At 41.8% G+C, this 140,061-nt stretch overlaps 1 protein-coding gene across 3 annotated transcripts; it reads left to right on the forward strand.

Annotated features, from left to right (window-relative positions):
* The first annotated feature begins 437 nt into the window (after positions 1-437).
* Positions 438-99,570, forward strand: ULK1 (unc-51 like autophagy activating kinase 1). Of its 3 annotated transcripts, none has more exons than XM_063454381.1 (28): positions 438-1,065; positions 1,845-1,937; positions 2,037-2,078; positions 24,374-24,406; positions 24,984-25,020; positions 37,935-38,108; positions 44,021-44,094; positions 49,655-49,756; positions 60,816-60,874; positions 62,987-63,069; positions 65,817-65,867; positions 67,019-67,107; positions 68,193-68,364; positions 69,887-69,944; positions 70,585-70,671; positions 70,876-70,998; positions 71,439-71,590; positions 72,177-72,260; positions 73,369-73,628; positions 75,094-75,287; positions 75,709-75,830; positions 76,407-76,532; positions 78,157-78,344; positions 81,893-82,071; positions 85,506-85,624; positions 89,969-90,126; positions 91,807-91,942; positions 95,372-99,570. In XM_063454381.1, the coding sequence occupies exons 1-28, from the start codon at positions 925-927 to the stop codon at positions 95,425-95,427; spliced, it is 3,192 nt and encodes a 1,063-aa protein (XP_063310451.1). In that variant the 5' UTR covers positions 438-924; the 3' UTR covers positions 95,428-99,570. The 3 variants fall into 3 exon arrangements, with proteins under 3 accessions (XP_063310451.1, XP_063310453.1, XP_063310452.1); XM_063454383.1 differs by having other exon boundaries at positions 78,160-78,344; XM_063454382.1 differs by having other exon boundaries at positions 68,196-68,364.
* Positions 99,571-140,061: the final 40,491 nt, after the last annotated feature.

Genomic DNA, 140,061 nt, shown 5'->3' on the forward strand with positions numbered 1-140,061 from the left:
GTAATAAACACGTTACATCTAATGGTTGGTAAACAATATACTCAACATTCCATATGATTAACTTATGCCCAAACGTTATACATTTCCCTATGATTACATGGGACCATTAGATTTAAATGGCTATTATATTTTATATTTTACAGCATGGAAAGCAACAACATTCAAATTTGAGCTGACAATGATTTTCTACAGAATAGAAAATATACTATCGATGCTGCCTGGCAATAAAACTATAGGAGCCTTCTGTTTACTCCCTCAAACCTGGTGCTCTCCACCTAACTATGTACAAACAAGTGGATCCCACCTTGGGAACTCTGAGACCCGCTATTCAAGCTAACGCTGCTAAGCAGTCCTACTCAACGCGCATGCGCGGCGGGGGCTGTCAGTCCAGGGGTGATTGTGCGCATGCGCAACACTCTCAGCCACACAATATTGCGTTGTACAATTAGTCGCGGCCCGTATTATCCAGCGGTGACAGAGGCAGCAGCACAGCGACAAGCAGGCTCCCCATCACCGCACCGGGGCCTGACAAACAGCACTGTGTTCTGTCTGAACAGGAAAGGCCTATAACCTAAGGGGGGCTGAGAGAGGGGTTGCATGAGCTTTCTGAGTTCCCCCCGTCACCATGGCATTCATCAGCCGCTTTCATAGCGGGGGACCCCCTGTCCTTCTCTGTTAACCCCCCACTCCCCAGGCTGGGCCCCCACACCCTATACCCAGTAACATGCCTCAGGGTGGATCAGAAAGCAGGGAGCAGCAGCCCATGCCAGTGACCCCCAGGAGCCTGATCCTCAGCTGCAGGGAGATTGACAGGCGAGCAGCCCTCCTCTTCCAGCTGCTCCTCACTTCCTGACTTGGACCCTCCATATACCCCCCATCCTCCTGTCACTATTATTTTTATTATTATTGTCAGCATTACAAATCATGTTCTCGCCACCTTCGCCTCTATTTGCTGCCATGAAGGAAGACGAGGAGGTCGTGACAGTGGGCAAGTTTGAGTTCAATAAGAAGGATCTCATCGGGACTGGAGCCTTTGCTGCTGTTTACAAAGGCAGACACCTAGAGGTAAACTGGATCTCACATCCCAGGGGGCAGATAGGCAGCCCTCACGATACAGGGGCAGACAAGCAGCCCTCACGATACAGGGGCTGACATAGACACATACAGGGACATATAAAGAATAACATATTCATGTGGGGCTGTTTACAAAGAATAATAGTGGGGGGAAGTTAAAGCAACAGGGACATCACATTGGTTTCCATAGTGACTGCCCCACTTTTAGAATTTAACCCCAGAATTAAGCTTTATACATAATCTTCGTTGTTTAAAATCAAGGGTAATATTTTTCTTATTTGAAACTTCAATCCACATGTGTATTCAATATCTATATCATTAAAAGTATCAGTGTGTTACGTTTGGCTGAAAGTAGTGCCTTTCTGTCCCCTCTTTGTGATGGGCAGAGGGCAAACGTGTAATGTGGATGTTTATCTATCTAGTACAACACATGATTTAGGCCGCTGGGACACAGCTTTGCAATTTAATAGGGTACACTGTTAGTGTACACAATGTAAAACTAGTAGACTTCTAAGATTAGATCTATTCTTGGAATAGAAAAACTGGATAGAAAAAGGCTAATGATATCCATCTTGTGCCAGTATTCATTCTAACAACATCATGAGTTGCTGAACTACAGTGGGGAAGGGCAAGTCTGGACAAGTGGAATTGATACCCAGCTTTGCTTCTGAATAGGATGTGTATTAAATGGCTTTGTACATTTCCCTTCATATACTGGTCCCACTGTGTTTTACACGAATGTACTTATTATTATTATTATTATTTTCCAGAAACAAGGCTTTCAGGTTGCAATTAAAGCCATCAACAAGCGAAAACTGGCTAAATCCCAATCTGTTTTAGGGAAAGAAATTAAAATACTCAAGGTGAGAGCAGTATTATATTGGCCATTTTAATAATTCTAAATTACATACAATAAACTGAGCATATAAATGGATTTTTATTCAATATCATTTTTATTGTAGGAGCTGAAACATGAAAACATTGTCGCCCTGTATGATTTCAAGGTAATCCCTTACATTTATGTAAATGTATTTATTCTATTGGCTCAAATGTTAAGAGATTTACAGTTCATATTGACATATTTGTAAAATAATCTACGTGTAAGTTTTAAAATATTGCTACTATGTGATATTATTATTCGGAATTTTATGTTCAATGCAATAAGGTTTGTTACTGGAGTTAATTATACATACATATGAAAATGCTTTAATGAGTTCCATACTTGTTTCTTTCCTACCTAGCAACACAGGCCGCTGTCCCTCGCTTGTCACGTGTTCTTCCTTCTTGATTGTTGACATTCCACTTTATTTTATTGTGATTGGCTAGTCTGTGTTCTTACGTCACGGGATTCTAAGAAAATCCTGCCTCGTTGTTTGTATACCGTACGTGCCGCGCACAGGCTTTCGGGAGATGTAGTTGTTTAGTACGCTTGCGAACGTTGTGATTATGTGAGTTTGAACTGCAACCCCCAGACGTGCTTGCGTGTCGTAAACAATTGTCTGGTTGTTCTTGGCAGCAGTCCTAACTGTTTCTTTGTAAGAGGGTTCAGCGTCTATTCAATCCTCCAGGAACGCATACCTGAGGCATGCTGAGATTTTCTTAAAGAGGATAAATTAGCAAAGTCATCCTGGGGCCCTGTAATATGCACATACTGTATTATTTAGACGCATGTTACTGGTGTGTGCACCAAGTCTAGGCCCAGAGAATAGTCTGTTCTTATTGTTGCTACAGCCTGACAAATTGTCTGTAGATCAGAACATTCTGAAATTACATGTTTGCTCAAGGTTATTTTTATAGCAAAAATAAAGGACCCAATTTAACCCCTTAAGGATCAAAGCTTTTTTGAGATGATATGTGTTTGTGACCAAGGCCTTTCGGCGTTTTATTTTGCCATGCATTAATTCTACCACAATTTCCCCCTTTCTATTTAAGTGTACCAATAATTGGGGCTTTGTTTTTATACCCTATATGTATACATAATGCTATTTTAAATAGACAAAAAAAAAAAAGGGAAAGCCACAAACTCATTTTTACTCATATCCCTTTAGCAAGTGCAAGTAAATAAAAGTAACTAAATAGATTCACTAATAAGTCCTGATTACTAAAATGCCCCAAAATGTCTAGGAATTACATTTTTAGAAGTTATAAAACAAATAATGTAATTAGTAAATTGTGGTTTTAGTGGTAAAACTTTACAACAATTGGCATGCTAAAATTACAACTTTAATAGTCACAGAATCCAAAACTGTTACACAAAAGTATATATTTGTAGAAAGTACATCCCGAAGGCTATGTAATTTAGAGCATTTTGACACATTTCATTTAACCATTTTATCACAAGCCTAGGTCAAACTAGTTAATTTTATGTGGTTTTTTTTCTGTAGACCGTGCATGTCCCACTACTGCAAACACCACATATTTGTATTCTGCTAGTGTTCTCAAGTGCAATAATACCCCACATGAATAAATTTTCCCTAATCCAACCCTTAATGCAATTTTTGATCCAGACCCTTTTCCTACCCCTAATTAAACCCATAATCATACCTATAATTCCAGTCCTAAAACCACCCCTTAACCCCCACCTTTCAAGAGATTCCATCTGCTTATGTCAGCACTGACATCAGCAGAGGGGTTCCTTAGCTCATAGTATAGAGGGCTCTCTGAGCCCTCTGTACATTGTGAGTGCAGGGGGCAGACAGGACAACATGCCCATGATCTTTTCAGACACTCGGGGTCTTTCTGAAACTTTGGGTTACTGTGCCAGGCATGGGGACCTGAAATAATAATGACCACTGGTCATTAAAGCCCTGCACTGCATTACGGCATAGACAGTCATGTTGTCCTTAACCCCTTAAGGACACATGACATGTGTGACATGTCATGATTCCCTTTTATTCAAGAAGTTTGGTCCTTAAGGGGTTAAGTAGTTAAGAAAAATATTTTTCAGATTACATTTACAAATCCTGAACAGCATCACCATTTAAAAGACTGTTATGTTTAGAATGTTACTCATTTTGTCTAAGGGCAGGTAGCATGGGTTACACAATTCATCTTGAGGTTTTGGTCCATACAAACATTAGCTCCTGCATCATTTTTGATGTGCTGTGGGATCAGTGTGATAACAAACCACAGTTATTTTTAAAACTAATATAGGACCAACATATGTAGGCACAATAAACAAAAAATACAAAATAACAGGTTATCAAAGTTGTATTTTTTAAGATTAGCCTTTTTAAAATTATTATGATTATATAAAATCTGAAATGATTGTCCAGGTTTGCTGTATATCTCGTGCAGAGGGGACTTGCCAGTAGTTCGGTTCTGTGCTGCCACTATAAGTTGGATTAGTCTGATATGCAGATTGTTTAGGTTCTCTCAGTAATGGCACAAGTGATGAAAACATTTTTGAGATCTGAGCGGGAACTAACCGAAGGGCAAGCTCGTAAGCTTTCTCTAAGCTCTGTTTTCTTTTATTGATTATACCTATATAGTACCACTGTACAGGCAACTTTAACTTATGCATCTGACACTTGAAAGATTTACCTCTGTAATTATTTATCTTTTGTATCTCTTAATGAACGTAAAAACATGGATTGATGTTCATGTATTGTTTCTGGGGGCTCCATCCCTCTGTTTTGCAAGCCTTGAAATAAAAAAAAAATTAAATTAAAAAAATGAACAACTCCATTTGAGAACTCAGATGTATAATCTGGTTTGAATTTCTTTCATTCATTTATATTGTGTTTTGTTTGCCATGAAAGTTTAGATCACAGATTTGCAGTAATTCTATTTATCTGTTCAGCCTTATTTTTTTAGGAGTAGGAATGGTCTGCCTTGGGCTGCACCAACTAGACTGTAGACCTGATGTAAAGGTCTATAAAAAATAATGAAATTATGAATGTGAGCTACTGATTGACCAATAGCGTCAGCTGACCGCTCTAGCCAGTCAGCGGTTCCCCTGCCTGGCGGCACTCCATGCTTCCTGAAACTCAATTGAAGAATACAGATGGTGCTGGAGTTTAATCTTGGGGGTTAACATGTTCGAGTATGGTTTAACCCTCTCAATTAAGAAAGCGCCAGGGACCTCTGGGCACCATAACAACTTTATTTTGATGAAGTTGTTATGGTGCCCACACAGTTCCTTTATTGCGAGTTTCAGCATGTGCTCTATGAGTAGGCAATCAATCACATACTTAGCTATTGTTTATTTTAAAATTTAAAAAAAAAAAAAACCTGTCTCACAGTAGTATCTGCAAGCGTTTGTATGACAAAGAACGCATAAGCACTTACTAAAGTGGGGTGCTGTATAGACCACATATATTGCCACACAAGTAATAAATGCCAAACAATTCAGAATGGTCCAGCAATCTCTAAAAATAATGTAGGGAAGCACACAAACAGCAATGTTTCAATTCACACAGGAGACAAAGGTTCATGTGTGAGCTGAAACATTGCTGTTTGTGTGCCTCCTGCTGTGCACTAAATAAAACACTACATTATTTTTGGTGCGTGCTGGGATGTTCTCTTCTATAGGAGTTTGGTGATTTTGTTTACATATTTTCTAATCATGTACCTTATGCCGTTATCTTTTCTATTTAGAGCACAGTTAAAGAGTCACCTTATGAACCAAGACCATTTCATCTTAATTAACTGATTTTGGTCCATAGATCCCTGGTCTGCTGTCTAGTAATGTAAAACATTTGGCCATAAACACACCTCAAGAGTCTGAGTAGCAACTGCTAGAGGCACTACTTCAATGGTCTTCACATACAGTGTCATCATACAAAGCTTGATGATGTAGATTAGAACATTGTGAATGCTTCCAATAGAGAAGCACTGGATTTAGTGCTTCTCTGTGAAGAGCATCCAATTGGTGGAGCGTAGCATTGGCACAGTGCTTCTCTCTGAGAAACTGGTTTGGAGATCATCCATCATGAGTGAAATTGGTGCGGGAGGAGAATGTCTCTGTGTAGGATTACAGGTGAGTTTAAAGGCTGTTTAAAATTATTTGTAAAAGGTAGGAGGCCTGTATCTAAAATAACACAATTAAAGGAATGCTACAAACCGCTAGTTGTAGTGTTTATGGTGTCAGGAGTGTCCCTGGCTTCCCTCCAATCATAAGTAGCCATGCCGTTTTTGAACTAATATGAATTCTTACCTGGGGTCTGCTGGGTGCCACTTCTCACCACCACTACTAAGCAGGAGCATCCATTATCTCTACTGAGCTAAGCCTTGCTATGATTTGACTAAAAACTAACATACCCTTATATTTATCAAAGTCTTTTTGCATTGATGGTACGGAGGACATCTGTTTGGTTGGCTCTTGGAACATATGTTATGTATTATGTTTATTTTTATACATTGTTTTGAATGAAATTGAATGCCTCTTAATTATATACATACCTGTTAATAACACATGCTTCATTTGAGTCAAGGGCAGATTTTATATTTTTATGAATATTTTTCACATTTATTTTTATTAAATTACTAATTCCACTAATCTCTTAATAGATATGAGGTTTCTTGTGATTGTTTTGTATGATAAAGTGTCTGATACATATTTATAAATGGAACACTATAGACACCATATCTACTTCAGCTTCTTGTACTGGTTATAGTGCCAGTGTACCATCCCTAAGGTCTTTGTTTTAATTTGCCAAACTGGCAAAATTGGATTTTAATCATAGTTTAAGGCTCCTTAAACAAGCCTTGTCAGAGAGGTGAGAATTACATATCCTGGGTTGAGGTGGGCTGCCTTGCAGCCACTGCTTCCCAGAAGCTACCAGTCCAAAGACTGTCTCTGATGCTTGGCAATATTATTTCCCAATTTTATTTATTTTTGTTTACTTGCATCTTTTCTATTGCATGTTCTAGACACCATTTGTTGTGTTATTACTGCACCATTACAGTCCCAGTGATGCGAAGGTGAAGGTTGTTGAAGATGTGTGTGCATGACTTTGTCAGCATAAGGCTCCTCCACCAAAGGAAGTGATGCCACTCCATAAATATTGAGGAAGCTTAGTCACTCCATAACCTGTTATTGTCTGCGTGTTTAAGGGAAAATTAGTTTACCCTAAACCAGTTTTATTATGCAACCAATTCTGTCATTAAATTCCTATGCTCCATCTCAGGCAGAAGATGCTTTTATAAGAGCATTTGTCATTGATGTTGTGATAATTTGCAGTCACAGTGTTTTAGGGTGTATTTAGGAATATCCTGCTTTATCAGTACTTTGCAAAATCTGTGTTCACTTTTAATAACTGAAAATGCAGTTTGATATCTCTATATTTAAATATTCTAATGAAATTGCATTCTTTGGAACATTAATTCATAGAACATTTTGGTTTTAAAATCATTCTAGTTCTAGTGTATATCATGTGATGAATGCCATGGGTTAGGCCAATGGCTAACTTTCGATTTAGATGACTGTGATCTATATTTAATTTAAAGCTCTGATCACTTGACTTATGACAAAATACACGCACAGACTACCAAGATTAATTCCTTAGTGCCGTATGAAATGTGGGAACGCTAATCATGAAGCATGGAGCTCAAGTAACTCTTAGATTCAGTTGGAATAAATACATAAATCAAATTACAAATGTTTCAAGAGGATGATTTATGTTTGTCTTTAGTTTTTTTTTATAGTTTTCCCAAGATTTCAAGATTAAAAACTCAATTCTTTTTCAGGATAAAATATTATAAAAATGGGAAATAATATTGCTAAGCGACAGACAGTCTTTGGACTAGTAGTGTCTGGGAAGCAATGTCTACAAGTCACCCCACGTCAGCACGTGTGCCGAGACCCAGGATATGTTTTCTCACCTTTCTGACAGGGCTTATTTGAGGCCACTGACTATGACATACGTAGAAGTAATAAAAATATTGATTCTATTTTAAGCTTTAATTTTTGTTTCTTTTTGTGCTAAATCTCAGAATTTTGGTAAATGGAAAACCTAATTTGTCAACACTCCTTCAAAATAATTGTTTTTTATGGACAATCTGTTTTACCTTTTTAATCCTTAATTTATACTTTGAAGTGGAGTTATAGGTTGGAATTGTACCCTCCCTGGAACAGTTTTCTTTTAGCTTTGTGGGCAGCTTCATTAATATATATATATATATATATATATATAATTTGTTTTAATTTAAGTTACTTAGTGCATGCATGAGGGTAGGGTACAGATCAGCATATGCCTTACAAGAGGTTGTAGAGTCAGGAGGAAGCATAATTTCCGCTGTAAAGTCACAGATTGTGGGAGGTCACTTTTTGCCCATTCCTGGCCCCTCTAAAATCAATAGATTTAAATGAAACACGGATAGAAAGCTCCGTCAAGCATGTCAAGATTATTTAAAAGAAAAATGTCAAGCTCTATAACCATTTGGCCTGTTGTAGTGTTTATGGTGCCACGGCATTCTCCCAGAATAAGTAATCAAATCATGTTAGAACGGGTTGACAATCTATTGCCTGCCTCTGCCTCCCCTGCAGCTAGAAGCTCTTACCTCTAAGCGAAGTTGCTTCGAGCAGGGCCCAGTAGCGGCCCAATGGAGCTTGCTGGAATCTCCTTTCAGGAGCATTCGGCAATAGAGGAGATGACGTCTGGCATCCGCTGGTACCCAGGTAAATTGTCAAACCATTATTAAATAGTTTGGCTGCTTTCTCTGGGATGTCGCCAGGGCATCAATGACACCATAAACACTACAACATACTCTAGTGGTTCTGGTGCTCAAAGTGTTTATTTTTTAGTAAATTCATTCACTTCTTTCCAGTATTTTAGTATTGGATACTATGCCCTTTGCCTATTAATACAGAAACATCCACTGAATTGCAAGTTGTAAGAGAATACATTATTGATAAGATATATGTTGAAAGCGATCTTTAACAGTAACAAGGAATTTTTTTATTATGGTAAACCTAAGCCTAGCAAGGAAATACAAGTAAAATATGTGTGATCAGGAGAACGAAAAACAAACCTGTCATTATATATTTTGGGCTGGCCAAGAATTTAACTAATATTTTGTCAGCATAACACTGCGTTGCTGACAATTAACTTTAAAAGGGTGTTGTTCAGCCAGGTTGCTGTTATTATTTTTATAGCAATGACTCACCCAGCTGTCATCTTCATGTTATTAAGTTGTGGATACTTCATACATCACTTGACTTATGACAAAGTACATGCACAGGTTACCAAGATTAATTCACTCACGTGCCGTATAAAATGTGGGAACGCATATCACGGAGCATGGAACTCAAGTAACTCTTATATCCAGTTGGAATACATACATAAATCAGATTACCGGTACCAATGTTTCAAGAGGATGATTTATGTTTGTCTTCACTTTTTTATAGTTTTTCCAAGATTTAAAGATTAAAAACACTTTTTTTTTTTTTTTTTTTACTGGTTAAAATATAATCATATAATGATCTTAAAAGCAAATCTGTTCGTACATGATTTTCATAGGTTTTCATTTTAGTTACTGGTTTCTCAAGTAGGCAATTGCTTTTTCCAGACTGCTAATGGAGTAGTGCATTTACTTTTAGAGTGGCACAGTCATTAACATGTTCTTTACAGAAATCAATTTAAAACAATATTCCCAACATAGTGATAGCATTTTCTAGAAGTTCTAGAAGGTTTAGCTGTAATTGCCACTTCAATATCAGACAGTGTTTTTCTGTTAAAGGATGACATTTTGGAATCTTTTTACAATTTTCAAATATTGTGTATTAAATCCTTGCCCCTATGTTGTTCTATTTTGAGCATAGTAGCAGTCATCACTGTCCTGTAGAGTAGATAGCAGCAGTGGGGGAGGGGTTATCTACATGCACCCTATTTGCTAACCTACTGTGACTGTTACAGATAAAACAAAACTGCATAGAACATTTGGTGTTGACAGCCGAACAGAATCTGGTAACAACTTTCCAATTTACAGAAAAACTGAAATTGTTCATTGAACTCTCTGTTGTTGACTATATACCTTGCTCAATAAAATAGTAGAAATGATGGTACATTAATGGATCACTATAGTGTCTGGAAAACAAAGCGTTTTTTCTGACACTTTAGTGCCCTGAGGGTGCCCCCACCCTCAGGGTCCCCCTTCCGTGGCGCTGAAGGGGTTAAAACCCCTCCAGCAGCTTACCTTTATCCAGCGTCTGGCTCCCCGCCGCCATCAGCTCCCTCTGCCGCCGCCAGCGGAGCCGAATGCACATGCGCGGCAAGTGCCGCGCGCTCATTTAAAGTGTCCATAGGAAAGCATTTCTCAATGCTTTCCTATGGACACTCTGCGCGATGGTGGCATAACAGAGGCTGGGTTATCGCCAAATGTAAACTGCTATGTTTGCATCTGAAGGGTTAAAACCTGAGGGACCTGGCACCCAGACCACTTCATTGAGCTGAAGTGGTCTGGGTGACTATAGTGTCCCTTTAAGAACTTCTGATGTCACTTTAATAGTTCAAACTGGTGTTGTGCTTGCCATGGGTCGAGTAGAGCCAACATTTATACTTCCCAACTTTCTCAGATCTGTTGGCCCAATTTCTTATTTACCAGTGTTGGCAGGTTAGGTACTTTTATTGTAGTAATTCTTGGATAACAACTATGACGTGTTTTGAGTTACTCTGAAAGTATTGAATTTGATGAGCACTTACTGCTGAGTACACCCACCTGGAGTCATTAATTACCTGAGTGGGTAGATCAGTTAGGAATTCTGGAGGTTATTGCGATATCTTTTGTCTTATTTTGGCAACTTTCTTTGTAATTATCAAACTATAATAGAAAGGGAGTACCTAATAATAAGCTTACTATCTGTTGAAAGATTATTATATCTATCATATTTTTCTCTCATTCTAGTGGAAAATAAAAGACAAGCTGTTCACCTGTAATATAACAAAGGCCCGTGTCTTGTTACTTATGTTGATGTCTTTATAATTTTTTTTCTGCCAAGGTGTGTCACAAAATATTAACAGTGTAGCTCCCATTCCATTGTGACCTACAAAATGCAATGCCCAGTGTTTTATATATATATATAAAAAAAAAACTGTGAGCTGTGTGTGTGTATAGAGATTGTGGCCGTATTAGTCCAGTAACGAAAATGTAAAATAACAGAATAATTGCACATAAATACCTTGGAGTAACAGAATTTAGGTATTACAAGAAACAAGAAATTTGCCGTTTCCTTTCAACTCCTTATAAAGATTAATATGTTTTATTTTCACTTTTGAGGATACACACTTTGTGGAGCTTGTAGTGAGGAGTTCAAATATTTGTGTTGTTAAAATAATGATCATTTTATGGTTAATGTGTTAATAGACAAGATTGTGATTCTCAAAGGGTTAAAACTTCCTTTACATTACTTCATGTCTGATGTGACAATCTTTGCACGTTGGGAACAATAGCATAAATAGCAACCGTGCCATTAGTCAGCTCCCTGCAGCAGCTGCTATGTACACCTGGCTCTCATTGTATTCACCTGCCTGGGCAGGTGAGCAGTTTATACTCCACCTACATTAGAGGTACCCAGCAACTGGCAATTGGTGACATGCCATAGATGGAAGTCTAATGGGATTTATTATGTAGGAAAAAATGAAAAGGCACTTTACAGGCACAAATACAATATAGGTTACAGTTAGCTTTCCTATGTGTTTTTGTTTTAAACCTTTCTCTTTGCATGAAAAAGTTAGTGATATATTTTCAAAATATATAGTGTGTGAATCCGGTATGTATTAACCAATAAAATAACTATTTAACCGATTCTGTAGTTTAGTAAGAGGACATTTGGCGAATCATGCTACCGGTAGTTATATTTTTATGCGAGCACTGTTTTATAGCTGACTAAGTAGTATATGTAAAGCATAGGTGCTGCCTGGTCTAAGTACGCTGTATTTACTTAGACATTAACTAAGATAAATGTTATCAGAACAAAAATTATTGATGGCCTCACTGCACCCATGTCCCAACTTTACCTTGGATGGAAAGATTGTGTCCTTAATGTGTGTTCAAACTGCTGGTTTGCATGAAGACAAACAGAGAGGTTCAGGTCATATCAAAACAGGCAAAATAAATGCAAAACCAGCTCATATTCTGTTTATTAAAATGCTAGCTTTATTTTCCAAGATACGTTTAAAAAAAGATAAGCAATAATAATTGCATATTTAATTCTTCAGCTTCTCACTGCATTATGAGTTTAATTGACAGAAGATAGAGGAATGTGTTTGCGTTAATCACTGGGAATTTTGAAAAATTAACTATTGCATTGCCCATTTGTGGGCAAAATAGACTGCTGGAAATATAATTTGATTAATAACATATATATATATATGTTATTAATCAAATTATATTTCCATTTTCTTTTTAATTGCATTGCCCATTTGTGGGCAAAATAGACTGCTGGAAATATAATTTGATTAATAACATACATATATATATATATATATATATATATATATATATATATATATATATGTTATTAATCAAATTATATTTCCAGCAGTCTATTTTGCCCACAAATGGGCAATGCAATTAGCAAATATATATATATATATATTTGTCCATTTTGTTGCTTACAATTTGTAAAAAAAAAAAAATTAAAATTAGGTATCTTAAACTCTGCCCCCCCCCCCCCCCCTTCCCATCAGCTATTGATGGCTTGCAGTTTAGTTCATTGTCTCCTTCTACTGCCCTAAATAGGGTTAACTTGCCTTAAAGGACCACTCTAGTGCCAGGAAAGCATACTCGTTTTCCTGGCACTAGAGTGCCCTGAGGGTGCCCCCACCCTCAGGGACCCCCTCCCGCCCGGCTCTGGAAAGGGGTTAAATCTTACCTTTTTCCAGCGCTGGGCGGAGAGATCTCCTCCTGCTCTCCTCCTCCGATCCTCCTCTTCTCCTCCCCGTCGGCTGAATGCGCACGCGCGGCAAGAGCTGCGCGCGCATTCAGCCGGTCACATAGGAAAGCATTCATAATGCTTTCCTATGGACGCTGGCGTGCTCTCACTGTGAAAATCACAGTGAGAAGCACGCAAGCGCCTCTAGCGGCTGTCAATGAGACAGCCACTAGAGGACATAGGGGGAAGGCTTAACCCATTCATAAACATAGCAGTTTCTCTGAAACTGCTATGTTTATGAAAAAATGGGTTAACCCTAGAAGGACCTGGCACCCAGACCACCTCATTAAGCTGAAGTGGTCTGGGTGCCTAGAGTGGTCCTTTAAATCCAGCAGAGAAATGTTCTTTCACCATAGTTCTATCTACTCTGCCCACCAGGAGAATATCAGTACTGGTGATTTCCTGGCCAACAGGATTTTGGAGAAGCATTGGGATTCAGGATGCTTTTCATAGTTAAGCATTGGATTTAATCCCTCTATAATGGAAGCAACGCCTTTCACTATTTGCTGGGGCACATATCAATCATGAAAAACACCCTTTTGGTTGTCTGACAGCTCTTGAAATAGGTGCTTTTTTTAAAGGGACAGAAAGGTGACACTCTGTTAATCCCTAAGACACTTCCACATGATCACTGCCAGTTTAGTTCAGCTTCGGTAACTCTGATTATTTGAGAGCATGGGTATAAAACGTCTCCAGCATTTATAGCTCATCAATGTCTTCCAAGTTGGATGATGTTGAGATTTGATATGGCAGAAGTGTTCCTTCCTATCAATGTACCCGTGATATGGGGGCATTCCTTTGGTGCCAGGAAAACCATTGGTTTGTAGCAAACCATTACTGATACTAAAATAAGGAATATAGCCAAAAGACTCTTGGCAGTTATGTTGCTTGGAGTGTACGGACTCAACTTGATGCAGTTCCAAATAATCAAGTGCTAAAGGCAACATAGCTGCTAATGCATAATAAATAAAAGTATATTGTGTGACATTTTTTGTCTTTTTCATATACCGTTTAGTGAAAAATTCTATTTAACATATTCAAGATAACTGGCCATTTAATGCAACCCTTTGTTTGCTTGAAACAAATGGATTGAAAAAACCTTTGTCCTCAATACTGTTCTTGCAGTGCTTTTGCACATTGTCTAATGGTCATTCTCTCCTTACACATCCTCGTTGTGTTATAGAGTGGACATCAGTTGTTGTCATCTCATTATCTTAGAAAACCCCTGGAGTGCAAGGGGAACAGATGTCCTTATGATGCAGGTGACATGAGGTTACAGGTGGCAGGGAGGGGGTGGTATTAACAGACGTCTCTTGCCTTTACTAAGCTCTGTAAATTAATAGGCTTTGCTCTTCTTACTGAATACTAGCCGAACGCTTTGTGATAAACATCAGTTAAGCCTAAGGTTCAAGCTTATTCATATTTAGCTACTTAAATCATAATTACATGCTTTTGCTATTTCATGATGAAAAGTCATGATTTTACAAAAGACATGGATGCGAGTATTGCTTTACCCTTTCTTTACTGTCCACCGACTGCAGCAAGGAAAATACACAAATTGAAAAAAATATAATAGAGTGGTGACCCCAGCCAATACCCATTAAGGTTCAGTATAAGCCATGAGCACCACCCAAGACATTCCTCTTTCTTTGGCAATGAACAAATAAACTCAATAACTGCAAAACCGCAAACAATGTAAGCATGAACAGTCCAGGAAAACAAGTATCCTCTAGGAAAAAACCCAGAGGACAAAAAGGAAGTCCCTAAAAAACCTGTATGTACTAAAATTTACCTTTTATTGGGATGACTTAAAAAATAATATATAATAGGTAACAGCAAAATAATGAAATAAAAATTAAAAAACTGAACCTTATACTTATAGAGGGATGTAAGCAGTTAATGGCGCACTGGAAACGTGTCTTAGCTAAAATTTCAGGGCGTAACAACCACTTGTAACCGCTAGTCCTATAATACTACTGGGATGTCTAGTCACAGATTGTACAGAGTTTATACCTTCATGGAGCCTATATGTACGAGAAACACATAATTAGTTTGCTCTATCTGGTCTCATTGTGGATACACCTAACAAAGAAAGACTGAATCCTTTGAACAGTTGCATACAGCAGCTTAAGTTGAAGCTATAGGATTAGCCCCAACTACACTACCAAGTCATGACAGGTTGTAAATGTATGGTAAGGCACCAAGGCGCCGACGAGAGTCTAAAAGGAAGACATGTAAAACACCACATCGAGTCCCTCCAATGGAAACAGAGCATGTCCTGAGATCCCTCCCCTAGCGCCATTGTCAGGTATGCAACCTTGAGATAAAGTTTTGCTAACCAATCATTCTGAAGGAGCAGGTACCGCGAGTCATGGCCTCCAAGTAGGCCAGGTACCACCAAAATGTGGGACCTGAATGTCTGGATGCTAATGGTTATACTGAAACCTGAATGTGGATTGGCTAGGGTCACTCTGTATGCTTTTTATTTCTATTAGTGTTTGTCCTTTGCTGCAATTGGTGGACAGTAAAGGAAGGTTAAATCAATATGAGCCTCTGTGTCTTGCCATAATATTGACTCACTTCACATTTGGCACATAGCATTGTTAGTGTAATTTTTCTTTGGCATTTAGAACAGTCTGAAATTAGTTATCAGCTGCACACTGCTGATCCTAGTTGACCTAATAAACCTCACTTCTATAGTTTGTTGATTTGAAGCATCTGGCCGATAAGTCAGTTGCTTGTTGATTGAGAAACATGCACCTTGCAGGAAGTGTAAGGTTTGAATGTGTGCAACTGACTCTCCGAGAGCCTTTAATCAGGTTGAAAGACAGAATTAGCCGATCTGATGCTTTTAAATAGATTGATAGGCATTCAGCTAACTGATCTGGAGCTTGTAATCCGGGTTAATGGACTTGCAGCTAGCTCATCTGGAACTGGTTATCAGGTTAATATGGATACTGTTAGCTGATCTTAAACTGGTTATCAAGTTAATATGCATGTAGCTAAATGATCTGGAGCTTGTTATCAGGATGATAGATATGTAGCAGTCTATCTATTTCTGGAGCTGTTGAACCTGGTCCATTGGCACGCTTCCAGCAGATCTGGTGCTATGAATCCGTTTGGTAGTCACACAGTTTATAAATGTTTATTATACCATGACTCTATGTTTCAATAGCCACAGGCTTATGCTATTGTAGTATGATTTCCTAGAGTAGAAAACGCATATTATTTTTATATTTTTAAATGTTAACACGTTTAGTTTTCCTAAGATGTGAATTATTCGGGAATGACAAACCCACTGTTATTTGTCCTATAAAGAAGCATCCTTTGATTCTTTGGGTTATTCATTCAACTGGGGATTTTGGAGAATGTAGTTAAAATGTTTAAGGAATAAAAGTCAAATGGGAAACATTCTTCAGTTGAGCTAACATTTGCAATTCCCTTGTCAAGTCCACAGTGCACATATTCGTGAATGGCCCTGCCAATGTTTTTTCTTGGCTGTATTATCAAAACACATAGAATAACTATAATATTGCAATATAAACATTATTATAACAGTACTATAACCATAGTCCACTGTAGTTGTTATGGTGCCAGGGGAGCCCTATCACTGTAACAGAGTAAGTAGTCAAACTGTTTTTTATTTGTCTTCCCCAAGCGCCTATTACTTCTTCATCCGGTTTTCTCCAGCAGTAAAGCCGGATGTCTTAATAGGTTCAAGCTCAACCAATACAGACTGCACTCATTGGCTCAAAGTGCTCATCTGGCTTTCCCATCCTATTAAAAGTTGCCCTACCTTTCCCTGCATAACTCTATAGACTGTTCCTGCAGTTTGACAGGAAGCAGGGGCTGTGAAAGAATAGATCCAGATATTTGGAGATGTTCTTTTAGATGTAGGGGAGGAGGACATTTCTGTTCCAGTCCTAAAATGACTGATCCACTCTGTAATATGTTGGTTTATGGCCGCCAGGCTCCACTCTTAGAAATTGGGAATATTAGCAAACCTTAAGCTTGATTTGGATTCATAATTTTGACCAAGTGATAGTCTCACGCTATTTCATGGCTGTAGTAAATAAGTAAAAACTGGTGTTTCTGTAGAGTTTCATAATGGCAAATTAAAGGGGGAAACACTTGCAGTACAATTGCTAATGCCAGCAAAATGTATTGCATATACTAAAATATTAGCATCATACAAATACATTAACTGCCTTGGTGTAATCTTTATGTGTGTTGTTATACTGTTCGATAGCAAGCTCTTTCCCATATGGCACTATATCTGTACCACTTTGCCATTATTGTAGTTTTATTATTGTTACGATATAAGCGGTACAGGTTCTATATAATTCCTTTAAAAAAAAAAATCAAGCCTCTTGGAAAGCTGTGTTATGTAACCGCCAGGCTGTCAGAATATCAGGTGTTTTTAATCTCGTTCAGAATAGCTTCTCAGACACTTGTGAGGACGTTGGACCTGTCTGTTTCTATTACTCAGATTGGAACATTGTCTGTGAAAAGATAACTACCCAGGCTTAGCCTGGTATACCCCCTCACCTCCCCCACTCTTTTGTCCCTTGTTAAATAGAAGAAAAGCTGGCCTACGTGTTCTTTACATAAACAGATGGCCTGCAATGCCCCCGTATCTTCATAGGACAGCTGAGTGCAGATCAGCTGTGAAGATGGGATGGCGGTCTCATGTCTGCACCATGCTGTTGCCAGGCAGAACAGCAATCGGGGAGAGCAATGACTGCTTCTAATTAGTGTGCATGCTAAATTATTATTATTATTATTGCCATTTATATAGCGCCAACAGATTCCGTAGCGCTTTACAATATTATGAGGGGAGGGGGAATTTTTTTTTTTGTCAATCTTTCTTTTATTGAAGCATTTTTGATGGGGTACAGAAGAGAAGGAGGGAAAAGTATAGTTTGATTACAGTAGAGAGTTTAAACATTATCAGCTTTAAACTATTACATTTCTGGGATAACGATGCTTCGTTTTTTAAATTGTTAACTTGTCGTTCAGGAACAACATAATATATTCATGAGCACTGCATGACGTGTTGGGATGTCAAAGGAATAGCAAAGTACAATATAATTTCCTAGACATGCAGTTAGTAATATAGCACGATTCAGGCTGGATTCGCTCCAAAAACTACCGAACATATCACAACAGAATATTACCACTGTAGCGTAGCAGACAATCACATAAATTAAGCGGGTATGACCTGCGTATGGACTAAGTGAACTGTAACACGGCTTCCATTGGTGTCTAGCACCTCCTGCCCCTTAGTATCACCCAGTTAGACTAACGCTTAAACGGTTTGGTTTTGGGCATGTAAACAATATTAAGGTACCCCTATGCACCGGTCCCTGTCTGTACAGTGTAATGCCTGTTTATAAATCAAATGCATGTGAGCATGTGTTCTCAAGTGTGTGTAAGGTCAGATGGCAGGTATGTGTCGGTGTTGCATAACTGTCTAAGCTCTAAAATGCTTTTGCTGGCAGCATATAACGTGTATCTGTACTTGCCACTGTTAACCTACATAGCAAGGTATAAGATCAGTTAGATAGGCATCATATTGTCCAAAAGCGTGTCCGTCCGTCCGGTAGGATCTACAAATCCGTTGTTAGAGCATGTTAGTGCCCAGAGTATGCAGGGCTAGCAGAGTGACAGTGTCCCGTACCAGCGCTTACATGCAGCCTCCATCCAGTTCTCTATCACCCGATGCCGGCTCTGCAAAGGCGATGTGTGACCGACTCTCGGTAGTTGTGGTTAGCTGCAATTCCTGTGTCAGAGAGGGTGTCCCCCCAGCCCCAGGCTGGAGTGCAGGCCTGCATCTTCGTTCCACAAACTCGGTTGCCTCTGGGGTCCGGGTTTCCTCCTCTTGTGGGAGAGACGGAAGAGCGGGTCGTTGTCTGTCGCTTGCATCTCTGTCTCCTCCGCCGATGTGGATGATGCTTACGGGCTCTATGCCCTACGGCCTGCTGCCCGGGTGGGTAAGGTTGCGCTTGGATAGGTAAGTGAGATGGGTTTTTACCCGGGGTTAGTCCCCTCCTTCCCCAGCATTTACAGTTCCGTTTGTCGTTCTTCTGTGGTGGTGGCGTTTTGGGTCGGTTTGCCTGTTGTCTCCCCTTAGGTGAGTCTCAGGGGTGGGACCGGATCGCCTCTGGGCGCCTCAGTAGTGCGGTCGGTGGCTGCGACATCCTCTTCATGCGGGATAGTGTGCCATCCGCCATTTTAGGTGGTCTCGTTAAGGGCCTGCTGATTAGTACGCCCGTGTCATGCTTGTGCGGTCTGCTCGGCTGCGTGCTTTTGGAGCAGATTGCGGACCGGGATAACCCCCACCGGTCCAGGGGGGGGGCGGAATAGAAATGGGTGCTTGAGAGGGTCGATATCTGGCATTACCATCCAGGAGAGCGTCCGTCTCTCCCTGGCTCCGGCACAGGTAGGCCCCATACCCGGATTTCGGGTTTCCGGGCGATTTACAACTCGTTTGTGGCTTCATTCGACGCCCCATGGTGACCCTGATTCGATGGGTGCACTCAGGCTCCAGAACGTGTCCGTTAGCGGGGTTTATACCCCCGTTTTCGTCGTTTTTTTGTGGGAGCTGATTTACAGCACGTCTGGTCGGCTCGGTGGTTAGGCTCCGCCCCAGGAGGGGGAATTTAACTATAAATAGGACAATTACAAGAAAACTAACAGAAACAATAGGTTGAAGAGGACCCTGCTCAAACGAGCTTACAGTCTTGCATTTAATTACTTTTCTGGGAAGTTCATTCAAGACGATTTTGATGACTTTTCAGTTTTTGGAAATCAAATGTAATCAAACTTCGTTCAGACAGCGATTGCTATTTTGTGGTAAGCCCCTGAATTACTAGAAATCTTTGCAATTCTTGTAAAACAGCAGCTTCATAAACATTATTTTGTTGAATTCCCCTTTCAAAGTGTCTGAAGAGACCCTCAAAGCGCTATAAAAACCTGTATTTGTTATATTGATATAGGGTGCAACAGGCTCCTCTTACGTTGACTCCTTTATTTTATTATAACTACATTGACAAAATAAACTGGAGATGCGTGCTAAGCTGACTGCATGACATTGCAGGGGAAATCCGTGCCTTGCTTGTAATAGGTTGTGTGTGCTTTAAACACTAATCAACCCACAGTGTAAAAAATAAATCAAGAATGCACAGAGGTTTTTAAAATGAAAACATGCAACTTTGAAGACCTGTCTGTACATTTTTAGAACTTTGTACCATAGAAATTGTTGGCAGATAAGGTAGTATTAGACCACGTTTGTTATCTTTTTTTATTATTATAGTTTCTTGCCCTTTTCAAGGCTACATTAAATTCTAAAAATGACTTTTTTGTTAAGACATCTTCTGTTTGCGATTTCAATAGGACACATTAAGCATAGTGTGAACATTTGTAGTGATAATTTGTAGAACAGATATTTATCAGTTTTATATTAAAGATTCTACTTTCATGCCTGTCACCTGTGGGAGTTAAACATTTTTTAACTCAATACACTGTAAACCTAATCAAACATGGTTAAAACTTAATGATTTTGGTTAACATGACTGAGGCAGCGGAAATTCTGTTCTTTGAACGACTGTCTTCTTTTGGCAACCTTTCTCCATGTTTGAGTGAATAACCTGTCAATTCACAAATGAAAAAGACCTTCATGGGATGAAGGTTGTAGTTGTGGTGGTGGTAGGGGACTCCATTATTAAAGCTATAGCGTTAGGATTACATTTGTTCCCAATGCAGAGTGTTCTTCTAACTATTTAGCTGAGCACTCCCCCTTCCCCTGTGTCTAATAAAAAAAAAGCATTTTACTCACTTTTAGCCCTTCCTGCACCAATCTCCATCTATAAGATCAACCGTTTGATTTTTTTTCAGCCAATCCATTGCTTTCCCATATGAAAGCATTTGGAAGCTAGTGTGCATGCGTGGCAAATCGGCAATCATCATCTCCTCGTGGGGCGCATTCAGAGTACCTCCGTACATAGACCCAGAATGTTTCCGACAGTTATTTGATGTGGTCATAGGCAATAGTATAATCATTGTATTTTCTCAGAAAATGCAGCGTTTTCATGCTGACCCTGCAAGGACAGGCTATATGTCCCAGAACCACTACATTAAGCTGTAGTGGTTCTGGTGACTATCAGTGGTGTATTTTGGATTTGTGCTGCCCTAGGCACGACTAAATTCGGGCACCCCCAAAATCAAAATTTGCCCCGCCAGTTCGTGTCAAGGCCATTTTTTTGACTGACAGACACATGCCCTCATTGACACACACTGACACACCCACTCACTGACAGGCACACACTCTCAGATACACATAAAATGACATACACACACTGACACACACACTCACAGACACACACTGACAGCTACAATCACTCACTCACAGTAAGGTGGACAGCCCCAGAACACGAGGCAAACAAGGCATTTGTCTGGAAGTTTGGGGTGGCATTTTTTTGCCGCCCCCCCTGAAAGTGCCGCCCTAGGCAAATGCCTTGTTTGCCTTGTGGTAAATACATCCCTGGTGACTATAGTGTCGCTTTAAAATCCAGGTAATAAATTACCCTGAACCAGGTGCTGCTAATAGGCTTAGAGTGTCTGCATCAGTATTTTTCTATTGAGAAAACAGTAATAAGATGCGTACCTTTTGATAGGGATTTGATTAAATTAGTCGACTTGGCATGTGAATTGCAAAGCCAATTCAGTAAAAAATAAATGTAAAGTGGTGTATTTTGGGATAAAGAACCCGCAAGCAATTTATACTTTAAATGGGGTCAAGTTAGGGATTATTTTAAATGAGAAACAATTATAGACCGCAGACTATGCAACCGTGTACAATGTCAGTCTACCTGTGCAAAGGCTGGAAAGGTACAGACATGCTTGGTTATTAATGTTATAAAAATATAACTTTTTCAGAATGAGAACGGAGCATTTCTGTTATGAATAAAAACCAGAAAAACTGCATTTATTTTGCTTAGCAAATAGGTGTTTCAGAGGGGGTATGGTAACACTATACAAGTGAATTCAGGGCACTACAAATGGCTGTCTGGTAACCTGTCATTAGGAGGAATGTACAAAGAAAAGAGAACATCCTTTGAGACTTGAGGAAAGGCGATTTTGCCTACAGCAGTGGAAATTAATCTTTTCAAGACAAACAATAAAGGCATTTTCTGCCTGAATAGGTTGTTTTATCATATTCTAATTATATATATATTTTTTAAAAAATGGATATTTAAAAAAAAACAAAACAGAATATTAAAGTTTATAATGAATATGTGTGGAAACGGTATTTTAATCCAAGGAGAAATCTGAGTGCCATTGCGGAATCAAGAAGGAATGTTTTCCCTTTTGGTGGCACAATTGGCGATTGCTTCAAATTAATTTAACCTTGTTTTGGATCAACAACAAAGAAAGGTTGAACTTAATTGCCTTGAGTCTCTTTTGAAATTAGATTACTGTGTAGCAATGTGCTTTCAGGGCATCTATGAGTAAGTGCTGTATGCAGCATGAAACTGGTAAGATCACTGGTAAAAATATAAGTTTTTTTTACTTGACTCCCTGTAGCCCCATTACACTATTGTTGCTGTGCTTTCATGGAATACAGACCTCAAATAATTGCACACAAAAAAGAGGAAGATTAATTAGTGAAAGTAAAATTCATGCTCATAATTTTGAGTTGTTACAATAGTGATACAAACAACTGAGCAGTCATACATTACACATGGGGTATAACAAAGGCTATGATTGTTACAAGATTTCATATTTGACATGGTTACTGTATTAAAATACAGGAGTATATAATATTTAGTAAATTAGTCTTCTCTTATACGTGTTCAAATAAAAAAAAGAAATATTTTATAGCTCTCCTTTTCAAAGGCAAAATTTACATTTTATTGTTGAGCAGATTTCAAGGAATACACAAGATCTAGAATGCGTCATGTCATGCACCTGAGCAAAGTCTGCTTTAAAGGGAACATATAGTTTTGGGAACATATAGTTTTGGGATAAAACACAAGTTAAATATTTTACTTGCCTTCTTTCCTCCACAGAGACACTTCTTTTGCACCCAGCTGTTTTGCCTCTTTCTTTGTCTGCAAGCATGCTGAAGTTTGTCGTCTTCTCGTCCATTCCTATGCTTCTCATTGAGAAGCATTTAGGATGTTAGGATGAGAAGTGCATGTGTGGCAAGCGCAGTGCTCCATAAATCAAATGCTTTGTATGAGAAGCATCAAAGGAGGTGATCTGTGAGAACTTAGTTTCTTTTACAAAGAAAATGCCAGGAAGATCGCTAGTAGTTATGTTTGGCCCTACGGTGAAAACATTGCCTTATCTACTAAATGACAATGTTTTACATTTCAGCATTATAATTACAGGGCCCCTGCACCCAGACCACTTCATTGAGATGAAAATGGTCTGAGTGCCTCCAGTAGTCCTTTAATCAATTTAAAGTAACTGCAGCTGGCTAGTGAATGATACCGAAGATGATTAAAGTGAAATTTGCTGTAATCTGCAGTTGGCTATATAGAATGTCTGTCTCACTGTGATTTGTATGAAATCAATTGCAAAATTCAGGCTAAATAGCCAAACTGTACCTATTGCTGAGTAGAAGGCTTTTTTTTTAGTGTAATTCTCACATTTCTATTTTAGTTTTCCACAATTCACTGTTCATCAAATATAACTCAGTGGTGTGTGTCCATCCTATAGAATGCTTCTTGCTTTGAAGTAAGTCTAGCTCTTTTCTAGATAATTGGAAGTTCTATTTCAAGTTACACCTTGCAATTGACTTCTACAGAATGGCCTGTTCCACTTTGCAAAAAAGAAAATACACACGACCTCATGCAGTTTCATACATTTTAAAGATACATTTAAAGTCTGAATGGGGCAAAAACATTTAGTTGCATATGGGGCTATTCAGACTGCAAAATCCAGACATTGTTCGTAGTATTTAAAAATGTTCATGTTTTGCAACTCTGGCGCGAGCCAAAATCATATCTGGATTTCAGATGTACTGAAAGCTGGGCCTGGATGCTTTAAAAATGTGTTGTTGTTTTTTTGTTTTTTTTTTAATGTCCAATCTACTTGCGCGCTGACAGCACTATTAGCCAGCAGGCAAATAGTTACCAAAAAAATGGGTGGTGCTAGAGTTAACGGCAGTGGGCCAGCCGTTGCTAACAAGCTAATTAAGTGGGTGAGAAGGATAATTAATTTCTGGAGGCAAAATGCAAATCGCAATATAAACTCTGTAAATTTGATTTGTTTGTTTTTGGATGAGATATATGTATTTTTTCTAAATGCCAGTTTCCTTTAAATTTGAATGTTGTAACTTAGACCAAAAAATTATACTTGCTCAAGGTGGAAGCACCAAGTGCAGAAAAATAATGTGTTTTTTTTTTATGTTTTCAGGAAGTGAACAATTTTGCATATCTGGTTATGGAGGTGAGTACCACAATGGTTGAGTAATATGGAGATTGTGCAAGATATTAGGTGTTGTTTTTTTTTTTTTCTTTCTTTATTTTCTTGTACTTATAACGAGTTAGTGGACTATTGTAATATTGTAACAATAGCATGGCACAATGATTAAGGGTGTATTTCAAGTACCATATTTGTGTATGTTCTTTACATAGCTTATGGTCTACAGCCCCCGTCTTCTTGCACATAGTTGCTTATTCAGTAATTTTACATAATATGCCAGAATCCTGCTTTTTTTTTCTTTATTATTTTTTTTATTTTTATTTTTTGCTTGCACTTGCTGCAAATCATGCATTTCTCCATCTTTTGTGTCTGGATCTATATTCATGACACAACTATTTTCAGCTTATTCAGCAGGTTCACTCTTCAGATCTTATCAGATCGTATACGTTACCTTCCAGATATGTATTAGTGGCATGTTAAATCTTTTACTGGGTTATTGAAGTGTATTCCAGGGAACAGTATGTATTGGTGTTTCTCAATGTATAAATGTCTTTATTTAAGCTTTTTCATATAGGTTTTTTTTTGTCTGTTTGTTTTTCAGTATTGTAATGGTGGAGACTTGGCTGACTACCTCCATAGTAAGTAGTGAATTATTTTAAAATCTATTCAGTCTCTATAATTTTACACTGCATGTGGTTTTCCATATACTTTAACGTCATGTGCTTTCGTTCTACACATTTTGTCTGCATATTACATTTATTTACAACTCCTTCTTTAGATTCCAAATGCCGGCATGCCGTTGGCCTACTTATATTCACCCGCTGCTCTGTAGAATCCTGATAATTATAAGTGAATTACACATTCTGTTTCACATTGAAAGCAGATCTGTCATTTTATGGGACCCCCTTAGGTGACATCTCCACTTCAGTTGTAGTGTTCAGGTGCTACTTAAAGCTGTCCCTTGTGGCTGCCCCTGTTTGTTTATTTTCCAGAGATCTTCTTCAGGAGTTGTGTGCAGGGATCTTCTACCAGGAGCTGTGTCACTGATTTAAACAGCACCTGCTTACAGTTGCTGCTGGGATTTGACAGATGTTGACAACAAAGCTCCACCTTTTGTCAACCTCAGATTTGCCCATAATACAAAGTAGTCCATACTTTGTCTTTTGTTCTCTTTAAATTGCACAGGAATTTCACTTACATTCCAGTGTACTATATGACTATTTCTTATATTTATTATTTCTTAAGATAATATCTTTATGAAATACTGCGAAGCAACAAAGCTATTTTAAGGGCTAAATTAAAGTCTTATAATAGTAGTTATAATTGTTTTACTTTCTAAGTGCTTAAACTTCTAGTGCAGCTGCTGGAGTTATTAATCATTTAATTCTTACTCCACACCACTTCCATTTCACCTTTTAATAGAGGCCAATTACTAAGACGGTATGATCCATTATCACGTATGGCAAATGATATACCTTGCTGCATAACAAAGTAGATTTCAAAGACTTTTTGCACCATAATAGCAGATAGCTGCAGTAGTTATGGTAACTAGTGTTCCTTTAGTTTGGAAACGCTATGTCTCTTTATAACAACAGCAAAACACCACAGCACTTACTGAGTGTTTTGTTATCAGCTGAACAAAAGCTCTGCTCAGTCGTCCACTTGCGTGTCTAGTTTTGATATGTCTGACTAGAAAACAACTTGTGGATTGAATCCAGATAACGGTCTTAGAGGAGAGGAAATGGAAGCAGGGTGGTACAGGATAAAATAGACAAAAGAATGAATGTGTGGGAAGGATTAACAATATTATATTGCAGGCTTGTCGTAGCATGCTTCATAGACAGGAAAGATAAGAATACATTTATCACTAAGCAGTCTGAAATATTTTTGGGTTCTTGTGGGTGGTCTTTAATATTGTTTTATATAAATACCAAAAAGCTCCTGCACATTATAATGTCTGTATTTTATAAGCTTGTTTAACTTGCCTAGCAAGCTTGACTTGTTTTCATTTCATGCTTTGTTTATATTTAATATGTTGGATTAAGGAAGAGCATGCCATGTCTATTAATTATGTAAATCTGAGTTCTAATATGACAGCTGGGTTTGTTCCACATTACAGAAAGCTCTAGAGAGTTCCAGACAATTGACATGTGCTTGAGTTCCCAGATATTTACAGAGCATTACTATACAATCATGGAAAATCTGTGAATCTGCTATGGCCTTATTATGGACCTTTTTAGGCTTGTGCTAAAGGAACTCCATCATATATACTATGGCAGAGAGCTGTTTTTTATTATTTTTTTTATCTTTATTATAAATGTGCATAGATGTACAAATATGCTTGAAATGCCACGACAGCGATTACAAGCTCTTCAACAACAAAACAATTATAACAAAGTATAACTATGGCATTCAGTATACATACACAATTTGGAAATGGTAATTCAGGTTAGGCAAATAAGATAAACAAGACAAGTCATGCATGTCTAGCTATTAGAGAGTTCAAGCAGAATAGAGACTGGCTGAGAATCGCTATGTGAGTAAAAGAGTGGTATGTTAAAGGACCACCATAGGCAGCCAGACCACTTCAGCTCAATGAAGTGGTCTGGGTGCCAGGTCCCTCTAGTTGTAACCCTGCAGCTGAAAACATAGCATCTTCGGAGAAACTGCTATGTTTCACTGAGGGTTAATCCACCCTCAAGTGTCTGTCTCACTGTAAGTAAGAAACACTGAGTAGTATTGGTGCCTCTGGTACTTGGCAAAACTGGAAACACTTTGTAGTAGGAGACCCTGCAAGGTATACCAAGAAAGTTAATAGAGGGTCCCTGCCATGTAGGATCTACCCAATGCAACGAGTAGGCCTCGGTAGACACTCAATCTCCAGATTCATGCTCAAACACTGCTGCCTGCGTTCATGCGAACAAGATGGCCGCCACCTCGTGGTTGTCCATAGGAATTGCAGCCACCCAATTAGAACATTGTGGTGAGAACCATTCCAAGGTGTTAATAGGTGTTAACAAGCTCCTGGGTGGTCCCTGGTTCGTGCGGTTGTTCGGTAGTCGAACAGGACAATGTTAGAATAGGAGGGGAAAGGCATGAACAAGGTCTTTTATGAGCCTTCTGGAATGGGCCATAGTGCTGAGGCAGGAAGCTGGCAAACAGGCCCCTCCAAGAACCAGTGGCAGGGTTACTTTCGCCACACCTTCCTCTCATGCGTGGAAATTTGTCTTTGGAGGGACTATGCCATATCGTCCATAAATGGTTATATGGTTAAGAAACTTAAGATATTGAGGCTTATTTCTGGCAGGTCTGTCTGCTTTAGTGTTTGGAACTTTAAAGTTCAGCATATTGTGTCTTCTTTAAGCTTAATGTACAGGGCAATGCAGATAGCTTAATTCATGTAGTTTATGAATTGATCAGCCCGTGGGCTGTAGCACTTAACACGCATGGGTGATTGAAATGTACTTTTAAATTGGATCTCTGTAGTGGTATGTACGACCGACTAACATAAGCCTAACTGGTTTTCCAGTGGTCAGGTGGACTTGAGAGAATGTGAAAAGTGACATTCCATAAACATAACCTTTAATATGCATATATCTCAAGCTAAAGTTTTAGATATAACTTAAAACCCTTTTTTGACACAAAAAAGGGGAATTAGGGGCACACGGGGAGCATGCATGTCTAAGTAGTGGTGCTGCTGTAAAGACCAAAATATCCCTACGGCTTAGGGAACAGTGCACACATAACAAAAGTACAGTAAAAGCTTTTCAATATATATCTACGACCCTCATTTATTTATTGTAGGGTAATACAACTAAGTGCATAGAGGCTAACCAAGCATTAGTAAAGTTTGTCTATTAGTTACCTTTGTGCTAGTTGCCTCAATAAATAGTTTTAGAGTTGCTCCCATTCATGAAGGTAATTTTAGTATGATAATTAATTAGTACATTGGTAATTACTCTTCGGGAACAACCGCAACGTTGTAATTTTTGATTTAGAGATCTGTTTTTCATTTTATTTATGGGAATAAGTTTACAGTGATTTTTGAAGTCTGCTAATGATCTTCATTAAATCATCCAATAGGATCATTACCCTGCATAGCTTTGTTTACACCTGTCTAGCACCAAAAGTATTAAATATATCTCGCTTAAAGTCTCTAGAGCGGAAGTGAACGTAATTATCTAGAACTTGTACCTCTCAGGGAAGTGTACCATTAAGATTTTCTTATGGGTTATTTTTAGCTGCAGGTGTTTTTATACTCCTTTCCTTTAATGAGTGCACATTTCTCTAGTACTATATTTAATCACTTTACCTCCAGAGGTAGCCCGCAGCTCACTATTCTGGCCAATGTCATACTAGAGAACAAACATATTGTTTTGTATTTAGGAAAATTTGAAAATGCTGAGAAAAGAAACGTACAAAAGAAATCTGTCATAAATAAAGTAACGGTATTTTGTACAATTTGAAAGGTATTACCTGCTGTGGTTGCTGCTGAAGTCTTTGTTAGGTCTGTATAAATAAATGTCAATATTAGGAAAGCTGTGTGTGTTTATTTAGTCTCTGCATTTAAAGAATCCTATATTTCGGAGCCTTTAGCGCTACATCTGCACAGTTTTGAACTGGCTTGGTTGTCATTTTCTAATGGCAGGGAGATTGTTCCAACAAAGCATTAGAAATGATCCTATATTTCGGAGCCTTTAGCGCTACATCTGCACAGTTTTGAACTGGCTTGGTTGTCATTTTCTGATGGCAAGGAGATTGTTCCAACAAAGCATTAGCAATGAACAGGTTTTTTTATTTGTAATTCGTAATATTGATATTGGGGCAATGACAAATGTTATGTGCTGGAAAGTTCAGTTTTATCCACATTAAAGGAATACGCCAGGCACCATAACAACGTGATATAAATTTAGTTGTTATGGTGCCAGAAGACCCCTGGAAGCACTCTTACTTCAAACTTGACAAAAAAAAGACCTGAGGGGCAGGACAACCTGGCCCTAAAGTCAAAAGTAGGACTGAGTGGATAAAAGTGGGTATAACCCAATTAAGTCTAAAGAGGAAAAGGATACCTCAGGGGGCTATGTAGAGAGCGAAAAAAACGAGTGCCAACAGCACACGAATATCGATTCTCTAGAAACCCACTAAGGGTTTACCCACATTAGGAGTAACAACTCAAAGGGTGAAAAATACAAATGTTAATATCTTTATTCAATACTATATGTTGAATTATTACAAATACAAACGATGTAAAGCCAAATAATAAGTGAAAATACAAACGTGCTAGTGACTTAAAAAGGAAGAATTGATGTAGCCGATCTAGTGTATCTTGACATAGCTACTGTAGTAATCTCCAGATACCAAATAGATCATATAACTATTCAGATACACATGGTAAAGTATCATTAGTGAATTAAATTGGAGAATAGCTACTAATATACATATGTAGCAATAAAGAACAGGTAATTGTATACACACGCTCTTTAAATCTCTGTTAAAGCAGCTAAAGCAGGTATAGAGGTTGGATCAGTTAAGGACAGATCATTCAAGGATTTATTCGTGCAAACATTGCAACATTAGAAGCAATAGCTGAAACAAGTGTAAGCGCTTTCCTACAACATCCAGATAATAAATCAACATTGAAATAGAAATAAGGATGGATAAAATCATTTTAGGTCCCTGACGATGGTGCAATGTGCACCAAAACACTAGTCAGTCTAGTTTGGGGTTATGTAGTATATTGAAATGGCACAGCCTTATAGGATTTACATTTGTACTTTTGTCAGTAAAACTTGGCATGGCCTCTCTTATTATTTTATTATTTATATAGCGCCATCAGATTGGGTGGACTCACAGACATGTAATTGTAACCAGACAACTGGACGTACAGGAACAGAGGGGGTGGAGGGCCCTGCTCAATGAGCTTCTATTTAATATAGGTTGCATTAGCAACCAAGATATATATATTTTTTGTGAATTTCTCTTTATTCAGTATTTCCAATTTTTATAAGAGACCGTCGATGTGGACGCGCAGGTCCAGCATTAATACGTTTCAATGAATACTTCGAAATCTAGCAGGCTCAAAGAGCAACAGTGGTGGCGTGCAAGTCACCAGGTAAAAACAAGAAACATTTCCCAGTCGGACTCGCAGGTCCTATAACGAATATGTTTGGATAGGCCATTCCCCTTATTTGTTTAGTTGCTATAGCTGTTCTGGGTCACCCATTGTGGCAGGGGTGGGTCTTATCCTGCTTCCAAGTTATTAGCGTGTTGCTCCCTACCGGGTGGGAGAAGTCAGGGTGGTGTCCATGCCCTGTAGGTTCAGACCTAAGGTCTTCCTTGTCAGTGGTGTTATCGTCTGCTATTCTGGTTCGAGTATTGGTTGTTTCTCTTGTCCTTTCGTGGGTGCTGTGTTAGCCCTGCCTCCCCCTGTCCTGTGTCTGACAGTGGACCCCTCTCATGGTTCTCGTTTTAGGGGTGCCCATACGCCTAAGATCCCTTCCACCTCTTATCTCCTCTAACGTGTCGCGCCTCTGCCCGCGGGTCCCTTCGGGGGGGGGGGGGGAGGGGGAGAAGGAGGGAGGGGAGGGGTGAAGAAAAGTGTGGGGGGTATTTTTTTGTTTTGTTTTTTTTGTTTTGTTTTCTTGTTGCTGTTCTCTAGTCTTGTTAGTCCTCTGTCTCGCCTATCGTCCTCAGTCAGTTCATCATGGTCTGGAAGTCTGTTCGAGCCGTAGTCAGAATCCAGTGTGTCCAGATCGTCATATACGTCTGAGTCTTCCCCTCTGCCAGCAGGGAGAGCTCTTTTAGTGTTCTCAGCTCCTCCATGCGTTGGTACCACGTCACTAGGAAGGGTGTGCTTTGCTTTTTCCAGTAGAGAGGAATTAGGCTTTTGGCCACGTTAAGTATTCGGATAGTTAGGGATTTTTTGTAGGTTGATGTCTTTGTCGTGGTGTGGTGAATGAAAAATGTTGCAGGGGTCATGGGTGGCGGGGTGTCTGTAAATTTTTTTATTATCTTGTGGATGGCCGACCAGTATGGTTGGATGACTGGGCAGTCCCACCATATGTGGAGGTATGTACCCGTGTGTCTTGTGCATCTCCAGCATGTGTCGTCTGTCGTGGGATCGTATATATGTGTGTGTGAAGTGGAGTGCGGTACCAGAGGGCTAGGATTTTGTATGCTGTTTCTTGTGTCCCACTGGACGGTGCGCAGTGAAGTGAGAGGGTGCATATTTTGTCCCATTGGTTGGGTGTGAATGTGGTGCCTAGAACTGTTTCCCATTTCCCCATGAAGCCTGGGGGTGGTAATCTCCTCATCCGCATGATCAAGCCATAGAGCGCTGAGAGGCCCCTCACCATCGGATCTGGGTCCATGCAGATCTCTTCAAATGCCGTTAAAGGTCTGAGGTTGTGATTGTTTTGAGTGGTCACCTGTATGAACCCTTTCATATGTCGATATCTGAATTGTAGCATGAATGAGTGATTGGTGTTCCCCCTCATGGCCTCCAGTGTTTTGATGCGGCCGTCGTCCGTGGCGTGGCAGAGCCTCGGTATTTCGTGTCTCAGTAGTTGAACCATCGTTGGTGTGTATTGTGAGGCGGCATGGTTGTCACGTCTCTAGGTTGTTAGGATATAGTGGGTGGGGTTGGGGAGAAGGGGTGGGAGCAATAGGCTTGTGCGTGCGCCTCGCGGGTGGGTCTGTAGTAGCGGGATCGTCCCCGTGGACCCCGCGGGCGAGAGCGACACTCAGTGGTAAACAACAAATGCAACAGTAACAATCAACAGTAAACAGTGATAATTGTCTAAGAAAGACTAGTGTGTGGGCTAGGTAGGAGTCAACTTCGCCGCACCAGTCGGCACAGCCGAGTCCCCCCGCCGTTATCCGTATGCCCAGTATGGTAGGTCCTTCTCCTGTCTGGGGTCTCCTGTGTCCCCCGGCCCCCTCCGCCCCGTAGTTATCCAGCCAGGACAGGTGGAGTTAGCATTCTATGGGCCCAACCTCTAGTCGCCCTCCTGTATCCCAGGTGGGAGTCAGGTTGTGCGGTCTCTGATTTGGCCCTCCCCTGCCCGTTTCTCCTGTCTACCCCTCTACCTCTCTGTTGGATCATGATGTGATGTCGTGAGTGGCCCCATTAGGTGGTGATTTCGTGTCGTGTGTCTATGTGACCTCCAGCTTCCCACTCTGTTCCCCCCCCCTCCTATTTTGAAACTTGGGGGTGCCGGTTGGTGTCGTCCTGCTGGGTGAGGGTCAGTGGTTGGGGGCCCCTCCTCCAGTTCTAACCTGGTCTACCTGGGCTGTCGCTCAGTGGAGTCTACCCTAGGCCCTCGTAACCCTTCTTCCCAAACATGTGTTTGTGACCGTACTCTTTGTCCGCTCCCACCCGCTCCCCCCACCTGACAAACCTTTAGTCCCCAATGTTTCTTTCGTGGAGTCACAGAGTGTGCGATCAGGTTGTCCCATACGCCCGTTCCTAGCTGTCCCCCCCCCCCTCCCCCACCTCCCTCCCCTGACTTGCAGATCTCTATGCGGTGTAGTAATTAAATGTGTGGCCTGTGTGTGTTTGGGGCCCGCGTGCAAGGTGTCCCAGTGCATAGTTACGAGTTCCACGTGTGGCTCCCATACTGTGGGTCTGCTGCATGTGTCCGTTAGCGCGTTTCCCCGGCTGGCCTCACGGTCTCCATCCTGGTTCTGTTTCTGCGCTGTGCTTGGAAAGATCCCCCTTGTTGTGTAGGTGGGCTGTTATAAAAGTCCAGTGGATCCGGACAGTTTAGGTTAAGAGGTGGCAGTTGGAGTTCCTCCGACAGCTCTTGCAAGTCCTGCGGGGTGCGGATTGGTCTGGGGCCGCTTTGGGTGATGGCTATCAGGCCCGTAGGGAAGGTCCAGCGGTATCGTATTTTCTGGGCTACTAGCACCCTTGTGAGTGGTTTTAGTGCCCTGCGGTATCCCAATGTGGCCGGGCACAGGTCAGGGTAAAGTTGGAGGTGCTGGCCATCATGGGTGATTTCTCCTCTGTTGCGGGCTTCTTGTAGGATTTCTTCCTTTAGGGCGTATATTGCTAGGCAACAGATCACGTCTCTTGGCGGTGCCTCCGCTGGACCCCTGGGCCTTAGCGCTCTGTGGGCCCTGATGAACTCTATGGGGGTCTCCCTGGGGCGGTTCAGGAGATTGTTAAAGATGGCCGTGAGTGTGCCTTTAAGCTGGACAGGTGTGTCTTCACCTTCTGGTAAGCCTCTGATTCGTAGGTTTTGTCTGCGGACCCTATTATCTAAATCTTCTATATGTCTGGCCATGGCTTGCGTTTGGGCGGTTTGTCTGGAGTGGCTGGCTGTTTGGGCTGCTTGCGCTGCTGTGAGGGAGTCATGGTCTGCTTCTATCTGGGCCATGCGGTCTGCCATACATTGGATGTCTGCCCTCATCAGCTGAAGGTCAGCCCTGATGGAAGTCTGGAGGGCTGAGGTTGCCTGACTGAGGTAAGCCCGTGTGGGTAGTGCCCTTAGGAGGGTCAGCCAGTTTGCCGGTGGAGTTTCCCCTTGTTCATCACGGCCTGGTGAGTGGGAGTTTAGCGAGGAGGCTTCTGATGGCGGGTAGGCCTCGGATGAAGCCTGGGAGGTCGGGTCCGGTGTGGCAGCCAGGAACTGCCGCATGGAGGCGTTATTCGTCGCCTGGCGGGACCCCGGTGTTCTGGGGGTACTCCCAGCCTTAGTGTGCTTCCCCATCTCTGTGTCTGGTGCAGGTAAGTGGTGATCGGCAGAGTGGGACCGGAGGAGCTCAGTGTTTATGCGGCCATTCCGTTCCGCCGCTTGCCCACGCCCCCCGCAACCAAGATATTTTACCTTGGGTTATATTGAAAGAGTTGCTCTAAACACCATAACCACTTCACTGATTTGACATTTTCATGGTGCTTAGAGCCTGTATATGCAGCATTTCACTTTGCTGCCAGGGGAGCAGCCCCACCTCTGGCATTAGGGCGTCACTAGCCAAAGTTCCAGGCTGGCTGACATTACTTTATTAATTCTATACATATTGGGCACCTATAGTCTGCATGCTGGCGATAGTCAACCAGTGGTGGCACTGCCCTCCCTCAGTGCCACGAAAGAGCTCCCTTCAGCCTGACATCCCTTCCCTTCCAGCCGTGGAGTTGCATCACAGGAGGAGGATTGGGCTACTGTGAGAAATTGGCCTCAGTGATGGGGGTGGTAAATCAATAAGGGTTACTTTAAGTTTGTTGAGTCTGCAATTAGCTTTTTGCAGACTGATATAATTAGAATAGCCTTAAACGGTTACTCCAACCACCATGACCATTTTACTTCCTATTGCCCCCCTTTATTCAGTCCTTAGGGTGGCCTTGCTGACTCTGCTTATTAAGTAGATACTATGTCTTCTGATTAAACTTTTCTGTGAGTGTACATTTGACAGGCAGGCATTATGTGAGTAGAAACAATCTTTTTGTTTTTTTTGTGAGTCAGGAGATTTTTTTTTTTTTTTTAAACTATAGCTACCTGACAACTATTAAAGGAATACTATAGGCACTAAAACAACTTTAGTTTAATGAAGCCGTTTTTGGTGTGTAGATCATGCCCCTGCAGTCTCATTGCTCAATTCTCTGCCATTTAAGATTAGAATCACTTTGTTTATGCACCTAGTGACACCTATCTGCATGTAAATTACACAGCCTTCTTAAACACTTCCTATAAACAGAGATCTAATATTTACACTTGCTTTGCTGCACATCTGGTTTAATTTAGAAAAAAAATTCTCCTGCTCTGTTAATGCCATTTTTGAACCTGCAGGTGCCTCCTGTATGAGATAAAGGTTCAATTTACAGAGCAGGAGATAAAAACTCTTAAAGCAAGTTAACATCTGATTGGTCATCTATTCTCCTATACTGTTGAATAGCTCATACACTCTGTTTAAGCTGTTCTTTCTAATAAAGCATTACAAAGTTTATACCTCTGTTTTATTACGGCCATGGAATATGAAACCGTAATTTTATTTTGTTTCTCTTTCTAATCATTGCAACATAGTTATGCTAAGTGTAGAAATCTTATCTGCGTTCATATATTGAGAAGGTAAATATATAAAGTATAGTTGCCATCCGCAGTCAAGCACGAACTGTTGTTGATGAATTGTGGTTGCTTCAGATATGTAACAGAATCACCTGATAAGAAAATATTGATACAGTCACTAGTAAAGAAGAAAACAACCAATGCAATCCATTGAGACACATGGCAGATTGATATACTTTACTCATTTTTGGACGGAAAATATGGACGCTTCACAATATGAGGTCTAAGAGTGACGTAGCTGGTCGGCTTCTGGCAACCCCACACGGCAAGACCTTCTGTGAGGGATAAAGCTCACCAGTCACCAGTGGCACCTGGTCAGAGTTTCAGCCCTCAGAAACAAACCAATATATCATCATTATTTTCAAGTGCTATTTGTAGCACAATAACCTGGCACTAAACACGGCACCAATTACTAATGTGTACCACGGAGTGTTATGCAATTTTCTTGGATTAGATGTTCCTCAGTGTAGATCTTCCATTAACTACATATATTAGTATGTTGACAGCCTGGTTTCCTGGGGGTTGCTATGTATTCCTTCCAGATATAAAGCGTTACAGCTTAGAACAGACAGCACTGTCCATATAGTTAATCATTACGGTAATGTTCAGCTGCAGCCTAGGGCACATCACAAAAAGCTCCAGGCACTGTGCAGTCAACCTGTATGGTCACATGTCTGAAGCATGTAGACATTTTGTTAGACGTCTAATACATAAAAAAAACAACCTCAATCTATTGTCACCTTGACTTTCCATACATAAATACTGACCTAAAATAATAGGGAGTGTGCAATTTAAGCTACCCTTTCTCCCATCCTGCCATATTTAGCCTCATGAGTTAGCTGAGTGGATAGCTCCGGTGATTCATTCAGCCTGGTACCACTACTTTGATCTATATCTGTGAGGTAGAATTCAAAACTTGCATTGTACAACCTTGGTCCAACAGTTTTTGTAGAACTACATTTCACGGAATTCTTATTTCACTGAAATTTCACCCCAACAACCGCTAAAGGGCTAAGGTTGAAAAGGCCTGATCTTAATTGTTTTATCTCTGTCTGCAAGTTAAAGGGATTCTATAGTGTAAGGAATACAAAGTTCCGATCAAAGTCACCCAGCCACCAGGAAGTGCCTCTAGCAATTGTCTGATTGACAACCACGAGAGGCAGTCTTAGTGCTGCAATGTAATCATTGCAGTTTCTCTAAAACTACAATGATTTGCATTGAAGGACTAAGTGGGACTGGGACACTGCACCCAGACCACTTCAATGAGCTGAATTATCAGTGAATTATCCTATTTGATTAAACAACTAGATACCATCTTACATATATGCCATATACTCAAATATAAACGAATTAGCTTTTAACTACATTCTTATTTTTTTGTAACCTGAACCCTTTCCCACGCTTGCTGCAAGGGAAACTTCTACTTCCTGTGTTGGTCTGTTTTAAGGCTTTCTTGCAACACAGCCTGTGTTTTCATAAGAGTTTATCAACCCTGACTTTTTTTTTTGATCTTTGTGTTGGCGAGAAGTACAGAGCTTTTTAAAATTGCTGTTAACTGTAGACAGTTTGTGGTAGAGAAAAGCTGAATTAATAAATACTGCACTTTGATTTCTTTTATTTTTGTTCTGAATTTGTTTGTTTAAAAAAGTGAAGGGGTGGGTGTATGAGAGAGATGAACTTTGGTTTTAATTCTGGTAATTTGCCTGCTATGTGCTGCACCGTGGGATTTTTATTTTATCGTGATCATATAACTACTTTTTCGTATACCAAATAAAAAATACCCTTTAAAACGTATTAGTGCATTTGCTTTATGCAAGAACGTGATAGGAACCGGACTGGCTTTTGTACTTCTAATCACAACTTGGCGCAGCCAGAGTTGCCCTATGTGTCATCACAAAGTGATCTTTTGGATCGTCCTGAAAAGAAATGTCAAGACTAGCTTGAACTTTACTTTAAACAAAGGAGAGTTGAAAACAGAGGGATAACTAATCCAGTGGAACTTTACAAATGCCAATGAGGAAAATTAACCATAAAGTTTATTCACTAAAGATTGAACTTTATTGAGTTGAAAACCTAATTGCATTTTGGCAAAATAGTCTTTTAACGCATTGTATTTCACTGTTTAGTGAATAAATCCTATTGTTTTCTTAGAAACAAGTGACTTTCACATGACTAGTGAATCTTAACCCCTTAAGGACCAAACTTCTAGAATAAAAGGGAATCATGACATGTCATACATGTCATGTGTCCTTAAGGGGTTAAACTTCCATCTGTCTCACAATACAAATGTCAGCCCTAAATCAAAGTAATTAAATAGGGGGTAATTTGTATATGTTTATTAGCTTACTGTCATAGTTGGTTTTCATGAACACATTGATCACTCATTTAGCATGTAAAGCTTAAAATGTGTGGGTTACATATATAAAATCTGGTTATGATAAAGTTATATAATGTAATGTTCACCTATATATATTTTTTTTGTCCTACAGCCATGCGCACGCTAAGTGAGGACACAATCCGCATTTTCCTCATTCAAATAGCAGGAGCCATGAAGCTGTTGCATAGTAAAGGCATTATCCACAGGGACCTGAAACCCCAAAACATTCTTTTAACCTGTGCAGAGGGGCGTAGATACAACCCTAACAATATCCGACTGAAGATTGGTAAGAGCTTATGTTTATGCAGCTTCTTTTTAGCGTTAAGATTTTGCTTTGCCTAAGTTCAGTAATGCTAAAACATAGTAATGTATTTTTTCTACATTATATTTATTTGATCTCATTAATGAGAAAATGGGATAAAATCTACGAATAATGCATGTTCACTGTTGCTGGGAAAACTTAATATGGAGACCGTTTTTTTTTTTTGTGTGAAAATCAATACAGTATACAACAAGCATGTCAAACTTGCGGTCTACTGACCGCATGTGGGCCACAGACCGCATGCTGCCCACAATTAATTTCTTTGCGGCCCAGCGAGCCGCGTGTACATGCTTACTGTTAAGGCAGAGTAGGCACCTGCTCTGCCCACATTGCAGGTGCCTACTCTGCTAAAATTTACCTGGCCGGGGGGAGAGGAAACAGGAAGCTGGCAGCAGCGAGCGCAGTCTGTTCTTCCTGCTCCTTACTGCTCGCACACACGCCCTGTGTTGATGCTGGGTGCTGGAATATGACGTCATTCCGGCCTGGCATCACTAAACTGCGCGTTTGAGGGAGCAGTCATTCACAGGAAGGGAGACCTGCAGAGAGAAGATCCCCACTGGACCCCAGGGAGAGGCCCACACCAGCTCCCAAAGGTAGGGAGCAATCAGCAATAAATAAAATGAATTGTCAGTGTGTGCAAGAATGCGTAAATGTGTGTCTGTCTGTCTGTCTGTCTGTCTGTCTGTCAGTGAGTGTGTGTGTATGTGTGTGTAGGTCGGTCAGTGAATGTGTCGGTCCGTTTTGCGATGGTTGCGGCTGGACAGTAGAGGACCTGGAGGTGCACGGAGGTACGCAACGCCATGTCACATTCTGACGTGACAGTGACGTGCTCCACCTTCATAGGGTTTCAAGGGTTTGGTAGAGGGTGGCTGGGGTTTAGTAGAGGAGGGTTCTGTTTTTTTTTTTTGTTTGTTTTTTATATATATATATATATACTGTACTTTTCAAAATAAGCCTGCGTTTCTGTGAAAATTAAGTTTTGGTTTTATTTCAGGCCCACATAAACTTAAACTTGTTTATTTGGCCCGTGCTAGTCTTTGCTTTTGACATGCTTGTTTTAAAACATTGTAGAATTTTCTTAAAGTAGAAGCAGAAGTAAAACAGGGATGTGGGCAAGTTTAGCTTATTAAAATGTTTTCTAATTACTAAACTACTTTTAATTCTATATTTTAGAGAGTACATAGACGGGGTTAGATACAGAAAAAATAAACATGCAATAGGTGCGCAATCAAAAATTATACATCAGAGCACATCATCATACATCTGACAATTGCTTATATATAATCCGCCGTACCCATCCACAATTCCTATAATTTTATCATAACAATAACTGGAAACCCTCATCAAGGGATCAATGAAAAAAATGCCCCTTTAGAGAATGTAAAAAGGAAGAAGGGATGTCTAGTTTAAACTTTCAGTTGGTATTTTGAATAAATATGACCTACACCCCTTCGCAGGTTCCCTGTGTGATAATCTGTACTAAAACTCTCCTAACTTAAAGGATCACTATAGGGTCAGGAACACAAACATGTATTCCTAACCCTATAGTGTTAACACCATCAAACCCCCCCTCATGCCTCCCTAAAAATAGCAAAATCTTACTTTTATTCAAGCCTGAAGCTGTAGCTCTGCATGCTGTTTGACTCAGAATAGTCAATAGTCAAAACGTGTCTGCTGACATCATCAGAAGTGGTGGCTTGATCCAATCACAATGCTTCCTCATAGGATTGGCTGAGACTGACAAACAGGCAGATCAGGGGCAGAGCCAGCATGATTCAAACACAGCCCTGGCCAATCAGCATCTCCACATATAGATGAATTGAATCAATGAATCTCTATTAGGAAAGTTCAGTGTCTGCATGCAGAGGGAGGAGACACTGAATGTTTGGATGCATTTTAGGCAGCCATGGCCCAGGAAGGATCGCTAACAGCCATCTGAGGAGGGGCCAGTGAAGTTATCACTAGGCTGTAATGTAAACACTGCTTTTTCTCTGAAAAGACAGTGTTTACAGCAAAAGCCTGAAGGTAATGATTCTACTCACCAGAACAAATTCAATAAGCTGTAGTTGTTCTGGTGACTATAGTGTCCCTTTAAATGCATCCTACTGTAAATTTCTGTGGCTTTGATCAACATTTTGTGTCTCCATTCTACAATATAGTTCACAAAAATGTCTTGTTTTGCTTACTACATCTACATCTTCAAAAAATGCTCCTGCATAACAAGTGTTTGGAAAATCCATTTGTAAAGCAGCTCTTCATCTCTACACTAATCTCACTCTTCTTACCCTCTTCTAGTGCTCTCTCCTGTCCTCCCACACCCCTTTTTAGTCATCATTCCTAATCCTGTCACTCAGTACATGGACAAGATTACCTCTCTTGTAAGAAGAGAATTGAGGCATGTACGTACACTTTTGGCCCTCTCTTTTCACTCAAACCATAATGTTCTGCTAATGTTACAATCTAGTGTTCATACCATATGAGTATCAGACTGTGGACCTCTAACTTCTCTCTCCACACCCCGGATCTGGGTAATATTATTATCAATATTAGTTTCAACTATCTCTTATATTCTAATGATACTCTAACATAGGTTGCTTTCTGACAAATCAAATTTACCCTTTGCTCATTATATTCTTTTCTATGAAAAATAGTTGGTCCTGTATTAATTATAATAATAATTAAAAAAGCAATTTTATGTGGAAAAGTTGTTTTCATAAATGATCATCCATCTAGAAACATTATATATATTACTCTAAAAACATCTAGCCCGGATTGATAAAGATTAAAACAATACTCAATTCATAGGCATTTTGCCTAAGGATGATGGGAGTTGCCTCTCAGCTAGACTAATTTATGTTGTTAAGCCTCAAGAACTCAAGACCATACACCAGAAAAACACAAGGAGTGTTATAGACCAAGACAGCTTGAGCCTAATTATTTTGAGTGCAATGAATGTGCGATGATGGTCCTGAGGGTTGTGAGTTATGTTATTGAACACAACATGAAGATGGCATACTTCCCAACATTTCAAATAGACAGAACACTTTAATTTTAGGGGTGTGAGTGGGGGTGTGAATGATGCTGGGCTGTTCTGAGACATTCTTGGGAACTGATTAATCACAATTATGGAACTAAGACATAATTTAGAATAAGAACAATGTATCTTACTTAAGCAGACTGATTGCTTAACACATTTATTGTAGTTCAAAGACACATTACTGGGAGGATTATTGCTGTGGAGCTCTGGTATACAGCTCTGTTATACACAATATGAAGCCCCTAGTAAAGAGGGACTTTAGGATAGGAAAGAGGGGCAGAGGGGATGGATTTGAGCCCAAAATAAGGACATTTGGGAGGTGTGGCATGGGACAATTACCGGTATATAGCTGTAGTATTTCTCTCTTTGTGGTTGAAATGTGTACTCTGGTCCAAAAAAATTATGGAATGTTCAAGCCTGGTTTGTTTGTTTATTTAAAACTGATGTTAAGCAGGTATTTATTTGCAGCATTTTTAATTATTATTTTTAATAAACATTATGAAAGTAATGCAAGGACTATTATTGTATTTTTATTTTTTTTATAAATCTTAACTAAAAAGTAAAATACATCCCTCTATTCCCTAGAAATGCTTTTTGGTATTTGTTTTGAATTACGTTTATATCTATTCAATGAATTAAAGGGACACTGTAAGCACCAGAATAAGGTCTGAATGCTGGACAATATAGCCTGACATTAACAATGTTTCCAGTTTTCCTCTCTTGAACAGAAATTACTTTTGAGTAACATCAATTGATACTTTAAAAGATAACCCTTATTGTGCCATCCTTTCCCTATAATTTATAAATCGTATCAATAACTAATGCTGTATCAGTATTCACTCCTGTCTGACAATAGTGATAAAAATAGGTAATCAGGAACATATTTGGCATTTAATTTGTGAGCAAATGTATGGAATGCACGTATGTATTTAATATATTTCCTGGCTGCTGGGTATGTGACTGATTTGCCAACAGCACGTTAACCTGTGAAACATATTTACTGCCTCATGCTATTGTGTAATGGTGTGAGGATAAAAGTCTGTACAGCATATTTTTTTTTTCAAAGTGATTTTGCTGCAGCCGGCTTCTTGTTTTAGCAGATGTCATTGATGAAGATAAGAACCTGTGGGTTTGCTGTAAATAGGAAACAATTTCTAAGACATGAATTTCAAATTTGTAATAAGCTTTTTGCTATTATATTACATTATTTTTCACAATACTTAATCATTTGAAAAGCATATCCAAACACATTTAATCGAGATCTAAAGCAGCAATTCTTAATCTTATTTATTTTTTTGTCAGGAAACCAAACTCTCTACCTTAACTGCCAACTAATGCTTCAATTAGAAAATTACTGTGACTCATTAATCAATTTAATTAATATTGAAATCAGATTTGCAACTGTTTATTAGACTCTTCTAGGTTCAGTGGGCCAGGAAGTTCACAAACTGTAAAAAAAAACCCCCAAAAAAACAATATATTGTAGGCAGTTTTGGGGGGCTAATTAATATGGTGTCGCTTTAGCTTACAATGTTCTCACTTGAAAGACACATGATACATTAAATGACACAGGTACTCATTTTCGGTGTGGTTTAACAACCGTTGAACTTCTATATTATTCATTTCCCCTCTTTTTGCGTTGAACATTACCTATGATGCATAATAATAGATGATAAAGTCAAAAAGTGTCCATTTAAATACACGTAGAAATCGGAACTTTTATACTATAACCCATCTGGATTTTAAATGGTTGCTAAAGACAAGCAATCTGTAGCTTTTGCAAGCTGTTTTTAGATATGCCCTTGATGAACAATGTGTAATTAAATGCATGCATGTTTTCATTAGGGATATATCTAATATAGTGAGGGGGGAGGGGTGTAGTATCGCTTTAAACTCTGTGAGTGTTATCAAACTCTTTATAGAATACGCAGTACATAGTGTGAACTTCCAGCTCCTTTATCGTGACCTATTCCTTACCACAAGAGATTATTGAGAACCTCTGACGTATTTCACTGGAGATTGTTAACATGTATTGTTATTATAGTGCTGCAAACATCTATTGATTGATAATGTTGGGTTTATTTCCCTCTATTTCCCAATGTGCATGTTCCATTTATCACATAATTATTCATGCCAAACAGGTGCCTGGCAGCACTTTATCTTTGTGTTTATTTGAGTATTTCTACTTATTTATAGTTACATGTGGCATTAGTAATATCTGGATATCTATAGTTACAGCAACCTAGAAAAGGAAAGTTTTATTTTCATTTTTTTCCATTTTCAATAACTCCAACATTTAGGATAACTTGAATGTGATTTGAAATGTTTCCTTTCTGTAGTAATTGTATTTAAATCTATTCTTGTATTTATTACTTTATTTATTTTATTCTAAAATAGCACAGATACTAAAAGAAAACAATACACATTGGAATGTGCCTTTCTATCTGTATTGCCTTAGCCTATCGGTGAACATTCTACACATGTGCTTGCAGAATATTATTCTCTTTAAATAATCACTACAAACTGTTCTATGGTTCTCTTTTGTGTCTCTTTTCTTATTTTTTTCCTCAAGCCACTGTGCTGCTTTCCCTTGCTTTTTTTTTTGCACACAAGCTAATGCCGCATTAGAAATAGAAAACATAGAGCTGATTGGCTTCCAAACAATGTCTTTCACTTGCAGTTGTTGCACCTTACCCCAGCCATGCATCCCCGGAAAATCTTTTGCCTGATGCGTGGTTGTTGAACTGGTGCCTCCATTAGTTCCTGCTGTATGTAGTAACAGTCATAAATGTAGTTGCACAAAAAAACTAAACTGCTTTCTGTGTCTTCTCTTTGACAGCTGATTTTGGATTTGCCAGACACCTACAATATAATATGATGGCAGCTACTATTTGTGGATCACCTATGTACATGGTAATTAACTAACTACACATTCATTTGAGATTTTTTACCCAGGACATACTTGAAAACGAGAGAAATCTCAATGTATCTTTCCTGGTAAAATATTTTATAAATAAATACATTTTAATCAAAGGAACACTACAGTATATTATTAGCAAACTTGTATTCTTAAAGGTATAGTGCCCTATCTGCAGATTTGTTTTAGCCATCCCCATGTATAAAAATCAGATGGAAAAAGAGTTTTACTTACCTTTACTCCAGCGCTGAGACTCGCTTGGCACTGCAGTTCGCTCTGCCTCTTGCAAAGTCATCCGGCTGTCGAGCCATCAGCAAATACAATGCTCCTCACAGAGTGCCACGTGCACATCCAAATGCTTCTCATGGTAAAGCATTGAATTCAGTGCTTTTCTATGAGTTGCACCCTTACGTGAACGAGTTTTACTCGGTCGTTGCAGAGGAAGTGCTTCTAGTGTCTGTCTTCCAGACAGGGTGTGTTTAATCCTGCAAAGTAAACATTGCAATTTCGGCAAAACTGTGTTTTACATTGCAGGGTTAAAAGGCCAGGAACACTGCGCCCAGACCGTTTCATTGAGATGAAGTGGTCTAGGTGGCTATAGTGGTCCTTTAATACTTTGAAGTGAAGGGAATCCACACAAATGGAACCCATTTTTAATAATTATCGTATAGTGGGCATCAAGGATGAAAAAGTAAATAAAATACGCATATATGGATCGCTTCTTCTTTTTCATACAATGAAAAATATTTATATAGTGTCAACATATTTGCAGCGCTGTAAAATAGGTAAACAAGACAAACATTTAATTCTAACAAAAGATGCTTGAAATATGGAAACAGTAGCTGAAGAGGACTCTGCCCAAACAAACCATACAATCTCATATGCTTTTATCTATCTAACATATGTGCTAGTCATGTAGATGACTGGTACCATGAAGGTGCAGAAGTGATTATTTATTATCTCAGTACCCCAACAGTTGCCTTAAAAAAAGACTACTGAGCTTGTTGCAATATTGCCTTTCTTATGATGCACTGCCATATATTCTGTAAAATACACTTGTTAGGTTGGAGGAGTGCTAGACCATAATTTCTTTATTGGACTTCTAATACTGGTGTGGCAGAAGTCGTTAGAGCCCAGAATTTAAATGCTCATCTTTTTCGTGACTTTTGCTAGTTTTCAAAGTCACTTTTTTGGGCCTTGCTGAGCTTTAGTTTAATAGATTTTATTAAATATACGTTTAACATTTAATGTTTTCCAACAGGAGAGAAAGAGAGACAGAAAACTAAACCTGATCTGTTTTTCCCTCGTATTGCTTTGATCCTTGCATATAGTTATAGATCATGATAATACGCTGTCCCTTTGGTGTAAGACAACACAGCTGCATTTTATTTATTTGACAGACAAAATAATAAAGCAAGTGATGCAAAGCTCTGAAACACCAAATTACATTTATCATGTCTTAACACAGCCCCTGCCTTTAAACAAATTATTCTATAATTTATCTCGGTTCATATGCTGGGAAAACGCCAGAGGCAGACTTCTAATTCAGTAATCCAATTGGTTTTCAATAGCACTGGTTTCCATAGTTATTGTTTCATTATTAGAGCTCTGCTCCACCGCTGATAGAAATATAGTATATTTTTCATTATTATATAGTTATCGCATCCATATGTAAATTTGTTTGCTGTGCAAGAATAGTTTATAAAAAAAAAATACTGCAATGCTGGTTAAAGGCATGCCGTTTTGAGAATAGGAAATAAGTTGTAACCTTAACATTTTATTATTTTAATTTTTTTTTTTTCAAATTACCGTAATTTCTTTAGATTTATTCATCTTTGTCGAAATGTGCCTGGGCAAGCCATGGCAATTGTGTGGAAATGACACATTTGTTGGCATGTATATTTTGAAAAGCTAGAGAGATGAATTAAATAGACAGTGCATTAATACCTAGGATAGGTCTATTTCTGTCTTACAATGACTTACATTTCTCATTTTCATTATGTTTGGGTTATTATTATTATTATTAGGCATGTTTAACTTTTCAAAAGAGCTACATGTTTATTCTTACTAATTATCATTTATAAATAACTCCATAATTTACCAGAGTGCTTTACAGTTCTATAGTATTATTATTATTATTATTATTATTATTATTGCCATTTATATAGCGCCAACAGATTCCGTAGCGCTTTACAATATTGTGAGAGGGGATTTAACTATAAATAGGACAATTACAAATAAACTTACAGGAACAATTGGTTGAATAGGACCCTGCTCAATCGAGCTTACATTCTATAGGAGGTGGGGTGTAAAACACATTAGGACAGGAATTTGGCAATCAAATAAGGTGGGCTGCCCTTTAGGAGAGGGCAAGAGACAGGTATGTGAGGTAGGGGTTAGTCTTGGAGGCCATAAGCTTTCCTAAAGAGATGGGTTTTAAGGCACTTCTTAAAAGATGCAAGACTAGGGGAGAGTCTGATGGCGGTAGGCAGGCTATTCCATAGGAAGGGAGCCGCCTGCGAGAAGTCCTGCAAGCGCGAGTTGGCCATATGGGTGCGGACAACGGACAGGAGGTGGTCACGGGCAGAGCGGAGAGACCGAGAAGGGGCATACCTATGGATCTGTGAGGAGATATAAGAGGGGCTAGAGTTGTTCAGTGCTTTATAGGTGTGAGTTAGTACCTTGAATTGACTCCTATAGCATACAGGAAGCCAATGTAAGGACTGGCAGAGGGGTGAGGTGTGAGAGAAACGACTAGAGAGGAAAATTAGTCTAGCAGCAGCGTTCATTACGGACTGTAGGGGTGCAGTACGGCTTTTGGGAAGACCAATCAGGAGAGGGTTACAATAATCCATGCGGGAAATTACTAGAGCATGGACAAGCTCCTTGGTAGTATCTGGTGCAAGAAAGGGGGGGATGCGGGCTATGTTTTTTAGATGGAATCTACAGGATTTGGCAACATGCTGGATGTGAGGCTCAAAGGTGAGACCAGGGTCAAGTATGACGCCAAGACAGCGCGCTTGCAAGGATGGACTGATGTTGGTACCACAAACTTGAAGGGAGAGCAAAAGAGGAGGATCAGTGTTAGGAGGAGGAAAGACAAGGAGCTCAGTTTTTGAGAGATTGAGTTTCAGAAAGTGGGAGGACATCCAGTCAGAGATGGAAGAAAGGCAAGCAGTGACACGTTGCAGGACGGCAGGGGAGAGGTCCGGGGAGGAGAGATATAGCTGGGTGTCATCAGCGTACAGGTGGTAGTGGAATCCAAAAGAGGTAATAAGTTTGCCAAGAGAGGCAGTATAAAGAGAAAATAGAAGGGGACCAAGGACGGAGCCTTGGGGGACTCCAACCGAGACAGGGCGAGGGGAGGAGGTATCATTAGAAAAAGAGACCCTGAATGAGCGTTGGGAGAGATAAGAGGAAAACCACGAGAGGACAGAGTCACAGAGACCAAGCGATTGAAGAGTTTGAAGAAGGAGAGCATGATCAACGGTGTCAAAGGCCGCTGAGAGGTCAAGAAGAATTAGTATGGAGTAGTGGCCTTTGGATTTAGCTGCTATTTGGTCTTTAGTAACTTTGATAAGGCAGTCTCTGTAGAGTGGAGAGGGCGGAAGCAAGATTGAAGGGGGTCAAGGAGAGAGTTAGAATTGAGGAAATGAGACACATTGTAGTAAATTTTTCATGAGAACTTTTTCCAGTGTCTGTCCCTGGAACTCTCTGGCATTGGGATACAACATACTAAAAGCATACGGACATTGTCTAGAATTCAGATATATGTCTAAAATCTATTTTTGCCCCTATTCTTGTAGAAGGAATTGCAGCATTCACTGTAAAAATCAGTTATTCACCTGTGCTGTGATTCAAACAATGCCTTGAACAGGCGGACACACACATAAAGATATTCTTTGAGAGCTAGAAACCATAAAATACTGTGATAATGTAACTGCTGAATTACTAGTACTCTATGCTCTAGTGAAAGCATAGGCAACCTTCGGCACTCCAGATGTTTTGGCCTAAACCTCCCATGATCCATTATGGGTGTGAAAGCATTATAGGGGATGTAGTCCACAACATCTGGAGTGCCGAAGGTTGCCTGTCCCTGATCTAGTGTATAGTGCTGTATTTTCCATTGTCCTTCACAGTGTTGTTTCATTGTCTTCTCGCTCACCCCCGCTCTTAGAACAAACCACGTGCTGTCTGGTATCCTGTCCCCTTCTTGGCTGGGCTGTCTCAGCCACATCAGTCCGTGTTGAAGTGCTGCATGACTGTCTGCATGATAGTTGAGAACTTCAGTGGAAAGTAAACCACTAAAATGCTCCCAAAATATATCAGACTAAACATACCCTGGAAGCGTACTGTTACTTAGCTGGTCTTACTGGGCAGATGTTGTGATTTTATTTTCCCAACGTGATTCGCAGCACATGCCTTGAAAATCTAGAGACTGCTGTGCTCCCTGAATCGTAAGCAGCTTTCTACTGAGACTTGGCTTTATATCCAGTACAGCTGCAAAGTAGCTAACTTTTTTTTTCCTCTGGGAATTTGCCCTATCAACTAGTGGCTTGATTCACCCACTAGTGTTTTCTAGGAACATGGGACAATACAAGTTTATTTTTCCCTTTCCATAATACAGCATATTGCCAAGACTGATAACATCTCTGTTATTTTCTCACCACTGCAAGTTTTATACATGGGGTGTTGAACCTTGACCCCGGCCTAGGCAAACAACTTTCAAAATGTTACGGTAAATATACAGGGCTTTTTACTAAACTTTTGGAGAAGTTACTAGGGAAAATGCAAATTGAAATCCTAAATATCCAAGTATAAAAAAAAATCCCAGCTATTTTTCCTGTCCAGCTTTTTTGGCATAACATTTATAATGCCCTGGTGAATTCGCTGCACACTAATCAATAACCCTGTTTTCTAAAAACAACTACGTATTGACAGTCCTGTGTTAACTACACAGGACTACATATTGACAGTCCTGTGTTAACACTATTATGTAATGTCCCGTAAATATGTACTATTGGTGTAGATCGGGACAGATCTAGTTTGGAAGAGATTAGGAAGATCATTTTTTTTTGTAGAATGGTCATCATGGTGAGACCCATCTGCTGGAAAATAAACAGGCACACGTTAAGAGACAATTAAAGAAGCCCACATGTTATTTTCATTAACGTATAGAAATTAAATAAACGCTCCAAATTCATTTCAGAATTTATTTTATACAGGAACACTTATTTCATTTTAAACATGAAACCATAAAAGTCACATTTAAGAAGATAAATATAAAAAAGATATACAGTTCAAGCTTCATTGGTGGTATGCTCACTCAAACAGCAAGAATATATGTTTTGTTTTGGTTCTTTGAATTCCTGACAATTTACACTTCAGATAAAAACCATGTATCTTTTAAAGTATGCTTATTATCAGATATTGGTTTCTATTTTTATTTTTATTTTTTTATTATTCTATTGCATTTGTAAGTAAACAACATAGAATAAGAGTTATTTTGCAAAGCAGCTAAACATTATCTGTCTTTTTTAACATGTGTTCTTTTAGGCACCCGAGGTTATCTTGTCCCAGCACTATGATGCCAAGGCTGACCTGTGGAGTATTGGTACTATCATATACCAGTGCCTGACTGGCAGGGCCCCATTCCAGGTAGGTTTCCAACTAACTCTGTTTTAGATGGGCAGACTCTATTTGGGAACATGTGTAAGCCTTCCTGCCTATCAGTTGTTATTATTGTTTATGATAATTGTGGCAAACTGGGCTATGCTATCTGAGTCTCTTGGATCTGGTAATAGTTAAATCCAGTCACTGTGGGATTCTTTAAAATTACACATTGTTAGAATGTTACATTTCAAGGCTGATTTGAAATGTTAAAATAGTTTGTTTTGGATGGCAATAGGTTGTTTATCACTCAGTGCTAGCTACAAAAACAATTGGTTGTTTTGGCATTCTGAAAAGTAATGTAAGACATAGCACATAGACAACGCCCCATCCTGAGCAGCTTTGATAGTGTAGAATTTACACTTCTGCTTTATCAGTGCCTATTCATCCTATCTGGACAACAGTGGTTGGCTGAGAGCACTGAACTAGCCCTACCCCAGTTCTTTCAGTCTATCACTACTGTTCATGTTGAACAATATTGGCATTGATAATGCAGAAAAAAAACATAAAATACAAGGTAGTGTCTACCTGTTATATTTTTCATGTGCTAGGAATTCCTGAATAATGGTTAGCCATAGATTAAAGAGATTCTTCCTCCACGCCTGGTACTTCTTCCCATAGCTTCTGGTTGGGTTTTCTTTTGCACACAATTATCACTGAACTCCACCGTACACAATGCAGGCCATGAAACCAGGCCGTCCCTCAAATACACGTTCACACTCAGTTTATTAGTTAGTGTGTCTGTTCTCTGTATCATAGACCCAAATACGTGTGGCCCAGCCATACTTGTCCACAGGGCCATCCCATCCATAGGATGGACTGGAGCCATGGCTCCAGACGGCTCTTTTACAGGGGCGGCATTTTGCCGCCTGGGCCGCTTCTGCTGCATAGATATGCAGCGATCCATCTCTCTAATTGCCTTAGGGCAGATTGACCTGGAGGGGGCCCGGTGGTTTGCCCTGTATGCCGCCAGTCTGCCCGAAGAGAGCCTCCTGTCTGCAGCTCCGCCGGGTGTGCTGCAGACTATGGAATGGAGTTCTCGCGAGCTCACAGAGTTGCCGTGAGTTACCACGGTAACGCTGTGACCGGAACTCACGAGAAGTCAAACAATTTGTCTGCAGCTCACACCCGGTGAAGCTGCAGACAGGATCGTGATCCAGCCCCCCCACACTATGCCCCCATAAACCCCCACACACAAACCACCCACCACAACATGACACCACAAACCACCCCACACAGCCTGCAACCCAACACCCTGACCCACACAGCCTGCAACCCAACACCCTGACCCACACAGCCTGCACCCCAACAACCTGACCCACACAGCCTGCCCTTAAACAGCCTGCTATCCCAAACTTGCCCCCATTCCCTATCCCCCACACAATGCTATCCCAAGCCTGCCCTCCCACAGCCTGCTATCCCAAGGCTGGCCCCACCACAACCTGCTATCCCAAGCATTCCCCCCCTCACGCACACCCTGTGCCCCACAGCCTGCACTCCCACACTGTCACCCTCACAACCTGCCCCCACAGCCTTCCTACACACTGCCCCCATACTGTCACCTTCCTACACACTGCTCCCCAAACTGTCACCTTACTACACGCTGCCCCCCTATACTGTCACCTTCCTACACACTGTCCCTCTATACTTTCACCTTCCTACACACTGTGCCCCCCTTCCAGCCCACAGTTAAGTGGCAGGGAGAGGGGGGTAAGCCTGATTTAATTTAAACTGCTCACCCCCCACAGCACTTATCCAACACTACTACATACGCAGACACTACATCCACTACACATTCACTGCATCCACTTCCACACACACAGACAATGTAGTCAACACAGACACTGCATACAATACACACTACATCCATGACACAAAAACAGACTGCATTCATGAAACACATACACTGCATCCACTACAGGCAGCACAATGTCCTCACTTTCATTTAAGTCCCTACCTACACTTATGTGCCAGTTTGAAATAGCTCCTTGTCTTGTCAATGAGAATTATTATTGAGATTTTTACATGTTGTAAGGAGCATTTAAATGGTAAACATTGTGAAACTCGCAGGTTTCTGACGTTTGTAGGAATATATTATATATTGAGAAATGCAAATCTCTGCGTAAGCTTTAGTAATAAGGAGACTCGCAGGTCTCTTAGCAAGATGTATATCATGTTTACGTTCTTCAGATGCGCGATTGTAAGTCACCAATACCGGTGTTAGGCTGATTGACTTTAGTCGTTTACCTTACGGTGAACTATGTGCAGGTGTGTGTAGTAATACACTCTACTATAAGTCTAGGATTGTTTTTCTAGGTTTCGCTGTCGTCTCAGTCTCGATGACTATTGGTGTGGTCGATTCTCTCGTATCGTATGTCTGTATACAGTTCGGGTTAAGGGTCGTAGGGTGCGGGTGAGGTTGGGGGGAGGGTGTGTCGGCCTTTTGTTGGTCTTTTATTTCCACCAAATTGGGCCTGATCGCCTACGTCTAGGTTCAGGCCGCTGTGTGTGATCTATTGCGTGGTCTGGCATTGTCTTGTTGTGTGTGTAGTAGGGGGTTGTCTCAAATGTCATGTTTTCGTTTATTTGGTTGACTTATTTGTCATTACCTTCTGTAGTCTTGAGGAAGTGTAGCTGTGGACAAGCTGTGGAATCATTTTCGGTCACCACCCCCCTCTGTTTACGTTCTTACAAACAACTCTGTGTAATGAAAACTGGCCTGTTAGTATGTAAAACATATGTCGGTGGCCTATGAGGTTATACACCGGTAAACTGGGGGGGGTCCGGTCGGCCCATCCATGGCGCGCCCTCTACAAACGCAGTGTCGCGCCATGCATGGTGGCATCGTTACCTGCGGGTCCCCACCCCCGTCAGGAGTCAGGCAGGGGAAGGGGCCCATTTCTTTTGCTACCTGTGAGGTGGATGTCAGTCATAATATCACGTTATACACATTATTGTAGGCCACGTAGCATTGTGCTAACTAGTTTAAGGATTTGCAAGATATAATACAACTGCATGTTTAGTTATCAGTACCCATGTATCGGTAGTTCAGGGGGGTTTGGCTGGCCTATTAGTAGTGTGTTATTGCCATCCTAGTGTCCTGGGGTTCAGCAGTGGAGCTACTTGGGGCCTACGTGGGTTCCCTCAATGTGTGCCTCAGCAAACCGTACAAACTTCAAACCTGAGAACTGTAAACCATAAAAACAGCAAAGTCTTTTAGTCCTTTACCCCAATTCCTCGGGTGTAAGCGGAGTCCATGTCTTACGCCACCCCCTCTCACCGACATTCCCCCCGCCCCAAGTGTAGCATAGTTCTTTTCATTTCGTGAGTCTGATAGTATCATCATTAACCCCTACCCATGTGCCCCTTGTTCAGTGCTTGCAGTGTGGTTAGTGTAACACTTATCTGGTGTCCTGGCGGTAGTTGCAGCTGTCTGGTATCCACCTGTTGCACGGGGGAGTGGGGTTGTCCGCTGTCTCCTGGGGTAGGTGGTCTTGTCGGAGGGGGGGCTCGCGTCTGTTGTTACTCCTCGGGTTCCGCTGGGTCTAGATGTCTGCGGACGTTGGGGCGTCTTGGCGATTCTTCCCTACGGCGACGCTGCTGTCTTGGTACTTGGGGTCTTGGTCTCTGTTCCAAAGGACCAATTATCCAATAAGCTATTTCGGTGGGCGGTAAAAACCCGGGCTCTCTTCCGGCCATCGTAGGGGCACCCACTAATTTTGGTGTCTTGCAAGTAAGGCAAAAGGGAACCCCCATTTATAGGGAATGTTCCTCTCCCTGAGTAGAGATGTGATGGGGCGCAGGGCCCTGCGGGCCTCGAGTGTGAGCGGTGATAGGTCCTGGAATAGGGCCACGTCCGCACTGCGGAATCTCCACAGCGGTCTAGAGCGTGCCTTGAGCATTATGCTTTCCTTGTGCTTGTAATTGTGCAGGCAGCAGATTACGTCTTGTGGGGTGCTGTCAGCCAGCCTGGTCCTGCCAGCTCTGTGCGCACGATCAAATGTCATGGTATCTGGCATGTCAGCTCCCAGTATCTCCCGAAAGAGGGCTTTTAGCGTGGCCTCCACATCCTCAGTGGATGGTTCGGGTATGCCGCGCATGCGGATGTTGGAGCGGCGACTCCTATTGTCTAAGTCCTCTGTTTGTCGTCGGAGGGCTAGTAGCATTTGCCCCTGTCTAGTGGTTGCAGTGGTTTTGGTCCCTGCCCTCTCCGCCGTCTCTCTCACCGTTTCCTCTAGGGTTTGGAGTCTGCCGCCATGTGCCATGATCTCTGACCGCAGGGCCGCCACCTCAAAGCGGATTGCGGCGTATAGATCGTTCGATAGGACTTGGAGGTCACTTTTAGTGACCATCTGGGACACCAGTGCCCTGATGTCCGCGCTGATGTCTGCGAGCGTGGGATTTACCGGCTCTCGGGGCCCTGCGTGGCGTGTGGAGTCGGCCCTCTCAGGGCCCATCTGCTCGAGTGGTGCGGCTGTCGGGGTTTGAAGGTAGCCGTCCATGGTTCCCGCTTGGGAGTTAGTGGGGATGTTCTAGGGCGTCTGGGAGCCCTCTGGGCGTTTTGTGCGGCCCATATTTCGCCCTCGCTGATGTCTGAGCGTGCTAGTTGTAGCTGTGTGAGACGGAGCGCACGGATTAGGCTGCCATGTTTCTCGGCGGTCAAGCCACGCCCCCGATGCTTTACATTTCAATACAGATTTCCCTTTTATATAAAAAAAAATGGAAAAACCCTGATGTACAGACTGCTGACGTGTTGTGCCAGGTAGCTTATCCAAGTGTATGTGACATTGTATTGCTAGTTGTAGCCTCTACATGCTTTGGAAGGGTCAGGGAGCCTTTATAAGCACCTGAAACGTTAAGGGAAAACCGTTCGAAAAGTTCTATCCTATTTATTTTTAACAAAATCTACTCTAACTTTCACCACTTACTACGTTGTTTTGTAGAAGCAATGAGAACTTTGAAAAGCTCTTTCTGTCTATAACAAAGGACTGTTCCATGCTGTACCATCCAACTGTCTAGGATTTTAGTATTCCTTGGTTCTTCCAGCACGGTTGCTGAACAAACCAGGACCTTTAATCACTGTAGCGGTCTGGATTGAGAAGGAATATGGAACTTTTCTAAATCTGAAAGCATTCAGTCAATCAAGAAAATAAAACGATTGTTTCCTTTTCCTCTGTGTGACTGAATTGCATACAATATCAATAACTGAGATCATATTCAGTTCTTGTCAGCAGCACACAGCAGTTCCCTTTTGAATTTGAGATTATGTATTGCCAAACCTATATACACGTTCATTTATTCTTTCATCCTATACTAGAATTACTACCTGAAACGCTTTCATAAAGAATTCAGTGGTTTCAATAAAGTCTAAATGCCTTTCCCAGCTACTCAGAAAAAAACATTTTAGTTCTTGTTGTCACTATAGAATGTACTTCTAATGAGCCAGCAAATTCTGCAGTCCCATACCGTGCGATGAACAATGTTTATGAATTACAGACACGGAGAGCTAAATATAAAAAGTGTTGTGTTCACTCTCATGTTCATATCGGTTTTGTGTCTATGCACTTTTGCATTTTTAAAACTCTTCTGCACCCTTTGTGTAGTGGTACTTTTTCCCCCTCCTATGTTGTAGTGCATAATCTATATTTCCATCACTTTGTATTTCTCTTTTGGATTTTTGCTCCTTTTTTCTCTTTTTAATTTTACTGCCAGCTACATTCACAAAATAAATAGAGGGATCCGTAATGTCCAGAAAAGTATAAACTCAAAAGTATATTCAACTTAAATGTTTAGTTCTCTTGTAATACCAAGTGTAGAATTTAAATTTGATATAATAAAGAGATGATAGACTAGTGAGAGAGAAAGGGTGACCCAGACTTTACACTACCAACTATATCCGTAGCTATTTTATATATTTCTTTTCACTCTGTTTTGTTATATCAGGGACCTGACTTATTTACAAGATATTACCTGAGCAATTCGAACTCCGGTTAAACAGTTAGTTCATGTGTAATCTGATTTGATCTAGTTTTATATTACATTTTGCATGACAGCTTAATTAGACTATTTCCATTGTCTTGTGGGTTTCTATTGTACTAGGGAAGGCTGTGGTGCTACAGTCACTAATTAATTGTGGACAGTTGCCTAGGGACCAGAATATGATATGACTGTTCCTATCAGAGGGGAACTGAATAATTTTTTTCAGGTAAAAATTTTATTTGCGTTATTTTTTGCAGGAAATGATTTTCCAGCTTCCAGACCAAATACGTACACGGTTCATAAGTGAGAATTCTAAGGAATCCAAACAGAATTTCAAATTTTTGTCTAAAATAGCCAAACTGAAAACAGAAACAAGTGGAGATTTTTTCTAATTTGGCTTCTTTGGCCTAAATTTTGAAATTCACTTTGAATTAAATGTATTTCATCTGTACATCTTACCAGTCAAAATGCAGGGGAAATGGTTCAATAAAAAGTGGTCATCATAAATGAGTGGTTGGGTATATGACAGAATGAGAAGAAATTATATTTAATATGTCTACAGCAATAAAACGTACAGCAATGTGCTTTGCATATGAGTGAATCACGGGGCTCCATAGCAATAAGACTCATGATAAAGTGTGTTGTGTATGGGTGTATCACAGAGCTTCATATGAATACAACCTACAAGTATTGTGTATGAAACACATTCACAAAACACAACACATTTTCTCAATCCACTCAATCCTGATCTGCCCACACATCTACATTTAGTCTCCTCCAGCTCCTACTGTCCTCGGCTCTGGGTCACGGCTCTGCCTCCTCCAATGTCCCGTGACAATTGGTTGCATATGCATTTGGATCAATGCTTTCCTATAGGAAAAATCTGACACTGGATGTCCCATGCAGAATGTGAGGACTTCCAGTGTCAAGTACCGGACCAGTAGGCAGCTACTGGAGGCAGTCTTGGTGCTGTAATTTAAACAGTGCAGTTTCTCTGGAACTGAAATGTTTAACATTGCAGCACTGAGTGCAATAGGGACACTGCACCCAGATAACTTCAATTGGCTCATGTGGTCTGGGTTCCTATAGTGTCTCTTTAACTGCTGCATTAACTGTATCTGATGTTTGTTACTGTAAACCTAAGGCACATAGTACATCCTGCTGTATTCTGTAAAATGCAGCATTTTATCCTGCCTGTAATACTGACCATTTGGCCAGTCCACACATCCCTGATACATTTGGTGTTTAGTTACTGGACCAGGCTTGCGTTCACGCATATTCAATTTCTGTTATATCCAGAGTGACATAGAAAGACAAAGATGTCATTTCAGTAGATACTGGTGAACAAAAGGATTTTTTGTACTTTTTTTTTTTTTGATAAATAAACCTGTTCAGTAAGTCAGACCCTGTGTTAGTGACCCCCTAACTTCCACCTGGAAGCTGTGGTTGTTGCCATAATTATTGCACCTTGCACTTTTAACCTGTTTATTTTTTTTGGAAGGGTCCCAGGGACATTGATTTGTGTGTGGGATCTAAAAGTACACTATTTTATTTATATTTGCGCTTGAAACAAGAGTGATGCAACTTTTTCTTGAGCTTACTCATATACCTTGTAAAGATACATTCTACATAAATAAAATATAATACAGAAAGGAGTACAGTGCAATCATTTGTATAGGTTAAAGTACATTTCTTTAAATACTGAAAGGGGCCCAGTGTCATAGTTTCCAGGATTTTCTTTGGGATTTATAGCATTTACACTTTGTTTTGGCAAAGTAAAAGTTTCACCCGTTAACAAATCACATTTTGCTATATCAGCAATCATTTTTGTCAGCTTAATTTAGTAAATCAACCCCAGCATGCCAAAATGCTTGTGTGCACGCATATATTTTTTACTTTAGAAAAAATTCCTTTGTTTAAAGTAATTTACGAGGCATTCAAACACGTTTCTCAACTGGGCGCTTGTAAGAATACTGCAAAGAATTTGTAACCTTTAAATGGGCCCCTATATTTCCTGAAGACTTGCTAATTCTAACCCTCCACCATGGTGCTGTCTCTGTTAACTCAAAATAGCAGTATATTATATTTGTAGCAGTTCCACATATTTAGTTTTTCCCACCTGCTTACCAGCTTTGTTTTCTAGACAATCAATAATTTATTATATCCGTACTTAACTACAATAAACTTTAACAGACAAACCGATGACTGCATGCAAACCATTTCCATATTGTTGGGATATTTTTGTTGCTTGTATGCTTTGGCTAAATCAAGGTTGGTTAAAGTGCTTCAGGACTCCATATCGAGAACAATAAATCCGCAAAGCAGATGACTTCGATTTAACCATAGCAATGGCCAGGAATATACAGCCTATTTTGCAACCTTCTGGACAACCATCTGGAACGGAAATTACAATTCTTTTTTTCTGACAGTCTGTACGAGGGCTAAATAAACTGGGGAAAGTAACAGGGTTTTAAACAAAAGTGAATTTTACATTTAAGGCCCAAATTTCGAAGTCAGTGATGTTTTCAGTTTTCCTATCTGGGCCGAAAATTTGATATTCACTTTGGGCATCAAATAATTCTAATTGTATTGAGTAACTCTGCCAGGGTTTTATTCCATGAGCATCCAGTGGACCAGTGCAATGATTTTAAAAATTTTCAGCCAGTCTAGCGATAAAGCATTTGAGATTCACCAGATTCTCGTATATTTCCTGAAGACTTGCTAATTCTAACCCTCCACCATGGTGCTGTCTCTGTTAACTCAAAATAGCAGTATATTATATTTGTAGCAGTTCCACATATTTAGTTTTTCCCACCTGCTTACCAGCTTTGTTTTCTAGACAATCAATAATTTATTATATCCGTACTTAACTACAATAAACTTTAACAGACAAACCGATGACTGCATGCAAACCATTTCCATATTGTTGGGATATTTTTGTTGCTTGTATGCTTTGGCTAAATCAAGGTTGGTTAAAGTGCTTCAGGACTCCATATCGAGAACAATAAATCCGCAAAGCAGATGACTTCGATTTAACCATAGCAATGGCCAGGAATATACAGCCTATTTTGCAACCTTCTGGACAACCATCTGGAACGGAAATTACAATTCTTTTTTTCTGACAGTCTGTACGAGGGCTAAATAAACTGGGGAAAGTAACAGGGTTTTAAACAAAAGTGAATTTTACATTTAAGGCCCAAATTTCGAAGTCAGTGATGTTTTCAGTTTTCCTATCTGGGCCGAAAATTTGATATTCACTTTGGGCATCAAATAATTCTAATTGTATTGAGTAACTCTGCCAGGGTTTTATTCCATGAGCATCCAGTGGACCAGTGCAATGATTTTAAAAAATTTCAGCCAGTCTAGCGATAAAGCATTTGAGATTCACCAGATTCTCGTATATCTCAATCGTTGTAACTCACAAGGTTATTCACTAATTTGACAACAAGTCATGGGAATTCACAGTGAGTTTAAAGCGATACTATAGTGCCAGGAATAAAAATCTGACGCTGGATGTCCTCAAGCAGAGTGTCCATTTCAATTCAGGAAGCCCTCTAGTGGCTGTCTAGTAGACAGCCACTAAGGTAAGATATAGAGCTGCAATGTAAACATTGCAGTTTCTCTAAAACTGCAATGTTTAACATTGCAACACTAAGGGCCAGATGAACAGTGCACCCAGACCACGTCAATGAGCTGAAGTTGTCTGGGTGCCTATAGTGTACCTATAAAGTAAAATTCAAATGTAAGGCCAAAGAAGCTAAACTGAAAAATAATTATGTAGGAGACTTTTTCTAATTTAACCACTTTTGTCTCAATTCACTTTAGTAAAAACCATGTGAGTATATTAGTTAATGTAATTGCAATGCATTTTCAATAATGCATTAATTATTAAATGTGCGGTTTTATCCAAGTATTGCTCTCTATAGGAAGTATACCATGTTTCCTTTGTGGTTTTATACCTCACACACTACTAATTATCCAAAGTCTAAACTGCGTTTTAGTTCAATTATTAACCACTGTAATCTACATCTTCATTAAATAGTTGTTGGTAAGCGGTAACAGATGGCTTTTATGAGATGCAAGAGAATCAGATAGTTTGTAATTACATGCAGTGTGTTTCAGCCTCCTTCGGCTAACAAATTAAAACCAGTTAATAAAATATTGATGTGCAATATTTGGTTAGGTTTTTAAGCAAAATGTAACGCTAACAGAAAATACATAAACGAATGTGTGTGGAAGTGTATGGCGTGTTTTTTTTTTTTTTATTACTCACTGTAACTACATATATTCAGACTACTGCTGTTTTTCCTCCAGGTTTGGGAGAGCAATTTTTGGCCTGCTACTATGCTATAACATGGCATTCTGCTATACGTTACAAAAATATGTTTTAAAGGTCTGTGTTGTCCCTTGTGGGTGCAGAGTTGTACACTTATTTATTTTTTACAACTGACCTATACTGTAACTGGAGTTTTCCCATAAGATGGAATTTTAATTTGCCTGCCAGAATGTTGTTAAACAACATAATTGACTGCTCACAAGGAGCTGTGATTGATGTAACCAACGTTATATAATTATTGTTGGTGTGCGATCGGATGATGTTAGCTACACCAGTCATAACTCTGCCTCCTGATGAGCAGCCAATTGAAATGCCCATTTTAACGACCAACAGATATCCTCGCCAATAGCAAGTTAGAAAAGGACAGCCAATAATGGACTATCTGGTACTAGAAATAACATGTGAGGAACCTGCTGCTTTTCTTTATTTCACTAGGAAACGTGAAAAGTTTTGTTTTAAAACTAGAGGGTGGTTTTTGCATTACTGTTTATTGTCATTGTATTTTGTCATGTAACTAGTTGATCTAACAAAAAATATGTCACTGTTTTACTTTAGTATTTACAACTCTATTTGCTTTAATTCTTAGTTTTTCCCCCCTCTCTGGCATTAGAATGGTTAAATATATAACCGCCCAACTGGCCTGTGTTGATGCCTTCTGAAGTTCTAATTCTGAAGTCTGACATACCCACGTTTACAAATCAGCCTGTGATTAAACCTTCCTTCTCTTTCCAGGCCAGAAACCCTGACGAGCTCCGTATCTACTATTTGAAAAACAAGATCCTGATACCCAAGTAATCCTTTTTCCAGCATTGCTGCGTTTCTTTCATTGACTGACTGTGTACACCTGTTGATTCTACAATAAGCGCACAAACTGACTCTGCAAGGGCCACTAAGTATTTGGTGCCTTCCTAAGCATTCCTTAATTAAGAGTTCCTAGCTGAAAGTGCCAGGCTAGGACAGAAAGGCCTCTAATTCCGCCAGCAAGTGGGGCAGGTTATTTGAGGAAAACATTTCTGTCCAGGAGAGCAGCAATGTGTCTGAACAGTGTGTTTCATTAGGAAAGAATGAAAGAGGTGTTGGAGAAAAGCCGGCAAAAGGATAAATGAGGATAAATGGCACATGCACTCCCAATATAGCATACAATAAATCATTGAATTTATTGTGCCCCAAATATTTTTTTTTTTGTCTTTTGTAAACAGAAATCCAGTATTAACTATTTAGTGCACTTCTGTTTTATCTCAGTGTATTCTGTGTTCATGTATCGCAGTACGCAATCAGAAATAGAGGTTAGCTGTATTATGCTCACCTTGCATTTCCAGAAATGTGGTCCTCAAACATCTGCAGAACCAAAGCTAGCTGTTTTTTGCTACCATATTCTGAAGGGAGGAGAATAGAAGTATGATACGTGCCGACTATCCCGTACCAAAGTTGTAGTACATTGTAAGCAAAGACATTAGTGAATTAATGTGCTCTGTAGAGATTAGTTTGCCTTTTATTATAGGATCACACTTAACAACCATAACAGCTTTATCTTTCCCAAGTGTTTATAGTGGAAATACCCTGTCCCTGCAGTCTTTCTTTCTATAATGTTAAATTACGGAATACTCTGGTAATATTAATTCAGTGCAGCTTTTGTATCTGGTGTCCGCACACGCAGCTTGTTAATCTCACATGCCTTGGACAGGCTGCCTATGGCTGGATGAGTTATACACACAGTGTTAAAGCTCCTGCTGCTGTCCGTATCTCAAGCAATTTAAGCGGCCATCTCCCTCATCAAGAAAAAAAAACGAAATATCTTATGGGTTGTTTCTGACCTCTGCACCTTCCAAGGTTCAACGGTCAGAAGGAAAACCAAAACAAAAACATGCCACTCTGTTGGGGAGCTATGTCTCATAACATTTAAGTAAATTAAGTTGCCTACTCTTCTTGCATTACTGCTCACAAACTTGGTGATATTGATATAAGATTGTTGGGAGTTAAAATATCTATATCGTCTAACTATAAGGACAACCATTTTCTAACAAACTTGTAGACTATAACTCCTGTCAATCTTATTCAGTGTTTGGCTGAGCCTTATAATATTTTAATCCACAATAGCTTTATATAGTAAGTCATCATTTTAATAGACACATTAAAAAACATCACTTGCACTTATACAGCCCTAAATTAGTATTATTGTTTTTTATAATGAATCCCTAACACACTACACAATGGAACCACCCATCTTTATGAGCTTTGAACTGGAGACATGTCTTCAATGCTACATTTGATTGGACAATGCCCAGTTTATATATATATATATATAAATTGATGATGGATGTAAAAAAACTGTAAATCTAGACATCCTACTAAACTGATTTCACAGAGGTAATTTATTATTATTATTAATTATTTTATTTATATAGCGCCATCAGATTCTGTAGCGCTGTACAATGGGTGGACTAACAGACATGTAATTGTAACCAGACAACTGGACGTACAGGAACAGAGGGGGTGGAGGGCCCTGCTCAATGAGCTTACAAATGATGGGAACCCTCTTTACATACATCCATGTTCATTTATTTGTGTGTCCTTCCCCATGTACAGTGTGGGAGAGGTGTTCATACACAGAAAGATTGTCTCATTCTTCACATCTCCTCCAAATGATTCCTTGTTAATGCTACATATGCATTGCTGTTCGTAAGTGCTGAAGAATGCCCATGAAGCTTGCATCTGTTAAATTTAAACCTGGCAAACCAAGTCCCCTCTCGCTTTTCACTCACATAGACTTCTCAAATCTTCTGCTCAGCATTTTTCCGTACTGTGACTTCTTGCTCAGCCAGTTCAGACGCTGTAGCTTTGGCTTTATATTTCTGTCTTTATGGACATTATATAACTTGTTTATGTTTTTGTTGATATTTTAGCATCCCAAGAGAGACATCAAGTGATTTAAGACATCTGCTTCTTGGTCTTCTCCAGCGAAACCAGAATGATCGAATGGATTTTGGTAATTTTGTTTTTTGTTTTGTTGCTTCTTTGTTTTTTACACTTGGTTTGCATGTTTGTTTTACGTTTTGGGTTTAACCCCTTAAGGACCAAACTTCTGGAATAAAAGGGAATCATGACATGTCACACATGTCATGTATCCTTAAGGGGTTAAAAAGGTATTATTGTTGTTATGTATCATGCATTCATTATAGTGCTTTCCAGTTACAATTTCAGTCTTGGAGAATAGAAAGAGCCACTAGAGTGTAGCCTAAGCCTACTATGAAGGTATCTTTGGCATGCAGATATATGCCACTATATATAGGCGTTATTAGGGGTTGACTTTAGGGGCTAGAGCCAATGATGGTGATCCTCCACCCTGGATCTTTTTTAGGTGGTACGATTTATCATTTCACTAGGTGGTAGCTAATAAGCATAAGGGGGTGAAGTGAGATAGGGGAACAAAACAATATAATTGGGTATGATGGATTTAGGACTGCAGGGCTTAAAGGATGGCATTGGGGATTGGCCTTGGATTCTCCCTTTAGGGTATAATTTTCTAGGCCAGTGTATGGCTGTCCACATGCCTACAGCAAAATCTACTTTATTTTTTATTTACATATAGCTGAACATATTTTTAAGAGGTGTCTAAGTGATTAAGCACCATCAAAACTGCATTTTCTATAATTACATCATTTTTTAATATGAATATTACTATGAAGTCAGCTAACCAACTTTAAAATGTAGTAGTACATACAAATGTATTTTTATAAGTAAAAAGAAAGGGTCTGTCCTTAAGCTGTTTCAGAAAAACAAGTTGATATCAGCCTTTCTTACAAAGTTCCACTACCCTCAATGTATCCCTAATATTAACCTTATATGCAAAAATCACTGATAATTTCCTATCAGATATTTTTAACGACTGCTGTAACCCTGACCACTTCAATGGTACTGCATGCACTAAACATAGTGCAGTTGGAACAGCTAGATTAAATGACAAGTGCTTTTTATTTTCAGACTTACCATGTAGAGTAATATATCAAGAGCCTTTTTCATTTTGCTGTGGAATAAGTCATTTTATTATGTTTTAGTTATTTTAACCCCTTAACGGTGCTGTCAATTGTCCAACTTCTGAACCAAATCAAAACCTAGAATTTCTGCTATATGTATGTTCCACTTTAATTTATGGGTTTCACTTTAAGTGTCCCCATACATATTATATAATGTTCTCTAAAGGACAGAACATGGCTTTATTTTACTATCCGATATGTCTACCTAACACAACATTAAGTTTGATTAAAATGGGGGAATTAACAGTAACTATATCCGTCCTGATTGTTAAATGCTGAATATTTCTAGGATCTAAATTAATTTTCGGTTCTTCACACTAACCTTATACTACTTCTACTCGTAGCCCTTTGCTTTACTCTAACCATACACCAACTCTAACCTTACGCCTAAGGTTAATCTTCTTCTATCCCTAACACTAACACAGCATTAACACTAACACAGCATTAACACTAACACAGCATTAAATAACCATTAAAGGCACCCAGGCCACTTCATCTTAATAAAGTGGTCTGGATGCAGTGGCCTTCAAGTTTTTACCTTGCAAAGAAAAACATTGCAGTTTTGTAGGGACTGCAGTGTTTCCATTTCAGGGTTAAATAGACCTCTAGTGACTGTCTTCTTGAAAGCCACTAGAGGCGTTTCCATGTAAAAACAGAGCATTTGATTGGTGCAGAGTGACGATTCGCTGCTGCCAGTGCTTCCCTATGGAGCATTATTGGTTTGGCAGAGATCAGCAATCTTGATCATCTTAGCCAGAGAGGCCCATCAGCCACAGTGAAACCAGTGCAGCGAGAGAGTAAGGGTAAGGAGTACTCACCATGTAAACCCTCACAGGGAAGTGGTGGATTTTACTATAGGTAGAGTAAAACTATAGCATTATTCATATATGCCTGTATTTCTACCAACAAAGTGCACCTTTAACACTTACCCTACACTAATCATGACTTACCCCTAACTCAGCAGAGGGATTTCAACTGCTAAAATAGTAGAGAGAGATCTGTGATCGCCATCTACTGGCTGTTTGCAGAATAAGAGGAAGATTTCCTTCTCATGCTGAAGCTCCAGCATGCTCTCCCTGCTGCTCACACTGTGACTAGTACTGGGCATCTGCCAAAGACCAGCAATGATCACAATCAGCAGGAGGGCATCCAGGTCTTTTCAGACCATGGGGGTCTCCCTCCAACTATGGGTGGTAAATTCTGTATGATTTAAAGGCATAAAAATGGCTGCATGCATTGCTCATATTGAGTAATTCAGAGTAATTCATCAGTAATTCAGAGGCCACAAAATATGGCCCCTGCTGACAGAGGGGAGCCCCTGGTATTGATTAATATCTGGGTCTCCCTGGTGTGATTTTACCCTGCTCAAGCCAAGTTCCAAGCACAGAGATTTAAATAGATTTAAAGTATGTAATCCTGCTCACACTAAATGTTAGGGCATTCCATGTCGTCGTAATGTTGTTAAAGCTCATTATTGTTAGGATGGCATGGAACCTTCTAACATCATTAAGGCATTAAGCTTTTAAAGAAAAAATGTTGGTTTTGTTTATATTAGTCTGATATTGAATCCACAGTAGACGCCTAAAAGAACAAGCAGATCATGTCTGTGATAGCTGTTAGCCCACATAGAAGCTGTTTTGTTATGTTTTTATGTATGCATGAATTAAAATGTTTTTTGTTCCGTCATTGTCGTATACAGAACAGTTTTTCCACCATCCTTACTTGAATGCCACTTCCTCCGTGAAAAAATGTAAGTATTCTTATTGTACACCCAGCTTATATTCTTTGAGATAAAAGCACAATTAAAAAATATACAGTATCAAGGTGAAGTTTCTGCCACTTACTCCCATTAGCCATCAGTTGTTATGACTGATGGGAGCAGACATAGTGCCTTGCAGTAAAAGAAAAAAAAAGATATACCTTTAAAATACTATACAGTGTGCACATAAAAAGTAAAAGTGTAAAATGTCAAATGTAAAATAAGGTACTAAAAATGTGAAACCAATAAATTTAAAATAATGTGGTAAGTCTAATAAAAACTTACTAATATTCTCCTAAAATTGGAGTATCATAATGTTCTCCCAGGGATGTGTAGGAACATAATACAAAAAGACAAAAAGGGGAAAATATATAGTGTAATACTGTAGAGCTTATAATAATAAAGCAAATGAATTAAATAAACTAAAATTATTTTGCACTGACATTTTACACTGTGTTGCACTTTTAATGTATACACTGTATAGTATTTTAAAGGTATAGCACAATTTTTTTTTCTTTTATTGTTACATTTTTATGGTGTATTTGGGCAATTTCACTGTAAAGGTGCAGCTTCACCTTTTATTATTACTTACATGTTATCTTATTATCAGCGCCTTTTTGCATGTATTTTTTTTTTGTGTAGTGTCTTGCAGTGTCTGTCGCACCTTATAGCACATGCTCTAACTGTAGAAGAAACTGTAGTCTCATGAGCTCCCCTGTGATATTAACCAACAGTAAGTTGGTGGGCTTATGGTGCAGTGATGCCTGCAGTTATAGGCAGCTGAGTAGATAGACAATGGGGCTCCTTGTTGGTAGCATATGTTTTCATGGTGTGCGAAGTGAACCTTTAAATATATTTACTACACACACTCTGATAGATTGTATTTCCATAACATTCTACAGATTGCCTCCTGTGAGCATACTATATGTAAAGTGTATGATTGCATGCTATGAGATCTGATCAAGTTATGCAGTTACCTTTTCTTTCTCAGTAAATTGAACATATAAGGAGCTTATTCTATAGTATACGGTGATGCATTGTGGTCTATACAGTTTTATTGTTTTAGTTACTACTATTAAATTATCAAAATCTCCCAAAATACATGGACTCAGAATCATGCTTGTATTCACATGTCTTTCTAGCTGCTCCTGTGCCAGTGCCCTCATACCCCAGCTCGGGTTCCGGAAGCTCTTGCAGCAGTTCCTCCACCTCACACTTGGCATCTCCCCTGGTAAGTGAACACACTGCTACATTGCACCTATCTAACCTGCTTTGACGCTAAGGATTATTGCATAGAGTTCAACCATGCTTTCATCTACCCATAGTTACATGAGTCCAGTTATTGCAATTATTCGTTGCCATGCGTATTTGTGACAAAAAAATAATGTTAAACAATAACTTAAAAAATGGATTAAACAACAGGTATGACGTTACAAAGTTTTAAAACACACACACATATATATTGTGTATTTGTATGTGTGTGCACACTTCTTTTAATTAAGAAAAACAAAACGTGGAGTTTTAAGGATGTGCTTTCATCTAAGTTGATTTAATATAGATTAATTCTTAGCCCTAAAAAGAATTGTATTGAAAATGGTCCATGCTAATAAGGGAATCTAGTTGTTTCCATGGTGAATGAAACAATGATCAATTGTTATACCTTATCTAACTTGGAAATAGTTTAATGAAATCAGAAGCACTACACAGAAGCCACTACAGGAAGCTACAGTGGTTATGTTGCTTTAGTGCCCCTAATACAATTTATTTTACCTTGCAGGATTTTTTTCTAGTTCAAGGGGTGGAGTGGTCACCTTGACACTAAAATTATTTTTCACGATTTTAATTCCTGTTCCATAAAATTGGGTATATAACATTTCATTAAAACACCAGTGGCCAGTTTTGTCCCTTTCTATTAAATACTACATCATATAGTTACTCCATGAAGCGGACAGGTTCAGAACTCACAGAATATGAATTAAAACATAAGGAATAGCCGGATTCTCCTTTCTAGGCCTGACTACTCATTGAAATGGTGATAGCAGGAACAATGTGTAAATGAGCAGATTTGTCTGGTTTTCGTACATAAAATTCTACTTTATGCATTAAAAGTGAAACCAAGCATTTGTTCCTCTGATCCAGTGGACTTCAAATATGTTTTACTGACTCTTGAATGATTTGCACAATGCTATAGTTATAGATTGTACACAAAGCGCCTGTGCAGCTGCTTGAATGTTTTGTGGTGTATTGCCTACATATGAAATGATTAGCGGTTTATATAACCCAATGCCTTCATTTCTTTCCCCCCCTGCTTCCTAGCAGTCACTGGCAGAAATACAGCCACTACAGAGCAAAACACTGGTCTCTCCAATGCCCGATTCACCAGGATTTTTTCAAGAATCGAAGGAGTCGGCAGGAAGCAGCGGCAAGAATTCCTCCTCTGACCCAGATGACTTTGTCATGGTTCCTGCGCAGTTTCCAAGTTCCCAAGGTTTGTTCCATCATGTAGTCTCTACATGGAGCCAATTTTCAGATTTTATACTGATCCCTCATTAAACTTTCAATTTCAGGAAACCTGTCCCTGCTTTTGCATAATTTTTGGTTTGGCTTCAAATGAATTGGCATTCCCAATGAGTATACTTTTTTACGAGTAGTTCCAGCACCAACATGGTTAAGAAATATATCAACCGCACATTTTGTGTAGTTTATCTCTTTTGGTGAGACTGGTTGTTATAAAGAATATTTTCTTTGCTGTTTCTGTGCTGGAATGCTTGCAGGACACCGCTTAGAAGGGGCAATGGGTACAACAAAATTAAGGGAAAACCTTGAGCTAGACATCTAGTTTATCTTTTAAATTCTTAAATGGAAGCAAGGTGAAGCAATTGAATCAAGTGAATATGTTTAAATTAATCGTCACAATCGAGGAGAGGTAGACCAGTAAGTGCAGCAATATTCAGTTATTATAATAGAGAGTACAATACAGTTAGATACATTAGTATAGGAGGATCTTTTTCCCATAGTGCAGTGTTGCCAGCACATGACTGGTGCATAATTCACATCTGTATTAATTAAAATATTTGCATGAATAATGTGTTTTTGTAAGTTTCCCTAATTCAGATGGTTATCAACCTTTTGTAGTCTGCATACCCCTTCAAGATTAATTTCATCCTACTGAGATATTGTTTGGCTTCAAAATAGTTTTTTTTTTTTTTTTTATTGTTTTTTTAAAGCTTTACAATTCTATAACATGGAGGACACTTTGCAACAGAATAGCCTTCATTCATACAGTGTGTTTAAAAGCCACCTGGATTCTATTTCACATTTTTTTTTTTTTTTTTTAAAGCCGTGTCCTACTGTTTCAGCTGAAAGGGTTTTACAAAACACTCGTCCTTCCAGATGCAGCACAATAAAATCCATTGGCTAATGGCAAAATTGTGATACTTTTGTTATTCACCCTGTGTTTCTGTGAAGTGTTTCCTTGTGCGCTACCAGCTAATTACTCTGCTCACTATAAACACAATAATTAAAGTCTGGTCTGCTTCCCAGGCAATTAATACAAAAAAGATTCAGACTTTTTTTTTCTTATTATTTTTACTACCACTGAAAATCCCTCGTGTTAGTTGCCAGGTTAAAATTTCTAGGAATTTAACAGCTGCTATTTAGCAAAATGTAAAGATTTGGAAGGATCCCAAATGTTTCGCTGGGGCTTAATATTCAATAAGAATAACTCATTTTCTAAGGGTGCCAACATTAAGTGCATATCCTTTAGACATTACATCAGTTAAAATGGATCAGTAGTTATTGATAACACTAAGAACATAACCACAGAATTCTGGTTATGTCTGAAAGTCATATATTGAATAGCTAAATGGGTAAAGTCAGAGAGGGTGTAAATAGGGGATACATTGACTAAACTTGGAAAAAAGTGGATCTTATTACCACAAATGTGACTAACGTGCCTGGAAAGGATGACTCAACTCACACTTATTATAATTTTTTAATGTATATTCCAGGTGAAATTGCAGAGGCTGCTGTAGGCAGACCCGTTCCGGACACATTAATGTACAGCGGGTAAGATAAAATACGGTGAATCTCTGTGTATTTCTGGAATTAATTCATAATGTGTTGTCATAGTGTAAATATGATGTTTGAATGATCTACCCGTTGAAATAACAGCCATGATATTTTTGTCACTGTTTTAGTCCAGTAATGTAGATGCAAAATATTGCACCGTCTTTTAATACCTTTTTATTGGACTAACCGAACTTTGTGGTGACAGGCATTCAAGAGTTCCTCTCTCTATCAAGCCTAAACCTAGTCGCTACAAATGTCTGTTCTTCCAATAAAAAAAAAATTATTAAAAGGTACTGCAACACTTCATTATTTTGCATTGAAGTAACAGGCAGGTACCATTGGACTTGGTAGTTAAGAGTTCAGCAGTTTACAAATATATTGAATACCTGTCAACATTTCAGTCATCACTGGGACTTTTTCAGGGCAGGTCCCTATGAGGACTGCATCTTTGACATGCAAATGATACACTTGTGATGTGCTGAATAAATTGTTGATTGCTGAATTCTTAAACTACACACCAAACCACACCTTTGTGCTCTCTTAAAAGTACTAAGAGCCTATGCACATATGTATGTGTTTGTTGAATTCCATTCATGTCCTTGTCTTGATTCTTGTTCTTTTTCCCATCTTCAAATAGGTCCTTGCTGACATCAGCAGGACTGGACATTCGTGCTCAAAGTCCATCCCCAACTCCTCCATACAACAACTCCCCTAGTCCTTCTCGGTAAGCAGTTTATTTTGATCTGGACTTTCCCAGATGAGCAGAGCAGTTTAATGCATAGATTCTCAAAACAATGATTTTGTTTATCTGCTCTCTCACATTAAATTCATAATGTAAAAGTATATTTTAAATTTTCTTTTCTATCAAGCATGTGAACCAGTATTTTCACTTTCCATCACTTCCAATTTTTTTTTTCTAACTCTGCAGACTACCTCATGCTTCAAGCAGTAGGTCTGGCCATTCAGTTCCAATTCCCGTCCCCACACAGATCCAAAATTATCGGCGCATTGAGCAGCACTTGCAGTCTTCCAACCAGTACACACCACCCAGGTGAGTGTCAGCAGGCAGACAATTGTGGATGTTCCCCATGTGCCCTCATATTTACAGATCGGTGTCGCTGATTTGAAAAGTTTGTTCTGTAAAATATAGTAGATGCCTACTTTGCATTATAGTACTTGATGCACATCTTGGGCACTGCTCACATCCATGAAGCAACCTAGCACTAGTCTTTGGACTTCGATTCCCAGCATGCTCATCAACTCTATCTCTGCTGTTATCCAGCTCACTGTACAAAAATGATGTGTATAATAGGATGTCAGTTTAGTTAAATCAAGAAAATTGAGCAAATGTTAGTTGTACATATGAGATTCATGTACTAATCAAAATAAATATGATATAGAGTTGTTTAGGTAGCATTTGCTAAAATTATGTAAATATCTGTTCAGAGCATTCCGTTTGACAAAGTGTTGCTGTGACTTGGTTCTCTCTAGGTCTGGTGCAGTCCGGAAGTCCAATAGTGCCAGCCCCCTCAGTTTCTTGAAAACGGGGGCATCTCCTCCCTTCCCTGTAGAGAGCAACTCTGCACCCACCACAAGGAGGCTTTCTTTTGGTGGAGCAAAGCCATATGTTCCCTCTCGACAAGGTAAGCCCATTTGATAGTACCTGTAGAGTAAAGCAGTCCAGCAACTACATAAACCAATTAGTGAGTATTTAGCATTTTATTCTCTGCATTTTTTGTATGCTTTTATAATTGTGATACTATAATGTGCAATATGAGCCAAAATTCATTTGACCGTGATCAAAGCTGAATATCTACTGGAAATGTTTGGATAACATATCTATGTATTAACTGATTTTATTTTATTTTTGGTTACCTTTTTTTTTTTTGTATTTCAGATTTTTATTTTTATTTATCTTAATTTAGTAAATACATCTAAGTATTATGTGACCTTTGCCTCACCTTGCATAACTCTGCTCCATATATGTTAATCCTGTTGAGAAACACATGTAGTTATCCCAATTTGCATATATAAAGGGGAGAACCATAACACTGGACCATATGTCATATACATTTTCAAATACATTGCTGCTAGTTCACATTCCTTGGAAAGATATCCTTTTACAGAATATTTTTAGCTTCTAGGCTATAATCTCACCCTTTGTAGACACGGATGGTGTTTTCCATTAAATGTGATTAGTAATCAGTTGCTGTCTCTTCTTGCTTAAAGTTGGAACCATCCCTGAGAAGCCGGGACAAAACATCAGCACAAGTCCAGCAGGGGCGGAACATCGAAATAGGAGCCCTGTTTATGGTATGCCTAATACATGGAATCTTGTATATAGCATTTTATTTACTGTCATTTTGTGGGTATTTCAAATACTATTTATTGCAATTGGGATCAGTGCACATTTGACTCATTAGGGTAACGGTTATGGATAAAGAACTATTGTGGGAAAGAGTTCAAAAAGTGGAACAGTCGGCATGGAAACCAGTGTAATGTTCCTCACGATTACTCCATTGTTAGAAATTTACCCTAGAATTATTTGTTATGCATGTAACTCCACTGCATCTATTATTTAACTTCCATTTTCTATTAGAATATTAAATGCAGTGCTCATGTACCTAATAGAATGTATGTGGTAAATGAGAATATTCCTTACGGTTCTTATTACCAACTGACATTTCTAATGCAGTAAGCTTGTAATTGTGCATATTATTTATACATTCAGTTGATGTACATAAGCAAATATATTTAGTTCTGCAACATATGATCAATTCATGTAATTTCCCAAAGATGCCTAGTAACTCTGCTAACACTGACCCAATCATCCTTCAAATAGAATAAAAAGCATCATTTGCTTTATTGAATTTTCTTCAGTCTTTACAAAGTACCCTTTGCAACCTTCCTAAGAATGTTTTCAGTGTAATAGCAAGGATATGGAAAGGTTTTATAAGGTGAACGGCGACACCACTTCCACTCCTGATGCCAAATGACTGGGTGTTAATAAAACATTTAGTCTCTTCTTAGTAATGCCACAGCTATTCAATTAGAATAGTGATGGCTAACCTTGCCACCATGATTTCTGGGAATTACATTTCCTATGATGCTCAACCAACACAAGCTGGCTAAGCATCATGGGAAATGTAGTTCCAAAACAAGTGTAGTACTAAGGATAGCCATTTCTGTGTTGTAGGTGTATATTTAGACGTAACTATCGGCATGTACCTCACAACCGCTATATTTGTACTTGAAAAGACCTAAATGAATACAAAAGTCCCTTTGTTGCTTCTAATATCAGTATATGCACTTTTATGTGACTTTTTATTGGATTTTAACCAGGAGAAAACAAAGTGTAAAAAAAAATAAAAAAATCATAGTAGTTTCAAATAAAGATTCCACTGTTTTTACATACACTCAGGTACTCCAGCGCCTGTGCAATGTTCCCGCGGGATGGGATCACGGCTGCACAGTGCCCCCAACCTTTCTGATGCTCAGCCGTCTCGACAGAAAATCAAGAAGCAGAACTCCGACCCGATAATGCCCCAGGATCTTCACCCTGTACCTTGCCTGCCTCATCAGGCCCACATGCAGTCTCCCCGGTCTCTCAGATCCTCCCCCAAGCTATCTGAATTTATGCAGAGGAGCCCACTTCCGACTATACTGGGCTCACCAACAAAGGTACTACAAGCTGAGTGTTAAGTTTCATAACAGGTCTAGTATTAGAAATAGCGCTATTGGAGCATAAAACATTCACGAACAAAGAGGGTTTTGAAAATTAGTAATAGAATGTAAGGATTTACTTATGCTTCAAAAATTCACTTGGCAGTTTTCATTGTCTATTTTCTCACAACAAGTCCAGCATGGCCACACTTTTGAATTTTTGTGAAGGGTTGTACACTGTATACAGTTTCTGTGTGAGATTCCATATTTAAAAGAAGTTCAACCTAAAATCACCCAGTCCACTTTATCACAATGCATTAGTCTGAGTGCAGTGGTGCTCTAGTTTTAAGCCTTTAATGGAAAAAATGTCAGTATTGTATAAACTGCAATGTCTACATTAACTGGTTAACCACACCTCTGGTGGCTGTCTTCCTGATAGCCATTAGAAGAGCTTCTGCCTCCATAAACCATACAAATTGGTTTTCTTATTCAAATGCTACTGATGGTAGCATTTAATTGGATAAGTGCAGCATTTTGTCGAGCATGCATTCTTGTCCCCAGTGTTTCTCCATGAGAAGCACTGCATTGGAGGAGATTGCAGATGACATCAGTTTGAATGTGACATCAACTGTAGGGGAGCTTAAAGGACCACTCTAGGCACCCAGACCACTTCAGCTTAATGAAGTGGTCTGGGTGCCAGGTCCTTCTAGGGTTAACCCATTTTTTCATAAACATAGCAGTTTCAGAGAAACTGCTATGTTTGTGAATGGGTTAAGCCTTCCCCTATTTCCTCTAGTGGCTGTCTCAGTGACAGCCGCTAGAGGCGCTTGCGTGATTCTCACTGTGAAAATCACAGTGAGAGCACGCTAGCGTCCATAGGAAAGCATTAGGAATGCTTTCCTATGTGACCGGCTGAATGCGCGCGCAGCTCTTGCCGCGCGTGCGCATTCAGCCGACGGGGAGGACAAGAGGAGGATCGGAGGAGGAGAGCTCTCCGCCCACCGCTGGAAAAAGGTAAGTTTTATCCCCTTACCCCTTTCCAGAGCCGGGCGGGAGGGGGTCCCTGAGGGTGGGGGCAACCTCAGGGCACTCTAGTGCCAGGAAAACAAGTATGTTTTCCTGGCACTAGAATGGTCCTTTAAGGGCTGCAGTGGACTAGACTCTGCACTGCAAACGAGGTTAGTAAAATAGTTTAGAATTGATATTAAATTTTACAGAGCAAATGGCGGTGGACAGTGATCACATCTATATAACAGATCATGTTATCATTCTAAGCTTTTTTTTGGAATGATAGTTTCCATTTAAGGGTTACTGTAATCTGCTTAACTGACAGAGAACATTGGCACAAATAGTTCCCCCTATAACTTTTGACCTTATGTGACAATTAGGCAAATGAGGATTCATTGAAACTTCACGTTGTTCGTCTGTAAGCTTTGAACTCCTTGTGCGCTCATACTTATTGTTTGTTTCACTCCTTTCTCAGAGCATAACACCGTTTGAGTTTCCGAGGGGTTCCAGTTCCCAGAACCTGTTGACACTGCTCACTCACCAGGGAGTAATGGTTCCTCCAACCCGTAATAAGACTCTCCCTGACTTGAAGAACATTGGTCATTTCACCTGTCAGCAACCTAGCCTGGGGCTGTGTCCTGTGGAGGAAATGAAGGAGCCCTTTGGCAGGTAAAACATTAAACTGACGCATGTTCAGCTGTACACTACCGTCAAAAGAAATCTTCTGATTACTCCTGCTTGGGCACTGGGATTACTGAATGTGTGAGAAAGAAGCATGTATGTTAGCACTCACTGCTGCCCTGAGAATGTCCTCTCACAGAGAGCACATCCAAAGACACTGACTTTGTCACTGTATTGTATTTATTTTTGCTCATTTGGCTATAATTACACAGGTTTTCAGTGTCCGTACTAGAACAAGAGACTGTGGGTTGACATTTGCCCATATCCCCCTTGCACTAAATACTTTGACAGAAAACTAGACAAGGCAAAAGTTTGCGTTGTTAGAGCTTTGAGGGGGTAATTGCTTGATTTGTGAGATATGTTGGAGGTAACTTATGGTCAGAGTCTTCACAAATCAATTTTTTTGCAGATCACTCAGTACAGGCAGACTCACAGATCTCTTACTTAAAGCCGCGTTTGGGACACAAACACAGGTGGTTGAGGTTGGCAGCAATGATAGTCTCAATGCAGAGAAATCAATGGAGATTGCAGGTAAGATGTTATGAACACTAAATCTCTCCCAAACTGCAGAATTATATTTACAAATGAATAAATCAGGACAGCACTGATACTGTAAATACAAACATCACAGTTAGATCTTTATTGGTTTAAGTGTCACTGTATTAGGGACACTATATTAGCTTATTGTAGTGGTTTTGGTGCTGTGAATTAAGGGAGCCATTCCCTGGATTTGTCAAACCATATTGGAGTGGTTTGACAAAAACTGGAACTCTACCTGATAATGGCCCAATTCTCTCAGCCTTTCATTTCCAATTTAAATAAATTAGAAGTTGCAGTTCAGTAATAGCTGAATTGGTTACTTCACCAAATAGAGTACGCATTCAAACTTTAGGGTTGCAGGTTCTATTTCTCTTTAGGGCAACAAAGTCTTTTATCATAACTTCCAAAAAATGTAGTTAAATTCACGTGTTGTTAAAACAATACTGTCTATGGGACTTGTTGATGGTGGTTCAATACAACTAGAAATACTGATCTTTTCGTATGTAGATGACATGCTGCTCTAAAAAAAACAAAACCTGTTCTTTATTCTCTGTGTGTTATTTCTAGCTCCCTTAATTAGTTATGGAGGCAATGTTGGTGGTTCACTCAGTCCAGCTCCAGTTACCTTCACAGTCGGTTCTCCTCCAGATGGTACTACTCCACCTCAAACTACAAGGACACGGATGTTTTCAGGTTTTTATTATTTCTTTATTTCCACATTTTGATTACATAGACATATATGCAGTGGCGGACTAAGAGGGGGCGGAGGGGGCGGTTCGCCCCGGGTGCCACCTGGTAGGGGGGTGCCATTACCCTGGTCTGAGGGCTAATGGGGATGTGTGAGCTGCCCCGTGGCAGCAGGGGTATCGCACAGCTCACACGCAGAGACCAGAACTGGCCGATCGGAATGAAGAAGGGGGCGGAGCTATGGATATTTGGGGCGGGGCCTATCCGTGAGCAGGGGCGGGGCTTAACATGGTCCTTACCCGCTGCTGTTACTGCTGCACATGGAGGTGCAGCAAGACGAAATTCCTGCTCCTCCACCGAACTGGCTCCAGGGAAGGACTTCAGTGAATCCACTCCTCCAGCCCACTGTCTGTAAGTGAAGAGAGTGTGTGTGTGTAACTGTCTGCCTGTAACTGTCTGTGTGTGTGTGTGTGTGTGTGTAACTGCCTGTAACTGTGTGTGTGTGTGTAACTGTCTGCCTGTAACTGTCTTTGTGTGTGTGTGTAAAACTGTCTGCCTGTAACTGTGTGTGTGTAACTGTCTGTGTGTGTGTGTGTATGTGTGTAACTGCATGCCTGCAACTGTGTGTGACTGCCTGTGACTGTGTGTACCTGTCTGACTGTGACTGTGTGTGTGTGTGTGTGTGTGTGTGATTGTCTGTCTGTGACTGTGTGATGCTGCCTGTAACTGTGTGTGGCTGTAACTATGTGTGTGACTATCTGCATGTGACGGTGTGTGTTTGACTGTCTGCTTGTAACTGTGTGTGACTGTCTGCCTGTAACAGGGTTTTAAAAAGTTTACAAATTTGTGCAATACATTTTAAAAAATGGGGGAAAAAAAGAACACATTTAAAAAATTTAGTAGGTGTTTTTTTTTGGGGGGGGGGGGGGGGAGAGGGGGAAGGGGAGGTAGGGTGTCAAACCCAGGACCCGCCCCGGGTACCACATGCTCTAGGTACGCCCCTGCATATATGTAGTGCAAGTGATGTAGCACAGTGATGTAGCACAAAAGTGGTTGTTCAAACTGCTGCATGAGACACGGAGCTCTGTGCCCCTCCACTAATGTCTTCAGGGCTCAGTGTACAGACGAGGTATGGCACATATCTATTCGTATTTGCAGTAGTTTCTAGTGAAAGTGTTGGTTACTACACATTAATGTGTATTTGAGGATGCGCTTTGACCATTTGTACAGGTTGTAGGGTAGCGGTGTTGTTTGTGTGAAAAATAGAGGGATATGTAGAGTGTGTAATATAAATTGAGGGGAAAGTAAAAGGGGGTGGGGAAAAGACATTGGGGGCGTGTACTGCCGCCACCGTGTTGGCGATAGTGCCCAAGATCCTGAGATTTACAGGTTGCCCACGTTCTCATATTCTTCCCACATACCCAAGCCACACCTCTTTTTCACATTTCTCATGTGTTCTCTTTGTATTTGTATTCTCTCACTTCTTTTGCAGTTTCCTTACTTTTCTCTCCTAATAGCTTTGTTTTCTTATCTCTTTTATATCCTTCTCCTCGTCTAAGCATTATGTTGTGTAACCTTCCTCTTCCCTTATAATATTGTCGCAAACATCCTCTGTCTCTTCTTTCTCAAGTAGGATCTTCCAGTTCTCAAAGCTCTGCAGGGTCCTTCACTGGCAGACATCTTCTGGTTGGCACTGGTGTCGAAGCTTTTGAAACTCCATCCAGCCTACGGTGCACCTTTCCAGATTTAGGAGGAACCAATGTTGATGGAGCCATTATGTTTGAAGTTCCCGAGCTGCCTGAAGAGACTCTAATGGAGGTGAGCAAAATGTAGAGGCATCATAACAGAGTGCAATGTTTAGTGTACCAAAGCTAGATTAGTATAAAGGTTCAGTTAACCTATAATTATGTAGTAATTCTTTATTTTTTCAATATTAAAGGACCACTATAGGCACCCAGATCACTTCAGCTTAATGAAGTGGTCTGGGTGCCTGGTCCAGCTAGGGTTAACCCTTTTTTTTTAATAAACATAGCAGTTTCAGAGAAACTGCTATGTTTATAATAGGGTTAATCCAGCCTCTAGTGGCTGTCTCATTGACAGCCGCTAGAGGCTCTTGCGTGCTTCTCACTGTGAAAATCACAGTGAGAAGACGCCAGCGTCCATAGAAAAGCATTGTAAATGCTTTCCTATGAGACTGGCTGAATGTGCGCGCGGCTCCTGCCGCGCATGCGCATTCAGCCGATGACGTCGCAAGGAAGGAGGAGAGGAGGAGGAGGAAAGCTCCCCGCCCAGCGCTGGAGAAAGGTAAGATTTTAACCCCTTCCTCTCTCCAGAGGGTGGGGGCACCCTCAGGGCACTATAGTGCCAGGAAAACGAGTATGTTTTCCTGGCACTATAGTGGTCCTTTAACCCTGAAATAAAACATTCAAATGGGGGGAGAGGGGGGGCATCACTCATAACTAGAAAGAAAACATTCAAATGGTGGGGGGGTGGGGGTGGGGGGGGGAGTGGATACATTGCCAAGTATTAACCGCAAGTCTTTTACCAAACTCCAGTTATCAAGGGCTTTGTGAACATCAGAATGTAGATCCATACTCCACACTGCTAATTGTTTTAGTATTAATATAATAAAATGTTAAAATTCTGTTTAGACATCAGCCTTTAAAGGGTTACTGCAATCACCGTGACCATTTCTGCTTTCAGAAGTGCAAGGGACTAGTTACACTTTATCTGTGAGGAGTATGCAATTTTAATGAAGTAATGATCAGCACTTTTATAATTAAATTATGAAACGCCTCCCTGGCTGTCAATGAGACAGCCAGTGAGGTTTGCTTCCTGCTTCCGTTGGTTCCCCTGAGCCAGCAGAAGTGGTAGGTACACTCTCCTTGAGAATGCCTTAGAATGCCTTCCTTTTCCCCTATTGCGCTTTCGCAGACCAGGGTCTTCAGCGTCTACACACATCTCAGACCAGATGTGTGTGAACTGAAGGCACAGATAAATAAACACGTGCATATATTCATTGGCGTTATATCTACTAAATAGTGATTTATTTGTTTATATATTCAGTGTGGTGTGCTCCTTTAAATCCCAGTTAGTAGTGTAGAAGGACTTACAACTTAAAGCCCTCATAGTACATAATTATATTTAAATGTTCATGAAAAAGTAGGCAAGGCTTCATTACACAAATTAAGTGCAGAGACGCTGTTGTTTTACAAACACTCTGAATTTTGACACCCATAGTTGACCTTTGTATTTCACCAGGACTCATCTTACCCTCAAAGTCTTTTCTCTGTCACTCTTTATTATCTATTTGTTGGCCATTAAATATATCTGTCTGTTTATATATTTTTAGCCATTGATTGAGCTGTGTTGCTCAGTTTCTATTTTAAAAATGCAAGGACATCCACGAGGTTGTTGTTTATTCTGATGCAAAAGCCTGTAACTATTCTAGTTATTTGTTGAGTAGTATAAACATTTGAGGTTGTGCAATAGAAGAGAAATGAAGAGGACAAAAAGAAAGGGGGGTAGTGTAAATGATTAAAATAGAAGAATCACAATTAATTCTATAATGTGTTTTCTTCTTTTCTCGCTTATTGCGCAACCTCAAAAGTTTATATTTCTCTGGGTTTTTTTTAAGGTTAACCTACTGAAGGCTGTTGCCTTTTAGTATTTATATTAGCCTTTTTATTCCTCTTCAATCGGCGCTCATACCTAACTTTATTTGTATCATGTATTTATTGATTAAAAAAATGTAGTAAGCATGGCAGGACTAAGCTTTGATTTCTGAAGGTACTTATCAGTGCCCTTCATGTTGTCAGTATGCAGGACGCTTCCATCGCAAATGTAACAACAGAAAATAATTATTCAAAACCCGCAAAATAAAGCTTAGGTTATACTGGATCCATGTTCTTTTTAAGCATAGAGAGCACTATTAGAAGAACCACCGTAGCAGTATCCTCAATATAAAACGGAATTATTTTATACTAGAAAACATAAATTTGGTTTAGCATAGTTCCACCATTGTACCCAAACTGAAAGTTGCTGTTTTGGCAGTATGTCCAGGAGGTAGCGCACGCTCTCCTCCTACACGTTAGCAAGTAGGGAACTGTTTTCTGGCCCCTTTGGCGTGATTGCCGAAAATGAATACCTCAACCCAAAAATCACAATTCATTTATTTGTACATACCAAGTGACTAGGAGTGCAGGCCACTTGTCTGATGCATTTTGCCTGCTGGAACGAAATGCCCTACCTCAAAATGTTGTGTGCTTCTGCCAAAGAGTCCTAGTTGATTCTACTTGACTCCATTGTCATGGGTTGTTGCTTATTTGATATTCTTGTTTCATTAAAACCCTAATGTTGTGACTTGCAGAAGTGGCTCCGTACTAATGTATTGTTTTATTAAAGAGTTTTTAAGAAAGTGCCTCTACATATATTAACTCATGGGTAAACAAAGGGTTTAGATTGACCTCTTGGGATGCTTTACAATACAGATGTGTGTAAATGTCTTAACCTACTAGCCAGTCCTAAACGTTACTAAGCACCACAAATCTGTGGATACGAATACACTATTGTGTGGTTGTGTAACTACAGAGGTATATTTACATTGAGGGTTTCATAGGTGTATATGTATTTGTAGGGGACATAAATGTGTTAATGCATTGGAGTATGTTTAAGGGAATGTATTTTATGAAAGAAAGGTCAGAGTGTATGCATGGAAGTGGGGATGAGTAAAGGTTCAATAGGTGTTAACACAAATGTGTACTTGATCTCTTCCTTGCCTTGAGGCATCAGTTGATCGGAAATGTTGTAGGTAGGATTTCAGGCACTGGTATCAGCGGTATGATTGGTTCTTGTAATTTGCCTTTTTTTTTTATAATATGGGTACTAATAAAGGAGGATATTGGTGTGCCTCTTTATATGTATAAATTATTTGATCACAGGTCACCTTCCTTCGCCTAGCTACTAACATGTGAAGAAATAGGACGAGTGACATGTTCATTTTAGCTTTGTACAAGTGTCACTGCCCCTTCAAAAATTCTCTTTTTATTTTTCTATTTTAATGAGGTTGCCTCTCGATCTTATTTTTGCAAGGGCATTCATCTCTCCTGTTTAGTGGAAGCTGCACAGAGCTAGCTCAGCGTATTGTACAGCTAATCTAAAATGCCCTTGCTGGGACCCAATTTCCACTAGACAAAGGCTAGATCTAATGGAAAGTTTGAGCCCTTTATAGTTCTACAATTTTTTTGGAATGCAAGAGAAAATGTGAATTAAATAACCATTTCAGTCATGTTCCTTTTTCTATTTTTTATTATGGCACCATGTAAACTGGAATATTTTACATATAACTTTCTATTCTTTCCTTGCAGCAAGAGCACACAGACATGCTGCGGAACCTGAGATTCACTGTGGCTTTTGCCCATTCTATTATGGAGATTGCAGTTCTCAAAGGAAGCGCGATGGATGCTAGCGCTTCAGTGACATCAGACTATCAGATGCAAGAGAGTGTGGTAGCAGATCAAATTAGTCTACTGAGCCGGGAGTGGAGGTAAATTTTCTCTATTAAATGGATGGATACATTTTTACTTGTAATACAGAATAGAACTGTGACAATTTTTTTTTCTTTTTTTTTTCCCCTGTACAAACATGAAGCAAATTATCTTTTCCAGTTTATGAATATTTCCACGTTCTATAAAGCAGATGTATGAGACATGATCTTAGAGTATTTACCTCCCAAAACCTGCTATATCTCCAGTTTAGGGAATGATCCATGTCATAAAAAGCCCTGTGGATTAGTGGACTCTCAAAACCTTCTTAGGGCAGTTAGTCATATACAATACGAATTAAGTAAAAATGAACCCAGCTGGTGCGGTGGGCCTGACAGTTGACTGAGGCAGTCACTCCTCAGAAAAAGCATATAACTAAGCCAATCAAATGAAAAAAACACACTATATATTAGCTTTGAAACCCCTATTATTGATCCAGAGAAACACTCTGCTGAATATTTGGTGTGAAGCTTACTGGACCAGGAGGGCAACATCCATATTTGTATTCATTGCGGCCTGTGGATGTAGTTAAAGCAGGGGAGGCGGCCCTCTGCCCTGGTTGTGTACTAGTTTGTCTCTGTTCCATGTCCCTCCACCACCACCACCTTTGCCCTCCCAGGTGGATCTGCCTTTTTTAGCTAAAAATCTCACAATCGAGCAGTCTCCTAAGGTGCGCTGGATTAACGTATCTTAGTGGCAGCAACTTTCCCTCCGCAGGCATCGGCTGTGTAGGCCTCAGATCCAATACATAGCAATGCTTGTTATAGAATGTTTGATTTCTCTCTTTGCGATAGCTCCAGTTGTGATTAGTTTTCCAATCTGCTCATATAGTAAGCTTGCTGAAGTGAACTCTTACTAGTCAGTGGTTATCCTCGTTTGTAATTCTTGCAATCCGTCTCTCCGCAGCTACTTTGCTTACATTTGTTCTTGGCTGCTCTAGCTGAAAGCCTAAATATTACTCTATGACTTTATACTTTCTCCCATGAGACAATTTAGTCATAGCATTTATAATTCCTTTTCATCCAGCATTTACTTTGGAGAACCTTACTAGACTGTTTACATACTAAAAATGTGGCAATATTCATCTGCATGCACCGTATTTTGCTAAATGCTAACTGTGACATACTGTTCTGATGTATTCCTGCTCTTACTCAAATGTATTCTTCTTTACGCCTCCATAAAATAAATAAATAAGTTAAAATTAACCAAGCTCTGTACTTGCTGACACTTTCCAGTAAACAATGAAGATTTAGTACATATTGATGTGAACAAACCGTGCCTGAAAACCTTTAGCATGGTAGTCCTGATGAATTGATAAGGCTATCAGTTCACTGTGATACTGCACTGCATAGAAATGCAATTTGCTACATGGGCTCCTCATTTTCATGTCAAAGATTGTACGAGCAATGAAGGTTTGGGAAAAACCGCATCATTGGGAATAGCATTTCAACTTTTGCAAGTCATTTCTTTGGATTTAAATGAGTGGACATGAATTGAGCATTTCAAAAAATAAGATGGTATCCATGTTGTGGTAAAGGTATAATGTATAATAACTGTATTCTGCTTGCGAGACAGATACATGTCATATGACATTCACCATTATAACCACCTTTAGCACTGTTATGCCATTTAAACTACTTTGAGCAAATATAACTGCCCTTATCAAAGTTACTAACGACCTAATCACAGCTAAATCCAAAGGCCACTACTCCATACTAATTCTTCTTGACCTCTCAGCGGCCTTTGACACCGTTGATCATGCTCTCCTTCTTCAAACTCTTCAATCGCTTGGTCTCTGTGACTCTGTCCTCTCATGGTTTTCCTCTTATCTCTCCCAACGCTCATTCAGTGTCTCCTTTTCTAATGATACCTCCTCCCCTTGCCCTGTCTCGGTTGGAGTTCCCCAAGGCTCCGTCCTTGGTCCCCTTCTATTTTCTCTTTATACTGCCTCTCTTGGCAAACTTATTACCTCTTTTGGATTTCACTACCACCTGTACGCTGATGACACCCAGCTATATCTCTCCTCCCCGGACCTCTCCCCTGCCGTCCTGCAATGTGTCACTGCTTGCCTTTCTTCCATCTCTGACTGGATGTCATCCCGCTTTCTGAAACTCAATCTCTCAAAAACTGAGCTCCTTGTCTTTCCTCCTCCTAATACTGATCCTCCTCTTTCGCTCTCCCTCCAAGTTTGTGGTACCAACATCAGTCCATCCTTGCAAGCGCGCTGTCTTGGCGTCATACTTGACTCTGGTCTCACCTTTGAGCCTCACATCCAGCATGTTGCCAAATCCTGTAGATTCCATCTTAAAAACATAGCCCGCATCCGCCCCTTTCTTGCACCAGATACTACCAAGGAGCTTGTCCATGCTCTAGTAATTTCCCGCATGGATTATTGTAAGCCTCTCCTGATTGGTCTTCCCAAAAGCCGTACTGCACCCCTACAGTCCGTAATGAACGCTGCTGCTAGACTGATTTTCCTCTCTAGTCGTTTCTCTCACACCTCACCCCTCTGCCAGTCCTTACATTGGCTTCCTGTATGCTATAGGAGTCAATTCAAGGTACTAACTCACACCTATAAAGCACTGAACAACTCTAGCCCCTCTTATATCTCCTCACAGATCCATAGGTATGTCCCTTCTCGGTCTCTCCGTTCTGCCCATGACCACCTCCTGTCCGTTGTCCGCACTCGTACGGCCAACTCGCGCTTGCAGGACTTCTCACGGGCGGCTCCCTTCCTATGGAATAGCCTGCCTACCGCCATCAGACTCTCCCCTAGTCTTGCATCTTTTAAGAAGTGCCTTAAAACCCATCTCTTTAGGAAAGCTTATGGCCTCCAAGACTAACCCTTACCTCACATACCTGTCTCTTGCCCTCTCCTAAAGGGCAGCCCACCTTATTTGATTGTAAATTCCTGTCCTAATGTGTTTTACACCCACCTCCTATAGAATGTAAGCTCGTTTGAGCAGGGTCTTCTTCAACCTATTGTTCCTGTAAGTTTATTTGTAATTGTCCTATTTATAGTTAAATCCCCCTCTCATAATATTGTAAAGCGCTACGGAATCTGTTGGCGCTATATAAATGGCAATAATAATAATAATAATAATAATATCACCAATGGCCAAGCATGTCACCTCAGATGTCACTGAGCTTCACATCCCACAATGCTCAAAACTGGCTTAGCACCAATGGACATTCATTTCAGAAACATCTGGTTTGCTATGTGTGATTGAAATGTTTCCTTTAACTTAATGCTGCAATAATGGGCGCCAATCATCCAGTTTAGAGTATATTTTTCCCAAGCTTTCATGAGGTGACAGCGTGTCCCTTTATGAGCAAACTTTTACCTTTGGCAGTGAATTGACTGCTGGGCAGCTTTTGCTAGATTACAGTTGCTATGTGTGCATCTTCATGCAAAATATTTCTTTTTTCCTTCCAGTTATGCAGAACAGCTGGTTTTATATCTCAGAACAACCGAGCTCCTTTCCAACGGAATACAGTCTGCGATGGAACATATCAGCACTGGCAAACTGTGCCTCAGCTCCACTGTTAAACAAGGTAGGAGAATGACGTAGCCAAGCTGTCAATGGCAATTCTTTTATTTGCTTACACAAAGCAATAGGGGACAGAATAGAGTTTTAAATACCGCGTGTAGGGTTTGCAATGTAGAATTTGTAATAATTCATTTCATCATGTAAGATTAATCAACTACAATAAGAATATAAACTAAATATTTGGTCCATTGGTAGGTGTGAAACTGCAAATACGTTAATGGATTAGTACTTTGTGAGCATTCGCTAAATCAGCCATTTCAACAGTAAAATGGTTAGTAAGTTGTTTTCATGACAGCAGACAAGCAAATGGAACTAAAAATGAAATATCCTTTTTGGTCCTAATTATATATGACTTTGATTAAGCTCTTTGGGCACTTTTCAGTTGTAATATACCCTATTGAGCACCATGGATAAGGTCCCCTCTCAATTTGTAGTAAAACTTGTATTAAAGTTTTACTTACCTGCCGCTGTTCTTCCATGTCTCCTCCTGGGGCCTTGCATGGTCCAGTCAAAGGCTTCTCATAGAGAAAGTTATGATTGGATCATTTCGCTGGTTCGGAGCGCATGCATTTGCTCTGGGCCAGTGAGGGGAGGGTTTTGGAGGGGGAGAGAGAGGGGGTTGCGCACTATCCCAAATCCCTACGCATATTTAAACAACTGGAGGTTTTTTAGTATCACTCCTATGGCCATTCAACTTATTTGCCACGTCAAGGCCGTCCTACACTAATACAGTAATTCATCTGGCTGATTTCAGCTTAAAGGGAAAATCTCTAATGAGACAGAAAGGGTTATTTATCTAGACATCTACACACTTATTAACCCTTAACAGGGAATATGTGGGGTGGGTGGAAGCATTTTTACTGTATGGCTGTGAAATACAAAAGCAAATACAAGCATACAAAATTAAGCTCTGCCCTCAGACTCCCACTACTCCTGGGCGGTAATAATGACTATAGTACACATCAGCCACAATACATACAATTAGAAACCAAAGAACCATCTTTTCTATCTCTTTATGCAACACTGTTATCTTCCTATCTCTACCTGCCTAGCTAAAAACTGACACTATGCAGCTACATAGGTCTGAGAGATTGGATAAGGCTAAAACACATGGTACAGGGGGAAAGGCGGTGGCCCTACGACAGGCAGCCACCGCAAGTATATATATGTGCCAACTGTCGCAAATTACGCTCGAGATCTGTAGGCCTTAGCTGTCAACAAAAATAAAGAGTTTTTATATATATATAAAAAAAAAACTCTCAATAGGGTGTGGGACCTTTGGGCACAATCCGACACGCAGGGGACTCTGGCCACCAAGACTCACAGGAAGATTGATACGATCCTGGACCTAGCAAACCAAGAGACCACATACCTCTTCTTAATTTCTACTTTCTCCGATATTCTGTCCTTCTTACTGTCCTTTCTTCTCGCAAGTACTCTAGACTTGCACCCCGGCAGGAGGAGGGGACTAGCAGGAATCCAGCCAATATATACAAATGGATACAGCTAACTGTCATAAGCTAGTAAAAGCTCCATACAATGGCTGGTGTAATCGTTATGTAACGAAGGAATGTACCGTAATCACAGGTAACTGTGTAAACACCTGTCTTCAAGCCTACGGTTGTTAAATGTAACTAGTTAACGCAGCCAGCTCCTCGAATCACTGCCACTGTAAATAGTTCATGTAGATTAGAAAACCCAGAAAAACCCTGATGACATTGCAAACAATTGTCGCTCATTGTATGTATGATTACTACTGTACTAACGACACAGTTTGTCTTTCTGTAACTCACATGATAACGCGAATTTGTCACGGCCTTTACCTAAGCTTGTCTTGTCACTCTATTGCATGTCTATCAGTGCAAAAATAAAGAATAAAAAAAAAAAAAAGAAGAAACCAAAGAAAAAAAGTTACCTGCACACTATCCAAACCCCATAGCTCATCTAAAGTAGGAAGTATTGTGGGCTGGCCAGAGGGTGACCAAGGGAAGGGAAGGGAACAGAACAGTGTATTGACATATAAGATATTACGGGGAGGGCGAGGATATATGTCTTTAGGATGGGTGGGAGAAATGATCAGTTGAGTGTTGAATCTGATTACGTCCATCGCCAGCAGTCCTTGCTGATGATGGACGTAATTAGTCAGTCCGGAACAGAGCTCTTGGCTAACTATGCATGCAGGGATTGTAATTACACCCTAGCATAAATACACAGATTTATATTGCTTGCTTCTTGATCATTTCTAAATCCAGACGTGGTCATGGAGGTTGTAGTAATGTTGGCCTGTGATTCAAAAAAACAGTGTTTGACCAGGCCAGCTTTAAGTGAGTATTGCTGGCAACAGTATTACGTGTGAACCTAAATCAGATACTTAGTGTAGGTCTGTGCCCATTTCTGATTTTCAAATGTATTTAATTCACACATGCATCAGTTGTAATATATAATGTATAAAAAAATCGATCCTGTGAAACATTTTGATTAATGTCATATGGTTTCCTCTGTGCCATTTATTGTGAGTAGTTGTGTGTAGCCTATGGTGTGCCTTATCCAACTGAAATGGCGTTGGGACCTAAAACTGTCTTGATCCAAAAATGAGAACCGCTGCTTTCAGTTACCGTATTTTTCGCTCCATAAGACGCACCTCACCATAAGACGCACCTAGTTTTTAGAGGAAGAAACCCAGAAAAAAAATATTCTGAACAAACTGTCCCATAGTGTTTCTTACTATGGGACAGTTTGTACAGAATATTTTTTTTCTCCCCTGTCCCATAGTGTCCCCCCTCCCATAGTCTTCTCCTCTCTCCCATTGTCTTCACTCACCCCCTCCCCATAGACTTCATCCACCCCCTCCCCATAGACTTCATCTCCCCCCCCTCCCCATAGACTTCATCTCCCCCCCCCTCCCCATAGACTTCATCCACCCCCTCCCCATACCCATAGACTTCATCTCCCCCCTCCCCATAGTCTTCATCTCCCCCCTCCCCATAGTCTTCATCTCCCCCCCTCCCCATAGTCTTCATCTCCCCCCCTCCCCATAGTCTTCATCTCCCCCCCCTCCCCATAGACTTCATCTCCCCCCCTCCCCATAGACTTCATCTCCCCCCCTCCCCATAGACTTCATCTCCCCCCCTCCCCATAGACTTCATCTCCCCCCCCTCCCCATAGACTTCATCTCCCCCCCCTCCCCATAGACTTCATCTCCCCCCCCTCCCCATAGACTTCATCTCCCCCCCTCCCCATAGACTTCATCTCCCCCCCTCCCCATAGACTTCATCTCCCCCCCTCCCCATAGACTTCATCTCCCCCCCCCTCCCCATAGACTTCATCTCCCCCCCCCTCCCCATAGACTTCATCTCCCCCCCCCCCCTCCCCATAGACTTCATCTCCCCCCCCCCTCCCCATAGACTTCATCCCCCCCTCCCCATAGACTTCATCCCCCCCTCCCCATAGACTTCATCCCCCCCTCCCCATAGACTTCATCCCCCCCTCCCCATAGACTTCATCCCCCCCCTCCCCATAGACTTCATCCCCCCCCTCCCCATAGACTTCATCCCCCCCCCTCCCCATAGACTTCATCCCCCCCCTCCCCATAGACTTCATTCATCCCCCCCCTCCCCATAGACTTCATCCCCCTCCCCATAGACTTCTCCCCCATACTGTCCCCCTCCCCTTGTCCCATAATTACTTACCTGTCTTGCAGCGTTGGCCGGCAGCACAGGGCGCACCGCGGTAGTGGAACTTGAATTTCATGTTCCAGTTTCCGGCGGGACTGAAAGGAAGTGCGCACTCAGCTTGTGCACACTTCCTTTCAGTCCCGCCGGAAACCGGAACATGAAATTCAAGTTCCACTACCGCGGTGCGCCCTGTGCTGCCGGCCAACGCTGCAAGACAGGTAAGTAAAGCTTCATATTCGCTCCATAAGACGCACAGACATTTCCCCTCACTTTTGATACGGTATATAACTGGATTAAGACATGCTTGCTTAGAGTTTGCTCCATGTTTGACCATGGCTAGGGATGTGAATGCATCCACACAGCTCCCATTAATGTAAACATGTAGCTGTGCTGTAGAAATTGCAGAATGCAACTTATACTTTTAGTTAAAAGTAATAAACATTTACAAATACATTGTAATGTAGCCATTTGCAGTGAATTGAACCAGCAAAATTTATGGGTGAAATTGTTGTTCTTTTAATTTTTTTTCTTTTGTACTCTTGTGTTTGATTGCAGAGAAAACACGTGTATATCAGAAAACAATAGCTCTCAATGTTTTATTTTCTGTTACTTCTATCACTCCACGCTAGAGATATATAATGCTGGTGCTGAAATTGTATTATTCTTGTTTGCAGTGGTGAAGAAGCTAAACGAACTGTACAAATCCAGCATTTCTTCGTGTCATTGCCTGAATGTACGGCTGCAGAGATTCTTCACAGACAAGCAAAAGTTGATGGATAGGATCAACAGCATCACAGCTGAGAAACTCATCTTTAGTTACGCCATCCAGATGGTGAGAAGCAGAGAATATACTGAGAGCACAACAATAACTTGGATTATTGTTACTATCCCTATGCTTAAACATCTCCTTAGAAAATTACTTCTATAATATCAGGACATCCTTATTTTAGCTATCTATCCGTAGAAAAAAGGGGAGTGGGCTACATGTTATCTCAGGAGATTACATCTACAGGAGTATTGACTAAAGCGGGGGTAGGCAGCCTTCGGCATTCCAGATGTTGTGGACTACATCTCCCATAATACTTTTTTAGCGATAACTATGCTTAGGAATGGGGGGAGTTGTAGTCCACAACATCTGGTTGCCTACCACTACACTTAAGTGAGAATTGAAATTGAATTTCAAATATAAGGTCAAAATAGCTGAACTGGAAACCATTTCTATGCTGTCAGTTTGACTACTCTGGCCTTAAATTTGAAATTCACTTTGAATTCTCACTTTAGTAAAAAACCATACTAGTGTTCCACCATTCACATTAGAGTTCCACTCTCTCACTCAGAATTAGTTCCTCTGGATACTTCCATTATTGCCAAAGTTTCATAAACTAAAGCGATAGTATCTAATTATAGTGACTTTTTAACTACCAATGACATGGTTAGTTTACAGCAATATCAATTAAAAGCCCAGGCACACAGCCAATCGCATCATGCTGAATTTATTGAATTGTGAAACGGACAACATTTCGGCTTCACGAGGAAGCCTTGCCAAGTCTTGACAAAGCCCTGAAAAAGGCTTCAATGTGAAGCCAGAACCTTGTCTGTCTCAGGATTCAATAATGGCTGCATGATGCTATCGATTGTGTGCCCGGACTTTGTATGATATGGAATTTTCTGATGTATTTGCCATCCCTGTTGGTGAGTGCACCGATTTGAGCTAATATGAGTGATCAAGTGCTGTCTCCTTCTTGATTGTGGTTAGTTTACAAGTTTGCAAAATGTAGGCCAATATTGCTGCAGAATTTCTATTTCTGCAGTTTTTTGTTTTTTTTAATTCTTTATTTTTGAATGACATTGTTTATGAACAAAGGTTTGCAACTGGGCTTGTGCTCAAGCCTAGATATTTGAAAAACATAAACTGGAGGTATAGGCGCTCACTATATAGTAGAACAGGCTGTGGTATACAATGCAAGGATTCCCAAAAACCTTGTGTGGTGAGATAGACAAAAACAAGATATAGCGTATACTGCGCCTAAATATTATACATACATAAACCTTGGAGGAAGCGCAGTGAACCTCAAAAAAAGAAAAAAAGAAAAAAACAGATGATAGTGCAATACAGTATAATACAATTGAGAGATCAAATGGAAAGTAACTGTAGGAAAACCACTCACATACGCTAGAGCTATTAGAGCTCTGCTGTATAACGCGTGGACGGTATAATCCCCGTCTAAGGATGTATGGTGGTAATGGTGTTGCTAGTCTTCCAATTGTTGGTGATATATGCAGGAGACATAAAACAAAAACAGGAACTCCAATGGTGCAGTAAGTACTGATATATGTAATAAGTAAAAAGTGAAAATGTACTTACATTTTCTAGAGCAGAATCTGCTCTAGTATAACAGCATATTCTTCTGCGTTATATTAAAACAATAAAATGTCTTGGAAAACATCCTCATGTTAATGCTTTCATATTTGACAAAGACAAAGATTGAATAAACTGCCCATGTTCCCTTAGGTACAATCAGCAGCCCTGGATGAAATGTTTCACCATCGAGAGGACTGTGTACATAGGTACCATCGAGCCTTGCTGCTAATGGACGGGCTGCTGAACTTTATGACAGAAGAGGCCGATATAGACAACATAACTAAATGTAAGATCTGTGTCTATTAATCCATCACTTGGCATTATCTGGCCATTAAGAGAAACTTTTTTCTCAAAATATGTTTTGTTGAAAAAAAAAACCTTTTCTTTCTTCTAAAAGTGTTGCAGGTTTATGTTTTAGCATGTAAAGGCACAGTCCAAGCACCATAACCACTACAGTTTACTGTCACCATTAACGTTAGTGGTGATTTCTCCTATTCAGTAGTGCTGCTCAGAGTCTCTCATTGTTTGATGTCACTACATGATTCATGGTTGAGATAGTGATTGTTTCTCAAGCAGGGGCAGTGGGCTTACGGTGTCAAGGAGTCACATGTTTTTGTTAAAGCGCTTGAAAACTAGACTTTGCCCAAAAACCTACTTGCACCAAAACCACTAATGGGCTTTTAGTGTCTTTTTGTTATATTGCCTGCATCATTCTGCTCAGTCTTTAAAAGTCTGGCACACATTTTGCTTTCCAGTAAGCCAATACACCTTAAGATTAGGAAAGCATTCCCTGGCCTCCAGTGTGTTGTGTTTTTAAATGATTCATGTGGAAATAGTCTCTAAATAGTTACTGATGAAAACAAGCAGGAATCCATTCTTTAGATACCAGGATGATGTGATTTTTGCCTAAATAGGTTACAGTTTTTAATTGACAAGTTGCGATCTTGCATTATCATTCATCTAGTGGCACAATGTGGATTCCTATTTTGAAGTTTGAATTCTCATAGAGTATGTGATATGGGAGAGTCATAAAAAAGGCAACACTTTAAGCCACATTTACTTGCTCATTTTCAGAAACATACTTTTTCTGTTCAGTACATTCACCGTCTATTATTGCATACCTCCACCATAGTTTTTGGGCTTCAGACTGCAACTGTGCTCATTTTATGAAGGCTAGCATAGATTTATGGGATTTTGGGTCCTACAACAGCGGGGGGGGGGGGGGGGGAGGAAACATAAAACAAAGTGGCACTGCTATCTATGTACTTAACTGATATTCATACTGATCGCAGATGTAAGAAACAACACCAGATTGTCATTTTAATATATTTTGTACATTTATCCCCTTCCCTTCAAACATGTACACCCTTGTTAATGTTTGTTTTAAACATTTTCACTTTGCAAAAAAACATGTTTTCCTTTTTTACCAGCAAAGCTCCACTCTGCACCACTTTAAATTGCACAGTCCAACATCCTACAGCACCTTTTACGTCAAACTTCACTGCTCAATCCTGGCAGTCAGGGAGAGGGAGGAAGGGGGGGGATATCTGAGCTTGCTATTATTTGCAGTCTGTATTTGTACTTGCCATGTTTATATCCATTCCTTCTACATGTTTTATGAATCTATATTCCTTCTATTCTTTAAAACGTATTGCCCCCAGTACTTCTAAAAACAATACGTGAATAATTAACATTCTGCAAGTTATCACAATTTAGATTTGTGTTAGTGTTGCTGAACAACCATGTATACCAGTGTTAATTTTGGCAGCAAATTTCAATTTAGTTTTAATCATAGTCTTTTGACTAAAATGCCATTTTAGTATTAGTCGTATTTTAGTCATCTGAATTGTTTTTGTTTTAGCCAACCAAATCTCAAAAAGTTTAGTCTAGGGATGCATCGAAATGAAAATTCTGGGCCGAAACCGATAATTCAGGATGTTCTTGGCCAGAAACCGAAAATGACTTTTTTTCCCCAAATGATTTTAAAATAGTTTTTCAATAATTTTATTAATATTAGGCTTTTTAATGAATTTAATTAATCTAATATGAAAAACTACAAGCCAATAAAAAAAAAATATCCACACTTTTATTGAAAGTAACACAGCAAAATTGGACAGAAAATAACTTTAAAAAAAACAATATAAATAAAAATCTGTTTGTTATATAGGCCTGAAGAATAATATATTGTTGATATTAATTTAATATCAATATACATTCATTATTCAGTTCTATGTAATAGAATCAGATTTAACAGATTTTGTTTTTAATATTTTCTTTTTTTTTTTTTTTTTACCAATTATTCAAATAAAGTATAGTCCTAGAAAACTATTTATTATATCCATTAAAGTCTATATGAAGTTGGAAATATAATCAGAGCATTGGTGAAGCTTACTAATCAAATGTAATCTAGCCCTTTGTTAAGTAATGAACTCAAACAGCAGCTCTAAGCTAGCATTATGCAAGTACAAAAATCCTGCCCACCAACATAGGTCTTTCTGCCACATACCTCCTGTCAGTCATCCCTTGCCCAGCAACAAAGGCATCCCTGCCACATACCTCCTGTTAGCCACCACCTGCCCAGCCACATAGGTCTCTCTGCCACATACCCCATCAGCCATCCTCTGCCTTCCAACATTCACCCCAGGTAGTAATTCCTCCCAGACACCACCCTGCCTAGTGCCCACAAATATATCTATCCTTTGCCCACCAATATACCTACTACAAAACCTGGCCTCCACACCCCACACCCCCTCCCCCCCCCCACTCTGCTTGTCATTCAGGCCGTAACATTCCATCGCGAACAGAAAACTTTGGAAAACTGTAACTACATCCAGTAAAGTTTCTCAAAGAACTCTGCCCCAGGAATAACTTTAGAGCAGAATTCCCAACGTTCTTTTTAGCTGGAGTGATCCTGCTTTTGGCTGCTATTGCTCTTTATCCATTGCAAGCCATCCAGCCAGCCACCCAGCGCCTGCAAGCAATTGCAGTCAAATTAACGCAATACTCTGCAAGCTCACGGTTAATAAGCCTCCGCAAAGGTTGATCAATTGTTCTAAATGCGTGTCTGTGTTGTGTGAGTACTTTGTAAGGGAAGCGATTGCATCAGCAATGATATTACTTAAAAATATTGACCTATTACCTGTGGCTGGGATTGCAGAGATTTAAATCCCCTTAATTGTCAGTAGAGGTTTGCAGTATAATGCCGGACATTTCGCTGCCCCCTATTGCTGGTTATTGAATGGTGAAACACACTCTGTCTGCTAAATACAAAATAAAAAGCTTTTGTTTTTATTGTGGAGACCAGATCTAACAAAACAATACTCTGCTGGTTTTGAGTTTATATGCAATCCTTTTGTGCTTGTGTTGCAGGGCCCTTTTGTCATGAAGGGGTTAAAAAATAGAAAATATAGGTTTTCAGGCTATGGCCAGCAAACAGTTGTCAAAATTTGACCCTTTTTCGGCCGAAGTGAGAGAGGCCCATTTTCGGCTGAAAATATTGGCAGCCGAAATTTCGGTGCATCCCTAGTTTAGTCGCTAAAATTGTTAGTCGACAAAATTAACACTGATGTATACCTGAAATTTCTGTAGCTGTGCTAACCATGTTTCAAATAAATGTTGTGCAGTTATTATTATTTTAATTTATTTATGCTAACACAAAGAGCTTGCTAATGAACGGGTTAATAACATGACTATTTGTTTGTTTCTTTACTTGCAGGTAAATTCTGCATTGAACGGAGACTGTATGCACTACAGAGTAGCATTTGCGCATAACACGAGCAACCCTAGTCGTTCAGGTGTTCAACGCTCATTTTCTGAGCATGAAATAAAAAGCACCAGAGGAACGATGCAGTGTTACACTCGTCTGCATCCGATTATCCCGTTTCTCATCATGAATCAGATAGCTGTGGAAAACGGTGTCAGCAGATCATCTTCTATTCTTCCTTTCTACTGAGTTTGCAGCTGAGATCACCAAAAAGGGTCAAATATATATATAAAGATACTAAAGTTGAAGTTAAAGTTTGTTCATGTGCTATCCATGTTAACATTTCAAGTTATTCAGTTCCTCCAGTCTGCTTGAGATAACTGTCTGATGAAGGAAGTGTTGCAGATAGCCAACTGGCATCATCTTGGTGACAAATGGGATATATAGGAGTGGATACTGGTTTAGACAGAGCATGGGAAAAGACTATCATGGTTATGATGAAAACGCTCTTGGAATCAGGAAACAAAACACAGAAAAGCAGCTGGTTTGCGATGTGCTTTGTTATAACTCTGTTTCTTACAAATGTTCCCCCAGTTGACAAATTACTGCCCAAAGTGGCTGTATTACCTAGAACAGTGTGCACGTGTGTGTAAGATGCCCTCTTCTTACTAGACACAGACTGTCTGCATATATGACTTTTAAAGCTTCTCTTTGCACATGATTTAACAGGTTAATTTCCACTGGCATTGATGGCATTCAAGTTCTCCTGTTCATACAAGAAACACTGTTACATTTTTTTCAATGAGCGTGATCCTCGCGTTTGGAGGAAGAAGAAATTCTATTATTGATACTCTGTGAAAAGAAGATTTGATTAACAGAATGAGTTAGCTGATCCACTATCCACGTTCAGCAGATTACACTTGGCAACGTCCCAGCCACTGCCGCTGACTCGCGCATAGGGGGATTTGCTGAGCATTCTTTCTGATGAAACATTTTCTCTCCAGTTTTTAAGTCGGCAAATATGAGAAATACTCTCAGATTCTGACTTCATTAAAGCAGTCAATTTCTTTCATTGTACCAGTAAGCCATGTCAGAGTTCACCTTTGAAATATATGTCCCACAGTTACACCTGCTTGTTAATATTAGCCTCATGTGGCACCAAAGGCTTACATGTGCAATGTTGACTGGTATAATTTTGCCATGCCGCATGTTCATTTTGAAGTGAAAAAAAAAACGAAACCCAAACCTTATTTAACTTTCTACGCTGCACTTTATTTGCTTCAAGGATTACGAGAGCATTCAAAGGAAATGCTCTAAGACTGATGCAGCATAACAAAGACACAGTGGAATGACATTAGGTTATCACTCCCCTGAGTGTGATATTTATTCAGTTTTATGTGCGCCGTTTTGGCTGAATATTTTGAGCTGTGTCAGTTTGATAGGTTATCAGTCATGGATATTTTCCTTAATATTGTTTGTTTTTATACTGCACTACAAATGTATATAAGTCATTGTACATAGATATTATATATGTATATAATGTATACTTCCAGAAATGTATATTGCTGTGTAGCAAGAAGAAAAGAAAAAAACCACCCACTCATTTCCTGTTCTTTACTGCCTTGTCTTCCCCGCTTTAAGCAGGTTTATTGTGATATATGTGGGTGCTTTTATCATTCCCACGCATGGTTGTGCGCCAGCAGTTTCAACTACATAAATGTGAAAGATACAGCATGGGGATTTACCGTCATATGGCACTGCTGGATGGTGACGTTCTGTGTCTTTGAGCAGCAGCATTGGAATTGGTCCAGCAAGCATCTAGACATTCTTCCAGTTTTTCTCCTCAATCAATTGGTACCTAGCCTAGGAAGTATATCAGTGCTTGGTCATTTGAAATGGGCCAATATGACAGATGCATTTGAGGGATAGTTCATTGTGCAAAATTGCTTGTGGCACTAAAGACATTACCACTGGCGTATGTGTCACTGCCTTCCCTCGCTCATTAATTTCAACCTGATGCTTTGCCTCTCCAGGGATGTATGAGAAACTGCCGGAGGGATTGCAGCTTGCAGCCACTTGACTATAGCCCGTTTTAAAGAGACACTGGCTGAAGGGCTAAAACTGAAACACTGGTAAAGGCATAAACTGTAATCGGCTGCTATGAATAGGACTTTGGCTCAGTTTCTGAAGTATTAATCAATAATCAAGGTTTACAGGTCTCTTACAGCAGCTAGTCATGTTCAGACGGCGTGTAATTAAAACCCACCTTAGTATATTTGCACATTAATTGTTTGAGCCATGCAGCTCCATTGGTTAAATCTCAGCTATGTATATTACAAATGTCCTTCTCAATTATTTCATCGTTATACATGCTTGTGAGATATTTCCATGGTGTTAGTTTTGCCAAACGTGAAGGCGTACTGAGTGAGAACATGGGGCCAACCTGCTGGGAATTCGATTTTTCCAGCACACAAATCACATCTTACTATAACATCCAAAGTCATCAACCTTCTGAACACGTATGGCTGTTTCAATATTTGCATTTCGTTTATCAATACTTGAAATGTTATTTACTGATCCTTTTTAAGTAAACCTTTAAAGGGAATGTATCATTAAAGCCCCAGTTTCTTCAACATAGGAATTGTGCGACCACCAATAAGGTATGCAAGCAAGACATTTGAATTTGAACCCAGTTATTCCCTGTCGGTAACTGTGACCGCACAATTTTCTATCGAAAAAGAAAATCTATAATTTTATAGTGTCTTTACATGGTGTGGTTGGGTAACTTCAGAGAAGGAAGCATCTTTTCTGTTGTCTGAAGGGGACGCAAGAGCTCTCAGGACGAACGTCTCTGAAAGCGCCTGCCAAATTTTAAGCCATGGGATAGGTACAAGTGCTAGTTCTTCCTTTACAAAAAGATATAGTACAGGAATTGTCAATGAGTCAGACAAGACGGATAGGTTTATAATCCTATATTTTTTATCGATGCCACTCCAATATATAATCTGTGTGCGTGTTTATGTATTTGTGTTTATATGAGTAAAACCAAGCTCCGTTCTCATCACAATTTCTTTGTGTGTATTATAGCATATCCCTGGAAAAATATCACTAAGGAGCACCAGCGAATAAATTATATTTTTAGTGATACTTTCCCTTTAATGCTTTTATTGTCGCAGGGAGACCTAAAGATACAAAGGTTTTCCAGGGACAATGCTATTGTGCAGCTTCAAGAATGAAATGGTCTTTGGCCGACAAATGGGCTTAGTAAATATGGTTGGTTTGTTTGTTCTTTTGCTAGTAGTGTGTGTGCATTTTATCACTTTTATCTTTATTTTATATGTCAACATTTCTGCAGAGGTATGGTATTTATTATGTGATAGCCAAAAAATAAAAAAATTATAATCACACACACAAAAAAAAAACATTATGGAAAAAAAAGTGTCCTTTAAAAAGCCTTTGCTACAAAAGCTTGGCGGAGCAATTGCAGTCAAATTAACGCAATACTCTGCAAGCTCACGGTTAATAAGCCTCCGCAAAGGTTGATCAATTGTTCTAAATGCGTGTCTGTGTTGTGTGAGTACTTTGTAAGGGAAGCGATTGCATCAGCAACGATATTACTTAAAAATATTGACCTATTACCTGTGGCTGGGATTGCAGAGATTTAAATCCCCTTAATTGTCAGTAGAGGTTTGCAGTATAATGCCGGACATTTCGCTGCCCCCTATTGCTGGTTATTGAATGGTGAAACACACTCTGTCTGCTAAATACAAAATAAAAAGCTTTTGTTTTTATTGTGGAGACCAGATCTAACAAAACAATACTCTGCTGGTTTTGAGTTTATATGCAATCCTTTTGTGCTTGTGTTGCAGGGCCCTTTTGTCATGAAGGGGTTAAAAAATAGAAAATATAGGTTTTCAGGCTATGGCCAGCAAACAGTTGTCAAAATGTTGCTTTCCCTCCTCCTTCCCACAACCCCCCCTGTTGAAAGAATTTGAAGTGATTTATTTAGAATGTCTGCTTTTAAAATAAAAAAAAAATAAACCAAAAGGATCCATGAGGATTGTGTTTGAGAGATTATAGGAATGCTTATGTTTTTATTTTTTTCTTCCAGTTGATTGTTTATATCATTGTTGTTTGCGTGTTGCATTGATTTTGTTTCTTCTGTTTGTATATCTTAAATAAGAAAATAAAAATGCATTAAAATCATGAAATATAGTGTGTTCTGTTCACACAAGGCTATTATTATTTATTTATTTTTATTTTTTTTGGGGGGGGGGGGGGGGTTTGTTCCGGTTTGCACATATCGCTTCCATGTTCAACAACGTGTTAATACATAGTATAGTATCACAGTAATACACATCAATACATAATTTTTCACATTTTCAGTAACAATAGTGTCAGGGCCTAAATTATAATACTAACCAGCACACCTAGTTGTGAATGCATTTGCTACTACCTAACTCCGGGGCGCAGGGCTACCCGTGTCTTGGGCATTAGAGCGCAACTTCTTCCTATGACGCTGTTCATACCTGGTCTCTAAGCGTGGTGTGCTACTCAACCCTTGTCTAAAAACGCTAATAAAGTCTGCGCTGTGTGGAGTCTCAACCATGGTGTAGTGCGCATCCTGTGTGACATTGTGACCGTGACAAGATAAAGGAAACATAACTAAAATTCTAAACTATTAAAATAACCAAAAATTGGCCAAAGTTATAACTTCACGTTCAGTCTCTTACCCGTGCCCCAGCTGTCTGGTCCTGTGGTGTAGCATCAGCTAGTAGTGCATGCATCTCTATCAAGTGGAGTGTGGGCCTTTAGTCCATATCAGTGTGCCTGAGCCCCAAAAGGACCTAGCGTCCCTTTCATGAAGTTTGTCCATGGTTGCCATATGGCTGTGTATCTGTGATATTTTTTTAGGGACCCCCATCTGAGGTCATCCATCGCATGGAAGTATTCGATTTTCATGTACCAATCTTTCCTAGAGGGTAGAGTCGTCGACTTCCAATGGCTCACTATGATTGAATTGGCTGCAGTCAGCATGAAGTATATGAGGGAATGCTTGAGTCGTCTTTGTGGCAGTGGGAAATGGTAAAGGAGAAGTGCCTCAGGGTTATGGGGTATATTCACTCTCGTTACCAGATTTACAGTGTTCCATACTTCTTTCCAGAAGTTCAATATTGATCTGCATGTCCACCATATGTGTTGGAAGGCCCCTTTTTCCGTTCCACATCTCCAGCAGTTGGAGGAGGTTGTGGCAGGGTCATATCTATGTACATCCACTGCAGTGATGTACCATTTTGAAACAAACTTATAGTTAATTTCCTGCAACGGGATACTGGAGTGGGAGTGAAAGATCGGTTTACAGATAGAATAACGCAAGGCTATTATATGTATGTATTTTTTTTACAGGAGTGTTTCAAATTTTATTAAATGGAAAGACTTACTCTATGCACCATAAACACTTAATCTTACTAAAGTGGTTATGCTGTAAAGACCGTGTCCCTGTCAGCCTTTCTTTTTGTAAAATGTCAAAATATATAATCTGGAAATAAATACTTTTTATGTAACATTCTTTTTCAAAATATTACATAGTCTGGGAATAAATACATTTTGGCTGTGTGTAGGGTCCTCTCCCTGAGCTGTCAATTATTCATTTCGAAAAACCTTCTTCCTGGTTGTATAATTGCATCTTAAAGCTGTACATCTACCTGCAAGTTCCTAATGTAACCCTATGTGCTGCCCTTGGTGTCACACAGTAATAAACAACTGTGTGAATTAATTCACTACCAAAAAAAAGCAGATTAAGTATGAATGCTTGTAGGCCGCAGGCGTCTCGTCCTCGATTTTTGCACGTTGGGCAGCTCATTTAGTGTCATCGTGTAACCCACCGTCTCCCCTCTCCGTTGGTGACACTTTGGGGTCGTTTCAGTGCCGTTTGTTGCGGTTTTATCGCAGTTTTGTCTGTGTAAAGCAGGAGAAGCTCTTTCCTGCGACCGCCCAGCTTATCGGTCCGGCCCCACCCCCCATAATTAAGTAATTTTATTGATTGCAATTTGAGAGACATGCCTGACAATCCAGGCCGAAAGTCCAGAGAATTTAATTTGCTAGCACTTTGTTTATCCCTGTAACTTTCGTTCACTTTGTTTATCCCTGTAATACGTTTTACTGTTCTGAAACACTAATATTTGTGTTCAGCGAATTCTCCAGAGTATAACAGTACCCCACATGTAGAGGTTTTATAGTGTTTTTGAAAGTTACAGGGTCAAATATAAGGCTTGATTTTACTTTTTTTTTTTTATTGAAATTTGTCAGATTGGTTATGTTGCCTTTGAGAGCGTATGGTAGCCCAGGAATGAGAATTTCCCCCATAATGGCATACCATTTGCAAAAGAAGACAACCCAAGGTATTGCAAATGGGGTATGTTCAGCCTTTTTTAGTAGCCATTTAGTCACAAACACTGGCCAAAGTTAGCGTTTCTTGCATTTTTAACACGCAAACAAATATAAATGCTAACTTTGGCCAGTGTTTGTGACTAAGTGGCTACTAAAAAGACTGGACATAACCCATATTGAATACCCTGGGTTGTCTACTTTAAAAAAAATATGTACATGTGGGGTGTTATTCAGAGATTTATGAAAGATAATAGTGTTACAAGGTCACTATTGATACATTTAAAATATATATATATATTGAAACAGCAATTTCCTATTTGTACTTATAGCCCTATAACTTGGAAAAAAAAAAAAAGCACGTAAACACTGTGTGTTTTTAAACTCTGGACAAAATTTTGAATCTATTTAGCAGTTTTTTCATTAGCTTTTGTAGATAAGTAAAAGATTGTTGAAGTAAAAGTCCAAAAACTTTTTTTTTTTTTTAATTTTCACCATATTTTATTTTTAAGTAAAATATATGACATGATACAAATAATAGTATGTAAAGAAAGCCCTTCTTGTCCTGAAAAAAACAATATATAATTTGTATGGGAACCGTAAATGAGAGAGCGGAAAATTACAGCTAAACACAAACACCACAAAAGTGTTAAAACCGCTCTGGTCCTTAACGTACAGCATCGCAAAAACAGGCCGGTCCTTAAGGGGTTAACAGTGAGTAGAGGGGTTAACTGCCTGGGACAGGCTGGGAACTGGTTAATTGGATAGGGAGGCTGGCTGACAGGGACTGGAGGAGAATATATTACTTGTATTGGAGTGAGAGAGGGAGGGAGAGGATCTAGCCTGGTCTCTGCAGTGAAGTCTGTGCTGTGAGCATTCCTTACACTAGAGAAGACATACCTGCATTTTCATTAGCTGCAAAAGGTATGTATCTTTCAGAGACTGTGAGTCAGGAACACTTTGGGTTACACTACTGAAATCAGGAAAACACCCACACTCCTATTATTAATATATAAAAAATAAACTTTGTTACATAATCAATAAATAGAAGAATAATCAGAATCCATCTGCATACACCAGTAATAGTACAATTTGTAAATCAAAAGTCGTTATACATGTAGGTATTTCATATGGATATATTAAAAAAAAAAAAGGCAAAATAAATTGTTACAAAGCAAAAACTAGTAAAAGATTGCTGTACAAAGTTACTTTCCCTAATCAGTAACCAGGGGACACTACAAACACCCAACATTCTGGCACAGGAGACCATTGTCAAGGGTCCCTTGACTAACAGGCCCTTGAGCAGTTCCTGACTTCACTAACCTTGTATTTCCTCTTTTATTTTTATTTTTTAAATTCTTTATTTTTATTGTGCAGGTAGGTACAAGCATTGTCAATACGCCACAACAGCGTTCCTTTGCATATGCATTCAGTTTAGGCAGTGGCATGCGTTCTTTGCACATTTTTAACATATATAACCAAGCTTAACGTTACGAGTACATGAGTTATCTATTTAAGACTTATATCCAAGCTTAGCAGTACGTTGCGAAAAAGAAAACGGTTTGTGAAGCTAGCTTTAAGGTGTGGGTAGCTTAAAAACAAAGAGCAAGACATAAAAGCAGTGTTAACATTGAGAGTATGCTTTGCTGTGTAGAGTATCCACCCCATGTTGGGCCAATGCAGCTAGTCAAGCGTCCTTGTCGGCATGCCGGGCGATCCGTCTGTATGCAGTGCGGTCTGCCACAGGGGGACGGGCGGTGTGATGACTGTGGTGGTAAATACAGTCCCAGTAGGTGTCCGTGTAGGGATACAATTTTTCCACCTAGGTGCATTTGCTGTCCAGCCTGATGCCTGTCTTGTACAGGGGGAGAGTCCCAGCATGGTGCCTTTAGGTTGTCAGGCAGTTTGTTTCTGCCCCTCTGCGGTAAGTTAAGCGGCATAGTAGGGTAATCCAGGGCCTTAAAGCGTTGTCCCATGGTGAGATTAGTACCCTCTGATGTTGTGGGCAGTAGTGCTGCACCTCCCTGGCTTGTGGTACCTTGGTATTTAATCGCCGGTTCCTGCTCGTTCAGGGTCTGCAGTCCGCCTGTGTAGTATCAGGAGAGGGGGATGCGTCCGGCTGCTCCCATGCCAGAGTTGCCTGCCATGCGGTCTCCGCCATTTTGGAAGCGGACCCTCGACAATTTCGTGGCACTCCGGTGGGTCACAGGGTGGGGACCGGGATCACCCCCGCCGGCCCAGAGGGGGGGGGGGGGAACAGGGCCAGACCCGTCTAGCTTCTCGGTTCTGCCGTACCACTGGTGGGCAGGATAGCTGGGCAGCGGCCGTCCACCCCGCTCACCGCCCGAGCGGTCTCCATCATGTTTGACAGGGATCGCCCCACCGAGGGACTAAAACCTCACGGCAAGCCTCTCCCCGGGACCAGGGTCGCCTCTTGCGCTGTGGCACAGCTGCCAGTTGCTGGGTAAGGATTATGCCGGTTTTTAAGGGCTAAAACTGGATAAATTTCGGGAGCTATTCCTCTATGCGTCCGCTCGGCATGGCGGTCCGGCCCCGCCCCCCCTCTTTTATTTTTAAACTTCCTATTAGATAGGGATGTTCTTTGTAAAAGTCTCTCTGATCTTTTTCATTTAATTGGCTGAGAGCATCAGCTAAGCGCTCTATGCCGATGAATGACCTTCTGTGCATGGGATCTGTACAGAACGGGCATTAGACAGTCCAAGAACTCTTGTTCCAGGCTCGCTAATGAAGCTGCTGGCACCAAAGCAAATATCTCTGTATGTATAGTGTTTAATACTGAAATGTTGCATAGACAGACTCCAGGTACCATAACAACTTTAAACCATAGAATAGAATAACTACCAATTGACTTCTGCAATACCCTTCTCACAGGGCCGTCTTTAATTTTGATTGGACCTTGGGCAAGCATTTACTTGGGCCCCCCTGACTACATATAGATACACACAAATACACTACCTGACACACATGCAGATACACACTGGCCGCATATAGATTACACACAAGAACATACAGATACACACAGACACTGACACACACATACAGATACAAACACTGACATACATGGAGATACAAAGGTACACACACTGACTACATATAGATACACCGACACACACACTGACACACATACAGACACACAGATACACAACCTGACACACATGCAGATATACAGATACAAACACTGACACATACAGATGCTTTTCCTGACATCCTAAACATTTGAGATTGTGATTGGAGAGATAATTATGTTTTTATCAATGTAATAATTATGTTGTTAATTAATTGTAATTAATTCACGTTTTTTCATTTATGAAATGTTACATACACCTATATATTGTGTGTGTGGTATGTGCTTCATTAGCTTGACAAAGGCCCTAAAGGGTTGAAACATTGCCTTTTGGTTCCTTGTTCCAATAAAAATTGCCTACATTTTGGAATATGCTGGAGTGCCTGAATTATTCTTTATATTTAAATGCTTCAATTGGTCCTCATTTGGTACTGGGACTTGTCCACTAGTTATATTTAATGTTCCTTATATGAAATAGATAAACCTCAATTTTTAGAACAGAAAGAATGCCAGTAAATGTATCCGTAAACCAGATGAGATCATCCATTTGGATCATTTGAGGTCTAATCCAATGCTTCTCATAAAGAACTTATTGTGCATGCACAACATTTGAAGTCTTGTCATAGAGAAGCATTGTAAAGCTTAAAATTAATGTTCTCAATTATTGAAAGTCTTCACAATGAGGTGACCCTAGTTGCTGTCTGATTGAAAGCCACTAAAGGCATGCGTCAAATGCAATCATTGTTGTTCCCAAGATATGGCCGTGCTTACATCTGCAAGATATACTAATTTTGGTGCTTACGTGCTTTAAATCATGTAACCATCTGTGCCAGAAAAAGTGTGTTGCCTCCAAGCCTCTCACTGTGGTGTAAATGACGTGCATGTGAGTGTAGTGAGTGATCACAAATTTTTTGTTTTTTTTATTATTAATTATAAGATCAGTACAAGTAAGGGGTTTAATAACAAAAAGATTGTGAACACACCAAATAAATATCTATCATTCTGTTTTTAAAGGGACAATGCAACCTCAAATTGACTTTCATATTTTGAGGCTTACATAGAGAATGCATTAAAACAATGTGCAAAGAATAGGAAAAACATGTAAAAATTCCATTGCATGTCACGTTTATCCTTTATCTTCTCATATTTCCTGTATCTATGTATACATTTTATGCTCTATACTATGTTTGTTCTTGTTTCCTCCCTTGCTTTTTATGTACCCTGACCATCTTTTGCTCTTTTTCCTCTCTCTCTATATGCTTACCAATCTATGCTTTCCCTTTTACTTTCTCTTTTTGTGCACAGTCCACCCTTGTGAATGTTTTATGGCATTTGTTTGTCTGCCACCTTTTTTTTCTTTCTAATTTCCTGTGTCCATTCTCATATTTCTCTACCATTTCTCTTCCTTTACTTTTTATATATGCTCACATCTTTCTTTTTACCATCTTTTCCCTTGCGCAGGGCCGGATTAACATAGGGGCTGATGGAGCTGCAGCTCCAGGCCCAGGCCCAGGCCCAGGCCCATGGAATAGGCCCATTGATTTAAAAAAAAAAAAAAAAAAAAAAAATTTTTTTTTTTTTTTACACACTACTCTTAGGGATTCCACCTGGCTTTTATTTTATTGGCACAGCCAGTATTTGAGGCTGCCTGGCTGGTTCCAATATTACCATGATACTGGCAATACAAATGCTGGTATTTTTCTCAGTATAAACAAGAGATTACTGTGCAATACCAGCACTGGCCAGTAGGGGTCGCTGTGTATGGAGAGAGGCAGGGATAGGAAGTTCCAGCATATCCCTCCCTGCCTATCTCTAATCACTGATCCGCAGGGGAGCAGCTACAGAGAGTCCGGACAGCAGCTCCCACCCTGCAGAGACAGCCTACAGCTCAGGGAAGTAAGGGATGGGGGAAAGGCTGCAAGGAGACATACACTGAGACACTAAGGGACATTGGGAGACATTATGACACAGAGACACATGGGGACACAGAGTCCCCATGTCTCTCAGTGTCCCCATGTCTCCCAGCCAGTGTCCCTGGCGTCTCAGTGACCCCTAGTCTCCCAGTGCCCCCAGTCTGCCAGTGTCTCACTGTCCCCATGTCTCCTAGTGCCTCCATGTCTCCCAGTGCCTCAAGTGTCTCAATGTCCCCATGTCTCCAAGCTAGTGTCCCTAGTGTCTGTGGCCCTGGTGTCTCAGTGTCCCCATGTCTCCCAGTGCCCCCATGTCTCAATGTCCCCATGTCCCCCAGCCAGTGTCTCTAGTGTCTGTGTCCCTGGTGTCTGTGTCCCCATGTCTTCAAATATCCCCTATTTTCCCAGTGTCCCCATGTGTCCCAGCCAGAGTCCCCTAGTCTCCCAGTGTCACTGGTGTCTCCGTGTCCCTAGGTCCCCCCGTGTCCCCAGGTCTCCCCGTCTTCCTAGTGTCCTAGTGACATGGGGACCCTGGGATACATGGGGCATTGAGACACTGTGATACATAGGATCACTGGGAGACATGGGGCACTGAGACACTGATACATAGGAACACTGAGACCTCGAGTAATCGACATATGGGGGCACTGGGAGACATAGGGGCACTGGGAGGTATCCATCTATACAGCAGAATCAAACTAAGTAGTTTTTTTGGTGATTTTACAGCATTTTCTCTTATGTCACTCCTTGTGATTTACATCATGTGATGTCACCCATACATATTTAATTATGCAAATTAGCAAGGTCGGTATGTTTTTCCAAGAAAGTTGGCAACCCTAACTACTTTTCACATACTCTTACTTAAGTATGGAAACTTAAGAGGGATGCATGGGAACAAAACTTGTGTGGACTGGCTGACAATGAATATAGTTAAAGGGACACTATAGTCACCAGAACAACTACAATTTATTGAATTTGTTCTGTTGAGTAGAATCATTACCGTCAGGCTTTTTGCTGTAAACACTCTGTCTTTTCAGAGAAAATGCTGTGTTTACATTACAGCCTAGTGATAACTTCACTGGCCACTCCTTAGATGGCTGTTAGAGATTCTTCCTGGGTCATGGCTGCCTAAAATGCATCCAAACATTCAGTATCTCCTCCCTCTGCATGCAGACACTGAACTTTCCTCATAGAGATTCATTGATTCAATTCATCTCTATGAGAAGATGCTGATTGGCCAGGGCTGTGTTTGAATCATGCAGGCTCTGCCCCTGATCTGCCGCTTTGTCAGTCTCAGCCAATCCTATGGCGAAGCACTGTGATTGGATCAGGCCACCACTTCTAATGATGTCAGCAGACAGCTTGTTTTTCTGAGTCTAACTGCATGCAGAGTTACAGCTTCAGGCTTGAATACAGTAAGATTTTGCTATATTAATGGAGGCATGAGGGGCCATGGGGGGCTAGATGGTGGTGTTAACACTATAGGGTCATGAATTCATGTTTGTGTTCCTGACCCTATAGTGATCCTTTAAAGGGAAACTCCAGTGCCAGGAAAACGATCCGTTTTCCTGGCACTGGAGGGTCCCTCTCCCTCCCACCCCCAAATCCCCATTTGCTGAAGGGGTGAAAACCTGTGGTGGAATCTCGGTAAAAATAAATTTAGTAGGCCGAGATTACCACGTGGCATGTGTACGTGCATATGCTGACGTATCGATCAGTTGGTTGCACGAGGCAAGATACGATCAGTAGTGTACGGAGCATGTGCAAGAATACAGGATGTAGTATTCCCCTCCTCCATTGTGCTGGACAGGCCATGCGGTCAAGCAGGAAGTTAATTCTTACTTGTAATGATTGGTTAAGAGAATGTGCGGGTGGAGCTTAATATGGGAGGAGTTATGTGCCTATATAAGGAGCCTGCACTATTGTCCGGGGCTCAGAACTTGTTGTATTTTGGTGACGTTAGTCCCTCTGAGTCCCGATCGGTGATCCAATAAAGAATCTCTTCCTTCCTGAAGAAACCTGTGTCCATCTCTCTGTGCTTGGCTTCCGTCAGTTTCTCCGGTATCATTTGGTGCATTGGCCGGGAAGCTCATCGTTCAACGGTAGCTGAGAGGCAGAGGCGTGAGACGGTCTATCTTTGCCCACGTTCTCTACGGCTGCACCCCTGAACTTCTGCGTGGACCTCCCTTCGTCTCGGCGCCACTGGTCTGTTGTCCAGGAGATCATCGGCCTCTACGTAAGAAGTGCTGGGGTGTCCCCGTCGATGAGTGTGAACTCAGGTTCAGGAACGAGGAGGTAAGACAACTGCTGTTTTAGACGGCAGACCCACTAGGGGTATACCGATTGTGCGGTAGGCCCAAAAGGGGTTTAAATCTGTGTATGGAATCTGCCCCCTCTGTCGGAGGGAAGGAGCGAAGGCGCACCGCTCGATCGAACGCTCTTTAGTCAGACCGTTTGATTTTGTTAGTCAGGCGGGGCTCTGGTGTAAATAGCCCTAGCCGGACACCGGTGTCTTGTCTAGACTAGCGTTCTAGGGTGTATATTTTGTTCGCTAGGTCGGAGGGACCGGGAGACTAAGCGGCGTCTGTGTAAATTCGGTTCGCTAGCTCTCAACCTATCTTGGCTAAGTGGGAAGGCGTGTAAATTTGGAACCCACTAGATTTTTGATAGTTATCGACTAAGAGGCGTCTGTGTAAATTCGGTCCTCTAGCTCGCTATATGTGGTGCTTGGGCAGTGTGGCTAACCAAAACGTATGTAGATTGTTTTTAGGTAGTCCATTCAAGGTACTGGCCAATAGTTTAGTTGGGAATTGTAAATGTGTTAAAGATTGTTTAGTAAAGTGTATATCTTGTTAGATAGCGCGAGCTCAGCCGTCTAGCGAGAGTGTTAATAGTGTGTTGCTGTATCATAGTGCACGGTACCATAACCCTGTATATTTACTGACACTGTATATAAGTACTAATCATTGTCGTCCATTGCATGTTTAACACCATAACCACTAATAATTGTATTGTGACCTTAAATTGTGCCTTGACCTATGCTAACCGTACTGTAACCGCTATTTGTAAAAGACGATGTTACTGGGGTGTGTTATAGACGGGTAATTCATATATAGAGAATTATAGCGTGGGTGACTGTATAGTTTCGCCAAAGGGCATAATATTGATTATATAGTGACTGGTGTAACAGCTGTGTGTGTACGGGAATTCCCTGAGTGTTTATTGTGTTATTGTATACGTTTCACTTGGTAACCGTACCACGTGGTGCTGTTGCCAGAGGAAACGGGTGTGACTGTTGAATAGTACGCGTGCATAGTATTCGTTGTCAACGACGTTCCATTGATAAGTATGGGCGCGTCGCAGTCACCGATTCCGGATCCCTTAGGTTGTATGGTGAAGAATTTTAAAAAGGGATTCAAAACCTGTGGGTTAAAATGTCTCCTGTACGTTTGGTCACTTTGTGTACTAGGGAGTGGCCTACTTTGGTTGCGGCATGGCCGCCACGTGGCAGTTTGGATCCAACTCTGGTACAGCGCTTACACGTGGCTGTATCAGGTAGGCCTGAACTTTACGGGCAGTTTCCATATATTGATTGTTGGAGACAGGCCGTAAATGACTCGCCAAAATGGATCCAGACGTGCCACGAGGAGCAATGTCGCCTCATGGTGGCTAGGACTTGTTTGTCCACTAGGACTGTGGTTAGGCCCATTTTGGACACGCCCCCTGAGTCCGAGATCCCTTTGCCGCCCCCTTACTTTCCTTTAAGAGGAAGTGACGCAAATGCAGGAAGTCCTGCAACCCTCCCCTCATTGTCCTCACCCACTTCCGCTTCCTCCTCCAGCACAGAATCCACCCCCTCTCGTACTAAATCTCCCCTTCCGGAATCAGAGCCAACCCCCATTAGATCTGAATATCCTGATTTGGCGCCACTTCAGACTTCCGGTCAAGCTTCTTCTAGCTCGGCTCGAAGTGTTTTATTTACTACCTTTTCCCAAAACCAAGCTCCCACATCCTCATACCCTATTTCTCCCCGACTGGAACCCATAACTGACGCCCCTCCACGTAGCCCCATACAAACCCGACAACTGACCGGTACCCAACAATTAAAACACTATCAGATGCCTCTTCGTCTGAATCCCGGGTCAGCCTATATCGATGCCGCAGGTCAAATGGCACATGCTGACCCAGTCTTTGTATATGTCCCGTTCACTACAACCGATCTCTTAAATTGGAAGACCCACAATTCCTCGTATACTGAGAAACCACAAGCTATGACTGATCTGTTCACCTCGATAGTTCAGACACATAATCCGACATGGGCTGATTGCCAGCAGTTATTAATGACTTTGTTTAACAATGAGGAAAGGACAAGAATTAATCAAGCGGCCATTAAAGCGCTAGAGGATAGAGCCCGTGCTTTGAATCAAGCCAATCCAGCAGCATGGGCCGCAACACATTATCCTAACACCGATCCCGACTGGAATGTAAATGGTGCTGATATGGTTCAACTCAGAGCCTATAGAGATGCTATAATTGCTGGCATGAAAGCCGGAGGAAAGAAAGCCATTAATATGTCGAAGACAGTTGAGGTGATTCAGAAAAGTGATGAAGCGCCCAGTGTCTTTTATGACCGATTATTGGAGGCATACCGCTTGTATACCCCCTTTAATCCGGAAGACGCAGATAATTCCCGAATGGTGAACTCCGCCTTTGTCAGCCAAGCTTACGGAGATATTAAGCGCAAGCTACAGAAGTTAGAAGGGTTTGCAGGTATGTCTATCACCCAACTAATGGAGGTAGCGAATTATGTATACATGAACCGGGAAACAGAAAGTAAGAAAGAGGAAGAGCGCAAGATGCGTAGAAAGGCAGATATGCTAGCGGTAGCGATCGCAGGCGTAGATAGAAGGGGCCCAGATAGAGGCGATAGTAAGTGGAATGAGGAACCTCTAAGTAGAAATCAGTGCGCATACTGTAGAGAAGAAGGGCATTGGAGAAATGAGTGTCCGCGAAGAGAACAGTCTGAGAGAGACAGACCTAGGACAGGTTATGGAAACTTTAGAGGCAGAGCGAGAGGTAGAGGAGGCCCCGGAGGGAGTAATGGTAATAGAGGGAGCAATGGGAACAGAGGAAGTGTTAGGGAAGATAGGTATTTCCCAGCAGCGCAAAGGTCCCGCGATAGAGAAGGTAGGGACTTTGTAGGATTGGCTGACACGGTCATGGAGGACTATTGATACCGACCGGGCTCCATCCCCCTTGGTCGAGCGGAGCCTATGGTCGATGTATCAATAGGGGGAAAAAGGAGTGCGTTCATGATCGACACTGGTGCTGAACATTCGGTGGTGACTAATCTAGTTGCTCCTCCATCTGGAAGGACTATTACTGTGATAGGAGCAACTGGAAGAAGTGCTGAAAAACCGGTTCTTAAAAGTCGACTCTGTACATTGGGAGGCCACGTAGTAAAACATCAATTCTTTTATATGCCTGAATGTCCAGTCCAATTGCTGGGACGTGATATGCTATCTAAATTACAAGCGCAGATTACGTTCCTACCAAATGGAACAACATCCTTAAAGTTTAATGGACCTTCAGGTATTATGACATTATCCGTACCAAAGGAAGAAGAGTGGCGACTTTATACAGCGTTGACTAGCCAAAACCCTAGGAGTGATGAGTCCTTATTCAATATACCAGGAGTTTGGGCAGAGAACAACCCACCAGGACTGGCCCGCAATATTCCACCTATTAAAATTGAACTAAAACTTGGGGTTTATCCAGTGAGCCTAAGACAATATCACATCCCGCAGAAGGCTAAGAAGAACATCCAATCTTATCTGGATAAGTTCATACGGTATGGTATCCTAAAATTCTGTACTTCCCCCTGGAACACCCCATTGCTGCCTGTTCAAAAGCCCGGTACAGATGAGTATCGACCTGTGCAGGACTTGAGAGCAGTCAATGATGCGGTTGTTAGTATACATCCAGTCGTACCCAATCCATATAACCTGCTTGCTTTAATTCCGGGCGGGGCTACTTACTTCACAGTCTTAGACCTCAAAGATGCCTTCTTTTGCCTCCGAATTGCCGCAGAAAGTCAATGTATTTTCGCTTTCCAATGGGAGAACGCTGTAACGGGCTCAAAACGCCAAATGACCTGGACAAGACTGCCCCAAGGGTTTAAAAATTCACCTACCCTATTTGGTTCAGCTCTAAGTCAAGATCTACTGGATTTCGAGTCCATCCCAGGAGAGTGTGTATTGTTACAGTATGTAGATGACTTGTTGATAGCAGCGGTTACAAAAGAAATATGTCAGCAAGCAACGCACGATCTACTACACATTCTCTGGAAGGCAGGATACAAGGTGTCTAGAAAGAAGGCTCAGTTGTGTTTGCCAACTGTCAAATATCTGGGATTCCATATCTCTGAAGGTCAAAGAATTATGGGGCCAGAGAGAAAAGAAGCTGTGTGCCAAATACCGATACCCAAGAATAGAAGACAAGTGCGAGAATTCTTGGGGGCAGCAGGCTTCTGTAGGATATGGATTCCCAGCTACGCGATACTGGCAAAACCTCTGTATGCAGCTATCAAAGGTACAGAGCACGACCCCTTCTTATGGACTCAAGAACAGCAAACGGCATTTGAAGATGTGAAGAAGGCTTTGATGAGTGCCCCAGCATTAGGTCTACCTGATCACACACGACCATTCTACCTGTATGTACATGAGCAAAGAAGAATGGCTGTGGGAGTATTGACACAGTACTTGGGATCATGGCAAAGACCTGTTGCCTACATGTCTAAGCAACTGGATGCAGTGGCCAGCGGACTTCCACCTTGTCTAAGAGCAGTAGCTGCAGCCGCCCTGCTAGTAGCTGAAGCCGATAAACTCACTCTAGGTCAAGAACTTTATGTACGAGTCCCACATGCAGTACAGACGTTGTTGGATTACAAAGGAAATCATTGGTTTAGTAACAGCCGTATGACCAAGTATCAAGCAATGTTGTGTGAAAACCCAAGAGTGCATTTAGAGACTGTAAACACCTTAAATCCAGCTACCCTTTTGCCACAACCTACTGAAAGTCAACATGATTGTTTGGAAGTAATGGATGAAGTATTTTCAAGTAGACCAGATCTTCGTGATTTTCCCATCCAGAACCCCGATGTTCAATATTACACCGACGGCAGTAGTTATGTGAAAGAAGGGATCCGCTATGCAGGATATGCAGTAACAACAATAGACAAGGTGATAGAAGCTCGGCCACTGGCGAAAGGAACATCAGCACAAAAGGCAGAATTGATAGCACTGACACGAGCGTTACAATTGGCTGAAGGTTTAAGAGTGAACATCTACACGGACTCCAAATATGCGTTTTTAACCACTCATGCCCACGGAGCTTTGTATAAAGAAAGAGGACTATTGAATTCAGAAGGCAAAGAAATCAAATATGCAGCTGAAATCCTACAACTATTGGAAGCAGTGTGGGAGCCGAAAGAAGTCGGTATCATACATTGTCGAGCGCATCTGAGAGGAGATGGTGATGTAACTAAAGGAAATCGGATGGCAGACAGTACAGCTAAGCGTGCCGCTGAATCAGGAAGACAGGAGTATGTGGGGCATATAGCTGCCCTTATACCAACTCCACTGTCTCAATGGACTCCAGTTTATACAGCTCAAGAAGAGGAGTGGTTAAAGACTGAACCTGGAAAGTATTTGGAGAACAAATGGTATCAGTTAGAAGATGGAAGAATAGTCATTCCAGCATCACTAGCGGTAGAAATTGTCCAAAATTATCACAACGGGACACATTCTGGGAGGGACAGCACAGAAGAATCTCTCAGAAAACATTTCTACATACCAACATTGTCCAACTTGACTCAGGCCATTGTACGAAGATGTGTAACGTGTGCTAAAAATAATGCAAGACAAGGACCAGTAAAGCCACCAGGAGTCCAGTTTATGGGGGGACTCCCCATGTCCGATTTACAAATTGACTATACAGTGATGCCTAAATCGGGTGGACATCGTTACCTGCTGGTAATTGTGTGTACCTATTCAGGCTGGGTAGAAGCATGTCCTACTCGTACAGAGAAAGCAGGAGAAGTTGTGAGATTCCTGTTACGAGAAATAATACCCCGATATGGACTACCCTGCTCTATAGGATCGGACAATGGTCCAGCTTTTGTTCACCAGTGCCTACAGCAACTGACTCATATGCTTGGTATAAAGTGGAGGCTTCATACTGCATATAGACCCCAGAGTTCTGGTAAGGTAGAGAGAATGAATAGAACTATTAAGAATCAGTTGGCTAAAATGTGTCAGGAAACCCAACTTAAGTGGAACGTTCTCTTACCCATAGCTCTATTGCGAATCCGCAGTACCCCTACCAGAAGGATGGGCCTCTCTCCTTTTGAAATCATGTATGGGCGACCACCTCCAGTACTTGGTAACTTAAGGGGGGACTTGAGTCAGTTGGGAGAAGGAATTACCCGGCAGCAGGTTGTAGAGTTGGGTAAGACTATGGAGGAGGTACAGAAATGGGTACAAGATAGATTACCTGTGAATATTTATCCCCCAGTTCATAGTTACCACCCAGGAGACCAAGTGTGGATTAAAGAGTGGAATAATGTACCGTTAGGGCCCAAGTGGAGAGGTCCTTATGTTGTTCTTTTGTCTACCCCTACAGCGATAAAAGTAGCCGAAGTGACTCCGTGGATACATCACTGCAGGGTTAAACCAGCAGCAGTCGATTCTTGGCAAGTTACAGTAGATCCAGAGAATCCCTGCAAGATCCGGTTAAAACGCACGACTCAGTCGGAGTAACGAGGAACTTTGTGGATTATACATTTTATTGTTACAGAGATTTGGTGAAGTGAGTGTTTAGACGGCCATAATAAAGCCTGTCCGCTCACCGACGTATAGTGTATAAGCCAGGGAAAGTCTCGAAGGGACTCCTGTGAAGACGAGCAGAACTCCATTCCCTGCAGCCCTTACATCCTGGAAGCTGAGGTGCCTTCGCACGGACGAAGACTGAGGATGACGACGAAAGATGTGTTTTTGGTAATGTTTATTTATGTGTATTTTTATATTCAGGAAGGTAGAGGTACCGACACTCCTAGCTGTGAGGTGTGCATTAAGACTACAAGAACAGGTAACCATATTTCCCAAACCCTAATTTGGCATTCGCAATACGAGTGTAAAGGAGATGTATCAAGATGTAGATACCTTAATATAGAATATAATGTGTGCCATTTAGGAGTAGGAGAACCTAAGTGCTTCAGTCCGGAGTATCAACCTCGTACAATTTGGTTGACTCTCAGGAATGGAGATCCTCAGGGGACCCTAATTAACAAGACAGTATTAGAATCCGTATATTCTTCGGGTGTTCTGCTATTTGATGCATGTAAGGCGATATCAAGTGGTAGAAAGCCGTGGAATGTATGTGGGGATCTTAGATGGGAGAGGACGTATGGGTCTAACGATAAATATATTTGTCCCAGTAGTAAAAATAAATATGTGAGTCCTAGATGCCCAAATAGAGATTATAACTTTTGCCCATATTGGTCTTGTGTGGGGTGGGCAACTTGGGGACAGACAGTAGACAAGGACATGATAGTGACTAAGTTGCCTACTAGCCCATATTGTAAGTCTATGGAATGCAATCCAGTCCATATACTTATAAATAACCCCGACAAGTTCTTAGACAAGTATGGTAATTTATTTGGGTTTCAAATATATGGGACGGGTTTAGATCCTGGGACAGTATTGTTTATAGGGATAGAGACTGATACGGTATCCTCCCAGACTCATCAAGTATACCATTCCTTTTATGAAGAGATGAGCATAGATAATAAGATCCCCCATAATGCTAAAAACCTGTTCATTGATTTAGCTGAAAGTATTGCCGGTAGTCTTAATGTTACCAACTGCTATGTGTGTGGAGGTACTAACATGGGAGACCAATGGCCTTGGGAAGCAAAGGAGGTAATGTCCGGTTCTGAGGCAGTTAACCAATTAATATCTACACAAGCCGATTATCATATGAGTGTTAGAGGTAAATCTGAGTGGAGATTAAAGACCTCCATCATAGGTTATGTTTGCATAGCAAGGAAAGGAATAATGTATAATACTTCTGTAGGAGAATTAACTTGTCTAGGGCAAAAAGCTTATGATGATGATACAAAGAATACAACTTGGTGGTCGGCTTCAAATGTCTCAGAACCATCTAACCCGTTTGCTAGATACGCCAATTTAAAGGATGTGTGGTTTGATCTATCCATCACATCTACCTGGAGAGCCCCAGCAAATTTGTACTGGATCTGTGGTAAGAAAGCCTATTCGGAGTTGCCACAGGACTGGGAAGGGGCATGTGTGTTGGGTATGCTCAAACCATCCTCCTTCTTGTTACCTATTGAAACAGGTGAGACTTTAGGTGTTAAAGTGTATGATGTGAATCATAGGAAGAAAAGGGGACCCATAGAGATAGGCGCCTGGGAAGATAATGAATGGCCTCCCCAGCGTATTATAGATTATTATGGGCCAGCCACGTGGGCAGAAGATGGTACTTTTGGTTATAGAACCCCTATTTATATGCTCAACCGTATTATAAGATTACAGGCGGTGGTTGAGATTATTACTAACGAGACCTCACAAGCGCTCAATCTTCTAGCGAAGCATAATACCAGGATGAGGACAGCAGTATACCAAAATAGATTAGCCTTGGATTGCCTTTTGGCAGTAGAGGGAGGTGTATGTGGGAAGTTTAACCTGAGCAATTGCTGTCTTCAAATAGATGACGAAGGGCAAGCAATAGCTGAGCTTACTAGCCATATGGTTAAACTAGCGCATGTGCCTACTCAGGTATGGAAAGGGTATAATCCAAGTAGTTGGTTTGGTAGCTGGTATGAGTGGTTTGGAGGGCTTAAGGCAGTGGTAGGTGGAGTCCTACTGATTTTAATGTTGTGTCTACTCCTGCCGTGTCTTATACCCTTAGTAGTTAGGTCTGTGCAAAGTCTGATAGGAAATATAGCAGAGAGGAAGGCTGCTGCACAGATAATGGCAATTTATAAATATAAGGCTCTAGATCAGGGAGAACCAATGCAGGAAGATGAGTGTTGAAGATTCACATCATAAGTTAAGTCTGGTCTGGTTCAAGGTAACTTGCGGTGTATGCAAACTAAGGTTAAGTGATGCCTCAAGTAATTGTAAAATATCAAGAGGCATCAAAGGGGGGAATGTGGTGGAATCTCGGTAAAAATAAATTTAGTAGGCCGAGATTACCACGTGGCATGTGTACGTGCATATGCTGACGTATCGATCAGTTGGTTGCACGAGGCAAGATACGATCAGTAGTGTACGGAGCATGTGCAAGAATACAGGATGTAGTATTCCCCTCCTCCATTGTGCTGGACAGGCCATGCGGTCAAGCAGGAAGTTAATTCTTACTTGTAATGATTGGTTAAGAGAATGTGCGGGTGGAGCTTAATATGGGAGGAGTTATGTGCCTATATAAGGAGCCTGCACTATTGTCCGGGGCTCAGAACTTGTTGTATTTTGGTGACGTTAGTCCCTCTGAGTCCCGATCGGTGATCCAATAAAGAATCTCTTCCTTCCTGAAGAAACCTGTGTCCATCTCTCTGTGCTTGGCTTCCGTCAGTTTCTCCGGTATCAAACCCCTTCAGTGACTTACCAGGGGCAGCGACAGGTCCCACGTCGCTGCTTCCTCCTCCCCCGCCGCTCCTCCTTCTGCTTATGTCGGCCGGTGGGCGAGACTGATCTCACCCGCCGGTGCATGCGCATTAGCGCACCCCATAGGAAAGCATTGAAAATGAATTTCAATGCTTCCCTATGGGGAATAGAGCGACGCTGGAGGTCCTCACACAGCGTGAGGACGTCCAGCGACGCTCTAGCACAGAAAACCTGTGCTATGAAGCAGGAAGTGTCCTCTAGTGGCTGTCTAATAGACAGCCACTAGGGGAGGACTTAACCCTGCAAGGTAATTATTGCAGTTTAAAAAAAACTGCAATAATTACACTTGCAGGGTTAAGGGTAGTGGGAGTTGGCACCCAGACCACTCCAATGAGCCGAAGTGGTCTGGGTGCCTGGAGTGTCCCTTTAACCCCTTAAGGACACATGACGTGTGTGACACGTTATGATTCCCTTTTATTCCAGAAGTTTGGTCCATAAGGGGTTAAGGTAATGCAGACGTTGGTCTCTCTAACACTGTGGCATGTTCCCTTTCACTACATACAGCTTTTCTCTGTCCCAGACTATATACCATGAGCTTCTACCTGCTAGTAAGAAGGTAAGGAGACAAGTGGACCAGCAAGTGCTAGGGGACAGTCCCTAGAAAGCGTTGAGCGGGCGCATCATTAGATGCATTTATGCCAAGCTCGGGTGCTGTCTGCATAGTATGCCCTTAGTTGGCCAGCTGCATGATTGGCAGGCAGCCTGACATGCATTCATGCCAGGCTGGCCTAATTCTTTGGGCAGACATGTCCTCTTTTTGGGCATGTTCGCCCCTTTTGGCAGGTTACATGATTTGTGTCAGTGGCACACCCTTTTACTGTGCCCATTGACTTCCTGCTTGACTGGACACTGCTGTTAGGGGTTTGGGATTTACTTGAAAGATGAAAACATAAATTAGTGAGAGAATAGCCTAGGGTATGTGTTTTATTATAGCTGCTGTTTTCTTTCTCTCCAGCACCATCTACATCAGATACATGACGCTTGGGAGTGTTTTACTGTTTTTGGTCAATATGATCCTGTAATTAGGCCCATCATAATTGTCAGCACCAGGCCCACTGGGCTCTTAATCTGGCCCTGCCCTTGCGGCTATCTCACGATGGGTTAGCACTCCATCTTTTGTAAGACAGGCCGGCAGCAAGCTGAAATTAAAACAAGTCCCACACTGATTCCTCCATTTTGTTCCATCTTCCTGTGTGTTTTTTTTTTTTTGTTTGCCTGTCCTCAACAGGACAGTTTAACAGCAGACAGTCTCGACCTTCAGGTTGAAGTGTTAGTCAGGCAAACAGCGAGGGATAGGATACCCAGTTTTCTTATTTCATCGATAAATTAACTAAGAAGAGACATCTGTATAGAATTTTCTGTTTCACAAGTCAAAATAGTTAAGCCTGTATCTTAAATTGGCAATACTACAAGCAGTAGAGGTTGTATTAGGAAAGATTTAAAGGAATATATTTTCATCTTCTCCTGGTGTCAGTTATCAGAAGGTACTTTCAGACCAATGCTGGATTTGAAACTCCTCAATCACGTACATTTAACAGAACACAAAGTAAAATGCGCCTGGTCTGAGATGATGAACTCCTGCTGTCAAATTACGTTTTCAAAAACGTGGTGTGAGCTAAGGTTTTTCAAAACTCTGCTTGTGGGCAAAACTTTTCATTTTCAGTTGGACAGTTCTACTATAGTCACTACATATACTGACAAGGTAGTGGTAGCTTTTTCCATAGGAGCTCTTAAGGCTGTGCTCCACCAGATACTGGTCATAATCTATTGCCAGTGGTAAAAAAAAAAGTAAACTACTGACATTGCTTTCCTTTGTAAAAGGTTTAACTTGCAAATTTGAATTGTAAAAGCTAAACATACACCACACGCGACTGCAGTGCTACCATCCCCCCTCTTCTCCTTCCACTACAGCACTAACTGACTCACTGTTAATGATGACTGTCTGGATATGCTGTTGAAAGCAACTGGGCTTGTGTAGAATGTAGGTCAGTTGTGAAATGTGTCCAGTCTGAGAGCACCTCAGATATGCCCAATATGCCCCTAGCGGAGATTCTACTCCAGGCCCGGCGCGTCCATAAGGCGGCACAGGCGGCCGCCTTAGGGCGCCAGAGGAGGGGGGCGCAAAAATCCGAATCCCCTGCCTCTGGCTGGAGACTCGGATTTGTAATCTCCCCTCTCTCCCTGCAGCCAGCACACAGCAGGAGCAGGGCAGTGAAGTCAGCCGTCCTCCTCTGATGATGTCAGAAGGGGGCGGGACTTCTACTGCTCCCAGACTCCCCAGCGGTCCTGACTGCAGCTCCAGCCTCCAGCCCCATCCGACCACCAGGGGTAAGGTTCTCACTCCTTGGCCAAGGTAAGTCTCTGGGAGGGGAAGGGGGTGGGGGAATAACTTTTAGCTTTTTTTTTTTCTTTTTAAATCAAAACGTTTTTTTTTTCCAGACCCTTTCTACAGCCACTGCCCCCACCATACTTCCCCTGCCCCCACCATACTCCCCCTGCCCCCACCATACTCCCCCTGCCCCCACCATACGGCCCCTGCCCCCACCATACGGCCCCTGCCCCCACCATACTTCCCCTGCCCCCACCATACTTCCCCTGCCCCCACCATACTTCCCCTGCCCCCACCATACTTCCCCTGCCCCCACCATACTTCCCCTGCCCCCACCATACTCCTCCTGCCCCCACCATACTCCTCCTGCCCCCACCATACTCCTCCTGCCCCCACCATGCCCCCACCATACCCCCACCATACTCCCCCTGCCCCCACCATACTCCCCCTGCCCCCACCATACTCCCCCTGCCCCCACCATACGGCCCCTGCCCCCACCATACGGCCCCTGCCCCCACCATACGGCCCCTGCCCCCACCATACGGCCCCTGCCCCCACCATACTATCCCTGCCCCCACTATACTATCCCTGCCCCCACCATACGGCCCCTGCCCCCACCATACGGCCCCTGCCCCCACCATACGGCCCCATGTGCCCCTCTACAGCACCTCTATAGCCCCTGCCCCCACCATACTGCCCCTGTCCTCCTCTACTGCCCCCTGTGCCACTCTACAGCACCTCTATTTCCCTCCATAACCCCTGCCCCATCATACTGCCCCTCTACAGCTCCTCTATTTCCCTCTACAGCCCCTGCCCTGTCTACAGCCCCTCTTTCCCTCTAAAGCCTCTGCCCCACCATACTGCCTATGTGCCCCCTATACAGCCCATGCCCCCCTCTACAGCCCCTGTCCCCACTATACTGCCCATGCCCCCCCTATTGCTTTTGTGCCCCCCTCTTTATCCCCTGTGCCTCCTCTATTTCCCTCTAAAGCCCCTGCCCCCTGCCTCTGCCCCCCTTTCACACGCCTCTACTGCCCGTCTCCCCCCTCTACTTCCTCTACCCGCCTCAACAGCCCCTGCCACCCCTCTACTTCCCATTTATCCCCTACCATACTGTCCCTGTGACACCACTTTATTGCCTCAGTGTCCCTCGTTACAGCCTGTGCCCACACCATACTGCCCCTGTGTCCCCCTCTACTGCCCCTGTTTCCCACCATACTGCCCGTTTCCAACCATATTGCCCCTTTGCTCCCACCACAGCCCCTATACTCCCTTCTACAGCCTCTAACTCCCTTACTTCACATCCCTTCCACTCCCTTTTACCCCATAACTCCAGTACAGCCCCTATTCCCTTACTACAGTCCTTACCCCCACGACAGCCCCTCTCCCCCAATTGCTGCCCATATCCCCCAAACTACAGCCCCTGTTCCCACTTGCAGCCATCAACCTACTTCAGTCCCTAACCCCCTACTACAGCCCCAATTCCCCACTACATTTCCTAAGCCCCCAATTACTGCCCCTAACTCTCAACTACAGCCCCTGTCCCCCTACTACAGCCCTTAACTCCTTAATTAGAGCCCCTATTGCCCCACTAAAACTTACTACAACCCCCCCCCCCCCCCCCCACACCCAAGATTAGGTTCTGGATCTGCCCCTGCTCTGTATGATTATGTCTGTCTGTGTATGAAAGTGTATGTATGTCTGTGTCTGTATGTCTCTATATGACTGTGTCCGTGTGTTTCTGAATGTCACTGTATGCCTGTCTCTGTATGTCTCTGTATGACCGTATCCATATGTCTCTGTATGCCTTGTTCTGTATATCTTTGTGTGACTGTCTGTGTATATATGTGCCTGCATGCCTGTGTAAGTATGTCTCTGCATGCCTGTATGCCTTGTTCTGTATGTCTCTGTATGCCTGCATCTTCATGTCTCTGTATGTCTGTGTTTGTATAACTGTGTCTTTATTTATCTATATGCCAGTGTCTGCATGTCTCTGTGTGTGTGTCTGTATGACTGTATGTCTGTGTACCTGTATGTGTTGATTGTATGACTGTGTGCCTGTATGGCTGTGTTTGTTTGATTGTGTGCCTGCATATTTCTGTGACTATGTGCCTGTATGTGTGTGTAGCTATATATCTATGTCTATATGGCTTGGGAGGGAAAAGTTACACAAAGGAGCCTGAGGGGAAGAGGGACACACAAAAAACAGGCTGAGGGGAGAGACCCGCAGAAAAGGGCTGTGGGAAAGAAAGACACACAAAGGGGCTGGGGGGGAAAGGATATACACATGGGGGTTGTAAGAGACAATACACTACATGGGGATTTCAAAAGGCTGGATATGAGACACCGCTAAAGATACATCATATTCGTGAGGGGGGGGGGGGGGGGAGAGGGGGGGCGGCAAAATTCCTCTTCGCCTGTGTAGCCAAAAATCCTTGCACCGGCCCTGTCTACTCCATTTAATCTCAAGTTGACTTTCTGAATTGAACATCCACTTTATAATAGTTGTAATATATTATTGCTAGAAAGTAACCTAATGGTAGAATGTTAAAGGGGCACTGCCATTCCCCCCTCAAAATTTGTGAAATACTTACATTGACTGTGTTGCAATTTCAATAAAATTCCAACCCAGTCAAAAGATATCTGAAGCGTTAAAACCTAGGGGGGACCTGGCACCCAGACCACTTCGTTGAGCTGAAGTGGTCTGGGTGACTATAGTGTCCCTTTAATATATTATTTAGGGAATTCTCTAAATGAAACTTAGACAAACTACAATAATTTGACTTATGTGTTGATCCATTAAAGCAGTGGTTCTCAATAGTGATGTACCGAACTGTTCGCTGGCGAATAGTTCCTGGCGAACATAGCGTGTTCGCGTTCGCCACCGCGGGCGAACACATGCGCGGTTCGATCCGCCCCCTATTCGTCATCATTGAGCAAACTTTGACCCTGTGCCTCACGGTCAGCAGACACATTCCAGCAAATTAGCAGCAGACCCTCCCTTCCAGACCCTCCCACCTCCCTCCCAGCATCCATTTTAGATTCATTCTGAAGCTGCATTCTTAGTGAGAGGAGGGAAAGTGTAGCTGCTGCTCATTAGATAGGGAAATTGATAGCTAGGCTAGGGTATTCAGTGTCCACTACAGTCCTGAAGGACTCATCTGATCTCTGCTGTAAGGACAGCACCCCAAAAAGCCCTTTTTAGGGCTAGAACATCAGTCTGCTTCTTTTTTTTCCCTGTGTAATGTAATTGCAGTTGCCTGCCTGCCAGTTTCTGTGTCAGGCTCACAGTGGATACTGTGCCCATTTGCCCAGTGCCACCACTCATATCTGGTGTCACAATAGCTTAAGCTTGACATTTAAAAAGAAAAAAAAATGTTTTCACTGTAATAGATTGAATAGCAGTTAGTTGTCTGCAAGCGTCTGGGTGTCAGGCCTCCAGCGTGTACCCTGCCAACCTCTGCCAGTGTACTTTGCCACTCATTTCTGGTGTCTCTATAGCGTGCCTTTACAAAGAAAAAAAGTTTTTCAGTGTAAGCTAATAGCAATCAGTGTCTTTAAAGCGGGTGTCAGGCCTTCAGCGTGTGCCCTGCCAACCTCAGCAAGTGTAATTTGCCACTCATATCTAGTGTCTGTATAGCGTGCTTTTACAAAGAAAAAAAGTTTTTCAGTGTAAGCTAATAGCAGTCAGTGTCCTTAAAGCGGGTGTCAGGCCTTCAGCGTGTGCTCTGCCAACCTCAGCAAGTGTAATTTGCCACTCATATCTGGTGTCTCTATAGCATGCTTTTACAAAGAAAAAAAGTTTTTCAGTGTAAGCTAATAGCAGTCAGTGTCCTTAAAGCGGGTGTCAGGCCTTCAGCGTGTGCTCTGCCAACCTCAGCAAGTGTACTTTGCCACTCATATCTGGTGTCTCTATAGCGTGCTTTTACAAAGAAAAAAAGGTTTTCAGTGTAAGCTAATAGCAGTCAGTGTCCTTAAAGCGGGTGTCAGGCCTTCAGCATGTGCTCTGCCAACCTCAGCAAGTGTACTTTGCTCTCATATCTGGGGTCTCTATAGCGTGCTTTTACAAAGAAAAAAAGGTTTTCAGTGTAAGCTAATAGCAGTCAGTGTCCTTAAAGCGGGTGTCAGGCCTTCAGCGTGTGCTCTGCCAACCTCAGCAAGTGTACTTTGCCACTCATATCTGGTGTCTCTATAGCGTGCTTTTACAAAGAAAAAAAGGTTTTCAGTGTAAGCTAATAGCAGTCAGTGTCCTTAAAGCGGGTGTCAGGCCTTCAGCATGTGCTCTGCCAACCTCAGCAAGTGTAATTTGCCACTCATATCTGGTGTCTGTATAGCGTGATTTTACAAAGAAAAAACGTTTTTCAGTGTAAGCTAATAGCAGTCAGTGTCCTTCAAGCGGGTGTCAGGCCTTCAGCGTGTGCTCTGCCAACCTCAGCAAGTGTAATTTGCCACTCATATCTGGTGTCTGTATAGCGTGATTTTACAAAGAAAAAACGTTTTTCAGTGTAAGCTAATAGCAGTCAGTGTCCTTCAAGCGGGTGTCAGGCCTTCAGCGTGTGCTCTGCCAACCTCAGCAAGTGTACTTTGCTCTCATATCTGGGGTCTCTATAGCGTGCTTTTACAAAGAAAAAAAGGTTTTCAGTGTAAGCTAATAGCAGTCAGTGTCCTTAAAGCGGGTGTCAGGCCTTCAGCGTGTGCTCTGCCAACCTCAGCAAGTGTACTTTGCCACTCATATCTGGGGTCTCTATAGCGTGCTTTTACAAAGAAAAAAAGGTTTTCAGTGTAAGCTAATAGCAGTCAGTGTCCTTAAAGCGGGTGTCAGGCCTTCAGCGTGTGCTCTGCCAACCTCAGCAAGTGTACTTTGCCACTCATATCTGGTGTCTGTATAGCGTGATTTTACAAAGAAAAAAAGTTTTTCAGTGTAAGCTAATAGCAGTCAGTGTCCTTAAAGCGGGTGTCAGTCCTTCAGCGTGTGCTCTGCCAACCTCAGCAAGTGTACTTTGCCACTCATATCTGGTGTCTCTATAGCGTGCCTTTACAAAGAAAAAACTTTTTTCACTGTTATAGATTGAATAGCAGTTAGTTGTCTTCAAGCGGGTGTGTCAGGCCTACAGCGTGTACTCTGCAGACCTCTGCCATTGCACATTGCCACTCATATCTGGTTTCACAATAGCGTGCATTTAAACCCCAAAATCTTGTTTCACTGATATAGATTGAATAGCAGTTAGTGGTCTTCAAGCGGGTGTCAGGCCTACAGCGTGTACTCTGCAGACCTCTGCCAGTGCACATTGCCACTCATATCTAGTGTCACAATAGCGTGCATTTAAAACCCAAAAACGTTTTTCACTGTTATAGATTGAATAGCAGTTAGTTGTCTGCAAGCGTCAGAAACTCACCCCCTTGCCCGGCGTCTGACACCTGGCTTGTCTGAACTATTAGCCCGCCAGCTTTTACCATACAAGCTGGTGGAGTCTGAGGCGTTCAAAAAAATTGTAGCTATTGGGACACCGCAGTGGAAGGTACCCGGCCAAAAAATTTTTGCACAAAAGGCAATCCCCAACCTGTACTCGACTGTGCAAAAGGAAGTAATGGCATGTCTGGCACACAGTGTTGGGGCAAGGGTCCATCTGACCGCTGATACCTGGTCTGCAAAGCATGGTCAGGGCAGGTATATCACCCACACTGCGCATTGGGTAAACCTGCTGACGGCTGCCAAGCATGGAATGCGTGGCTCTGCAGAGGAGTTGATGACACCGCCACGACTTGCAGGCAGGCCTGCTGCCACCTCCTCTACTCCTACTACTCCATCCTCTTCCATAACCTCCTCGGCTGAGTCCTCTTCTTCCTCCTCGGCTGAGTCCTGCTCCACATCAACGGCACCCCCCCAGCTCCCCAGGTACTATTCCACATCCCTATTCTGCTCTGTGTCAGTGTGTATCAGGGGCTTTGAGGACAGGTGTCAATCCATATCTGCCAATTTACCCTATGTAGGGGAACAGTCTCTATTCTGCTCTGTGTCCGTGTGTATCATGGTCTCTGAGGATAGGTGTAAATCCATACCTGCCAAGTGACCCTATGTAGGGGGAACAGTCCCTATTCTGCTCTGTGTCAGTGTGTATCAGGGGCTCTGAGGACAGGTGTCAATCCATACCTGCCAAGGGACCCTATGTAGGGGGAACAGTCCCTATTCTGCTCTGTGTCAGTGTGTATCAGGGGCTTTGAGGACAGGTGTCAATCCATACCTGCCAAGTGACCCTATGTAGGGGGAACAGTCTCTATTCTGCTCTGTGTCAGTGTGTATCATGGTCTCTGAGGACAGGTGTCAATCCATACCTGCCAAGTGACCCTATGTAGGGGGAACAGTCCCTATTCTGCTCTGTGTCAGTGTGTATCAGGGGCTTTGAGGACAGGTGTCAATCCATATCTGCCAAGTGACCCTATGTAGGGGGAACAGTCTCTATTCTGCTCTGTGTCAGTGTGTATCATGGTCTCTGAGGACAGGTGTCAATCCATACCTGCCAAGTGACCCTATGTAGGGGTAACAGTCTCTATTCTGCTCTGTGTCAGTGTGTATCAGGGGCTTTGAGGACAGGTGTCAATCCATATCTGCCAAGTGACCCTATGTAGGGGGAACAGTCTCTATTCTGCTCTGTGTCAGTGTATATCATGGTCTCTGAGGACAGGTGTCAATCCATACCTGCCAAGTGACCCTATGTAGGGGGAACAGTCCCTATTCTGCTCTGTGTCAGTGTGTATCATGGTCTCTGAGGACAGGTGTCAATCCATACCTGCCAAGTGACCCTATGTAGGTGGAACAGTCCCTATTCTGCTCTGGGTCAGTGTGTATCAGGGGCTTTGAAGACAGGTGTCAATCCTTATCTGCCAAGTGACCCTATGTAGGGGGAACAGTCCCTATTCTGCTCTGTGTGAGGAGGAGGAACGGGAAATGAGTAGCTCAGCATCCAACCTTGTGCAAATGGGGTCTTTCATGTTGTCGTGCCTGTTGAGGGACCATCGTATAAAAAGGCTGAAGGAGAATGACCTGTGCTGGGTGTCCACGCTAATAGACCCCCGGTATAAGCATACAGTGGCGGAAATGTTATCGAATCACAAGTCGGAAAGGATGCAGCATTTGCAAAATAAATTAAAAAGTATGCTTTACACAGCGTATAAGGGTGATGTCACAGCACAACGGGAATCTAACAGGGAAAGAGGTGAAAGTCATCCTCCTCCTCCCACGACCACGCCATATCTGCCAAGTGACCCTATGTAGGGGGAACAGTCTCTATTCTGCTCTTTGTCAGTGTGTATCAGGGGCTTTGAGGACAGGTGTCAATCCATATCTGCCAAGTGACCCAATGTAGGGGGAACAGTCTCTATTCTGCTCTGTATCAGTGTGTATCATGGTCTCTGAGGACAGGTGTCAAACCATACCTGCCAAGTGACCCTATGTAGGGGGAACAGTCCCTATTCTGCTCTGTGTCAGTGTGTATCAGGGGCTTTGAGGACAGGTGTCAATCCATATCTGCCAAGTGACCCTATGTAGAGGGAACAGTCTCTATTCTGCTCTGTGTCAGTGTGTATCAGGGGCTTTGAGGACTGGTGTCAATCCATATCTGCCAATTGACCCTATGTAGGGGGAACAGTCTCTATTCTGCTCTTTGTCAGTGTGTATCATGGTCTCTGAGGATAGGTGTCAATCCATACCTGCCAAGTGACCCTATGTAGGGGGAACAGTCCCTATTCTGCTCTGTGTCAGTGTGTATCAGGGGCTTTGAGGACAGGTGTCAATCCATATCTGCCAAGTGACCCTATGTAGGGGGAACAGTCTCTATTCTGCTCTGTGTCAGTGTGTATCATGGTCTCTGAGGACAGGTGTAAATCCATACCTGCCAAGTGACCCTATGTAGGGGGAACAATCCCTATTCTGCTCTGTGTCAGTGTGTATCAGGGGCTTTGAGGACAGGTGTCAATCCATATCTGCCAATGACCCTATGTAGGGGGAACAGTCTCTATTCTGCTCTGTATCAGTGTGTAGCATGGTCTCTGAGGACAGGTGTCAATCCATACCTGCCAAGTGACCCTATGTAGGGGGAACAGTCTCTATTCTGCTCTGTGTCAGTGTGTATCATGGTCTCTGAGGACAGGTGTCAATCCATACCTGCCAAGTGACCCTATGTAGGGGGAACAGTCCCTATTCTGCTCTGTGTCAGTGTGTATCAGGGGCTTTGAGGACAGGTGTCAATCCATACCTGCCAAGTGACCCAATGTAGGGGGAACAGTCTCTATTCTGCTCTGTGTCAGTGTGTATCATGGTCTCTGAGGACAGGTGTCAATCCATACCTGCCAAGTGACCCTATGTAGGGGGAACAGTCCCTATTCTGCTCTGTGTCAGTGTGTATCAGGGGCTTTGAGGACAGGTGTCAATCCATATCTGCCAAGTGACCCTATGTAGGGGGAACAGTCTCTATTCTGCTCTGTGTCAGTGTGTATCATGGTCTCTGAGGACAGGTGTTAATCCATACCTGCCAAGTGACTCTAGGTAGGGGGAACAGTCCCTATTCTGCTCTGTGTCAGTGTGTATCATGGTCTCTGAGGACAGGTGTCAATCCATACCTGCCAAGTGACCCTATGTAGGGGGAACAATCTCTATTCTGCTCTTTGTCAGTGTGTATCAGGGGCTTTGAGGACAGGTGTCAATCCATATCTGCCAAGTGACCCTATGTAGGGGTAACAGTCTCTATTCTGCTCTGTGTCAGTGTGTATCAGGGGCTTTGAGGACAGGTGTCAATCCATATCTGCCAAGTGACCCTATGTAGGGGGAACAGTCTCTATTCTGCTCTGTGTCAGTGTGTATCATGGTCTCTGAGGACAGGTGTCAATCCATACCTGCCAAGTGACCCTAGGTAGGGGGAACAGTCCCTATTCTGCTCTGTGTCAGTGTGTATCATGGTCTCTGAGGACAGGTGTCAATCCATACCTGCCAAGTGACCCTATGTAGGGGGAACAATCTCTATTCTGCTCTTTGTCAGTGTGTATCAGGGGCTTTGAGGACAGGTGTCAATCCATATCTGCCAAGTGACCCTATGTAGGGGTAACAGTCTCTATTCTGCTCTGTGTCAGTGTGTATCATGGTTTCTGAGGACAGGTGTCAATCCATACCTGCCAAGTGACCCTAGGTAGGGGGAACAGTCCCTATTCTGCTCTGTGTCAGTGTGTATCATGGTCTCTGAGGACAGGTGTCAATCCATACCTGCCAAGTGACCCTATGTAGGGGGAACAGTCCCTATTCTGCTCTGTGTCAGTGTGTATCATGGTCTCTGAGGACAGGTGTCAATCCATACCTGCCAAGTGACCCTATGTAGGTGGAACAGTCCCTATTCTGCTCTGGGTCAGTGTGTATCAGGGGCTTTGAAGACAGGTGTCAATCCTTATCTGCCAAGTGACCCTATGTAGGGGGAACAGTCCCTATTCTGCTCTGTGTCAGTGTGTATCAGGGGCTTTGAGGACAGGTGTCAATCCATATCTGCCAAGTGACCCTATGTAGGGGGAACAGTCTCTATTCTGCTCTGTGTCAGTGTGTATCATGGTCTCTGAGGACAGGTGTAAATCCATACCTGCCAAGTGACCCTATGTAGGGGGAACAATCCCTATTCTGCTCTGTGTCAGTGTGTATCAGGGGCTTTGAGGACAGGTGTCAATCCATATCTGCCAATGACCCTATGTAGGGGGAACAGTCTCTATTCTGCTCTGTATCAGTGTGTAGCATGGTCTCTGAGGACAGGTGTCAATCCATACCTGCCAAGTGACCCTATGTAGGGGGAACAGTCTCTATTCTGCTCTGTGTCAGTGTGTATCATGGTCTCTGAGGACATGTTTCAATCCATACCTGCCAAGTTACCCTATGACGGGGGAACAGTCCCTATTCTGCTCTGCGTCAGTGTGTATCAGGGGCTTTGAGGACAGGTGTCAATCCATACCTGCCAAGTGACCCAATGTAGGGGGAACAGTCTCTATTCTGCTCTGTGTCAGTGTGTATCATGGTCTCTGAGGACAGGTGTCAATCCATACCTGCCAAGTGACCCTATGTAGGGGGAACAGTCCCTATTCTGCTCTGTGTCAGTGTGTATCATGGTCTCTGAGGACAGGTGTCAATCCATACCTGCCAAGTGACTCTAGGTAGGGGGAACAGTCCCTATTCTGCTCTGTGTCAGTGTGTATCATGGTCTCTGAGGACAGGTGTCAATCCATACCTGCCAAGTGACCCTATGTAGGGGGAACAGTCTCTATTCTGCTCTGTGTCAGTGTGTATCATGGTCTCTGAGGACAGGTGTTAATCCATACCTGCCAAGTGACTCTAGGTAGGGGGAACAGTCCCTATTCTGCTCTGTGTCAGTGTGTATCATGGTCTCTGAGGACAGGTGTCAATCCATACCTGCCAAGTGACCCTATGTAGGGGGAACAATCTCTATTCTGCTCTTTGTCAGTGTGTATCAGGGGCTTTGAGGACAGGTGTCAATCCATATCTGCCAAGTGACCCTATGTAGGGGTAACAGTCTCTATTCTGCTCTGTGTCAGTGTGTATCAGGGGCTTTGAGGACAGGTGTCAATCCATATCTGCCAAGTGACCCTATGTAGGGGGAACAGTCTCTATTCTGCTCTGTGTCAGTGTGTATCAGGGGCTTTGAAGACAGGTGTCAATCCTTATCTGCCAAGTGACCCTATGTAGGGGGAACAGTCCCTATTCTGCTCTGTGTGAGGAGGAGGAACGGGAAATGAGTAGCTCAGCATCCAACCTTGTGCAAATGGGGTCTTTCATGCTGTCGTGCCTGTTGAGGGACCCTCGTATAAAAAGGCTGAAGGAGAATGACCTGTGCTGGGTGTCCACGCTAATAGACCCCCGGTATAAGCATACAGTGGCGGAAATGTTATCGAATCACAAGTCGGAAAGGATGCAGCATTTGCAAAATAAATTAAAAAGTATGCTTTACACAGCGTATAAGGGTGATGTCACAGCACAACGGGAATCTAACAGGGAAAGAGGTGAAAGTCATCCTCCTCCTCCCACGACCACGCCATATCTGCCAAGTGACCCAATGTAGGGGGAACAGTCTCTATTCTGCTCTGTATCAGTGTGTATCATGGTCTCTGAGGACAGGTGTCAAACCATACCTGCCAAGTGACCCTATGTAGGGGGAACAGTCCCTATTCTGCTCTGTGTCAGTGTGTATCAGGGGCTTTGAGGACAGGTGTCAATCCATATCTGCCAAGTGACCCTATGTAGGGGGAACAGTCTCTATTCTGCTCTGTGTCAGTGTGTATCAGGGGCTTTGAGGACTGGTGTCAATCCATATCTGCCAATTGACCCTATGTAGGGGGAACAGTCTCTATTCTGCTCTTTGTCAGTGTGTATCATGGTCTCTGAGGATAGGTGTCAATCCATACCTGCCAATTGACCCTATGTAGGGGGAACAGTCCCTATTCTGCTCTGTGTCAGTGTGTATCAGGGGCTTTGAGGACAGGTGTCAATCCATATCTGCCAAGTGACCCTATGTAGGGGGAACAGTCTCTATTCTGCTCTGTGTCAGTGTGTATCATGGTCTCAGGACAGGTGTAAATCCATACCTGCCAAGTGACCCTATGTAGGGGGAACAATCCCTATTCTGCTCTGTGTCAGTGTGTATCAGGGGCTTTGAGGACAGGTGTCAATCCATATCTGCCAATGACCCTATGTAGGGGGAACAGTCTCTATTCTGCTCTGTATCAGTGTGTAGCATGGTCTCTGAGGACAGGTGTCAATCCATACCTGCCAAGTGACCCTATGTAGGGGGAACAGTCTCTATTCTGCTCTGTGTCAGTGTGTATCATGGTCTCTGAGGACAGGTGTCAATCCATACCTGCCAAGTGACCCTATGTAGGGGGAACAGTCTCTATTCTGCTCTGTGTCAGTGTGTATCATGGTCTCTGAGGACAGGTGTTAATCCATACCTGCCAAGTGACTCTAGGTAGGGGGAACAGTCCCTATTCTGCTCTGTGTCAGTGTGTATCATGGTCTCTGAGGACAGGTGTCAATCCATACCTGCCAAGTGACCCTATGTAGGGGGAACAATCTCTATTCTGCTCTTTGTCAGTGTGTATCAGGGGCTTTGAGGACAGGTGTCAATCCATATCTGCCAAGTGACCCTATGTAGGGGTAACAGTCTCTATTCTGCTCTGTGTCAGTGTGTATCAGGGGCTTTGAGGACAGGTGTCAATCCATATCTGCCAAGTGACCCTATGTAGGGGGAACAGTCTCTATTCTGCTCTGTGTCAGTGTGTATCAGGGGCTTTGAAGACAGGTGTCAATCCTTATCTGCCAAGTGACCCTATGTAGGGGGAACAGTCCCTATTCTGCTCTGTGTGAGGAGGAGGAACGGGAAATGAGTAGCTCAGCATCCAACCTTGTGCAAATGGGGTCTTTCATGCTGTCGTGCCTGTTGAGGGACCCTCGTATAAAAAGGCTGAAGGAGAATGACCTGTGCTGGGTGTCCACGCTAATAGACCCCCGGTATAAGCATACAGTGGCGGAAATGTTATCGAATCACAAGTCGGAAAGGATGCAGCATTTGCAAAATAAATTAAAAAGTATGCTTTACACAGCGTATAAGGGTGATGTCACAGCACAACGGGAATCTAACAGGGAAAGAGGTGAAAGTCATCCTCCTCCTCCCACGACCACGCCATATCTGCCAAGTGACCCAATGTAGGGGGAACAGTCTCTATTCTGCTCTGTATCAGTGTGTATCATGGTCTCTGAGGACAGGTGTCAAACCATACCTGCCAAGTGACCCTATGTAGGGGGAACAGTCCCTATTCTGCTCTGTGTCAGTGTGTATCAGGGGCTTTGAGGACAGGTGTCAATCCATATCTGCCAAGTGACCCTATGTAGGGGGAACAGTCTCTATTCTGCTCTGTGTCAGTGTGTATCAGGGGCTTTGAGGACTGGTGTCAATCCATATCTGCCAATTGACCCTATGTAGGGGGAACAGTCTCTATTCTGCTCTTTGTCAGTGTGTATCATGGTCTCTGAGGATAGGTGTCAATCCATACCTGCCAATTGACCCTATGTAGGGGGAACAGTCCCTATTCTGCTCTGTGTCAGTGTGTATCAGGGGCTTTGAGGACAGGTGTCAATCCATATCTGCCAAGTGACCCTATGTAGGGGGAACAGTCTCTATTCTGCTCTGTGTCAGTGTGTATCATGGTCTCAGGACAGGTGTAAATCCATACCTGCCAAGTGACCCTATGTAGGGGGAACAATCCCTATTCTGCTCTGTGTCAGTGTGTATCAGGGGCTTTGAGGACAGGTGTCAATCCATATCTGCCAATGACCCTATGTAGGGGGAACAGTCTCTATTCTGCTCTGTATCAGTGTGTGTCATGGTCTCTGAGGACAGGTGTCAATCCATACCTGCCAAGTGACCCTATGTAGGGGGAACAGTCCCTATTCTGCTCTGTGACAGTGTGTATCAGGGGCTTTGAGGACAGGTGTCAATCCATATCTGCCAAGTGACCCTATGTAGGGGTAACAGTCTCTATTCTGCTCTGTGTCAGTGTGTATCATGGTCTCTGAGGACAGGTGTCAAACCATACCTGCCAAGTGACCCTATGTAGGGGGAACAGTCCCTATTTTGCTCTGTGTCAGTGTATCAGGGGCTTTGAGGACAGGTGTCAATCCATATCTGCCAAGTGACCCTATGTAGGGGGAACAGTCTCTATTCTGCTCTGTGTCAGTGTGTATCATGGTCTCTGAGGACAGGTGTCAATCCATACCTGCCAAGTGACCCTATGTAGGGGGAACAATCGCTATTCTGCTCTTTGTCAGTGTGTATCAGGGGCTTTGAGGACAGGTGTCAATCCATATCTGCCAAGTGACCCTATGTAGGGGGAACAGTCCCTATTCTGCTCTGTGTCAGTGTGTATCATGGTCTCTGAGGACAGGTGTCAATCCATACCTGCCAAGTTACCCTATGTAGGGGGAACAGTCCCTATTCTGCTCTGTGTCAGTGTGTATCAGGGGCTTTGAGGACAGGTGTCAATCCATATCTGCCAAGTGACCCTATGTAGGGGGAACAGTCCCTATTCTGCTCTGTGTGAGGAGGAGGAACGGGAAATGAGTAGCTCAGCATCCAACCTTGTGCAAATGGGGTCTTTCATGCTGTCGTGCCTGTTGAGGGACCCTCGTATAAAAAGGCTGAAGGAGAATGACCTGTGCTGGGTGTCCACGCTAATAGACCCCCGGTATAAGCATACAGTGGCGGAAATGTTATCGAATCACAAGTCGGAAAGGATGCAGCATTTGCAAAATAAATTAAAAAGTATGCTTTACACAGCGTATAAGGGTGATGTCACAGCACAACGGGAATCTAACAGGGAAAGAGGTGAAAGTCATCCTCCTCCTCCCACGACCACGCCATATCTGCCAAGTGACCCTATGTAGGGGGAACAGTCTCTATTCTGCTCTTTGTCAGTGTGTATCAGGGGCTTTGAGGACAGGTGTCAATCCATATCTGCCAAGTGACCCAATGTAGGGGGAACAGTCTCTATTCTGCTCTGTATCAGTGTGTATCATGGTCTCTGAGGACAGGTGTCAAACCATACCTGCCAAGTGACCCTATGTAGGGGGAACAGTCCCTATTCTGCTCTGTGTCAGTGTGTATCAGGGGCTTTGAGGACAGGTGTCAATCCATATCTGCCAAGTGACCCTATGTAGGGGGAACAGTCTCTATTCTGCTCTGTGTCAGTGTGTATCAGGGGCTTTGAGGACTGGTGTCAATCCATATCTGCCAATTGACCCTATGTAGGGGGAACAGTCTCTATTCTGCTCTTTGTCAGTGTGTATCATGGTCTCTGAGGATAGGTGTCAATCCATACCTGCCAAGTGACCCTATGTAGGGGGAACAGTCCCTATTCTGCTCTGTGTCAGTGTGTATCAGGGGCTTTGAGGACAGGTGTCAATCCATATCTGCCAAGTGACCCTATGTAGGGGGAACAGTCTCTATTCTGCTCTGTGTCAGTGTGTATCATGGTCTCAGGACAGGTGTAAATCCATACCTGCCAAGTGACCCTATGTAGGGGGAACAATCCCTATTCTGCTCTGTGTCAGTGTGTATCAGGGGCTTTGAGGACAGGTGTCAATCCATATCTGCCAATGACCCTATGTAGGGGGAACAGTCTCTATTCTGCTCTGTATCAGTGTGTGTCATGGTCTCTGAGGACAGGTGTCAATCCATACCTGCCAAGTGACCCTATGTAGGGGGAACAGTCCCTATTCTGCTCTGTGTCAGTGTGTATCAGGGGCTTTGAGGACAGGTGTCAATCCATATCTGCCAAGTGACCCTATGTAGGGGTAACAGTCTCTATTCTGCTCTGTGTCAGTGTGTATCATGGTCTCTGAGGACAGGTGTCAAACCATACCTGCCAAGTGACCCTATGTAGGGGGAACAGTCCCTATTTTGCTCTGTGTCAGTGTATCAGGGGCTTTGAGGACAGGTGTCAATCCATATCTGCCAAGTGACCCTATGTAGGGGGAACAGTCTCTATTCTGCTCTGTGTCAGTGTGTATCATGGTCTCTGAGGACAGGTGTCAATCCATACCTGCCAAGTGACCCTATGTAGGGGGAACAATCGCTATTCTGCTCTTTGTCAGTGTGTATCAGGGGCTTTGAGGACAGGTGTCAATCCATATCTGCCAAGTGACCCTATGTAGGGGGAACAGTCCCTATTCTGCTCTGTGTCAGTGTGTATCATGGTCTCTGAGGACAGGTGTCAATCCATACCTGCCAAGTGACCCTATGTAGGGGGAACAGTCTCTATTCTGCTCTGTGTCAGTGTGTATCAGGGGCTTTGAGGACTGGTGTCAATCCATATCTGCCAATTGACCCTATGTAGGGGGAACAGTCTCTATTCTGCTCTTTGTCAGTGTGTATCATGGTCTCTGAGGATAGGTGTCAATCCATACTTGCCAAGTGACCCTATGTAGGGGGAACAGTCCCTATTCTGCTCTGTGTCAGTGTGTATCAGGGGCTTTGAGGACAGGTGTCAATCCATATCTGCCAAGTGACCCTATGTAGGGGGAACAGTCTCTATTCTGCTCTGTTTCAGTGTGTATCATGGTATCTGAGGACAGGTGTCAATCCATACCTGCCAAGTGACCCTATGTAGGGGGAACAGTCCCTATTCTGCTCTGTGTCAGTGTGTATCAGGGGCTTTGAGGACAGGTGTCAATCCATATCTGCCAAGTGACCCTATGTAGGGGTAACAGTCTCTATTCTGCTCTGTGTCAGTGTGTATCATGGTCTCTGAGGACAGGTGTCAAACCATACCTGCCAAGTGACCCTATGTAAGGGGAACAGTCCCTATTCTGCTCTGTGTCAGTGTGTATCAGGGGCTTTGAGGACAGGTGTCAATCCATATCTGCCAAGTGACCCTATGTAGGGGGAACAGTCTCTATTCTGCTCTGTGTCAGTGTGTATCATGGTCTCTGAGGACAGGTGTAAATCCATACCTGCCAAGTGACCCTATGTAGGGGGAACAATCCCTATTCTGCTCTGTGTCAGTGTGTATCAGGGGCTTTGAGGACAGGTGTCAATCCATATCTGCCAATGACCCTATGTAGGGGGAACAGTCTCTATTCTGCTCTGTATCAGTGTGTAGCATGGTCTCTGAGGACAGGTGTCAATCCATACCTGCCAAGTGACCCTATGTAGGGGGAACAGTCTCTATTCTGCTCTGTGTCAGTGTGTATCATGGTCTCTGAGGACATGTTTCAATCCATACCTGCCAAGTTACCCTATGACGGGGGAACAGTCCCTATTCTGCTCTGCGTCAGTGTGTATCAGGGGCTTTGAGGACAGGTGTCAATCCATACCTGCCAAGTGACCCAATGTAGGGGGAACAGTCTCTATTCTGCTCTGTGTCAGTGTGTATCATGGTCTCTGAGGACAGGTGTCAATCCATACCTGCCAAGTGACCCTATGTAGGGGGAACAGTCCCTATTCTGCTCTGTGTCAGTGTGTATCATGGTCTCTGAGGACAGGTGTCAATCCATACCTGCCAAGTGACTCTAGGTAGGGGGAACAGTCCCTATTCTGCTCTGTGTCAGTGTGTATCATGGTCTCTGAGGACAGGTGTCAATCCATACCTGCCAAGTGACCCTATGTAGGGGGAACAGTCTCTATTCTGCTCTTTGTCAGTGTGTATCATGGTCTCTGAGGACAGGTGTTAATCCATACCTGCCAAGTGACTCTAGGTAGGGGGAACAGTCCCTATTCTGCTCTGTGTCAGTGTGTATCATGGTCTCTGAGGACAGGTGTCAATCCATACCTGCCAAGTGACCCTATGTAGGGGGAACAATCTCTATTCTGCTCTTTGTCAGTGTGTATCAGGGGCTTTGAGGACAGGTGTCAATCCATATCTGCCAAGTGACCCTATGTAGGGGTAACAGTCTCTATTCTGCTCTGTGTCAGTGTGTATCAGGGGCTTTGAGGACAGGTGTCAATCCATATCTGCCAAGTGACCCTATGTAGGGGGAACAGTCTCTATTCTGCTCTGTGTCAGTGTGTATCAGGGGCTTTGAAGACAGGTGTCAATCCTTATCTGCCAAGTGACCCTATGTAGGGGGAACAGTCCCTATTCTGCTCTGTGTGAGGAGGAGGAACGGGAAATGAGTAGCTCAGCATCCAACCTTGTGCAAATGGGGTCTTTCATGCTGTCGTGCCTGTTGAGGGACCCTCGTATAAAAAGGCTGAAGGAGAATGACCTGTGCTGGGTGTCCACGCTAATAGACCCCCGGTATAAGCATACAGTGGCGGAAATGTTATCGAATCACAAGTCGGAAAGGATGCAGCATTTGCAAAATAAATTAAAAAGTATGCTTTACACAGCGTATAAGGGTGATGTCACAGCACAACGGGAATCTAACAGGGAAAGAGGTGAAAGTCATCCTCCTCCTCCCACGACCACGCCATATCTGCCAAGTGACCCAATGTAGGGGGAACAGTCTCTATTCTGCTCTGTATCAGTGTGTATCATGGTCTCTGAGGACAGGTGTCAAACCATACCTGCCAAGTGACCCTATGTAGGGGGAACAGTCCCTATTCTGCTCTGTGTCAGTGTGTATCAGGGGCTTTGAGGACAGGTGTCAATCCATATCTGCCAAGTGACCCTATGTAGGGGGAACAGTCTCTATTCTGCTCTGTGTCAGTGTGTATCAGGGGCTTTGAGGACTGGTGTCAATCCATATCTGCCAATTGACCCTATGTAGGGGGAACAGTCTCTATTCTGCTCTTTGTCAGTGTGTATCATGGTCTCTGAGGATAGGTGTCAATCCATACCTGCCAAGTGACCCTATGTAGGGGGAACAGTCCCTATTCTGCTCTGTGTCAGTGTGTATCAGGGGCTTTGAGGACAGGTGTCAATCCATATCTGCCAAGTGACCCTATGTAGGGGGAACAGTCTCTATTCTGCTCTGTGTCAGTGTGTATCATGGTCTCAGGACAGGTGTAAATCCATACCTGCCAAGTGACCCTATGTAGGGGGAACAATCCCTATTCTGCTCTGTGTCAGTGTGTATCAGGGGCTTTGAGGACAGGTGTCAATCCATATCTGCCAATGACCCTATGTAGGGGGAACAGTCTCTATTCTGCTCTGTATCAGTGTGTGTCATGGTCTCTGAGGACAGGTGTCAATCCATACCTGCCAAGTGACCCTATGTAGGGGGAACAGTCCCTATTCTGCTCTGTGACAGTGTGTATCAGGGGCTTTGAGGACAGGTGTCAATCCATATCTGCCAAGTGACCCTATGTAGGGGTAACAGTCTCTATTCTGCTCTGTGTCAGTGTGTATCATGGTCTCTGAGGACAGGTGTCAAACCATACCTGCCAAGTGACCCTATGTAGGGGGAACAGTCCCTATTTTGCTCTGTGTCAGTGTATCAGGGGCTTTGAGGACAGGTGTCAATCCATATCTGCCAAGTGACCCTATGTAGGGGGAACAGTCTCTATTCTGCTCTGTGTCAGTGTGTATCATGGTCTCTGAGGACAGGTGTCAATCCATACCTGCCAAGTGACCCTATGTAGGGGGAACAATCGCTATTCTGCTCTTTGTCAGTGTGTATCAGGGGCTTTGAGGACAGGTGTCAATCCATATCTGCCAAGTGACCCTATGTAGGGGGAACAGTCCCTATTCTGCTCTGTGTCAGTGTGTAT

Source organism: Pelobates fuscus, chromosome 5 (assembly GCF_036172605.1).
Source record: "Pelobates fuscus isolate aPelFus1 chromosome 5, aPelFus1.pri, whole genome shotgun sequence".
Classification (NCBI taxonomy): domain Eukaryota; kingdom Metazoa; phylum Chordata; class Amphibia; order Anura; family Pelobatidae; genus Pelobates; species Pelobates fuscus.

What these genes read in the sequence shown, in the direction of transcription:
- ULK1 (XM_063454381.1), top strand. Translation starts at nt 925, where the DNA reads ATGTTCTCGCCACCTTCGCCTCTATTTGCTGCCATGAAGGAAGACGAG. An exon ending in GAATGATCGAATGGATTTTG is followed by an intron (nt 63,070 to 65,816) that starts GTAATTTTGTTT and finishes TGTCGTATACAG; the next exon opens with AACAGTTTTTCCACCATCCT. An exon ending in TATAGACAACATAACTAAAT is followed by an intron (nt 91,943 to 95,371) that starts GTAAGATCTGTG and finishes CTTTACTTGCAG; the next exon opens with GTAAATTCTGCATTGAACGG.